This window comes from Triplophysa rosa, linkage group LG1 (assembly GCF_024868665.1).
Source record: "Triplophysa rosa linkage group LG1, Trosa_1v2, whole genome shotgun sequence".
Lineage (NCBI taxonomy): Eukaryota > Metazoa > Chordata > Actinopteri > Cypriniformes > Nemacheilidae > Triplophysa > Triplophysa rosa.
In genome coordinates, this window is record NC_079890.1 from 4901139 (window position 1) to 5044188 (window position 143050).

Below are 143050 nucleotides of genomic sequence, written 5' to 3' on the forward strand. Positions count from 1 at the left end.
CACAGTCACCAGATCTCAACCCGATAGAACATCTTTGGGATGTGGTGGAACGGGAGCTTCGTGCCCTGGATGTGCATCCCACAAATCTCCATCAACTGCAAGATGCTATCCTATCAATATGGGCCAACATTTCTAAAGAATGCTTTCAGCACCTTGTTGAATCAATGCCACGTAGAATTAAGGCAGTTCTGAAGGCGAAAGGGGGTCAAACACCGTATTAGTATGGTGTTCCTAATAATCCTTTAGGTGAGTATTCAACAAAGATTTTTTTCTTTTTTTTTCTTGGTGTTTTCTGTGTTGTATTTGCAAAGGTTTGTTTTCAATGAAAGCAGATGTTTTTTCTTAATATTTTGAGCAAAAGATCAAACAATAAAGACATTTTTCACAGCCTTCTTTGCTCATATTTACCAAGGGTGCCAATATTAGTGGAGGGCACTGTAGTGCCAATTGAAATGTATCTGAAATGTATAATGTATCTACATTATATTGAGATAATACTGAGCTAATGAAACGTTAAATTAATGAATAGTAAATGTAAAGCACACGCATGCACATTTTATCTTCTTCTCTTCAATTTTTCTTTGGAATTTATTGCTGAATTCTGACATCATCATAATGACAAAGTATAGACTATTGCATTTTTGCATGTTCAACTTCTGTTGAAAGAAGAGCAAATTAAATAACAGTTTTGTCACGCATGATAGCTTAATCATTTTTCCTGTTAATACCAGGACTCTAAAATTTTCATACCTACTTATTAGACTCTTTTGCATTGTTGCACCTCTAACTTCTCTAACCTTCTTCTGAAGAATGTCCCTGCAGCAATACGGAAGTAGTAAATCTGTAATGACTCACTGAAGTGCTTGGCCTAAATTTAAACCAAGTAAAAAGGAGGAAATGTCTTGCCATGTAATGACATTTACAGATAGAAAAATTGTAAGAAAAATATTTAATCTAACAAAACACTTGGCACTGTACAGCCAAAGGATTTTGATGGCGAAAACATAAAATCACTTTATATTATTTATATGATGTGCAGTAGGATGTGAAGGGTCTTGTGAAACTGTGGGCCGTGGGGGTACAATATGCGGGGTTCCCTGTACTTTATTAGGCAAGGTGTGTTCACTTGACACCTTCTGAAATGATGGTTACGCCCCTGAAACCGACCTGAAAGAAGCATTGTTAACTCTCTGGGACTCTCTTTTCGGACCGAAAAATGTTACATTTTGAAATGGTAAAAATCGTATAGCTTCATCGGAATGAGATGACACTTGGAGACTTTTGTCACATTAGCTATGTGAACAAAATATAAAAATTTGGACACGTGATTCATATGTTAAAGGGTCACAAAAAAATGTCACACTTGGCTCCTTCAAGGTAAACATGATAAAATATGAAAACTCAGAGAATCGTCTGGTTGTACAAACTACAAATCAGCAACTTTGCAGAAAAAAAGTGCACAGCAATCACAGGGTGACACTCTAAAATATCAAAATGTGCAAAATAGTCACCCACGCACACACACACACACACACACACACACACACACACACACACACACGTGTGCACACACACACGTGTGCACACACACTCAAAAAAATTAATTGGCAAGGCTGCAACAGAGCAAATTTTGAGAATATGTTAAATAAAATCAATAAATGAAATAAAAATACAAAAGAGGCTCTCTCTCTCTCTCTGACACACACACACATGCACGCGCCGCGCACATACACATACTCAGGAACCTAGAAGTTACACCATGCCATTACATGTTTTTACTTTTTTTACAACCAGATGGCACCAATCTGCTTTTCAAAGATTGGATTTTAACGGCCTGGTATCTGTTTTAACCTGAAATAATGCATTAATTGAAAATAATATTTAAAAAAATATCACAAAATTGTAAAAAAAAAATGTTAAAAATATATTGTTTTCAATGGGGAGAAAAATGGATAATAATTATGGCATTAATGTTAATTAGTACCATAAAAGTATCTCAAAATGCAAAATAATAAATATTTTGAACAAAAATGTATAAGATAAATTTTCCTGAAAAAAAGTTGCAGGAGTCAAGTGTGACCATGAAGGAGCCAAGTGTGACCCTTAAATGAAGAGGCCCAGAGGTGCATACAAATCCATACATACAAATCGTTTTTAATAAAACAGTTTTAAAAAAGTATAAGGTTGAAAACATATCTATCAGGAAATGGACTGCAGATTCATCTTTAGCTTTGCGAGGATGTTTTGATTGCACAAATTGGGAGGTTTTTGAAAACTAGTTATATAATTTTTTGTGAGGATATGTTGATCCCTCAAAAAATGGTACGAACATTTGTTAATACAAAGCCGTGGATATCTAAATCCATAAAGTCCCTTATGATTGAAAGAAATGAGGCATTTCATGCTGGTGATTTGGGAAGGAAGCATGACCTGCAAAAACAAATAAAGTGTGAAATTAGGATGGCCAAAAATAGGTACAAGGAAAAAGTAGAGGGGGACTTAGAAGAAATAGACTTGGCTCCGCCTGGAGAGTATGCATACTATAACAGGATCTAAGCTTACGTATTGTTTATAGCCAGAAATTCACGTATATTTCAATCTGCTTTCTTCTTATTATTATTATTATTATAAGTGATGTTTTTTTTCAACGAATCACACTCAATATATCAGTGTTACTGAGAAAGAGTTTCTACCATTGATGCTCTGACGGCAAAACTATGAACAGGTGTAAATTATTTATAACATTATTATAGGCCTAAGTGTACAATTAACACAATATCGATAATCATGTTTAGTTTATAAAAAAGTTTATTTATAGCGCATCTCATAATTTTGCATTGTTGCAAAGTAGCTCATTTAGTACAGTTAGTGGCAAAACTGAGCCTGTGAGTTACCTACATTGAACCCCGAGTGAAGCACACTTCAACTGTGTCAGTGTCTTGCTGTCAGTCATTCACATTGCTGTTGGATGACTTTGTCACTTCTGAGGTTTGAGATTAAAATTTAACAGACACTGGACTAGAATGGCCACATTATTTGGAATGGTCTCTTTATTTTTCTGCAACTGTATGTATAACATAACATATGTAAATGTTTCATAATGTAATTACCTTGATCCAAAATGAAACTTGGATCGTTTTCTTAGGTGTGGGAGCCACCAATTGGACATTTTATATACTGTACTGTTCTCTTTAGTAAATCAAAGCATCTCCATCCTTCCTTTGGTTATGCCACCATATGAACTTGGAGGTTTGCGCATCCACTTAAATAAAAAACACCTTAATAATTACGCATTATTGCAAAAATGCACGATTCTGAGAAAAGCTTCTGAACAATTTGCATAAATCCACACATAAATCCATAAAACCCCAGGACTGTGTGAAATTAAAAAAATTAACAATCCACATTAAAACAACCCTTTATTCTAAACATGCGGCAATACAGCCACTGGATCTGAAACTAGAACAGTTTTAAAATACATAAATTAAAGATATAAGTCCAAATAATAATTTAGATTTTTGTTTATTGCTTTTTAATTCACATTGACTATACTAAAATAAAAAATACATTTTACTAAATCAAGCTGAGCTAAAACAGCTCACTAACAAGCATTCATTTGTCAATTTATTAAAATACAGATTAACTGCTTGTACCATGTTTTAGGCACACAACAGTATATTTCGAAATCGTTTAATGAAACTAAAAACAAAATTATATTTTGCTACTTTTTTATTTGGGGTAACTATGGGATCTACGTACAATGATCATCATCGCATAACACATTTATGGCATATGACAATTACAAGTTCCACTCGGTTTTAGAATGGCATGACCATAATTTATAATACATTTTTAAAGGAGTCATTCGCCGGAAGTACGTGGCGAAGTACGTTTTCTTTGTCTTTTGTGTGTTATAAGTTGCCCATGCATGTATTAGACACGTGAAATTGCAAAAATTTCAGTGTCGGAACAAAAGATGCATTCTATCTAAAAGAGAATGCTCACCCAGACCTGCCTGAAACGCCTCGTGTAACCACACCCCCACAACTTGACGTCAGCTCGTGGAGTGATTTGACTAAAACCGCCCAAATCTACACTTAAGTAATGTGGGCGGTCTTGTAAATCTCATTGTACCTCCGCCGGAGCAGCCATGTCGTGGAGACGCTGTGTGTTCCATTGCCAAAAGAAAGCCTCTTTGTTTTCTCTGCGATGAGTCAACAAAAAACGAATGGTTACATTTTATTTCCAACACTGTTCCAGAGAAGTACAATGAAAAAGTGATAGTTTGTGCAGAGCATTTTAAGGACGATTGCTTCACTAATCTGGGAGCGATCTAGACCGGCCATGCACGGCATCTTCTGTTAAAAAGTGGGGCAATTCAATCGGTTAAAACTCCGCGAGGACAGTGGCGCTTCAGATTCACAGCCTGGTAAGAGGCGTTACATTTCCGTCGCACGATTGCAGTATTCCACCAATCACTACGCAGTAGTGAACTGGCCAATCATAGCACACCTCGCTTTTCAGAGCGATGAGCTTTGTAAAATATCCTCGCGTTTCAGAGAGGCGGGGCTAAGAGGAGATACAAACATGCACGGTATGTGGAAAATACAGCGTTTTTAACCTTAAATCATGTATACACATTGTAATACATCTAAAGCAAACAATAATATTCGTTTTAGCCGCGTAAAACGACCCCTTTAATACACCCCTTCAAGCTTCCATCATTAGGCACTAAATTTGTCTCATGTTATCATTACTGTCAGTGTTTACAGTTCTTCAAGCATTACCTTTAAACAGCTATAATTGACTAACAGAAACTGCCAAAGACACGGAGGTAGATAAGAGATTTACTGCTCAAATTGTCACAAATCACAGCAACTTCATTAGCTCATCGTGACAACCTTGGACAGTGCTTTCTCTTATGGGTCAGAGCATTACTTAATTGGCTAAAACCCTTTCCACACAAGGGGCAGTGGTACGGCTTCTCTCCAGTATGCATCCTCACGTGTTTTTTCAAGGAACATGAACGGGGAAAGCCCTTTCCACAATACAAACACTTAAAAGGTTTTTCTTCAGCATGACTATATTCATGCTCTTTCAACTGAATGGATCTTGCAAAGGCTTTGCCACATTTAAAGCACACATTTGGTCTCTCACCAGTATGTACTTTCTGATGCTCTTTTAAATTGTAGCGCAATAAAAAAGTCTTGTCACAAAAAGAGCACACAAACGGCTTCTCATTTGCATGGATTTTCAGGTGTTTTTTGAGCTGACTCTCCTCAATGAAACTCTTGTCACAATGAGAACAGCGATGCAATTTCTCACCCAAATGCATTTTCATATGACTTACTAGGTTGGGTTGATACTTGAAATCTTTACCGCACTGAGAGCACGTGAAAGGTCTCTCTCCAGAATGAATTCGTGTGTGAACGCTTAAGTTTCCTTTATGAATGAAACCCTTTCCGCACTGAAGACATTTAAAAGGTCTCTCTAGAGTGTGAGTTTTTACGTGATGTATAATGCTACTTTTATGCATGAAACATTTTTCACATTCAGGGCACTTGAAGGGCTTCTCTCCGGTGTGGGTTCTTAAATGGTCAGTAAGGCTATCTTTATGGATGTAACTCTTTCCACATTGGTGGCATACATATGGCCTCTCTCCAGAATGAACCCTCATGTGGTTTTTAAGGCTTGCATTATGAACGAAACTCTTTTCACATTTATCACACGCGAAAGACTTCTCTTCATCGTGAATTTTGAAGTGATCCAAAATGTGTTCTTTTTTTGTGAAACTCTTTTTACATTTAAGGCTTTTGTCAATCTCAGTCTCTGAGCAACTTAAAGAATCTTCTTCAGACTTCACAACTGTTTCTTCAGCTTTGAATTGATGAGGTTCCTGGAATAGATCTTTCGCCTCCACCTTCAGTTCATGACATTCCGCTTTTACTTCCACCAGATCTAAAATTAGTGTTAAGTAAATAATTAAAAAGTTGTTACAATTCTAGTCATAACATCTGACATGAATTCTAAGTAAAAATGATCGTTCTTCGTTTCATTATATTAATCACGTTTTCACTGGTCTTGTTTTCTAAACCGCAACGTTAGATGAATTACGTTTCTAGCGGTTATAAAAGTAAAACAAAGACATTTGTACCAACCTCTTTGTCCTTTGGTTTTCACTTCACACGTTCTTGGAGCATTCGTGTCTTCGCTCTCTTCTTTAACAAAATCCATCGTTTATATTATCCGCATTATAAACACGTGTTGTTGATATACAGCATCTGTCCTGGCTGCTGCGTTCTGCTGCCTGTGCACAAACAATCACGTACAAGAAACAAAAAGACACTTAAGAAAACCACTAACATAAACAATATCTGATCTATATTTAACACTTTCGTGTAACAGTGTGCTAGTCATAGTTCATAACTAATAAATTAACATTGAAGTTTAACCTTCTAAATAGCTGTTACATCTCTACGAATGGCGTCATGTTCGGCAATGCTCTTCTTTCGTTTTCCTATCGGTTGGCAATATATCCTGAAAAGTGCACTTTCGCCACCTACTGGACTGGACTTTGAAGCGCTGGTTGGCTGAATAAATAAATAAATCATAGCAAATCATAGCTATTCCTTTTACTTTCAAATATGGTAGTAGCCATGCGTATTATTATAGTATACGTGTTGGTTTGTTGGCAAATTAATAACCATTTGTGTTACCATTGTTTTACTACAAATATTAATTTGTTTAAATAATATTAAACTTGCTGTTGTAGTAAACCATATGGTTAATTTTCACAAGGGTTTCCTGGAAGTGCAAAAAATACACCTCATAGTATTTTAATGCATCAAAGTGACTTTTATATTTATGAAACATTGCTGCATTAGTCTACAACTGGTGAGAGTTACAATTAAAGACCTTTCGAAGGAATGATTTATTAAGTAAATATGTTTATTTACATTACTTATATGTATCTATGCAAGCAGTGAGCAGTGCTTTGTACCACATATTAACAGACATAAGCTCCATTACAGTGCATTTCATATTGTGACGTGCTCATTTGCAATACTGCTCGAGAAATGACAGGTCACATGTTACACAGACATTAAAAAGCGTCTTTAACATGCGTATGGTTTAAATATATGTAACGTTAAGTCTACTTCGAAGACGCGTGTGTGCGTGGAGCTCCCCTTTATGCTATACATATTAAAACACTGCATTTTCACAGCAAAATCAAAAATGTACTAAACTATGTAGCGGTGTAGCATCGTACAGGTTAACCTTACGCTACAGCACTTTAACAAATGCGACTGCAACGCCAAGAGAAGCGTTGTTGGCTAGTAATACTCACTTTTGAAAACACCTGCCTCGCAGTTCTCCTCCATGCTCCTGTTTGAACTTATCAATTCCCGTAGGCTCGTGGGATATAGTAGTATCCCAAGTATCTGTCGCTGGGTGCTTCAGAATGTGGGCGTAACCAGTAAGCCATCCGGGAATTTCTCACCTACTCTTTTATGAATACTGAGGTTTGGGACCAGTGTTGGGTGTAACTAGTTACTAAGTAATTAGTTACTGTAATTTAATTACTTTTCACTTGAAAACGTAAAGTAAGGGATTACTCTTATTTTTTCTGTAATTTAATTACAGTTACTTTTGATGTAATTAGACTAAATACTTTGTGTAATATATGTGTGTGCAATAGCGGAATTAACATCAAAATTCAAAGTCTAACTTTAAAATCTGTGCTTTAATGTATAATTCTCACATTTGTAATACTTTGGTCGGTACATAAGAGTACTTTATGTAGTTCATATTATTTATTTGAATGAATTAAAAGAGCCGTCCTTGAATCACTTAACTAATCAAAGTTGATGTATGATATAGAAAGTCATTAGTAATAAGTAACTAAATACTTTGTGGAGAGAGTAATTTGTACAGTAATCTAATTACACTATTGAATATGTAATTAGTAACTAGTAATTAATTACTTTTTCAGAGTAACTTACCCAACACTGTTTGGGACATATTATATTGTTTTCACATACTAGTAGGTAAGTAGGCAGTTTCGTACGCCACAGTAGTATACACACGTCCAAATCTCGCGAGAAATAGTGCACCAGGCGTAAATTTCTCGCCTACTGTTTTATGAATACTGAGGTTTGGCACATACTACTCTTTCGCCTACTGCTTTTTGCCTACTATTTAGTATGACAGTATGCGGTTTGGGACGCAGCAAGGGCTTCTGAGGAATACGCGAAAGGGGCGTATCCCATTTTAAAGTAATTATATCACAACAAATGTACATGCATGGGCAACTTATAACGCACCAAAGACACATAAAAACATGTGTTCGCGCCATATGACCACTTTAGGATTAAAAACAAGAGTCAAGAGCCCAACTAAAGCAAACGCTAATCACAATAAAGGTGGTTTGTTGAAACTTAAAAAAAATACAACAGGTGCATTGACCAGCTTTTTGATGTAGAAGTTTGATGTCAAATGGACGTTGTACGTTTTTGATGTCAGTCTGATTTGCACTTTTTACCTGCTTTTTGACGACAATTTAAAGTAAATTTGAAGTTTTGTTTGACGCCACTTTTACGTCTTTTCAACATCAACGTGCCCGCTGGGCATCACAGGGTCAAAGCAAAGCCCCACTGGGTCCCCATCATACAATGGGCGGAGTCGTTCCACTCACTTACACAGCCCGAGTCGTCAAAAGAAAAGAAAACGATGACTCGGTCGGGGGAGTCGTCCCATTGTATCTCTTGTGCAGCCAGAGGAATCGTTCGTCTGTGTCCCCAACACTTTGCCAGTGGTGTACTTCATCTGAATCCCTATCACACAGCAACTGGTCATTCAACGTTGACCCGTGATGTTGATTCAATTGTGAGTATACGTTGAAATGCCAGCTGGTATAATTCTAAGGTGCATTTTCAATCACAGAATTCCTACAAAGTATAGTCTAAAAATATATATTTTTTGTCACACCCATTTTCCCTTTTTAAAATAGAAAACTTGTGTATTGACTGATTGAACCCCTTTTGATAAAGTCAAAAAATCAGGAAAAGTTTGATGTTTTAATTATTGGTAATAAAAACATTCTATGAGTTTATATTCCAAGTTTTGACTGCAAATGTTACAACGATGGAATTGCCAAAATACAAAGAAAATGTAGAACGTGTATACTAACAAATTGCAGTGGTAAAGTATTGGAGTAAATGTACTTAGTTACTTTACTTAAGTATCTTTTTGGCTACTTTGTAGTTGTACTGAGTATTAAAGATATTAGCAACTTTTACTCTCTACTTAACTACATTTTTGAACAAGTATATGTACTCTTTACTCCACTACATTTGTAATGACTAATGCAATTACACATTACATTTTGCATGCCACCTATCTTATAATTAATATTGCCATTTACAGGGTAATGAAGGTACTACAATCTTGTGGATTTTGCCATAACTTACAAAAACTTGTCAACATGGCTTCTTTATATGAATATGAGTGCAGTATCAGGTAGATGTCAATCGCTGGCGGTTTATACATGGTTAGCCCTTACCCGCTATTTCTACAGTAATATATTGGCAACACTCTTGCCAGCTAGTTACTGTAGGTCACACATCTACAAAAGCTCTTGTTTTTAAAACTAACTCTTCCTAAATGTGCTCTAAACATGTTTGCTCAAAATTTGACCATATGGTGGGACTATTGCCATGAAGTGATGTAAACCAGTAAAAAGAATGTATAGTATTTCAATTTTCAAAAGTGCTCTCACACTATATAGACAAAATATTAACCTATAGAATGAGTCGGACACAGAGAAATGAACAATTCACATATGAATCTCAACAATGGTGACAATCAACTGAACAGCTTCATGCTGCAATGCATGCTGGGTACATAGTACAAAACTCATTCATGATTGTTTGTCACCATTGATGAGGTTTGTATGTCAAGTGTCTAACTGTGTCTCAATTGCAAAGAAAGATTTTCTGACAGAGATCTTTCCATTATAACATGTAATCACTTTACCAAACATATCTTAATAAATCTTAAATGCTATATTATTATTATTTAATGATTGAATTCTTTCAGATGTATCTTCAGTTACTAAGCAAACATAAAGTTGCGGTTCCTGTAAAGTCCCTTTCAGTGTTCTTGTATAAGTGTACATTTTAAAGCTACAAGAAAGTCAAAGAGTCCAACCAAAGCAAACACTGATCGCCATAATGGTGACTTAAAACATAGCTAATTGAACCACTATGAACTAGAGTTAAATCTCAATAAGATCTTACACAGATGACAGAAATAAAGTGAAAGTGGTGTCTGTAATATGTGAAGATGTTATTGATGTTTGTGTTTAATTATCCTCTGGTGAAATCTTGACAGATTTATTGTGTTCATCTGTTATTTACACTTGTTCATCTAAGACTGTGTGACTTAAGTGCGTTAATAGATTCTTTAATAATGTATCTTCAAACAGCCATTGCAGTAGTTTACTGTAAAACACCTACAGTAACTAGCTGGCAACAGTGTTGCCAATATATTACTGTAGAAATGGCAGGTAAGGGCTAACAGTGTATGTGAAATGAGGACATGACTGCAGCTGGCGATGAGGCCCAAACCAGCATGTCCAGTGCAAAAAGGCTTTGACTTTTTAATTCTACTTAACATTATTTTATTTATCTGTTATATTGAAGAGACCTTTTTGAAGGACTTTGGTTTACTTATGAGCACTTGAGCTTAAATGAGACTTAGGGTGTTTGTAATGACGTAGGTTATGGTGTCGACCATGATTTGTTGCAATTTTGAGGTGTTCAGTCTTATTATGATTTAAGAAAATAAATGCGATTGCTCACCTCACAAATCAACTGTTTCTAGTTTTTCACTGATGTGTCTCTTAAGCGTTGAGGACTAGTGCTGCTTTGAGCCTACATTCAGTATGAGTAAAATACTCAAGTACTGTTAAAATCAGATACTCAAAGACTTTTACTCAAGTCGTTTTGGAATTGGTGACTTGTAACTTGTAATGGAGTAATTTTCACTGCAAGGTATCTGTACTTTTACTTAGGTATGGTTTTCAGGTACTCTTTACACCTCTGACAAATTGAAGAACATTGAGAAACATATATGATCAAATCGGGAGATATTTCAGAAATAGGGAATAATCAATGAATATATGATTTTACATACATATCCCATTAGGTGGCGGTATGCACCTTTTACATTGCTCTGTAACGCGCCATTAGAAAGCGACGTCATCAAAGTCCGACAGCGTCTCATGACTTGCGGTTCTACATTGAAGTTGGCGAGGTCTGTGCATGGTTATTCGCCAGTTCTGAAAAATGTTGTAACGTTTATTTCTTGTTTATTTGTAGCGTTCTAAGATCGTTCTTGTATAATTAAATACGACGGGAAAGCTTTGATCTTAACCATTACATTAGACCCGTCGTTGCACATGTATCGGTGTGTAACGTTATCCATTTTCGTCTTGCGTTTTACCTGGCAATGGCAATATGTCCCCATGAAATGGAGAACATTTATTTTACATAAAGGTGTTACGACTTTCTCTGTGATTGTCTTTGTAAGGATGCATCACCTCATCTTTGATTAAGTTTTACGAATGGAAGAAGAAACGCTAACACAGGGGCAGCGTTGTTATGATGAAGGGCTGTCCCAAACAAACGAATCTGTGATCCCTGATTTATTTGACTTTCTGCGTATCGATGTGGAGCTCGAACCTGTTGGTAGCGACAGAGAGGAAAACGCGTGTTCTGTAAGATGACTTTGGTGCAGAGAAGCAGTCCTAACAGAGAGAACATGTTATTCCAGTCTCTTATTTAATTTTTTTATTTTTAGAAAAATGTCATGCGAAAGCAGCGTAATTGGGAGAGAAGAGTGGAGGTGAAGAAAAGCAAAAGAAAAGAGGAGAAGCAAAGAAAGAGGCTCAGTCGAAATAAAGGTGAAATTTAACTAGTATTTTGTGCACATAATTTACACAAAACACTTATAAACTGAATTTTGATTGTTTAAAGATACTTTTGGTATGTCCATCTCACTAGGTTCATGTTAGGCAAAGTGACATTGTAGCTCAAATATTTTTTACACATGGATCAACAGACAGACTGGCTTGTGTCTTGGCAATAAGTATTATTGTTTTTAGCAATAACAGTAGTTAAAAAAGTTTGCTTTGCAGATATTAACGGACCGCAGCTTAGCAAGCGTGTCATGAAAGCGATTACAAAAGAGAGACTGGAGGATGCCAGAGGTGCAGGACTGGTTCTGTGTGTGGACTTCAGCATGACCGATCACATGTCACATAAAGTAAGCTTTGCAAAACCGTAACACAAACACATTTTACACACAATGGACTACTTGCACTTCTTCCGCATTCTCCTCGATGCGGCTCAATCATTCCGGGTATCTGCATGCTGAGATCATAGTAAATTATTTCTATTTTTGGGACGGTCACTTAATTAAAAAGAATAAATCCTGTTAGTGACGTTAACATGCTTTAATGTGGGTTTTTATGACAGATCTTAAATTAGCAGAAGTTCACCTTCTAATATTTTTTGAATGATTACTCAACTCATGCATTACACTGGGTTCCAAATTATTATGCAAATGATATCTTTCTCTGGTTTTCCTAATTTGTCGATGCAAATGACAGTCAGTATAATTTTCAAGTAATCAACAGTTAGGGTACATTTGGAATTTTATTGAACAAACCTCCCACTGACAACAGTATTTATTTAAAAAATGAAAAACTCAAAATGCACTGTTCCAAATTATTATGCACAACAGAGTTTGAAAACATTTCATAGGTTGTAAAAAACTGAAAATGGTCATTTGTTGAATTTGCAGCATTAGGAGGTCATATTTACTGAAATCAAAAGCTATTTCAATCAAAAACATCCTAACAGGGCAAGTTACATGTTAACATAGGACCCCTTCTTTGATATCACCTTCACAATTCTTGCATCCATTGAACTTGTGAGTTTTTGGATAGTTTCTGATTGAATTTCTTTGCAGGATGTCAGAATAGCCTCCCAGAGCTGCTGTTTTGATGCTAACTGCCTCCCACCATCATAGATCTTTCGCTTGAGGATGCTCCAAAGGTTCTCAATAGGGTTGAGGTCAGGGGAGGATGGTGGCCAAACCATGAGTTTCTCTCCTTTTATGCCCATAGCAGCCAATGACACAGAGGTATTCTTTGCAGCATGAGATGGTGCATTGTCATGCATGAAGATGATTTTGCTACGGAAGGCATGGTTCTTCTTTTTGTACCATGGAAGAAAGTGCTCAGTCAGAAACTCTACATACCTTGCAGAGTTCATTTTCACACCTTCAGGGACCCTAAAGGGGCCCACCAGCTGTCTCCCCATGATTCCAGCCCAAAACATGACTCCGCCACCTCCTTGCTGACGTCGCAGCGTTGTTGGGACATGGTGGCCATCCACCAACCATCCACTACTCCATCCATCTGGACCATCCAGGGTTGCACGGCACTCATCAGTAAACAAGACTGTTTGAAAATTAGTCTTCATGTATGTGTGGGCCCACTGCAACCGTTTCTGCTTGTGAGCATTGGTTAGGGGTGGCCGAATTGTAGGTTTATGCACAACTGCAAGCATCTGGAGGATCCTACACCTTGAGGTTTTCGGGACTCCCGAGGCACCAGCAGCTTCAAATACCTGTTTGCTGCTTTGCAATGGCATTTTTGCAGCTGCTCTCTTAATCCGATGAATTTGTCTGGAAGAAACCTTCCTCATTCTGCCTTTATCTGCACGAACCCTTCTGTGCTCTGAATCAGCCACAAATCTCTTCACAGTACGATGATCTCGCTTAAGTTTTCGTGAAATATCTAATGTTTTCATACCTTGTCCAAGACATTGCACTATTTGACGCTTTTCGGCAGCAGACAGATCCTTTTTCTTTCCCATATTGCTTGAAACCTGTGGCCTGCTTAATAATGTGGAACGTCCTTCTTAAGTAGTTTTCCTTTAATTGGGCTCACCTGGCAAACTACTTATCACAGGTGTCTGAGATTGATTTCAGTGATCCAAAGAGCACTGAGACACAATACCATCCATAAGTTTAATTGAACAGTATAAAATTAAATGTTTACGACACTTAAATCCAATTTGCATAATAATTTGGAACGCAGTGTATAAAGCCATTGTATGCACCCTGCAGCAGTCCATCACTTTCCTAAACGGCGTTAGTCTCATTCGTATATTGTATTTCATACATTTTAACGACAATAAAATTACACCGTACAATGATTGCTAAATGTGATATGTGGATTTTAAATGAATTGGACGTTCATTCACATTGGAAAGCATTTAAAAATATGATTATTTTCAAATAATAATGTGCAGATAGAGCAGATTGAATGCCAAAGTAATACATTAACTGTGCAAAATTTTGTGCCATTTATTCTTAAAGGGGTCATATGGCACGAATACGCGTTTTTCTGTGTCTTTGGTGTGTTATAAGTTGCCCATGCATGTTTTAGACACGTAAAATTGCAAAAATTTAAGTGTCGGAACAAAAGATGCATTCTGTCTAAAAGCGAATGCTCACCCAGACCTGCCTAAAACGCCTCGTGTAACCACACCCCCACAAATCTACGTCAGTTCGTGGTATGATTTGACTAAGACCGCCCAAATGTATATCGTCGCTGTCGGTCGGAAACCTCCTATGTCCAAATTTGGTCAATTTCATATTTTTTCACAAATCGATGCTATTCGTCAGTCCCCATGTGGGTCTGTTATTTTTACAAATTATTAACCAATCTAAAGTGTTGAAAATAGCTTGAGAGCAAATCTCTTAACTCCATTGGACACTTCAACTGTCTGAGAAGTCTCGTAACTCCACCTCTTCTTCACTCCGCGGGAGCTTCTCGGCATTACATCTCCTGATTGAACGTTTTTTAGACAATAACGAGTGAAAATAGTTAGGTTAGATACATTTGAGTAGGTCTGTGTTGTTAAAAATCGATAGCTGTAATGCTTCGGTGCAGAAGGAAGCCTGTGAGCCACGAAGGTAAGTTTGCGAGCAGATTCGGCTAATTTCCGCTTATTAGACAGCCTAGTCAGCTCATCGTTTTTTGTATTACATCACTTATAGTTCTTAAACCTTTAAAATAGAGTTTAGGAAGATGTATGTAACCATAGTCGTTAGCTTTGGTTAACGATTGAAGCCTTTTCTCTTGTCAAGAGGCTCAACGCGACCGCCGACTTTATTTGCGTGCAGATTAATTTCCGCCTATATTAGACAGCCTGTTTAACGTTTTATTTTGGTATTGCATCACTCATAGCTCTAACGTTTAAAATAGAGTTTAGTAATATGTATGTAACCACAATCATTAGCTTTTAAAGCCTTGTATCTTGTCAACAGGCTCAACGCGACCGCAGACTTTATTTGCATGCAGATTAATTTCCGCCTATATTAGACAGCCTGTTTAACGTTTTATTTTGGTATTGCATCACTCATAGCTCTAACGTTTAAAATAGAGTTTAGGAAGATGTATGTAACCACAATCATTAGCTTTCATTAGCTTTTAAAGCCTCGTCTCTTGTCAAAAGGCTCAACGCGACCGCAGACTTTGATGAACACTGCTGGCAGCAGTGACGTCTGTGTCCGTACCATTCTTATCAATGACAGCGTAATCTCGTATCTCCCTGCTCCCAAATTATAAACCTCGTATCTCCGATTAAACATGGTTTTGGGGAAATGTTGTGTTAATGTTGGTACACAACAGTATATGATAGCAATATAAGGTATAATACCAACTTTAACGATACAATGTTTAATAACTCAAAAAATATGCAGTTTTTTAACTTCCTGAAAAATAATGGTTTTGGAGATACGAGGATTCCGCCCGACAGCGACGATATGCAAATAAAGTGGGCTTACCTGTCAGTACAATTGCTTTGGAACCTGATGTTCCAAATGTGGTAAGAGACGTTACATTTCCGTCACACGCTTGCAGTATTCGACCAACTGGTTAACTGGCCAATCATAGCATACCTCGCTTATCAGAGCGATGAGCTTTGTAAAAAATCTGTGTGTTTCAGAGAGGTGGGACAAAGTGGAGATACAAACATGCACGGTATGTTGTGTATACACATTGCATTACATCTAAAACAAACGATAATATTAGTTGGTTACACTTTATTTTACAGTGCCCGTGTTACAGTGCAATTATACATTTAAGTACTGAGTAATATAAATGAACTACATGTACTTACTATAGGGTTAGGATTAGGGTTTGGTTCAGGGTTAGTTACATGTAATTATGCATAAATTATAGTAAATACTATAGTAAACACATGTAACACGTGTAACAAGGGCACCGTAAAATAAAGTGTTACCTATTCGTTTTAGACGTGTCATATGACCCCTTTAAACGTTATAACTACACTTTTTACATAGGCCTATAGCTATTGACAAAAATTGCATTTACTTATGGATAGCATTTGTCAATAAAATACCGACACAACATAGTGATCCAAAGATGTAATGAAAACGTGTTGCGTGTTCGTCAGGTCTGTGCTCTCTTACGCATGAAATACTGTATTTTAAAGGGATAGTTCACCCAAAATGAAAATTCTGTCATCATTTACTCACCCCCATGTAATTTTATACCTGTATAAATTACTTAGTTCTGATGAACACAGAAAGATATTTGGAAGAATGTTAATAATTTTCAGTTCCGGGACATCATTGACTACCATAGTAGAAAAATAGGTGCCATAGAACGTGTTTGTTTTCCTAAATTCTTCAAAATATCTAATTTTCTGTTATTTAGAACAAACAAAACAATTCCTCATATGGTAGTGGATGATGTCCCAGAACTGAAAATTACTAACATTCTTCCAAATATCTTTCTCTGTGTTCATTGGAGAGACCTTGCGCTCCTCCACCTTCCGTTTGAGGATGCCCCACAGATGCTCAAGGTTTAGGTCTTCACCTTTACCCTCAGCTTCTTTAGCAAGGCAGTGGTTGTCTTGGAGGTGTGTTTTGGGTCGTTATCATGTTGGAATACTGCCCTGCGGCCCAGTCTCTGAAGGGAGGGGATCATGCTCTGCTTCAGTATGTCACAGTACATGTTGGCATTCATGGTTCCCTCAATGAACTGTAGTTCCCCAGTGCCGGCAGCACTCATGCAGCCCCAGACCATGACACTCCCACCACCATGCTTGACTTTAGGGAAGACACACTTGTCTTTGTACTCCTCACCTGGTTGCCGCTTGACACCATCTGAACCAAATAAGTTTATCTTGGCCTCATCAGACCACAGGACATGGTTCCAGTAATCCATGTCCTTAGTCTTTTTGTCTTCAGCAAACTGCTTGTGGGCTTTCTTGTGCATCATCTTTAGAAGAGGCTTTCTTCTGGGACGACAGCCATCCAGACCAATTTGATGCAGTGTGCGGCGTATGGTCTGAGCACTGACAGGCTGACCCCCCACCCCTTCAACCTCTGCAGCAACGCTGGCAGCACTCATATGTCTATTTCCCAAAGACAGCCTCTGGATATGACGCTGAGCACGTGCACTAAACTTCTTTGGTCGACCATGGCGAGGCCTGTTCTGAGTGGAACCTGTCCTGTTAAACCTCTGTATGGTCTTGGCCACTGTGCTGCAGCTCAGTTTCAGGGTCTTGGCAACCTTCTTAGAGCCTAGGCCAGGGATCGGCAACAGGCGGCCCGTGGGCCAAAACTGGCCCGCCAGCAATAATATCTGGCCTGCACCAGCAGCATTATTTTGATTATTTTGCCCGCAGCTGGTTCTGAAATAGATCTGTCACAATCACATCTTTAGTGAATTTGCCTTCAAAATAAAAGTACGAGAACGTTTTTGCAGCAATGTTTTATTTTGAAATGAATTGAGAGCTTTTAATTTGAAAAGTTCTGAAAGATATTCTAAGGAGTCTGTCGACCGCTAGACACACTTCTAAAACAGCCGTCATGAAATATGGGTATGAAAAAACAGTTAAGCATTGAAACGTTTGCTTATAACGCGGGGCCTCAGCACCAGAGCATGTGAGCGAAGCGGAGCGAGAGCGTTAATATTTCTCGCGGAGCGGAGAGCACCTTTCTGAAAATTCCGCTCCGCTCGCTCAATACGCTCAGTCGCTCGCTCAGCCCTTTTGGTGATTTACTTTTTTGCAGCTGGATTAATGTCCCATGTACACTGCATGAGCCTGAAGCCTGAATAATAGCACAACGGCAACAGCATGTGCGTCAACTACAAACGCCTCGTCCATTTGCGAAAGTGCGCGGGCGACAAGAGGTTTGATACAGGCTCATTTCAGTTAAAAAAAATTAACATTTATATTTATTTCTCTTAAGACATTGTGTCACTTACCCAATGTAGTGTTGTCACGGTACCAAAATTTCAGTAGTCGGTACCAATACCAGTAAAATTCCACGGTTCTCGGTACCAATTTCGGTACCAAAGCAAAACACCAGTACATGCTAATTGAAACACAATTTTATGAATAAAGCTCATTGTTAATATAAATGTATAAAAAGCAATGCCATTTTGTATACATGAAGTATACAAGTTAATTGTTGCTGAAACGGTTGTGTGCTCTTCTGGGGTCTTTGATGCTGATGAACATCCTCCTCAGTCTGCTGCTGTATAAGACAAATAGAATAAACTTCAGTAAGTCAACTGACTGAACAAACATGCATATGCAATATTAAAACAAACATCAGTTTTTATTCTGCATTTACACAAGATTACTTACATTAAGGTAACTGTATATTAAAACAATAAATGCAACAGATAGATTTTTATTTAGTTTAAATGTGGTTTTTTAAACCTAATAGAGTTATCTATCCAAGACATACACATTGCTAGTCATACAGTTAGTATGCTAGTTTTCTAGCACATAGATTTCAGATAGGCCTATATAAAATAGGTACTGTAAACCCCATCCTGTCCTCCCACTTATTTTACCCCATTACAGTTATAAAAACATTAAATGGTTAATAAGGACACTTGACTGGATTAGCATTGGCGCTAACAAATTAACACGCAAACAGGGACGTTTGTTTTAACGTAACCTTTAACTTAACATATGCTACAACATTCATAATGCATACGCGAACAGAATTTGAAACTTACCGCTTGAACTTGTTAACTTAAATCCGGATGCTTCCTCGTTTCACTACAAAACTCTGTTCGTTTTCTTCGTGATATGACTTTAATCTGAAGTATTTCTGTGCGCATCTCTTGTGGATCGGAGCCGCGCTTATCCGCTCATCACGTCTTATTGCGTCTATAAAAAGTTTCCGACTTACAACCTGTCAGACAGAGCATCAGTACCCGGTTGACCCGGTACGTCGGTGGTACCGGGTCTTATGAAAATTAGGTACCGACAACTTTTTTATTTTTAGGTACCGACTTGGACCCGAAGTACCGGTACTTTTGACAACACTAACCCAATGTAACTGTTGCTTTTCTGAAATAAAACCTGAATAAACCTCGATGTCATATGCGGCCGAGGCTGACAAATGTGATCTCCGGAGGACGCATGCAGCCTTCAAAGACGCAGCTACTTTGTCCAAGTTTCTAAAAGTACATTCTAAAATGCTGTTACGATTGAGGTTTGACGTGTTAAGACCGTATTTCCCCTTGTTTTGGTCTATTTTTCTTTAGAGCCTGTATCTTTTATCAACCCCAGTATTAATAAATGTGTTCGTAGTGCATTTCATCTTTTGTGCGTTTATTTCGTTAACCAATGTTGCACTATGGCAGCTATATGTTCACGGAAATAAAGTAACAAAAATCAAATTAAATCAAATTTACTTTATCAGTTATTATAGTTATTTTAGGCACTCTTTAAATAAAAAATGACAAAAAATATTGGCTGTAATGTCACAGAATGTCAGACTGAAACATAACTGCTCTTTTTCAGCCAACTACTTAAACTGAGACATTTATTCAAGAAGTTTATTATAACCTGAAAACAATTAGGCTTACTAGACACATAGAATTTAAAGTCAAAGCTCTTAAACAGACAATTAATCGTCATAATCGCAATGATTTATTAGACAATTAATCGTCAGCCAAATTTCATAATCGTGACAGCCCTAGTAGCAAAGTGTCATTTCTTCAGTGTTGTCACGTCAAAAGATATAATAAAATATTTACTAAAATGTGAGGGGTGTACTCACTTCTGTGAGATAGTGTATGTACCGAAAAAATCTTACTTTTAACAGTTTAGGTTTAATAGGAAGCAACGGACCATTGTAAATACATATAACCGGAACCTAGTGAGCCATACGATTTCGAGTCAGTAGTACATCACGAGGCTACGTGCAAGTAGTCCATTTCCCTGTGAGTTCTTGTAAGGCATGAGTGGTTCAACTTTCTACTTAAACTACTTAATAAAAATCACGTCAGATTAGTACATATAGTGGACTATTTCTTTTATTTTTACATTTTTTCTTTAGGAAATGAGCCATCTTGCAGGTCAGATTAGGCGCCTTTATGGATCGAATAAAAAAGCTTTGCGGCCATTCCACATTTTCCTGACAGAATTGAAAGAGGACAGTCTGCTGTATAAAGAATGTGTTAGGATGAATGACGGCTTCCTGAATTATTTGGTTGGTAAATACTCCTGCCATTTTTTCTGATTTTCTCAATATTTTGAATCAAATATTTTGAATCCAAGTGTAATCCTTGTTTTATGATGTTAAGAAATTCAATTCATCAATAGAAGAATTATAGTACAGTTTTGTTATGGAGGTGACTCATTACACTCTCTGTATTTGACAGATGGATGTGACAGATGAGAGCTGGTTTCATCTGTTCCCCACTGAGGATGTGATATATTTAACCCCAGACGCAAATGAAGGTTCATATCTTACATGCTATAATTTTCAATAAAGCGATGTTCTAGGTTTAACAATAGGTTTCACTTTTAACGTTAAGCTCTAACCTTAACCATACAAATTTTGAAACGTACTCAATCTTTGTTTTTTTTCTGCATATTCGAGTAATAGTAAACTCATCAAAACAATGGAATGACAATGGAATTGTAACTCAGAATTATATTGTAACTAAAGCTATGTTATATTCTAGTGTCTTTAAAGCAGCCACCATTTGCGTAAAATTAGCTAAATCCCGCTCTTGGCATTTTTTATAAGCCAGCTTTTGAAACAGTATTGAAAGAATTCACGCCTTTTTCTTCATGACCAATCCATGTTATTTTTTTATAATATGTATATTTTTAATAAAATGTAGCTATCTAATGACTGAAATTATTAAAGCAATAAGCCACAGAAGAGGTAGGTTACAGTGCATTTTGTAACAGCTAAGGGGCGGTATAGGCAAAACTTGGAAGTTTACAAAAGTAATTTCACACATTTAAAAAGATTTCTAAGATTATGGTAAACATTTCAGTCAAGTGTTTTAAAACTTTTGAATGGTAGTGTAATTGCACAGAAAATATACAGAAAAAGACAGCAAGGATTTTCCAATGAAAACAAACACAGCAATGCAATTACTGTTAAAATGCACACTGTTTTTAATGATAAAGAGAAAGTCTAAACATGTAATAGAACTACTTAAACATTTTTTACTGTATATCTAATGTTACATGACCATGTAAAGCTAGTCAACCTGGTAACCTGCATGTTATATCTTGTCGGAAATGCAGTGTTTTAGTGACGTTTGTAGAAGTTCATATATGGCTAGAACAGTAGTCTAAACTGCATGTTTCTATTTTGCTTCAGGTGCATTGTTTCTTTTCATTGAATTGTAAATAATTTTATTGAATTGCAATAATGTAAATGTATTGCATACAGCTTAATGTAATGAACTCCTAATGAAGTGAAAAGATAAAACTGTGTATATAATTTTGATTTCTAAAATTATTTTTTCTTAGCTTTAGAACGTGTGGATGAAGATAAAGTGTATATTCTTGGTGGTTTAGTGGATGAAAGCATACAAAAGGTGGTCATATTATAATTTATTAAAAATGATTGATAGATGCTCTTCCAAACTATAGTGTAGCGAGGAGTAAATGTCTAAAGCTAAGCCATTGACATAGACTTGATATGTTGTCTTTGACAGAAAATAAGTTACAAAAGAGCGAAAGAGCTTGGAGTCCACACAGTGAGACTGCCTATTGATGAATACATGGTGAAGAAGTCCAACCCCAAAAACTTCCACTCCAAAATTTTGGCAATCAACCAAGGTAAGCACTTTTGCATACTTAAGTCATAATCATTTTAATCCTTTACAATTGACCATGCTTTTGCATTTCAGTGTTTGAGGTCTTGCTGGCTTTTTGTGAGACCAAAGATTGGACTACAGCTCTTGCTTCTGGTATCCCACCTGGAAAGGGTTACGTGGTGACTTCACTGATGTCCTCAGAGGTTGGACAATGATTGGCCCTCCAGAGCAGCAGGAAATCAGTGACATTCTTTGGTCACCCAGAGTTTGAGGCCATGACCAATGCAAAGTGACCATGTTTGCACAGTATATTTATTACATAGTCACCGTAACTGTATTACAGTATGCCTGCCGTGTTTGTCAGGGTGGAGGTGTTACTTGAATTGCTAATATTTAAAATATTTTGCTGTATCTTTTGTTTACCATTTTTACTTGATTCTCAGGAATAGTTTACATACAAAATGTCTATTAACTCAACATTTGTTGAGCGTTAAATAAAGCTATTGAATCATAACACTGATGTTCTAATGTCTTGGCTTTTACTGTGTTGTTCGTATTTTGACACAAAAAATCTCATTCATTGAGGGAATATTGTCTTTGATTTTAGCAACCCGATATTTAAATGAAACACCACTTTTGTAAAATGAATGATCTTTTTGTCTATGCATAGTGTTCATTCAAATTTTGCCTTGTTGCAGAGCAGTGTTACAAAAATGAATTACAGAGAGAGAGTTACAGTAAAGACAGTAGTCTATAATACAAATGATAGAAATAAGGGGAAAAAAAATTGGAGAACAAGAAAAAATATTAAGTATGAAGGATTTGCAATATTCTACACTACCAAATATTCTTTATAATATATGCATCATTGATATTATTTGTATAAAATAATTTTCAGTAGGATTGTAATAGGACCATTACATTGATTACATTGACTATTCAGCACGTCTCATTTTATAATGACAATAAGAAGCAGGCAAGTAATTGCTGGTATTATTTTTTGGAGAGGAGAAAATTACTGTGGTTACTCCGTGTGATACAATTAAGACATCCACAGGGAGAAATGAATTCGCACAAAACCTTTAACAAGCTGAAGTTTTTAATTTGATTAAATTAATAAATGAAAACAATCAGTCCTTGTTTTTAATGAGTAGGCACATTTTAATTGACTTTCTATTTGGTTTTGGAGAATGCATTGGTGGTTTCGATATTATTAAAACTTTTAATAAGAAGAACATATTATTCTGAAACAAGCATTTTATTTAGATGTCTATTTCGTATTAATTTTATTTTTTATAATTCGACATCATAATAAAAAAATGTATTACATGGTCATATTAATAACTTTATAAAGAAAGGAACATTAAAAAATTAACATCAGCTTTTAAAGGACTGCATGTTATCATCACTTGTTTTTACTTTTTGTGCTTATACACAATTAAAAGTATTTGACAAAATTGTGTTTAATTTTTTCCTTCCGTTACCAATAAAATGTTTAGTTTAAATCTAAACATGCTTATGCACTGGTGTTTGAAATGTGTAACTAACATTTTGGAACGAAAGTTCAGGGTCGTGTTGCACGGTGGGACTTATTTAATTGAAGCACCAATACGTTACTGAATATGCGTAAGGTTTATGATCTTTGTTTATAGATTTTATCACATCTTTTAACGGCATTGCACGTTGAATAGACTTAGTTTTCAAACGGAATTGACAGATGCTTGCTGAATTACTATATCCCTCTCAAAACGGCGGAGTTTGACACGATGTGTAAAAGTCGCAAATGTGTGTTACCGTCATCGAGCTTCGTGGTCTCTCTGACTGCATATCCAGTAGGCGCATCTAACTAGAAGATTCTAGGGCAAGCAGTAACTCCACCTAATCTTGATATTTTTAGTAAACCAGAGTATCAGGAGGAAACCAACGCGTATACCTACCATGTACAATTCTGTACAGAAAGACCTCTTGGCTGAAGGCGGCTAAGAGCAAATTTGATTTTTTTAATAACCTCACTTCTCCAGTAGATGGAGTCAATAGGGTGTGTCAGGTTGCCATTGATTGTAAATGCATTTATTCATAAACATTATGTTGCTGAAACTCTAAGTAGACTGGAATAGTATCGCGCTACACACGTTGTTAAAAGAGAAGTTACCGCGTGCAGATACGGGAATTAACATTTAAGAAATAATAAATTAATGATGTTTTTTATAATTATATAACACTAACAGTGTTATTTTATAGGATGTATTCAACTATTTCTTCTAATTAAGTAAATTAATATAATTTTAACTTTTGTTGCCAATAACCACTCTGATCATGCGTTTCTCTTCTCCAGACCAAAATCAGCCTGGGGAACGTTCTTCAATAATAGTAAAATGTGAAATACATCACTATTTACTACTTGTTTCGCGCTCAGAGAAACACATCGATGCTCTTCATCGTGGTTAGGGAGACATAACTTTGTCGAAACACACTTCCTAGTTAATCACTATAGAAATGATCCCTGAAAGTATAGTCTTAACGTAATTTAGCGCTCACTAAACACCCCTTCAGAGAGACGATCAAGCTCAATGACGGTAACCTGTAGTTGCGCCCTTTTGATAAGTAACACGCGCCAAACGAAGCGGATTTAAAGGGTTTCAACCATTAAAGTCAGCAGAAACTTACTCAATTGATCATGAAATACAATTAATAAAAGAATGTCTATCAATAACCACACGTTATTTATATTAATAACTAGTTAACTAAAACGTTAAAGGAGGCTTACGCTTGACTTTTTGAATTAGCCTAGTTCATGTAACATTTTAGTTATTTACATTCAGTAACAGTAACATTAACAATTTTTGTTCGCAATTAAAATATCAAACAAAGGGAAATATTTTCAGATTCATATGAATATCATGTGAATTAAATCACATACTCAAAACTACTTTTGTTAAGTTTTAATAAAAGTACTTTAAGTTCAATAAAATAATTGTACATATAAATAGTATTAAAAAGAACACATTTAAACTCATATAAGACACATGTCTATGCATATTATGAGTAGCGTAACGTATTTGTGCTTCAACTAAATAAGCCCCATCGTGCAACACCACCCATTTAGCATCGTTCCATGGTAGAAATTAATGTTGAGCCACAGTCAAAACTTTTGTCTCGACGGATAATATTCGATTTCAACGTGGAGAAAATATATAAAAATATTACATTAAAAAAATTATATTAAAACATGAAATAAGCTTTTAAGCAGTCGCTAAAAAAAATCACGACTTTAATTAAAATACGTTTTTAATGTTTAAACCTAAATAGAACCACATTTTATTAGATCAATGACGTACACCACATGTTTGCGTATCTCTCTCTCTCTCTCTCTCTCTCTCTCTCTCTCTCTCTCTCTCTCTCTCTCTCTCTCTCTCTTTCTCTCTGTCTCTCTGTCTCACTGTCCCTAGCACGCAAACTTTACTAGCGCCCATTATCGGCCCCGACGACGCTCTTTCGTAGTCTGGAGAAATACTCAAGACCGCATACCTTATTTCAAAGGCAAAAGAAACTATTCTATAAAACGCCAAATGGAGCGACCAAACTATGACAAAATTCCGTGGACTCCAACAGCACAGAAGATAAAAAATATTGCCGTATTTTAATGGTGAAACAGCATGGACTGTACCGTGGACAATGCAACGAGAAAATGCTTGGAATTCGTTGCGTGGTGTGCTCTGATTTTCTAATAACGACGGAAGAATTCGTCATTGGAACTATGAAGTTTAAATGATGTTTAATTCTTGCTCGGGTGGAAGACATTTTCAGTCATTTTCTAAGAACCTGGAGGATTTTGATTCTATACGGAGTGTACTTCTTTACAGGTTAGTATATATAGCCTATATTTTGTGCAGCAAAATGTGTATGGTTAGTGTATTGTTTTTTTTTCAGCCACATAGTTGCATTTAACTTTTGCAACGCGGGATTTTGGACCGCTTGTGCATTGCTATAACGACTATTAGTAACCGGCAAAATCTATGTTTTAGAGAAGTAGGCTACAATAGTTTCTTCTCAATATTCATAAGTAAGACTTACCGTTTTATTTATAAATTTACTGGTAGAAGCTAAATGATTGTGTGGTGGCGCAGATGAGTCGTTTCAGTCCTTCCATGCGGTGAGCGAAAGCTTCAGAGTTGTTATAGCAACGGTTCCATTGTACCAATCACTCTTTGAGAAACTCGTCACGTGACCTACAGAAAAGCCCCGTATGCAGACAAGACGGCAAAATGTCTCTCTGCTCAAAAGGAGAAATTTACAGTTAAAATCCGCTTCAGATGGGTAGAATGACAGCTAAGTGAGACAATATGCGTTAATGGCTTCTAGACATTTTACAGAAGACGTCGGGACGCACGACTCACGTGAAATTAAAGAAGAGAAAGGAGGAAACGACGGCAGCGACGATGACTCTACTGCATCAAGTTACAGTTACACAGGCTCAGGTTTCTCAGAGTAAGAAACGTCGACAAATAACGATTTTGTTAACTAGAATGTTTATTTGATTCTTTGCCGTGAACTTTTATTACTTGACATTTTAGTTATACTGTCAGATTTGCTGCATGTAAGTTAGTAAAGTGGACTATGTTGATCCCGAGTTTGAAAGATAGGTTTCTAAAGTTATCGTCTGTTGCCCTCTCTCATTCTTAGTGGAATTTCTGTTTCCAATTCAAAAAGTCAGCCATCAGAAATAATTATATGCTACTCACCATCTTTAGTGAAGTTATGGACGTGGTTGCCAAGAGCTAACCACCAAGGCCATGTGACTTAATTTAGAAAGGGGATAAACGTCCGTCTGGCTCCATTGGCATTTAATTCAGTTTCATTTTTTTATTTTTGAATGATGGAGGCTGTTCTGTAGGGTCTGTGGCTTTCTCCTGCTGCAGCGTAGTGTTTGGCTTGGATACTTTTAAAATCTTTTTTATCTATTGGAAATCAAAATATAGACACTCATTACATCACATAACATAACATGAAAGTTCAATAATAGAGACCAGCATGCTTGTCTTTTTTTATAAACGTGTAAATGAAACACCTACTTAACTTAACCTAACAAACCCAACCTACTGTGGTGATAGAGAACTGTGTCGTCCATGGTGACCAGCACAATTGTTAAAAGTGTATTTGATCCTAGCAGAACTTGAATGTGCTGTGATATCCCGTGCTTTCTTTACAGCTGTTTGTTTTTGATTTTAAGCAAGAAAAGTCTTCATAAGTCAATCTTCAAAAATAAATTCCTGTTAGGGAAACTTTCCCCTTAACTTACACTTTCTCTATTTTTTAGGATAATATAAATATTTTAAATACTACCAGTAATATGAAACCATATTGTTTGTACTAATAAATCATTTTTACTCTATAATATTTAATAATAATTTGGTGGCCCTAAAATAGTTTGACAACTAAGCATCACAGCCACAAGATATCACAAGCACCTATTTACAATGTTTTTCAAGCTTAAAAATTTTACTAAAAAAAACGTATATAGGTGAAGCAAAGAAATAATTTCCTAAATAAAAACAAAGTTTTGATACTTTTTTCGGTTGTCAAAAAGTGGAACATTTCCATATGAATGCGGAAAAGTACACCTTTACAAAAATCACTTTAACACTATTTGCTTGCAGAAATAGCTCAAAGTGATAGGCTCATAATTTGTTTGCAGATGCTTGTTTTAACATATTGTTATAGACTGCGATGACAAAGAGATACTCTTGGGTGTGATTTAAATGTGTAAATACTCAAATTGTGGGAAATTGTGTTAGTGGACGTTTAAATTACTTTTCTAAACCTCCCTGTTTTGTGGCTCAGTGACCTAGAGCCAGAATGGCTAGATGATGTCCAGAAGAATGGTGAACTCTTTTATCTTGAGCTGAGTGAAGGAGAGGAAGAAGCTCTATTGGCCCAGGTGACCGCCAGTCAGTCCGCTGCCACTAACCACGTACGTTTCAGTGAAAAGGAGGTGGAGATTATCACAGACAGTGGTAAAAAGGAAGCGGATTCCAGCAATAAATCCGAAGCAAAGTTCAAGAAGTTTGCCAAGATTCTGAGACGAAGGCAATCATCTCAAAGAAAAGCAGTAAATGGAAAAGAGGGAGGAGCTCCCCAACGCCCCACATCCATCCTTAAAAATCAAGCGGGCCAGCGGCCTGGGGTGGTGGTACATCAGCAGCGTCTGAAGGACGTGTATGTGTATCTGAACCCTAAACGACTCTGCAGCTCTTCGCCCCCATATCCAGAGAAAGGGGGTCTGTTAGAGGCCTTGCTGGGTGTGGTGCACCGGCCAGGTGGAAATGCAGGGAAGAGGGGAGAAAAACTCACAATAAATGCATTGGTCCCTCACAGTCCCGCCAGCAAGTGTGCTGACATTCTAATCGGTAAGCATGACAGACAAGGATGTTGATTGTTTTTTATGTAGAGATGCTTTGAACATCCCCATTTTGGCTATAGACATCAATGACCTTTAAGAGGAGTTTTGAAGAAAAGTGTGTTAGGCTAGACAATTGTTGCTCAACCCACTATAAAAAAACGAATAGACCACCTTGCAACTTCATCATAGCACCACTTACAGTACATTCTCTTCTGGAATGTAAATATCTACTTATGGCGCTTTTCCACTGCACGGTACCGTCAGGTTTAGTACGACTCGGCTCGGTACAGCTCATTTCCCTTCGGCTCAGTTTGCTTATCCACAGCAGTTCAGTTTAGTTTACTGCCGTAGCATCATTGTGAATGCGACAAACACACGCACAACACAGGAGTAATGGAGCATGTCGATGGCGGATGGCAGCAAAACAAAATACTTTTGAGAGTTTGAGAAATCATAATACAGCAAAAAATTATTTGGTTTGCTCGACGGCGCACCAGGGTAAATGATGTAGCATTTAGCATTGCGTTAAGGGTCTCAATCTCTATTTTACTGTCACGAAGCATTTAACGAAATGCCAATATTACGTATTAAAATGCATATTCATGTGTTGCAAATCCAGTGACGCTGGTAATGATTCTCTCTGCCCAATCAGTGATCTGTGTGTAAACACGTCACATTTGACGTTTGTAGAAGTTCATATATGGCTAGAACAGTAGTCTAAACTGCATGTTTCTATTTTGCTTCAGGTGCATTGTTTCTTTTCATTGAATTGTAAATAATTTTATTGAATTGCAATAATGTAAATGTATTGCATACAGCTTAATGTAATGAACTCCTAATGAAGTGAAAAGATAAAACTGTGTATATAATTTTGATTTCTAAAATTATTTTTTCTTAGCTTTAGAACGTGTGGATGAAGATAAAGTGTATATTCTTGGTGGTTTAGTGGATGAAAGCATACAAAAGGTGGTCATATTATAATTTATTAAAAATGATTGATAGATGCTCTTCCAAACTATAGTGTAGCGAGGAGTAAATGTCTAAAGCTAAGCCATTGACATAGACTTGATATGTTGTCTTTGACAGAAAATAAGTTACAAAAGAGCGAAAGAGCTTGGAGTCCACACAGTGAGACTGCCTATTGATGAATACATGGTGAAGAAGTCCAACCCCAAAAACTTCCACTCCAAAATTTTGGCAATCAACCAAGGTAAGCACTTTTGCATACTTAAGTCATAATCATTTTAATCCTTTACAATTGACCATGCTTTTGCATTTCAGTGTTTGAGGTCTTGCTGGCTTTTTGTGAGACCAAAGATTGGACTACAGCTCTTGCTTCTGGTATCCCACCTGGAAAGGGTTACGTGGTGACTTCACTGATGTCCTCAGAGGTTGGACAATGATTGGCCCTCCAGAGCAGCAGGAAATCAGTGACATTCTTTGGTCACCCAGAGTTTGAGGCCATGACCAATGCAAAGTGACCATGTTTGCACAGTATATTTATTACATAGTCACCGTAACTGTATTACAGTATGCCTGCCGTGTTTGTCAGGGTGGAGGTGTTACTTGAATTGCTAATATTTAAAATATTTTGCTGTATCTTTTGTTTACCATTTTTACTTGATTCTCAGGAATAGTTTACATACAAAATGTCTATTAACTCAACATTTGTTGAGCGTTAAATAAAGCTATTGAATCATAACACTGATGTTCTAATGTCTTGGCTTTTACTGTGTTGTTCGTATTTTGACACAAAAAATCTCATTCATTGAGGGAATATTGTCTTTGATTTTAGCAACCCGATATTTAAATGAAACACCACTTTTGTAAAATGAATGATCTTTTTGTCTATGCATAGTGTTCATTCAAATTTTGCCTTGTTGCAGAGCAGTGTTACAAAAATGAATTACAGAGAGAGAGTTACAGTAAAGACAGTAGTCTATAATACAAATGATAGAAATAAGGGGAAAAAAAATTGGAGAACAAGAAAAAATATTAAGTATGAAGGATTTGCAATATTCTACACTACCAAATATTCTTTATAATATATGCATCATTGATATTATTTGTATAAAATAATTTTCAGTAGGATTGTAATAGGACCATTACATTGATTACATTGACTATTCAGCACGTCTCATTTTATAATGACAATAAGAAGCAGGCAAGTAATTGCTGGTATTATTTTTTGGAGAGGAGAAAATTACTGTGGTTACTCCGTGTGATACAATTAAGACATCCACAGGGAGAAATGAATTCGCACAAAACCTTTAACAAGCTGAAGTTTTTAATTTGATTAAATTAATAAATGAAAACAATCAGTCCTTGTTTTTAATGAGTAGGCACATTTTAATTGACTTTCTATTTGGTTTTGGAGAATGCATTGGTGGTTTCGATATTATTAAAACTTTTAATAAGAAGAACATATTATTCTGAAACAAGCATTTTATTTAGATGTCTATTTCGTATTAATTTTATTTTTTATAATTCGACATCATAATAAAAAAATGTATTACATGGTCATATTAATAACTTTATAAAGAAAGGAACATTAAAAAATTAACATCAGCTTTTAAAGGACTGCATGTTATCATCACTTGTTTTTACTTTTTGTGCTTATACACAATTAAAAGTATTTGACAAAATTGTGTTTAATTTTTTCCTTCCGTTACCAATAAAATGTTTAGTTTAAATCTAAACATGCTTATGCACTGGTGTTTGAAATGTGTAACTAACATTTTGGAACGAAAGTTCAGGGTCGTGTTGCACGGTGGGACTTATTTAATTGAAGCACCAATACGTTACTGAATATGCGTAAGGTTTATGATCTTTGTTTATAGATTTTATCACATCTTTTAACGGCATTGCACGTTGAATAGACTTAGTTTTCAAACGGAATTGACAGATGCTTGCTGAATTACTATATCCCTCTCAAAACGGCGGAGTTTGACACGATGTGTAAAAGTCGCAAATGTGTGTTACCGTCATCGAGCTTCGTGGTCTCTCTGACTGCATATCCAGTAGGCGCATCTAACTAGAAGATTCTAGGGCAAGCAGTAACTCCACCTAATCTTGATATTTTTAGTAAACCAGAGTATCAGGAGGAAACCAACGCGTATACCTACCATGTACAATTCTGTACAGAAAGACCTCTTGGCTGAAGGCGGCTAAGAGCAAATTTGATTTTTTTAATAACCTCACTTCTCCAGTAGATGGAGTCAATAGGGTGTGTCAGGTTGCCATTGATTGTAAATGCATTTATTCATAAACATTATGTTGCTGAAACTCTAAGTAGACTGGAATAGTATCGCGCTACACACGTTGTTAAAAGAGAAGTTACCGCGTGCAGATACGGGAATTAACATTTAAGAAATAATAAATTAATGATGTTTTTTATAATTATATAACACTAACAGTGTTATTTTATAGGATGTATTCAACTATTTCTTCTAATTAAGTAAATTAATATAATTTTAACTTTTGTTGCCAATAACCACTCTGATCATGCGTTTCTCTTCTCCAGACCAAAATCAGCCTGGGGAACGTTCTTCAATAATAGTAAAATGTGAAATACATCACTATTTACTACTTGTTTCGCGCTCAGAGAAACACATCGATGCTCTTCATCGTGGTTAGGGAGACATAACTTTGTCGAAACACACTTCCTAGTTAATCACTATAGAAATGATCCCTGAAAGTATAGTCTTAACGTAATTTAGCGCTCACTAAACACCCCTTCAGAGAGACGATCAAGCTCAATGACGGTAACCTGTAGTTGCGCCCTTTTGATAAGTAACACGCGCCAAACGAAGCGGATTTAAAGGGTTTCAACCATTAAAGTCAGCAGAAACTTACTCAATTGATCATGAAATACAATTAATAAAAGAATGTCTATCAATAACCACACGTTATTTATATTAATAACTAGTTAACTAAAACGTTAAAGGAGGCTTACGCTTGACTTTTTGAATTAGCCTAGTTCATGTAACATTTTAGTTATTTACATTCAGTAACAGTAACATTAACAATTTTTGTTCGCAATTAAAATATCAAACAAAGGGAAATATTTTCAGATTCATATGAATATCATGTGAATTAAATCACATACTCAAAACTACTTTTGTTAAGTTTTAATAAAAGTACTTTAAGTTCAATAAAATAATTGTACATATAAATAGTATTAAAAAGAACACATTTAAACTCATATAAGACACATGTCTATGCATATTATGAGTAGCGTAACGTATTTGTGCTTCAACTAAATAAGCCCCATCGTGCAACACCACCCATTTAGCATCGTTCCATGGTAGAAATTAATGTTGAGCCACAGTCAAAACTTTTGTCTCGACGGATAATATTCGATTTCAACGTGGAGAAAATATATAAAAATATTACATTAAAAAAATTATATTAAAACATGAAATAAGCTTTTAAGCAGTCGCTAAAAAAAATCACGACTTTAATTAAAATACGTTTTTAATGTTTAAACCTAAATAGAACCACATTTTATTAGATCAATGACGTACACCACATGTTTGCGTATCTCTCTCTCTCTCTCTCTCTCTCTCTCTCTCTCTCTCTCTCTCTCTCTCTCTNTCTCTCTCTCTCTCTCTCTCTCTCTCTCTCTCTCTCTCTCTCTCTCTCTCTCTCTCTCTCTCTCTCTCTCTCTCTCTCTCTCTCTCTGTGTCCCTAGCACGCAAACTTCACTAGCGCCCATTATCGGCCCCGACGACGCTCTTTCGTAGTCTGGAGAAATACTCAAGACCGCATACCTTATTTCAAAGGCAAAAGAAACTATTCTATAAAACGCCAAATGGAGCGACCAAACTATGACAAAATTCCGTGGACTCCAACAGCACAGAAGATAAAAAATATTGCCGTATTTTAATGGTGAAACAGCATGGACTGTACCGTGGACAATGCAACGAGAAAATGCTTGGAATTCGTTGCGTGGTGTGCTCTGATTTTCTAATAACGACGGAAGAATTCGTCATTGGAACTATGAAGTTTAAATGATGTTTAATTCTTGCTCGGGTGGAAGACATTTTCAGTCATTTTCTAAGAACCTGGAGGATTTTGATTCTATACGGAGTGTACTTCTTTACAGGTTAGTATATATAGCCTATATTTTGTGCAGCAAAATGTGTATGGTTAGTGTATTGTTTTTTTTTCAGCCACATAGTTGCATTTAACTTTTGCAACGCGGGATTTTGGACCGCTTGTGCATTGCTATAACGACTATTAGTAACCGGCAAAATCTATGTTTTAGAGAAGTAGGCTACAATAGTTTCTTCTCAATATTCATAAGTAAGACTTACCGTTTTATTTATAAATTTACTGGTAGAAGCTAAATGATTGTGTGGTGGCGCAGATGAGTCGTTTCAGTCCTTCCATGCGGTGAGCGAAAGCTTCAGAGTTGTTATAGCAACGGTTCCATTGTACCAATCACTCTTTGAGAAACTCGTCACGTGACCTACAGAAAAGCCCCGTATGCAGACAAGACGGCAAAATGTCTCTCTGCTCAAAAGGAGAAATTTACAGTTAAAATCCGCTTCAGATGGGTAGAATGACAGCTAAGTGAGACAATATGCGTTAATGGCTTCTAGACATTTTACAGAAGACGTCGGGACGCACGACTCACGTGAAATTAAAGAAGAGAAAGGAGGAAACGACGGCAGCGACGATGACTCTACTGCATCAAGTTACAGTTACACAGGCTCAGGTTTCTCAGAGTAAGAAACGTCGACAAATAACGATTTTGTTAACTAGAATGTTTATTTGATTCTTTGCCGTGAACTTTTATTACTTGACATTTTAGTTATAAAACTCTGTTCGTTTTCTTCGTGATATGACTTTAATCTGAAGTATTTCTGTGCGCATCTCTTGTGGATCGGAGCCGCGCTTATCCGCTCATCACGTCTTATTGCGTCTATAAAAAGTTTCCGACTGACAACCTGTCAGACAGAGCATCAGTACCCGGTTGACCCGGTACGTCGGTGGTACCGGGTCTTATGAAAATTAGGTACCGACAACTTTTTTATTTTTAGGTACCGACTTGGACCCGAAGTACCGGTACTTTTGACAACACTAACCCAATGTAACTGTTGCTTTTCTGAAATAAAACCTGAATAAACCTCGATGTCATATGCGGCCGAGGCTGACAAATGTGATCTCCGGAGGACGCATGCAGCCTTCAAAGACGCAGCTACTTTGTCCAAGTTTCTAAAAGTACATTCTAAAATGCTGTTACGATTGAGGTTTGACGTGTTAAGACCGTATTTCCCCTTGTTTTGGTCTATTTTTCTTTAGAGCCTGTATCTTTTATCAACCCCAGTATTAATAAATGTGTTCGTAGTGCATTTCATCTTTTGTGCGTTTATTTCGTTAACCAATGTTGCACTATGGCAGCTATATGTTCACGGAAATAAAGTAACAAAAATCAAATTAAATCAAATTTACTTTATCAGTTATTATAGTTATTTTAGGCACTCTTTAAATAAAAAATGACAAAAAATATTGGCTGTAATGTCACAGAATGTCAGACTGAAACATAACTGCTCTTTTTCAGCCAACTACTTAAACTGAGACATTTATTCAAGAAGTTTATTATAACCTGAAAACAATTAGGCTTACTAGACACATAGAATTTAAAGTCAAAGCTCTTAAACAGACAATTAATCGTCATAATCGCAATGATTTATTAGACAATTAATCGTCAGCCAAATTTCATAATCGTGACAGCCCTAGTAGCAAAGTGTCATTTCTTCAGTGTTGTCACGTCAAAAGATATAATAAAATATTTACTAAAATGTGAGGGGTGTACTCACTTCTGTGAGATAGTGTATGTACCGAAAAAATCTTACTTTTAACAGTTTAGGTTTAATAGGAAGCAACGGACCATTGTAAATACATATAACCGGAACCTAGTGAGCCATACGATTTCGAGTCAGTAGTACATCACGAGGCTACGTGCAAGTAGTCCATTTCCCTGTGAGTTCTTGTAAGGCATGAGTGGTTCAACTTTCTACTTAAACTACTTAATAAAAATCACGTCAGATTAGTACATATAGTGGACTATTTCTTTTATTTTTACATTTTTTCTTTAGGAAATGAGCCATCTTGCAGGTCAGATTAGGCGCCTTTATGGATCGAATAAAAAAGCTTTGCGGCCATTCCACATTTTCCTGACAGAATTGAAAGAGGACAGTCTGCTGTATAAAGAATGTGTTAGGATGAATGACGGCTTCCTGAATTATTTGGTTGGTAAATACTCCTGCCATTTTTTCTGATTTTCTCAATATTTTGAATCAAATATTTTGAATCCAAGTGTAATCCTTGTTTTATGATGTTAAGAAATTCAATTCATCAATAGAAGAATTATAGTACAGTTTTGTTATGGAGGTGACTCATTACACTCTCTGTATTTGACAGATGGATGTGACAGATGAGAGCTGGTTTCATCTGTTCCCCACTGAGGATGTGATATATTTAACCCCAGACGCAAATGAAGGTTCATATCTTACATGCTATAATTTTCAATAAAGCGATGTTCTAGGTTTAACAATAGGTTTCACTTTTAACGTTAAGCTCTAACCTTAACCATACAAATTTTGAAACGTACTCAATCTTTGTTTTTTTTCTGCATATTCGAGTAATAGTAAACTCATCAAAACAATGGAATGACAATGGAATTGTAACTCAGAATTATATTGTAACTAAAGCTATGTTATATTCTAGTGTCTTTAAAGCAGCCACCATTTGCGTAAAATTAGCTAAATCCCGCTCTTGGCATTTTTTATAAGCCAGCTTTTGAAACAGTATTGAAAGAATTCACGCCTTTTTCTTCATGACCAATCCATGTTATTTTTTTATAATATGTATATTTTTAATAAAATGTAGCTATCTAATGACTGAAATTATTAAAGCAATAAGCCACAGAAGAGGTAGGTTACAGTGCATTTTGTAACAGCTAAGGGGCGGTATAGGCAAAACTTGGAAGTTTACAAAAGTAATTTCACACATTTAAAAAGATTTCTAAGATTATGGTAAACATTTCAGTCAAGTGTTTTAAAACTTTTGAATGGTAGTGTAATTGCACAGAAAATATACAGAAAAAGACAGCAAGGATTTTCCAATGAAAACAAACACAGCAATGCAATTACTGTTAAAATGCACACTGTTTTTAATGATAAAGAGAAAGTCTAAACATGTAATAGAACTACTTAAACATTTTTTACTGTATATCTAATGTTACATGACCATGTAAAGCTAGTCAACCTGGTAACCTGCATGTTATATCTTGTCGGAAATGCAGTGTTTTAGTGACGTTTGTAGAAGTTCATATATGGCTAGAACAGTAGTCTAAACTGCATGTTTCTATTTTGCTTCAGGTGCATTGTTTCTTTTCATTGAATTGTAAATAATTTTATTGAATTGCAATAATGTAAATGTATTGCATACAGCTTAATGTAATGAACTCCTAATGAAGTGAAAAGATAAAACTGTGTATATAATTTTGATTTCTAAAATTATTTTTTCTTAGCTTTAGAACGTGTGGATGAAGATAAAGTGTATATTCTTGGTGGTTTAGTGGATGAAAGCATACAAAAGGTGGTCATATTATAATTTATTAAAAATGATTGATAGATGCTCTTCCAAACTATAGTGTAGCGAGGAGTAAATGTCTAAAGCTAAGCCATTGACATAGACTTGATATGTTGTCTTTGACAGAAAATAAGTTACAAAAGAGCGAAAGAGCTTGGAGTCCACACAGTGAGACTGCCTATTGATGAATACATGGTGAAGAAGTCCAACCCCAAAAACTTCCACTCCAAAATTTTGGCAATCAACCAAGGTAAGCACTTTTGCATACTTAAGTCATAATCATTTTAATCCTTTACAATTGACCATGCTTTTGCATTTCAGTGTTTGAGGTCTTGCTGGCTTTTTGTGAGACCAAAGATTGGACTACAGCTCTTGCTTCTGGTATCCCACCTGGAAAGGGTTACGTGGTGACTTCACTGATGTCCTCAGAGGTTGGACAATGATTGGCCCTCCAGAGCAGCAGGAAATCAGTGACATTCTTTGGTCACCCAGAGTTTGAGGCCATGACCAATGCAAAGTGACCATGTTTGCACAGTATATTTATTACATAGTCACCGTAACTGTATTACAGTATGCCTGCCGTGTTTGTCAGGGTGGAGGTGTTACTTGAATTGCTAATATTTAAAATATTTTGCTGTATCTTTTGTTTACCATTTTTACTTGATTCTCAGGAATAGTTTACATACAAAATGTCTATTAACTCAACATTTGTTGAGCGTTAAATAAAGCTATTGAATCATAACACTGATGTTCTAATGTCTTGGCTTTTACTGTGTTGTTCGTATTTTGACACAAAAAATCTCATTCATTGAGGGAATATTGTCTTTGATTTTAGCAACCCGATATTTAAATGAAACACCACTTTTGTAAAATGAATGATCTTTTTGTCTATGCATAGTGTTCATTCAAATTTTGCCTTGTTGCAGAGCAGTGTTACAAAAATGAATTACAGAGAGAGAGTTACAGTAAAGACAGTAGTCTATAATACAAATGATAGAAATAAGGGGAAAAAAAATTGGAGAACAAGAAAAAATATTAAGTATGAAGGATTTGCAATATTCTACACTACCAAATATTCTTTATAATATATGCATCATTGATATTATTTGTATAAAATAATTTTCAGTAGGATTGTAATAGGACCATTACATTGATTACATTGACTATTCAGCACGTCTCATTTTATAATGACAATAAGAAGCAGGCAAGTAATTGCTGGTATTATTTTTTGGAGAGGAGAAAATTACTGTGGTTACTCCGTGTGATACAATTAAGACATCCACAGGGAGAAATGAATTCGCACAAAACCTTTAACAAGCTGAAGTTTTTAATTTGATTAAATTAATAAATGAAAACAATCAGTCCTTGTTTTTAATGAGTAGGCACATTTTAATTGACTTTCTATTTGGTTTTGGAGAATGCATTGGTGGTTTCGATATTATTAAAACTTTTAATAAGAAGAACATATTATTCTGAAACAAGCATTTTATTTAGATGTCTATTTCGTATTAATTTTATTTTTTATAATTCGACATCATAATAAAAAAATGTATTACATGGTCATATTAATAACTTTATAAAGAAAGGAACATTAAAAAATTAACATCAGCTTTTAAAGGACTGCATGTTATCATCACTTGTTTTTACTTTTTGTGCTTATACACAATTAAAAGTATTTGACAAAATTGTGTTTAATTTTTTCCTTCCGTTACCAATAAAATGTTTAGTTTAAATCTAAACATGCTTATGCACTGGTGTTTGAAATGTGTAACTAACATTTTGGAACGAAAGTTCAGGGTCGTGTTGCACGGTGGGACTTATTTAATTGAAGCACCAATACGTTACTGAATATGCGTAAGGTTTATGATCTTTGTTTATAGATTTTATCACATCTTTTAACGGCATTGCACGTTGAATAGACTTAGTTTTCAAACGGAATTGACAGATGCTTGCTGAATTACTATATCCCTCTCAAAACGGCGGAGTTTGACACGATGTGTAAAAGTCGCAAATGTGTGTTACCGTCATCGAGCTTCGTGGTCTCTCTGACTGCATATCCAGTAGGCGCATCTAACTAGAAGATTCTAGGGCAAGCAGTAACTCCACCTAATCTTGATATTTTTAGTAAACCAGAGTATCAGGAGGAAACCAACGCGTATACCTACCATGTACAATTCTGTACAGAAAGACCTCTTGGCTGAAGGCGGCTAAGAGCAAATTTGATTTTTTTAATAACCTCACTTCTCCAGTAGATGGAGTCAATAGGGTGTGTCAGGTTGCCATTGATTGTAAATGCATTTATTCATAAACATTATGTTGCTGAAACTCTAAGTAGACTGGAATAGTATCGCGCTACACACGTTGTTAAAAGAGAAGTTACCGCGTGCAGATACGGGAATTAACATTTAAGAAATAATAAATTAATGATGTTTTTTATAATTATATAACACTAACAGTGTTATTTTATAGGATGTATTCAACTATTTCTTCTAATTAAGTAAATTAATATAATTTTAACTTTTGTTGCCAATAACCACTCTGATCATGCGTTTCTCTTCTCCAGACCAAAATCAGCCTGGGGAACGTTCTTCAATAATAGTAAAATGTGAAATACATCACTATTTACTACTTGTTTCGCGCTCAGAGAAACACATCGATGCTCTTCATCGTGGTTAGGGAGACATAACTTTGTCGAAACACACTTCCTAGTTAATCACTATAGAAATGATCCCTGAAAGTATAGTCTTAACGTAATTTAGCGCTCACTAAACACCCCTTCAGAGAGACGATCAAGCTCAATGACGGTAACCTGTAGTTGCGCCCTTTTGATAAGTAACACGCGCCAAACGAAGCGGATTTAAAGGGTTTCAACCATTAAAGTCAGCAGAAACTTACTCAATTGATCATGAAATACAATTAATAAAAGAATGTCTATCAATAACCACACGTTATTTATATTAATAACTAGTTAACTAAAACGTTAAAGGAGGCTTACGCTTGACTTTTTGAATTAGCCTAGTTCATGTAACATTTTAGTTATTTACATTCAGTAACAGTAACATTAACAATTTTTGTTCGCAATTAAAATATCAAACAAAGGGAAATATTTTCAGATTCATATGAATATCATGTGAATTAAATCACATACTCAAAACTACTTTTGTTAAGTTTTAATAAAAGTACTTTAAGTTCAATAAAATAATTGTACATATAAATAGTATTAAAAAGAACACATTTAAACTCATATAAGACACATGTCTATGCATATTATGAGTAGCGTAACGTATTTGTGCTTCAACTAAATAAGCCCCATCGTGCAACACCACCCATTTAGCATCGTTCCATGGTAGAAATTAATGTTGAGCCACAGTCAAAACTTTTGTCTCGACGGATAATATTCGATTTCAACGTGGAGAAAATATATAAAAATATTACATTAAAAAAATTATATTAAAACATGAAATAAGCTTTTAAGCAGTCGCTAAAAAAAATCACGACTTTAATTAAAATACGTTTTTAATGTTTAAACCTAAATAGAACCACATCTTATTAGATCTATCTCTTACACCACATGTCTGCGTCTCTCTCTCTCTCTCTCTCTCTCTCTCTCTCTCTCTCTCTCTCTCTCTCTCTCTCTCTCTCTCTCTCTCTCTCTCTCTCTCTCTCTGTGTCCCTAGCACGCAAACTTCACTAGCGCCCATTATCGGCCCCGACGACGCTCTTTCGTAGTCTGGAGAAATACTCAAGACCGCATACCTTATTTCAAAGGCAAAAGAAACTATTCTATAAAACGCCAAATGGAGCGACCAAACTATGACAAAATTCCGTGGACTCCAACAGCACAGAAGATAAAAAATATTGCCGTATTTTAATGGTGAAACAGCATGGACTGTACCGTGGACAATGCAACGAGAAAATGCTTGGAATTCGTTGCGTGGTGTGCTCTGATTTTCTAATAACGACGGAAGAATTCGTCATTGGAACTATGAAGTTTAAATGATGTTTAATTCTTGCTCGGGTGGAAGACATTTTCAGTCATTTTCTAAGAACCTGGAGGATTTTGATTCTATACGGAGTGTACTTCTTTACAGGTTAGTATATATAGCCTATATTTTGTGCAGCAAAATGTGTATGGTTAGTGTATTGTTTTTTTTTCAGCCACATAGTTGCATTTAACTTTTGCAACGCGGGATTTTGGACCGCTTGTGCATTGCTATAACGACTATTAGTAACCGGCAAAATCTATGTTTTAGAGAAGTAGGCTACAATAGTTTCTTCTCAATATTCATAAGTAAGACTTACCGTTTTATTTATAAATTTACTGGTAGAAGCTAAATGATTGTGTGGTGGCGCAGATGAGTCGTTTCAGTCCTTCCATGCGGTGAGCGAAAGCTTCAGAGTTGTTATAGCAACGGTTCCATTGTACCAATCACTCTTTGAGAAACTCGTCACGTGACCTACAGAAAAGCCCCGTATGCAGACAAGACGGCAAAATGTCTCTCTGCTCAAAAGGAGAAATTTACAGTTAAAATCCGCTTCAGATGGGTAGAATGACAGCTAAGTGAGACAATATGCGTTAATGGCTTCTAGACATTTTACAGAAGACGTCGGGACGCACGACTCACGTGAAATTAAAGAAGAGAAAGGAGGAAACGACGGCAGCGACGATGACTCTACTGCATCAAGTTACAGTTACACAGGCTCAGGTTTCTCAGAGTAAGAAACGTCGACAAATAACGATTTTGTTAACTAGAATGTTTATTTGATTCTTTGCCGTGAACTTTTATTACTTGACATTTTAGTTATACTGTCAGATTTGCTGCATGTAAGTTAGTAAAGTGGACTATGTTGATCCCGAGTTTGAAAGATAGGTTTCTAAAGTTATCGTCTGTTGCCCTCTCTCATTCTTAGTGGAATTTCTGTTTCCAATTCAAAAAGTCAGCCATCAGAAATAATTATATGCTACTCACCATCTTTAGTGAAGTTATGGACGTGGTTGCCAAGAGCTAACCACCAAGGCCATGTGACTTAATTTAGAAAGGGGATAAACGTCCGTCTGGCTCCATTGGCATTTAATTCAGTTTCATTTTTTTATTTTTGAATGATGGAGGCTGTTCTGTAGGGTCTGTGGCTTTCTCCTGCTGCAGCGTAGTGTTTGGCTTGGATACTTTTAAAATCTTTTTTATCTATTGGAAATCAAAATATAGACACTCATTACATCACATAACATAACATGAAAGTTCAATAATAGAGACCAGCATGCTTGTCTTTTTTTATAAACGTGTAAATGAAACACCTACTTAACTTAACCTAACAAACCCAACCTACTGTGGTGATAGAGAACTGTGTCGTCCATGGTGACCAGCACAATTGTTAAAAGTGTATTTGATCCTAGCAGAACTTGAATGTGCTGTGATATCCCGTGCTTTCTTTACAGCTGTTTGTTTTTGATTTTAAGCAAGAAAAGTCTTCATAAGTCAATCTTCAAAAATAAATTCCTGTTAGGGAAACTTTCCCCTTAACTTACACTTTCTCTATTTTTTAGGATAATATAAATATTTTAAATACTACCAGTAATATGAAACCATATTGTTTGTACTAATAAATCATTTTTACTCTATAATATTTAATAATAATTTGGTGGCCCTAAAATAGTTTGACAACTAAGCATCACAGCCACAAGATATCACAAGCACCTATTTACAATGTTTTTCAAGCTTAAAAATTTTACTAAAAAAAACGTATATAGGTGAAGCAAAGAAATAATTTCCTAAATAAAAACAAAGTTTTGATACTTTTTTCGGTTGTCAAAAAGTGGAACATTTCCATATGAATGCGGAAAAGTACACCTTTACAAAAATCACTTTAACACTATTTGCTTGCAGAAATAGCTCAAAGTGATAGGCTCATAATTTGTTTGCAGATGCTTGTTTTAACATATTGTTATAGACTGCGATGACAAAGAGATACTCTTGGGTGTGATTTAAATGTGTAAATACTCAAATTGTGGGAAATTGTGTTAGTGGACGTTTAAATTACTTTTCTAAACCTCCCTGTTTTGTGGCTCAGTGACCTAGAGCCAGAATGGCTAGATGATGTCCAGAAGAATGGTGAACTCTTTTATCTTGAGCTGAGTGAAGGAGAGGAAGAAGCTCTATTGGCCCAGGTGACCGCCAGTCAGTCCGCTGCCACTAACCACGTACGTTTCAGTGAAAAGGAGGTGGAGATTATCACAGACAGTGGTAAAAAGGAAGCGGATTCCAGCAATAAATCCGAAGCAAAGTTCAAGAAGTTTGCCAAGATTCTGAGACGAAGGCAATCATCTCAAAGAAAAGCAGTAAATGGAAAAGAGGGAGGAGCTCCCCAACGCCCCACATCCATCCTTAAAAATCAAGCGGGCCAGCGGCCTGGGGTGGTGGTACATCAGCAGCGTCTGAAGGACGTGTATGTGTATCTGAACCCTAAACGACTCTGCAGCTCTTCGCCCCCATATCCAGAGAAAGGGGGTCTGTTAGAGGCCTTGCTGGGTGTGGTGCACCGGCCAGGTGGAAATGCAGGGAAGAGGGGAGAAAAACTCACAATAAATGCATTGGTCCCTCACAGTCCCGCCAGCAAGTGTGCTGACATTCTAATCGGTAAGCATGACAGACAAGGATGTTGATTGTTTTTTATGTAGAGATGCTTTGAACATCCCCATTTTGGCTATAGACATCAATGACCTTTAAGAGGAGTTTTGAAGAAAAGTGTGTTAGGCTAGACAATTGTTGCTCAACCCACTATAAAAAAACGAATAGACCACCTTGCAACTTCATCATAGCACCACTTACAGTACATTCTCTTCTGGAATGTAAATATCTACTTATGGCGCTTTTCCACTGCACGGTACCGTCAGGTTTAGTACGACTCGGCTCGGTACAGCTCATTTCCCTTCGGCTCAGTTTGCTTATCCACAGCAGTTCAGTTTAGTTTACTGCCGTAGCATCATTGTGAATGCGACAAACACACGCACAACACAGGAGTAATGGAGCATGTCGATGGCGGATGGCAGCAAAACAAAATACTTTTGAGAGTTTGAGAAATCATAATACAGCAAAAAATTATTTGGTTTGCTCGACGGCGCACCAGGGTAAATGATGTAGCATTTAGCATTGCGTTAAGGGTCTCAATCTCTATTTTACTGTCACGAAGCATTTAACGAAATGCCAATATTACGTATTAAAATGCATATTCATGTGTTGCAAATCCAGTGACGCTGGTAATGATTCTCTCTGCCCAATCAGTGATCTGTGTGTAAACACGTCACATTTTGGTATCGGTACAGCACGCTTGGAACCTCCTCAACTGAGGTGGTACTTAAAAAGTATCAGGTACTAGGTACTGTACCCAGTGGAAAACCCCCCAAAAGTGAGCTATTCCGCGCCGTACCGTTCAGTACTATGCAGTGGAAAAGCGTCATTACTGTAACTATTAAAGTTGAGGGTTGGTGCCGTGCCTGTCCTAAATGTTCCCTTGTACAACTGGCTGTTAAACAAAGCCAGTTTTATAGCACTTTTGCAAATAAAATCTTGATGGGAAATAACAAAACAGCTGCTTTCCTGGTTTTACTGTATTAGCAGTCAAGTGGTTTTTTGTTCATGTACTAAAATGAAATTCAAGGGAAACCCACAGTTGCTTTCTTCCACCAGAAAGACCACATTCCAAAAGAATTACACTGTGAAAATCTTTGGCCACCAGCTTTTACGACTGTTTCCCAAACCTCATCCATACTAAAGCAATTAGAATGCTTAAAAAACTTGCAGCATGCAAAGATAAGACCGTGCAGATCTACCAAAGGAAGGTGGAGGGTGGATGGCTTTGACAGGGAGCGTTTATTCTTTTTGTAGAAATATAATTTACCCAAGCGATTTGCTCAGCTCATGCACTGAAGAATCCTATACTCCTCTTTGTAAGATACTAACATGTTCATGATCTTTGAGGATAATTATTGTCTTTTTTTGTAGGTGATGTCCTGGTTGCTGTAGACGATGTGGATGTTACCTCAGAAAACATTGAGAGAGTTCTGTCTTGTATACCTGGCCCCACACAGGTAGGTGTATCTTTGTATTTGTATAGCCATGAACCACACTATATGTAATAGACAATAAGCATACAATGCTTGAGGCAGTAAAACAAAAATTGAATTATGTATAAATGTATTGCTTTCTCACATACACCCACTGTTTACCATCAAAACACATTTATTTGGTTGTTTGGGTTACTTTTATCATGTACAGTATGTGCTTTTTGAGACCCAAAACACTATCACTTTGAAGTCATAGTCCCAAAATGTTGAAAGTCACCCAATGGCCAAGGCTTGAAATCAAATCCTCAACTATTTTTTATCTCATCCCAGAATCAGTTAAAATGTAAATTACAGAAATCTTAAATTATTCATAGCTGTTTTGGACATAAATGGAATTGTGTCAGTTAAAGTGATTGTTGCCCCCCCCAAAAAAAATTGTCATCATTTATTCACCCTCATGTCATTTAAATATTTGTATGACTCTTTCTTAAAGAACATAAAGAGGATATTTAGAGAAATGTCTTGAGTCCATACATTGGAAGTCAATAGGGGTCAGTGTTATTTAGTTATCTACATTTTTATAAATGATAGTCAGACGCAAACTACTAAACTGAGTTCTCTTTCACGTCTTCTTACTCTGAAACGGACAAATAAACACAGATATATGTCAAAATTCCCATATTAGCAAGGGTCCAAGTAAATGTAGTCCGTTTTATGATGTTAACAACTGGGAAACAAAACAGATGCGTCACAGTATATTAGACCCGTATATCTGTATAGAGTGCTCTTAAAGGGGCAGCAGCATAATAAAGATCTCTGTTTATAATGTTCATCATACAACAAAGGACGGGCCCAAAACACTCACTCATATTAAGGTAATTGTGTTCTCCTTATATGAATTGTTAAGATAAAGAAAAAAGTAGCATGCAATAATTTAGTTGTTTAAATATGTGCTTTAAATACACTTTAATTACAGTACACTTTAAACTTTGTGTTGAAAGAGAGTATATGTAGAAGCAATAAAATCAATAATCATTATAACTTGTTTTCTATATCAAACTAGACAGAACGTTAATGCCCTGGCAGTGGCAAATAGCTTTGGTTTTATATTTAATTTGATCACATTAACGTTTAAGTTGAGATTTACAGGAAATATTTTAAGTTGTTAATTCTACTATGTAAAGGAAATACTGTTGTGCACTTTAAAGACAAACGTGTCTCCTTGGCTTGGCATTCGTCTCTGTGCAGTGTGAGGTGCGCAGTTTAAAGTCAAACGTCTCTCTCGGTGCATGCGTCTCTCCCTGCGGCACAAGTTGCGCAGTTTTTAAGTCAGATGTGTTTTGCATGCATCTCTTCAAGCCGCTCAGTTTTAAAGTTTAAAGGGGAGAGGTGTTTTAAATGACAATATTAAAGATTATATTAGTAAAACCCAATTTGTGGCGTTTGCGCTGCAAAGTACATAATAGGCTAAATACCCTCATTTCGGGGTTTATTTAGTTCAGAGGTGGGAAGTAATGAAGTACATTTACTTGAGTACTGTACTTAAGTACACTTTTTGAGTATCTGTACTATACATATGTATTCTTTTTTTCTGGATACTTTTTACTGTACTTCACTACATTTGAATGACAAATAGCTCACTTTTCATGCCACAATTTTTTTTTTCTTTAGCCAACCGCCCCCTCCTTCCCTCGTTTGGGAGAGACTATTGCCTGCTCCTTCGAATATGATGCACCTGAATCAACTTGGTGTGTTAATTAGGGAGACATCCACAACATTTTGGGAGAAGGCATTGAGTTCAGTTGTGTATACTTTTCTGATTTAGTTATTATAAGCAAAAGATCCAACTAAACTTTTTTGGGGCGGTTTCCCTGACAGGGTTTAAGCCTAGACCCAGACTAATTCAAATGTTAGTGCCGTCTTGGTCGAAAACAACTCGCACTTGCATATCTTAAAGCATATCAGTGCGATTGCTTTGTCTCAAGATGCACACAGTAATGTTTGTTTGTAAAATATGTTTTTAAAAACGCCTTAAATATCCTAATTAAGATAAAGCCTAGTCCTGGTTTTGGCTAATCCCTGTCCGGGAAACCGCCCCTTAATCCGATTAATCAAATAAAATAATCTTCCAACTAATCGATTATCAAAATAATCGTTAGTTGCAGCCCTAAACACAACAGTTAAATTTAAAGAGTACATTCCTCAATATTTTTAAGGGCTTATTTTGGTTTATGGAGTGTCCGACAACAAGTTTATGTACATACATGATGTAAAAATACTATTATTTCGTAATAATAAGCAGTTTTTATTTCCTTACTTCTTGACTGACTCTCAAATGATTCGTTCCGCGATTCATCTGTGTAATCTCCGCCTTTCCGCCAGCGTAGTCTGATCTGATTGGTCAGATAGTGTAGTTTGCTGTGATTGGTCAGATGGTCTAGTCTGCTGTGATTGGTCAAATGGTCTAGTCTGCTGTGATTGGTCAAACGCGTTCAGCATGTGTCGCAAATGGACCTCCTATCATTACTGCTGTATTACGGTTTGTAGGTGGTTGGATATTAACAGTGTTTAGAGAGAGATGGCGTCGATTTTACCTTACCAGTTCGAGCCCGAGTCTGACGAATCATTCTTTAATCCTTATACAGATGCCAGTAAGAAAAAGGACTGTTTTAGACACTTCTCTTGTAACAGTTAGTTATCACGGCATACAGTGTACGGTGTTCGTATCTTCAGATGTTATTATAACTATAGTACACCACGCAGTTCTTGAAATAAAGACTTTGCGAGTTAATATGGTTGAACACTTACATTAGCGCAACGAGTTTATAGCTAACGTTAGGTAAACAAACAGTAACAACCCCAAAAATAACGGTAACGTTAGCTAAACACAGACATGAGATAACGTCACACAAATTTAATTTTAAGTAAAGACAAAAATAAAGAGTCACACTTACAGGTTGTGATTCGGTGGAGCTTACAGGTCCAAATAAAGTTGGTATTGCAACATCTTTTAAGGAAAGACGTTTAATGTATCCTGCAGTAAAGGCGCCAAGATTGATGAAGCAATCTTCGGTAAAATGACGCGCGCAAAGTAAAACGTTCGGTTTATACTCCTTTGGTGTCGTTTGAAAAATAAATAGTAACCATTTTTTCCTCAGAAGTTCTTCCTTTGGTAGTGAAAATAAGACTGACTTAGTTTCACTACATAGAACACAGCTTCTCTTAGACATGATGCACACGTCACGAACGAGCTAGTACAGTGTTTGGGGAGGAGAGAGTTAAGTTTTCGCAGTCAGTAGGCGGGGATTTTTCTAGTGACGTAGGTACATTGTGGTTAAAGATTCGGACAGGTCATGGCTTGTTCGCGTGATTCAGAGTCGATTACCTTTTTTATAAGCTAATAACTTTGTTATTCGTTCACCTTCGGATTTACAACTTGGCAGATTGCTTACATTCAAACACGGCAAAATTAAACACTTCATGAAATGTATTTTTTATGATCTCGAGGAATGTACTCTTTAAAATGTCGACCAATTTGGCGCACATCAGATGAAATTTTCTCATATGGTCGACCTAAAAAAATTTATGTCGACGAGATGGCAGGTTTGAGTGGAAAAAGATAGTCTCTGCGAAATGTCTCCCTGTGGTCAACAACTAGACACATTAGGCTACTCAATATTGGTCTAAACCAATCGAGATATTAAGACCCGCTCTGATTGGCGGCAGAATCCTTACATGATAGGGCTGCAACTAACGATTATTTTGATAATCGATTAGTTGTGATTTTTTTTCGATTAATCGATTAATCGTAAATGTAATTACATTTTGCTTATAATAAGTAAATCAGAATGGGAAAATATACACAACTGAACTATTATGCCTTCTCCCAAAATTTACACCTGGTGAGTTGATTCAGTGTGTCATATTAGAAGCAACTGACAATAGTCTCTCCCAAACGTGGGAGCGAGGGGAGGGTCGGCCAAGAAATCATTTTTTGTGCCATGAAAAGTGAGATATTTGTCATTCAAATGTAGTGAAGTACAGTAAAAAGTAAACAGAAAAAGTAATACTTAAGTACAAATACTCAAAAAGTGTACTTAAGTACAGTACTCAAGTAAATGTACTTCGTTACCCACCTCTGAACTAAATAAACCACCAAATCAGGGTATTTAGCCTATTATGTACTTTGCAAAGTGCAAACGCCACAAATTGGGTTTTACTAATATAATCTTTAATTTTGTCATTTAAAACACCTCTCTCCTTTAAACTTTAAAAATGCGCAGCTTGAAGAGATGCATGCAGAACACGTCAGACTTTAAAACTGCGCACCTCGCGCTGCACGGAGAGACGCACGCACCGAGAGACACGTCTGACTTTAAAACTGCGTACCTCGTGCTGCACGGAGAGACACGTGTGACTTTCAAACTGCGCACCTCGCGCTGCACGGAGAGACGCATGCACCGAGAGACACGTCTGACTTTAAAACTGCGCAACATGTGCCGCACGGAGAGACGCATCCACGGAGAGACACGTCTGACTTTAAAACTGCGTACCTCGCGCTGCACGGAGAGACACGTCTGACTTTCAAACTGCGCACCTCGTGCAGCACGGAGAGACAAGTGTGACTTTAAAACTGCACATCTCGCGCTGCACGAAGAGACGCATCCACGGAGAACCACGTCTGCATTTAAAACTGCGCAGCTCATGCTGCACAGAGAGACACATCTAAAATGGTCATTTTAAAAGGGAAGAAGACGCGCTTGATTTATAACTGCGCAGCTGGCAAGTGACGTCATAGACCAACTAATCGATAATGAAATTCGTTGACAACGAATTTCATTATCGATTATTATCGATTTTATCGAGTAGTTGTTGCAGCCCTAGTGGAATGCACTTGAACACCGCCTCCAAAGAAGAATATCAACAACTACTTCTCTAGCCCCGCCCACTGGTTCGCGCTTGACAGTACTGAAGTAACACAAGTTGCGTGGAACCAGATAGAGCGAGCAAGCAATAAACATGCCGTTAAAGATCGTGCCTGGTTGTGGAAGAACACAGTCGCTGCAAAACCTTCCTTCGGATTCCGACATTAGTAATGTGTGGTTGAAGTTTATTTTTAAAGACATTCCAGTGCACGTGGGTAAAACATTACCGCGGATGCCTTTGTGAACAAGGCACAGGTCGACACTGGATTTGCGGAGAGACTAAAATTAAAAAGCAGTGCTGTGCCGTCAATATTGGATCTGATAGAAATGGCGCAGCAATCTTATGTGATTACAACATTTTTGTACTATGCGTCACTATATGATGTTTAATTAACAAAGTTCGGGAGGAGCCGGAGCATATAATCAGCACGGCCGGTCTACTATCAGCAATCACCGCATCTAGACAATCAGCCCTATTGAGCTCGCTTATAAATAGGGAAACCATCTTACCTGCTCTATCTCTTAAGATTAAGCAGCGACATTAGTTCGTAGCTATGTCCGAGACCCCCGCCAACAAAGATTTGTCTGCAAACCGCATCTCTTCAGCACCGCCTAGCGTTTCCCACCATTCCAGCTCGGGTTCGGTTTCAGGAAGCGATTCCCTGGCTTCATCGCGTGGCCGCCTGCTCCGCACCTCGCAAAGCAAAAGCCAGAGTTTGCACACCATCACCAGGCCCAGGAAGATGTCCAACCCCTTCTCCGGCTTCTTCTTACACCTCAACACACAACACGATCCCCGCTTTCCAGAAATGGACCGTCCAGAGCCTACGACTGGCTCTATCCAACGCGGACATCCATTTTCACAGGCGGATGACCAAGGCGGAGCTTTACGGCCTCTACGCCTCCTCCCAGACGGATGCCACCTTTCCGAAGTCCGTTTCCCAAAAAACCACCGACAAGCCGGGCACGGTTCGTGGTTCTCCCTATTCCCGGCCCGGGCAATCCACCTCCGCAGCTCGTCGCGGCCGCCCGTCGGCAAGTCGGAACAGCAGGCCATCCGCAAGCTCGGGTAACGCCACGGATTTCCCGGACGCTGGGGACCCCCCAGCCGAGAGTTTGCAGCAACTCGTCCCTCTAGCAGTAGGCCAGCTCAGTGATCTAGCCAACACTCCAGTCGTCAAGGCTAGCCGCCCTGGCGACTTAAGCTCACTAGCACCCGGAGCTCCGGTGCGTTATCACCCATTCCCCACCCCAGGCTCTTGGCCCGCAGCGCCTCTGTCGACAACCAGCGTGAGGCTGCCTCCGCTGGCGATGCAGGCGCCGGATCTCGGCCATCACACAGACACTTTAGCAGCCGCCGCTAGCGCGAGCATGCCTCCGCTAGCTGCTCAAGCGGCCGCCATCCCCTCCCTTCTCTCTCTTCCACAGTCCAGATCGCACTTCTCATTGGCCACGGCGACAGCGATGCCCGTGCCAATAAACGCACCGGCTTTGGAACCACCTCCAGTATCGGGAACATCAGAGCTCAGATTTTGACAGGTGTGGATACAGACCTTTATTTACTTCTCTCACCTTTATCACCCCCGTCAACCGAGCGGCAGATCACTTACGGCGATCTATCTCTCACCTTTAAAAATCAGTCACCCAACCACACCCGCACTCTGTCATTCCCTGAATTCACCGTCGCCTTTTCCCGCTTCACTGATGTAATCTGCACTGTGTTCCCTCATAGGAGACGCGAGCTGATCGATTACCTCGCCATCGTGGCAGAGCTCGCTCTTTCCTATGGGGGTACACACTTTTATACGTATCACAAACTTTTCTCAGCCAAATGCGCCATTCGCGTAGCTCAGTGGAACCAGTGCCCCTACTGGGGAGCACTGGACACTGAGCTACATAACAGAGTGTTCCTGGGCGTCCGCAATATTTCTTGCGCGGTATGCCGCTCAGTAGCGCATACCACAATCGAATGCCCCCTAGTCACTCCCTCTCTTCCCCCACGCTCAGCCTCAGCCTCACCTCCCAAATCCACTTCCTCTGTACCGCGCCTGCCAAATCGCCCAGCAAACCAAACCTCTGGGCAACCCAGCAATTTCGAGGTTTGTAGGAACTTTAACATAGGCAGATGCTCTAGACAGAGATGTCGCTTCCTGCATGTGTGCACTTCCTGCAGCGGCGCACACGCTCGAATTGTTTGCCCAGTGTCACAAGCTCCAAATAAAAAACATAAAAATTACCCCTAGACTCCTGTGAATGTTTCTCGTTTGTCTTTTGAGTTATCTTCGCACCCCGACACCCAGTTCACTGGTTATCTCCTGAACGGTCTCGCGAAGGGCTTCGACCCCGGCGTCATCAGTCTTCCATCACACAGCTTAATATGCCCCAACCTCCAGTCTGCGCTCACCGAACCTGAGTCAGTCGATCTCCTCTTAAAAAAGGAGATAGATGCTAAATTCATTATTGGCCCCTTCGACGCTCCCCCCTTTACTGCGTTTCGCATCAGCCCCATTGGCGTAGCGACACGTAAATTTTCGGGCAAAAAGCGCCTCATTTTCGATCTCTCGTCACCGCACGGCTCTGCCTTTCCAAGCATCAACAGCCTCATTCCGATCGAGGAATTTTCTCTGCACTATCATAACATCGATCAAGCCATCACTTTAATTAAACACGCCGGTCGCGGCGCTTGGCTAGCCAAAGTCGACATCACTTCCGCATTTAAAGTCATGCCCATCCACCCAGACTTCTGGCACCTTTTCGGCATCCGATGGCGCAATAAATTTTACTTTTCTGTCCGTCTCACTTTCGGCTAAAAATTTTTTGACATGTTGTCAGAGGCAATTTGCTGGATTCTCTCAATTATGCACAATTATGCAATTATGCAATTCCCTACCTCATCCACCTACTAGACGATTTTTTAATCATCTCATCTCCCGATTTGTTTCCGGCGGCGCATCTAGCAAAAGTCCAGCAGGTTTTCGAAAATCTCGGCGTTCCCCTCGCCCCAGACAAAACTTCAGGACCGAGCATGTCCATCGAATTTCTCGGAATTAAATTAGACTCGCTTAAATTCCAGGCTTCTCTGCCAAAAGAGAAAATCGACAGAACGATCGTGATCGCTTCCGCCCTATTAGCTAATCCCCGCTGCTCCAAACGTGAGCTCCTGTCTGTTCTCGGCCATCTGAATTTCGCGATGAGAATAATTCCGCAAGGCTGCCCGTTCGTTTCACACCTCCTTTTTCTCTCGTCCTCCACACACGCTCTAGAGGACACGTTATCCATATCCAGCCCCTGCCTTGACGAACTGAGCTTATGGATAAAATTCCTCAGACAATGGAACGGCTTGTCTTTTTTCTACAGTGACATGGCCTCCTCCCCCGCCGATATTCACCTGTTCACAGACGCTGCCCCTTCCACCGGTTTCGGAGGCTTTTACCAATGCCGTTGGTTTGCATCCACTTGGCCCCCCCAGCTTTTAGAGATTCCGCAGGCTTTAGCATCTTCAGCACTTTTCGAGCTGTATCCACTGGTCGTCGCAGCATCCCTATGGGGGAAAGAGTGGTCGGCTTCTAGTATAATCGTACATTGTGATAACGAGGCAACTGTTCATTGTATTAACAAAGGCCGCTCCCACTCCCCCACTTTAATGCCGTTCCTCAGACGCCTCATCTGGATCTCAGCCTGTGACCAGTTCATTCTAACTGCCAAACACATTCCTGGTTCAAAAAATCAGATTGCTGATGCCCTTTCTCGTTTTGCCTTCCAGAAGTTCAGGCTGCTGGCGCCCGAAGCAGATCCCTTGCCAACACCGGTACCTCCCTATTCGGAGCTGATATTCCGGTAAACCACCCCCTAAAAACCCTCCTCGATGCCTCTCTAAACTCCATCACCCAAGCCGTTTCCTTTAGGACCCTCCAATCTTATCTCACTGCATGGAAAAGCTTCAAGTCTTTTCACCAGGCGTTCAACATTCCTTTTCCCGATTTTTCCGTCCTCACCATCACCTCCTTCATCTCCTTCCTAAACTCTTCAAAGAACCTCCAAGCCAGCTCAATTAAAGGTTACATGAGTGGAGTCCAGTTCTTCCACAAGCTCATATTCAACTCTCCATCTGCAGCCATAGCCAGCTCCCAAACTTCTATGCTCATCAAGGGCATTCAAAGAACCAAGCCCGCTCGCCCAGACGCCAGGCAACCTATAACCCTGGATATACTGACCAGATGCATTTCTACCCTCCGTAAAGGATATCACTGCAAGCACGTCGATCGCACACTCGACACCATGTTTATCCTAGCATTCTTCGGCTTTCTAAGATGTTCGGAAATGGCTACCACATCCATCTTTAACCCGCTAATCCATCCAACGGTTTCGGACCTGTCAGTACTCGATTCAGAGACGATGTCATTCTCAATTAAACAAAGCAAGACGGACCAAACCAGGAGAGGACATTTCATCTACATATTCAACCTCCATTCACCTATTCAACCTTATCAGACCCTCCTAGCCTACCTTCACTTCAGGAAATCCCAAACCAAAACTACATTGGATCCTCTCTTCGTTGACGAATCCAACCGCCCAGCTACACGCTTCTGGTTCCAAAAGCACCTCAAAGCCGTCCTGCTCCTGTCCGGCATCCCCGCAGACCACTTTTCCGGCTACTCTTTCTGCATAGGCGCAGCAACCACAGCCGCCCAAAAAGGCCTCTCGCAGTCTCAAATTCAAGCACTAGGGCGCTGGACATCGGAAGCTTTCAAGAGCTACATCAGGTCAGATCGTTCTATCATCAGGGAAGCCCATCGAACCCTCATTTCCCGAATCATCTAAAGAATCCATCCTTCACCTGCACGGGCGCGAACCTCCACCACTTCGGCCTTCATCTCCCTAGCGGGATACCTCATTACCACAGCAACCACCTCAGCAATCACCAGGGATTTCATTCAACATCCGTTGCTTCAGACCGTGCCCGCAGGGGCTAGCGCCCACGTCTCGGGCTCTGCCGCAGCAGACTCTACAGCAGAAGCCAACAGCGCAGCAGCGACTACCTTGGCAGAGGCCAGCGCTTCCATCGCATCAATAGCAATCAGCATCTTCAAAACCACAGCAGCAGAGGCCAGCACTTCTTCTCAAGGGAGAAACCAGCATAGCCGCAGCGACCGTCTCAGCAGAGGTCAGCACTTCCATCTCAAGCGTGGAAGCTAGCATAGCCGCAGCGACCGCCACAGCAGAGGTCATCACTTCCATTTCAAGCGTGGAAAGCCAGCATCACCGCAGCGATCGCCTCAGCAGAGGCCAGCATTTTCATCTCAAGCATTAGACACCAGCATCACGGCAAGCAACTGTCTCAGCAGAGGCCAGCACTTCCATCTCAAGTGGTGAAGCTAGCATATTCGCAGCGACCGCCACAGCAGAGGTCAGCACTTCCATCCCAAGTGTGGAAGCCAGCATCGTCGCAGCGACTACCTGGGTAGAGACCAGCACTTCCACTTCACGCATAGAAGCCAACATTGCCTCAGCCGAGGCCAGCTTTTTCATTTCAAGCATGGAAGCAAGCGCCGTGACAAAGCATCCAAGAAGCCCGAGCTTCCATCTAAGCACAGAAGCCAGCGTCGCCGCAGCGATCGCCTCCACAGAGGCCTGTGCTTCCATCGAAAGTGCAGAAGCCAGCATCACCATAGTGACCGCCTCCGCAGAGGCCAGTGCTTCCATCACAAGCGCAGAAGCCAGCGTCGCCGCAGCGATCGCCTCCGCAGAGGCCAGTGCTTCCATCTAAGGCGTCGAGGCCAGCGTCGCAGCAGCGATCGCCTCCGCAGAGGCCAGTGCTTCCATCTAAGGCATCGAAGCCAGCATCGCAGCAGCGATCGCCTCCGCAAAGGCCAGTGCTTCCGTCTCGCTTTCTGCCGCCTACAACTTCAACAGAAGCAAGCATCACAGCAGCGTTCACCCCAGCAGGAGCCTCCACTATTACAGCTGGCTCCCTTCTTCAGTCGCCTCCTTCCAGTATCAGGCTTAACCCCAGGGACACCTACGAAGCCATGTTCATTTATGGTTCGGAAATCCCCATATTTACAGCCTCTACGTGCACTACTCCCAGCAGCTCTCGGATTCTAACTTCTCATCACTCCAGCAGGCACCCTCACGTCATATCAGCCTCAACAATCCTCCGAGGAACCCCTACCAATTCTTGTCTCATCACAACCTCGTCTCCCAAGGAGCCGTCATCCTCTCGTCTTACCCGAACGCAGTCCACGCCTCCGCAGCGTTTTGCATCGCGTTTGGGGGGTATGCGTACTCCGGCGGCTGTCCCAATCTCGCTTTATGGGGGTGTGCTCTGGGCTCAAACCGGTTCCGAGCTCGGCGCACTCACCCCGACCAAGGTGTAGAGTGTTTCGGGCTCGGATAGATCTGGCGAGCTCGGAGCCCGCTTCCTGGACAGCACGCCAAATACGCATAACCTTATAACCACGCTCTTTCATTATTTCCCTATCAACATCACTATTATCTGCGCAGGTAAACTCGTGAATGCTTTGTTAGAGATCGCTTGATATGCCCTGATAGCCCTATTCGCATGGGATTAGTATGACCTGGGGACCTAGTCATTTGTAATAATTGCAGAGGTTGTCTGCGATCTTAATCCCGTGCGAATCGGTCATGTCTGTAATATGTAAAGTAAAAATTCCCCCACAAATTACCTATCATATTTTGATGAACACCGAGGTCCTGTGATAATATTAGTCCCGTGCGAATCGGCATCTCTGTGATTTGGCGGGCTCATATATCATTTTTCAAGGTTTTATCCACCGTTTGCAAATAATGGAGGCGGTTTTGAAGTGTTTTGGTATTGTTTCGGGTGCTGGGTCATATCCATAAGTTACCAGGAGTCTCCCATTTGTTTATTTATCATGGAAACGCTCGTTACATTTGAGACCTGCGATCGCGGTGATCTTCTGTCCGGTTTGCGATCACGGGTCTCAAATGCTGACAGGTACAGCTATCATTAAACACCATACAACTATAGGCTATACAAACTATACGCAAAGCCTTGCCATCACATCCGGGAAATAAAATTTGAGTAAAATCACAGGCTTCATTTATCCCGTGCGAATGCGCCACATGAAATACAGATGTGGGGAGGTCATTTATAAATTACACGAGGTCCCCAGATAATACTAATCCCGTGTGAATAGGGCAAATGTGTAACCTAACGTTACGTCTCTAACCAAATTCACAGAAGGCTCCAACTACTGTAAGTTATCCAATCATAGCAGTGCGCGTTTATTGCCAAGTCTTCAATGCGGCACGCCCATTAAAACCGAGCGTTTGTCGAGCCGGCCTCAAAACCCGGGTAGAAAATAGCCTATTACTTATTGATTTTGATGTTTTTGAATGTAAAAACCACACGAACGTCATAAGTAGACCTCATACAAAAGTATTAAACAATAAACAAGCCCAGTTCATGACACCTTTAAAACCGAGACGCGCAAGCGCTTTGCTTCGGATGGACACGCATCCTTTGTATTAGGAAAGACTTAGGAAGGTGCACCTCTCAGAAAGCATAGACAAATAAAGATAATTTTTGATGTTTAATTACGACTTGGAGCATTGGGATCGCGAGACAAGGCAATGTATTTATTTTTTATGAAAATCTCAAATTCAACCAAAATCCATATTTTTCACTTTTTCGTGTAGCTCAAAATTATTGTCATGTGATTAGCTGCGGCTCCTTAGGTGTCATTGGGTGCACTTGAAAAACTTGTGCAGGCAAAAAGACTGAAGAAAATTACTATTCCCCATAAGCCCCCCCCGTCAATATGGCTGTCACCCTTTTCACCTCTTCCGAGTTTGCAGGTCTGTTATATTTACCTAAGGCTTTATTGTTGAATGTTCAAAGCATTTTGAGACTTATAGGAAGGTTATAAGTAGTACTTGGCTTGCTGGGGCTATTGCTTAGGGCTAGGTATTTGTTTCCTAGCCCAAAGTATTCAACTTTAAGTATTTATCTATCCTTGTAGTGGTATGGGACCTCAAAACATGTGGTTTGTTGATGAAAAGATGTTGTTTTTCTAGGCAATCTGGTCAGCAAAGCCATAGCATCAAATCTTTTCACAGACAAGCATCACACAAACGCTCCTGAGAAAGCACTACATTTTTAGATTCTGAATTTATACTAAATTTTAATGTCCTTACCATTTTGTTATTTATTTGTTTATTTTGGTACCTAAGCACTGCTTATTTCTGAGTATGCCTTTCGTTTGATCGCTTTTTGGTTGCCTGGAATGTTGGAATTATAGAGTTCTTTCGTCCCAGCCTTCATGGTGGTTATGGCAAAGCTTGTTTTTGGAGACCACAGGAAAAGTGCTATTACTCTGTGGAGAAGAGAAAGGGAGAAAATGATTAAAGGACGAGAACCGATAGCAAATTATACCATATAAAACGGGACAGGCAAGTGCTATTATGATATTAGGGTAGAGAAACTCTACCCTACGTGCTCTAGGGAGGTTTAGTCAAGCTTGCCAAGACTTTAAAATGAGCTTTGCATTGACCACAGACAGTTTTATAAAATTATAAGGTAAGTGTTGCCTGACTGTTGACTTTCAATGAGTCAGCCGTTTGAGCTCATTCACCACAGGAACAGAACCATCATGTCCACTGGCAGCATGTTTTCTCAGAGACATTACCGATAACACTCAAGAAATTAAAGGAACACAGAATTTTAGCCACTGTCTAAAACACGAAGAGTGAAACTCATAGACCATGGGGCACTGCGGCATATAACGTGTGTGTGTGATTCTGAGGTCAGTTTGGAAGCTTAAATTCCGACACATCCTTTAATAACAGACCTCCATTCTTTTCCCGTTTGCTTGTTACCTCGCATACGCCTTACGCCAGCTCACTTCTGCAGCCCAGCTGCTTTCGGTCTGAATAACATACGGGCTTGTGCTCCGTTCTGCATGTTAAACAGGCAAGTGGGAGTGGATACACTGCTTTCTGTGTTTCTGTTAATGCACAAATTTGTGCTTTTGCTCTTAAACAGAAGGGTCTTGGAGTGTCCTTCATCTGATTTGTACTGTATAGGAAAGATTTTTTTTTAGTAGTGGTTCTAGGCGTAATTTGCAGCTACATGTTGTGGTAACTGTTGTAAGAATAAATACTTGTAATCCTATATTTGTGTCTTTTGAGAGATTGGGATATATACTCAGTTATTCACATATTTAAATATGTTGACCAGTATTTGTATGCCATCATTAAAGGTTTCTAGTTCTGTTGGAAATCCAGTTGCTTTCTTGTGTCTTCACGCTAAATGCATTCAACCAGCTATAATCTTATGGGTAAAGTAGAGAGTATTTTAGATTTAAAGATTGAAAGAATACTGTCATCATTTACTTACCCTCAGGTTGTTTCAAACCTGTATAAATTTCTTTGTTCCTATGACCACAGAGAAAGATATTTGGAAAAGTGTCAGTAATTTTCATTTCTGGAACATCATCCACTACCATAGTGTAAGGCATTTACTCCACACGAGATGATGAAAATAATAAACTTTTATTAAATCCAAAAACCAGGGAGAACAAGAGGAAACACACAAACATCGAGGAGCAAGACAAACACCAGTTACATTTTAGACTATACAAAGTACACTTGAACAGGCAGAGTATAAATAATGTCCGGGTAATGAGTCTGATGAAGGGTAGGTGCAGGGAAAATGACGAGTGACAGGTGAGGGAGTGTGTCGAAATTACATCCTTGGGGCAAAAAATTGGGAAACCAAACTAGGGACCGGCGGAGTGTTACAGTACTCCCCCCTCGCGGAAGGCGCGTCCTCGCGCCGATGAACAACCGGGGGGGGCTCCTCGTGACGGACATCGGGGACAAGACAGGGAGCCTCCAGGACGGCGCTACCGACACCGGGAATCCACGATGGTGCCGGTAACTCAGACGGCCACGGAGGCCTAGCCAGGTCCGGAGGCCATGGTAATGTGTCCCGGAAAGCCGTGGCCATACTGGAGGATGAGGCTGAGGAACTAGGAACGGCTGCCGTGGGACAAGGAGACGAGGACCTTGGCACGGCCGCCGTGGCCTTGACTTGGGAGCAAGGAGACGAGGAGCTTGGCATGGCCGCTGTGGTCGCGGTGAGGAGACCGGAGAGATATTTGGGGCGAGTCCAGGGGCTCTGGGCAGTCCTCGGGACGTGGCTCTGGGCAGGCTTTGGGATGGAGCTCTGGGCAGGCTTCGGGATGGAACTCTGGCCAAACTTCGGGACTGGGCACTGGGAAGGCTTCGGGACTGAGCACTGGGAAGGCTTCTGGACTGCGCACTGGGAAGGCTTCGGGACTGAGCACTGGGAAAGCTTCGGGACTGAGCACTGGGGAAACTTCGGGACTGAGCACTGGGGAAACTTCGGGATTGGTCCGTACCGTCCAGATGTAAGCCAAAGCCATGGCGATGATGGCCACAGCAGCAACCTCGGGGGACTCTGGTAGGCCGGATGTGACCGGCTCGAAGACTTCTGGAAGGCCGGACGGGACCGGATCGAAGAACACTGGAAGGCCGGACTTGACCGGCTCGAAAACCTCTGGAAGGCCGGACGGGACCGACTCGAAGAACACTGAAAGGCCAGGGGGGACCGGCTCGAGGAATAGCTGGGCAGCGGGCTCTGGCGGATGGGCAGCGGGCTCTGGCCGCTAGGCAGCGGGCTTGGCGAACCCTGGATTACTGGGGGCTTCAGATCTGGTGGAGGACTTCAGAGTGATGGTGAGGTGAGCTGGGTCGCTCAACGTGTGTTTGGACGGGACCGGATGATGATCGATCTTATCCGGGATGTTTTCATTCACACCAAAGCGAGAGCCAATTATCCACCGGATAAGATCGATAAACTCAACCATTTGTCTGTCCCTGAACTCGGGTGCCAGATTCCAATGGGAGTCATCATCCAATCCCATCAAGAAACACGCTTTTAACGAACGATTGTCCCAACTCACCTGATGGCTCAGTACAATAAAGTCCTCCACGTATCTCTCCAGAGGACTGCCGTCTTGGCTTAGATGGTACCGGAGATTGTCTTTTGGAGAGATGTTGAGCCGCATGTAATCCATATTTAGGTCTAGTCTTCTGTAAGGGATTTACTCCACACGAGATGATGAAAACTATAAACTTTTAATAAATCCAAAAACCAGGGAGAACAAGAGGAAACACACCAACATCGAGGAGCAAAACAAACACCAGTTACATTTTAGACTAGACAAGGAACACATGAACAAGCAGAGTGTAAAAAATCTCCGGTTAATGAGTCTGATGAAGGGCAGGTGCAGGCAAAATGACGAGGGACAGGTGAGGGAGTGTGTCGAAATTACATCATTGGGGCAAAAACGTGGAAAACCAAACTAGGGACCGACGGAGTGTTACACATAGTAGGAAAAAATATCGTTTTTTGTTTTGTTTTGTTGAACCATAATGAGGTTTTTTGAAGAATTTAGGAAAACAAACGGTTCTGGAGCACCTTTGATTACCATTTAGTTTTTCCTACTATGGTAGTCAATGATGTTCTGGAACTGAAAATTACAAACATTCTTCCAAATATCTTTCTCTGTGTTTATCAGAGCAAAGTAATTTATACACATGAAATTACACAAGGGTGAGAAAATGATGACAGAATTTTCATTTTTAGGTGAACTATCCCTTTAATAGATTGCAAGTGGGTGGATGTTCAAAGGGTGCTGTGTGTAATTTTCTCACGACATCTAGTGGTGAGGTTGCAAATTGCTACCAACTGGTGACTCCACCCCTCCACGGAGGCCGAGAGAGGATGTCGTGACGCTTTTGCTTCTTTCCCAAATAAGATAACGTATTTACGAAAGGCGCTCTGTAGAGCAGTTTGTCTGTTTAGGCCTACTGTAGAAACAACATGGCGACATGTCAACAACATTCCATGCAAGGGGACCGGCGTTGTATATAGATAGAAACAGCTCATTCTAAAGTAAGAAAAATATAACGCTTCATTATGTAAGGCCGTTATAGACCTCTGAAGACATAGTTATGTACATGTTGCCTTTCTGTCAATAGATCCTTCAAAAAACTACACACTGTTCCTTTAAGGGTCATGTTTGTAAAACATCTTTGTCATGAAAACTGTTCACTTTGCATAGCCATACATTTTCAGCATCCATCTACACAGTTTTATTCATAATATAATAAGATTAAAAATCTTATTAGTTCATTCGGATCTTTACAGCTTCGTCCACATCAAAACAATCACTGACAACCTCTCATATTTTGTTCTGTACATAAGATATATTGTTGTGATAAATTCACAAGCAATAAAGCGGTAGGGACAGTTCATGTGTTTACATATAGAACAAAATTCTAATATTAAAATTAAATGAGCAAATTTATGACATTTAAGCATCAAAGTGGAAAGATCCAGATCTTTACTGAGCTCTCATTTTTAGTTTCAAGTTGTCAACATCTTGTGGTGTTTGTTTTATGAGAAATAAAATAATGTCTGTTTCTTCCTGATATTAATTTTAGATTCGTTCTTTCTCAGGTGAGATTAACTTTGGAGACAGTGGGACCTGTCGAACGGTGTGTGGACTCTAGACTTAAACCATCTCCTCCGGTCAGCCAGCTGGTCAGACTGCTGTGGGGGGAAGACACAGTAGAGCTCCAGATGTCTATAGCACATATACCTCACGTAGTGATGTACCTGTCACTCAAACTGGACTCCGAGTCACCACAGGAAGAGGTCAGTCGGTGTGTGACACTGCCGTTTGTCTTATTTACTTATCAAAGCTGCAGTGTCTGACTTCCTCCATAGAGCCTTAACATACAACACACTGTGTAGACTTTAAACGGGTCAGATACGCTTAGTTTTCTCCGCAAATTGGCGCATATGATCCGCTTTTTGCTGTCGTTGCGTGCAACTGGTCGCGTGGCACTAACGTGAAATTAGACTTCATTGTCAACAATGGACAACATGTTTACACTGTCCGGATCATCCTATCTCCTATCTAGTGCACTATGCGACATTCACCATGTAGGACATAATAAATGTGCGAACAAGTGGCTGATATGTGACGCCACTTCAGCGGCTTTCTTATTAAAAGGGGCGGGACTCTTCTAAATCTAAAGCGTATTTGATTGGACAGCAACTTTAACAAGAGGCTGAAGTGTACCATGATGTCATGGAATTTCTAGATTTTTTTTGAGCGCACGTGCGAGACTGTCAGTTTTGAACGCTCATCTTCTAAATGCGAATTTTGTCGGCTCTTATGAGCATATCAGTTTATTGATGTCCTTATTGCATATTTTTAATAAAAGGAAAATAACTTTTATTTTGATTTTAGTGGGTTTTTAATGATTTGATTATATTCTTTACAAAAATAATCACAGTTTGCTTTGAAATTTTTAGGTATAGTCGCTCAGTAGATTACCATTCAAATTAAATTACTGTATACATGTTTTTGTTTGTTTTTCAGAAAGTTATGTTTGAGAAAAGATATTTTACAGCTTACTTCAGGACATCAACAGGTATAAATAATAAGGAAAACACCCAACAAGAGCTGAAAATAGATGGAAACTCTTTCAATACTGATTTAAAAAGCACCAGGGTAATACAATAAAGATGCTGGTTGGTAAAATGCCAAGAGTACATATCTATAAGTTTTAGGCAAAGAGTGACTTCTTAATATGCTAAACTATAATATTTATATAATATATACATAGTTATATTATACATACATACACACACGCACGCACACATGCACACACGCAGACACACACGCACGCACTCACACACACACATACACATATATATCGTCATTATAATAATTGCATTTGTTGTGGTTTGAATGGGAAAATGTGAAAATACTGTATAATAAAAATGATTAAGTGAGTAAGTGACCCTAAACGTACAAACCTTTATTAGCTGGGAAATTTAAGTTGCCAATTGAAGTTTTTTTTTTTAAAGTTAAAGCGGCCCTAACACACGCGGTTTCTGAGTACCTATAGAGTAGTATTGCATACTTCGTATCTTCGAAGAGTATTTAGTTTGATCACATTTATAAAAGATAGATACAGCTGTACGATTTTTTCCGAAAGCATACGGCGCGTGCGGGGGGGGAGGGGTAGGCTGAACTAAAGCACGTGTGCACCCATTGCCAACAAAACACAGACATCAGTTTCACTCACCGCATGCGGTTCATGTCCGGCATCTTTTAACGCTGGGACGGCTCCATATATCAGTTTCAAACGATCTCCAAATCCAGCGTTATATCCACCGTTTATATAACATTCATCACCTAAATGCTGTGAACAAACAAACACCTGAACTTCGCGAACGTATGCTCTCTCTCTCTCCTGCACACAAGTGAAAGTGACGTCTGCGCATGCTCTCCTTGCTGCCGCGTGCTTTTCCCGGGAGAATTGTCCAATAAGGGACTAAGAAAAATTGTTACGAAACAGTTTTATATGTTCGAAAAAAACTTTCAGAAACCTGTACGATCGCTGGGGGAGTGTATCGAGCACAGAAATACTACGTAATACGCCCAACTCGTTTTTTGACAAGTTAACCATGTTAAGCATGAGGACAGCACGTTTAACATTGTAAAGAAGTCAGAATGCATGACACACCGTTGCAGCACCCCTTTAATTCAACTGTTCATTTTGTGTATATGTTGTGAATTCCCAGTTTGTTTTAAACAAAATGGGGGTTTATTCCCTTTTTTAACTACAGTGCTTTTCTATTTTCTTATAGCAGGAGATCTTGTACCAGTATCCGGTGTCAGAGGCATCGGCCCAGCTGAAAGCAGTGAGAGGGATTTTTCTGACACTCTGTGACATGCTGGAAAATGTCACAGGTGGACAAATAGTCAGGTGAACAAAGACCAAATCTACCCCTAAAAGAAATATTCTGCAACAAAGTGAATTCTGAGTTATCTCCTCTCTTCTCCTCCCTACAGTTCCTCACTGTTGCTTCGGAAACAGTTGGTTCACGTGGGTTACTGGAAGGAAGGATCCAATCTACTGGTTTTAGGTGCGCCAGCCAGCAGGTAAAACTGATATTGGTAATGAAACAGGTTAAACTGGGCCAGAAAATCTGGTTGAAACAGAAAGTTGGTCCAATTGGTTTGATCCAGTCTCTTTATGAATTATTCTCGCTTTGAACCTTGTTTTTCCCATAACAGTCTTATTCAGTAAACAAACAAAATCACTTCTTATTTCTGGCATTGGACATTCAATTAGAAAATGTTTCTTGCTTTGTATCAGCATGCAGACATATTTTATTTCAGGGTAATTTTAGCTTTTGTTTTTGTTTACAATTACAGCAGCTCTATAAGTGATTTCTGTCTGTTCTGCAGGGTTCCTCTGCTGTATCTGCAGACTGTGATCGAGGGAGTTGTCCGAACACTCAAGGTCATGTATGGTTCCCTTGACAGGTGGGTCGTAGAGCATTTATTCAATGTGCCACAATAATATGCATTGAGATTAGTTTTATCAAAATTCCTCCCCCCTAATAATTCATTATCAATATGAATAATCATCTTTACTGTTATGCCCAAAATTGTAAATACAATGACTGTGATGTATTATTTTAATTGTAAAGTCTTTCACCGTGTCTACACCGGACGCATCGCACCGTGCAGCATCAAGTGTGGACAAAATGTAAAATTATAATGGGTTCTTATGCGTTCCATTGTCTTTTTTTTGCGTCTGATGTAGACACAGTGTTAATGGCAAAAAAAATTAAATATTATATTTTGGGGTTAAAAATTACATGTATTTTTCTTCGTAAGATTCTAATTCTCTCACTCACTCTCTGTACTCAGTGCCTTTTGTGAGATGGAAAACGGATCTCGTCTGGATCACTTCTTCTGCCTGTTTTTTCAGCAGCTTATCCAGCCATCCCATTTGATTGACAGCTCTAGACCCCCCACCCCTGACATCTCAGGGACGCTCTTCTTAGACAGCTTACCAGCTGTTCGCTGGCTCACCTTACCAGCAGACATAAAGGTGTGATTACCAGATAGAGTAATTGAGCTTTAAATTTCCGTGACAAAAATGAAAACAAATTTTCTGTTCTGTTTGACCTTATTTAGGTTGAGGTGGACACTGTCCTCTCCGATTTTGAGTCCTCAGATTTTGGTGACATGGTAAATCCATTTAAAATGTTTCGATTCTGAAATGTAAAAGCGCAACTTAGATCTTAATTGAATTGTAAAGGACTAAAAATGTGGCCTGTTGAACCATTAAAATCAGTTCACTGATCTGTCTCTCTCTTTCGTTGCCCAGTCTGAAGACTTCTATGGGATGAGGCGTCTATACGTTATTTTGGGCTCTTGTCTGTTCTACAAGGTAAGTCTCAAACGTAAGCGTGCTTTTTTGATACCAAATCACCCATATTACTGTGATAGTGATAGTTTACCCCAAAATGAAAATACAGTCATCATTTATTCACCCACAAACGAAGATATTTGAAAGAAAGTTGGTAACCGAACAGCGCCAACCCCCATTCACTTCTATTTTATGGACACAAAACCAGTGCAAATGGGTGACGGTTACCAACATTCTTTCAAATATCATCTTTTGTGTTCTGCAGAAGAAAGAAAGACATACATATTTTAAACGACAAGAGGGTTAGTAAATAATATAATACATTTCATTTTTAGGTGAACTATCAATTTAACATGATTTAAAAAAACACAATTAATGGTACATAAATTTCAAAAAATATAATCCTGCCTCATTCAAGGAATTTAGTATTTCTAAATAAATGTGTTTATTAAAAAATGTAATGTATAAATTGCTATGAATGTAAGTAATAGCCAAATTAAGTAATAATGCTTACGCAGGTGTTTTTAAAATTGACTTCGGAAAAAAGGGGAAATGCAGCTGATGAGCACAAAAACCGAGTTTGACTTTCTCTAGACATCGTCTGTCGGTTGATCGTCTATGTGATGTCACACAGGGATATCTCATAGCAAATCACCTACCAAAGGAAGACCTGCTGGATGTGTGTCTTTACTGTCAGCATTACTGTCTCCTGCCGCTGGCATCAGAGGAGCGCGTGGGGCAGCTGGTGGTGTGGAGGGAGGTGTTTCCTCAACGGAGAGCGCAGCCAAGTCCCGCCTCTCATCCCGGCCACTGCGAACCACATGGACGCTACTTCCTGCTCATAGTGGGCCTGGTGAGACATTGTTTAGCATTATGACACATCTGACTCGTCATTTATAGCAGATGTAACATTTCAACATTTATTGTGAAAAGTATGAAAGCTGTCTATCAAGCCCAGAACTTGGTAGATTCAGGAAGAAATTCTTTAATTTGTTGACACATACTTCACATCCATTGTAATGAATCTAAATTTGTCTCCAGCGACACTTTATGCAGTGTGTATTGCTGGAGAGCGGAGGCTGTGCCTCGCCTGCTCTTGGATCTCCTGGTCCTGACTGCGTGTATGTGGACCAAGTCAAAGCCACACTCCTTCAGCTAGAGAGTCTCGACGCAGGTATTGAAGAGCGTCTCTGTGCTCCACCCACACCCTGCTTGTCATGCGCCGATTGGTTCCTTCCTGCGGGTGGACGGGATCGACAAGATGCGGTTGGAAGCTCACCGATCCTTAACCGTTTGACAGCAGCCATCAAACCCCCATCTCCAGGGTCAATTGGTCGAAGTCTGTTTGGGGAGATGGGGTCGGGTTCGTCAGGTTTAAGAGGACGAAGACCAAGTCCACAAAGGAGTCTGTCCGATAGCGGGAGTGAAGGTCACGTGGAAGGGCCGGGCCCCTTTACTTCAGGTTTGAGTCCTTTTGCCACACCGGACACGGTGCGGAGGACTCCCGCTAGTGGCACGCGAAGAGACTCCCTTGGGTCGGGCGGGTCTGACGGCAGTGGAGGAAATGCTGGATTTTTCAAGGTGTTTGTCTTAGTGAATTATTATTTATTATATTATATGATTTATTATATTATATGATATTATATATTATACACTCACCTAAAGGATTATTAGGAACACCATACTAATACGGTGTTTGACCCCCTTTCGCCTTCAGAACTGCCTTAATTCTACGTGGCATTGATTCAACAAGGTGCTGAAAGCATTCTTTAGAAATGTTGGCCCATATTGATAGGATAGCATCTTGCAGTTGATGGAGATTTGTGGGATGCACATCCAGGGCACGAAGCTCCCGTTCCACCACATCCCAAAGATGTTCTATCGGGTTGAGATCTGGTGACTGTGGGGGCCATTCTAGTACAGTGAACTCATTGTCATGTTCAAGAAACCAATTTGAAATGATTCGAGCTTTGTGACATGGTGCATTATCCTGCTGGAAGTAGCCATTAGAGGATGGGTACATGGTGGTCATAAAGGGATGGACATGGTCAGAAACAATGCTCAGGTAGGCCGTGGCATTTAAACGATGCCCAATTGGCACTAAGGGGCCTAAAGTGTGCCAAGAAAACATCCCCCACACCATTACACCACCACCACCAGCCTGCACAGTGGTAACAAGGCATGATGGATCCATGTTCTCATTCTGTTTACGCCAAATTCTGACTCTACCATTTGAATGTCTCAACAGAAATCGAGACTCATCAGACCAGGCAACATTTTTCCAGTCTTCAACTGTCCAATTTTGGTGAGCTCGTGCAAATTGTAGCCTCTTTTTCCTATTTGTAGTGGAGATGAGTGGTACCCGGTGGGGTCTTCTGCTGTTGTAGCCCATCTGCCTCAAGGTTGTGCGTGTTGTGGCTTCACAAATGCTTTGCTGCATACCTCGGTTGTAACGAGTGGTTATTTCAGTCAAAGTTGCTCTTCTATCAGCTTGAATCAGTCGGCCCATTCTCCTCTGACCTCTAGCATCAACAAGGCATTTTCGCCCACAGGACTGCCGCATACTGGATGTTTTTCCCTTTTCACACCATTCTTTGTAAACCCTAGAAATGGTTGTGCGTGAAAATCCCAGTAACTGAGCAGATTGTGAAATACTCAGACCGGCCCGTCTGGCACCAACAACCATGCCACGCTCAAAATTGCTTAAATCACCTTTCTTTCCCATTCTGACATTCAGTTTGGAGTTCAGGAGATTGTCTTGACCAGGACCACACCCCTAAATGCATTGAAGCAACTGCCATGTGATTGGTTGATTAGATAATTGCATTAATGAGAAATTGAACAGGTGTTCCTAATAATCCTTTAGGTGAGTGTATATGTGATTTATGTCATATTTATTGCTATTTTAATAGTATTAACAGAAAACAAAGACTTCAAAGTTTTTCATTTTGGAGGCATTTTTGAACATGGGGGGGGGCACAACCTCTAAATTTCAGGCCACGTCTTTATTTTGTATATAGGCGAATCTCACAGAATACACCTGGGTGAGACATTAGATTATATTTAGCAAAAAAAATAAAACCTATTTTTAGGACCATTTTTTGTTTGCACCCGATGTGTATTGTGAACTTATTTTTATGGAAAAAAGTACACCCTGTCAATCTTCTTCATCGTAAGAGGTAATAAAATTGATATTTTATGTAAATAATAATACAAACATTTAAATATTAAGTATAAATACATTAAATAGAAAGTATTTATTAATCGCAGCTGTATTTGTTGTACTGAAAAAAGTCTGAATTAAATCTACTTACAGTAAAAAAGTAACATCTAGACAAAATTATTTAGCGTGAGAATTCTGTGGCTTAAGAAGATTTAGTGTAAAATATAACTTTGTATTTTATGAGATTTACCCATATTATATTAACATAAAACATTGTTGTCTAGATTCTGTTGTCACATCTCACAAACATTTCAGAGTTTAAATTTTGTCTACCAAAGTCAGTATGTATATCACCACTACAGTATTTGCTACATATGAATTATGCCATGTATTATTGAGTATGTGCTCTGAGTGCTTTCCAAAACCACATCTTGTATAGCAGTATCAGACTCTAGAACTGTAAATCAAAACCAAACATCACTCATCTGGGTTAAACTGGCTGAACGTGTCCGACAGAATGGACATCCTGGACCAGCATATCTGGCTCATAAATTCTGATAGAGAGAGACAGCCTTAATCAAATGCATGGAAACTTGCTTTCATCACATTTATTGAGTTAGTCGACTTAGATTCATGGTCGAAGCAGGAGACAGTAGCTGCCTTTTAAGATTAAGTCCACGTGAAAATCCTTTTACAAAACCAAGTCGGACAAAGTTCAACCCAAGATGTATTATTGGAAAAACAAACCAAAGCTACCTCTTATATTCAGAAATGTTTTTTTGTAGCTTTGGTATTTTGTTTGAGACTGAGGTGGTGTTTTGTCACACATTACTTTATCATTTTTGACTGCAAAGAGCTACCAGTGCAGTGGACTGACTTGCTTTAAACTTCAATACAACTTTTATACAGGTTATACTATACTTTAAATATTTCACTAAGAATGATTCATTTCAGTTTATCCTAAAACTATCGTATTCTTACTTAAACCTTTTCTTTTGGTGTGCAGATTCCGCGTTTAAAGCATCCTAACCCCTTCTACCTGGGCTCCTTGAAGAAAAGTCTGACAGACAGGGAAACAGAGGAGATGCACAATGTTCTCAAGTGAGTTGCAGATATTCACTAGTGGTGGGTGAAATAACCGTTTAAATAGTGAACCGGTAGCAATAATAGAGTGGTAATTGTAGTTCTGTTTAAAAATGATTTTATGTTTAGCTTCGTTCTGCATTAGTTAAGCAGCTAATTGTTATTGTCAAAATCGCTGCTGTCCTTCTAAAACCTCGTATCTTCATATTTCGTCATTTTTATTTTTTTTGGCATAAGTCATTATTATTAGTCAATCTTTATGTTTGTCACTGGGTTTTGTTAATATCTAACCAATATAAAGTATTGAAAAGTGCTTGTTAACTTTGACTAAACAATATTTAATCATTTAAAAAGTACTGTGTTTTTTCCCATTTCCCGATTTGGAGGTTTTGGAAGGACAGCAACGATATAATAGTTTACATAATAACATACAAATACAGAAATTAAGCTTAGTACATGTTAAGGAACTGATTCCTTGTTTTCTTGTGTGTCTGTTGACAGACTAACAGCAGGTGCCGAAAACACACTGTTCCACTATGTCTTGATGGAGACGATGCAGGGCATCTTTATCGCACCGACACATAAGGAAGTACATCAGCTCAGCGGATCCATCCACCCTCAACTCATCCAGAACTTCTATCGCTGCTGTCTGTCTATACGGCACGTCTTCCAGCAGAGCCTCCCGACACGGGTAACAACAGCTCTGCTGATGGAGCTTTCACTAATTTAATAGGATAGATTTAAATGACACAGATTTTATTTTGAAATATAATGAACTTATTGTTTATTTTACATTTTAGGGCTGTCAGCTTATGTATAATGAGCCAAATGTATTTATCAACATAATAGCGTTTCATTCATTGGTGATGTTTCATGTCTTTAGTATTAATAATTAAATTCCACAATAAAATGACTACAAATTTAGAAAAGAAGAAAAACTTTGCTTGAAGCATACCAAATAGAAGTAAAGGAGATCATGTTTGCAGTCTAAATTATTATTGATAGGTTTTTGTTAAATAAATAGCTACTACTGCAGATGATCTTTGTATTCACAGACATGTGTCAATGTGTGTGTTGCAGGATCGAAGAGGGTCAGAGCGGCCGCAGAGCACTCGAGGTTTGGGTCCAGTCAAAGAACACGGTGTTCTGTTTCAATGCAAACCTGAAAACTGGACGGATCAGAAGAAACCAGCGCCCATGATGACATACTGGGTTATAGGGTACGTAATAAATAACTTTCATAAAGAATGACTTCTAACCATCTTGTGCACAGTTCCTGAAATTGTTTTTTAAAACATTCAACTAAAGAACGACTTGACTTCATATTGGAGACCTATTTACAGTACATTTTTTGTAAATGCATTGTTTTAGAATTTAATAAAACAAAACGGCATTTATCATTAATTGACACAACACCATATTAAAAATAAACTGTTTACATTGTTTGTCATGTCTCTGAAATCATGAATGCAACAAATAGCTGCTTTTTGTAGTTATGCTTTATCGGAAATCAAGCATGCATTCATTTCATCATTTATCAGCCGGTTTGCATTTTATGCACCAATATGCTGTTCCAGACACTTAGAAGTGAAATACTTTCCCATAGTTCTCCTGTCCATACAAACCAAAGCATAACAATAAACAAATACTGTTAGAAATATTTTCAACACAAGAATTGTGACCTTATTTGCTGTTTGTGTTCCAGACGGATGCTTCTAGAACCAGTGCCTCAGGAGTTCTATGTGTGCTTCCATGATTCTGTCGCAGAGGTTCCGGTGGAGATGGCATTTAGACTGTCTTTCGGCTTGGCTGTGTGATGTTCCAGAATGCTAAATGTCATCTGTAACAATAGCATGCTCTGGTCTGGTACAGGAAGGAGGTGGTTGTAAGCTTTAAGGGAGATATTACAAGAAATTACTTTACATGTGGAAAATGGGAATTGTTTCTGTTTGAGGCAAAAGGTGGCTGATTATTCAGCCGTCACAAAATCTGAGCACAGTCAAATGTGATCTATGCACGGCCGTAGTTATATAGCTACTACTGGTTGTCCTGAGTTCATATTTAGAGCCAATAAATGCACCTGCAACGGTTAAAGAAAACTCAACTTTAATACATCAAACCATGCTGGACTTCTTAAATGTTCACAAGAAGCAACGATGCTTATGAAACCTCAACAGCCTTTGGATTTCCACTCAAGATCTTTTTGCTTGTCATATAAACTTTCCTTGCTGGATCAAGCGGGACGACGTTTTATTGGCAACAGCTATGCAGAATTTATGACCACATCCTTGTGAAGCGAACGCGATAACTTTTTTTCAAAATGTTATTTAATGTGTGAAACTGTGATTCCAGTTTTATTTTTTGTTATACATTATTCAAAAGGTGCATATCACTTATTATCAAACAAATGCCAAAAGATTGACTTCAGTGTTCTTTATTTCAGTCTTGTTACAAAAATAAAGCTGTTCTTATACCTTCAGCTCACACACAATACAATGTAGCGACGTTTTATTATCCAAATTATTGTTCATAAATTGTTTTTGAAATGGCAATGATTTTTGTTTTGTGTTTATGAATAAAATCCACTGTGGCTTACCATTTACAAAATAAATTAAACTTCACCATGATTTCACACTGACTCCTTGTATTAAACATAATTGTATGAACCAGACATGTGACACCTGCATGATTTAAACAGACCAAACATTATAAACAAAACAAAACGAACGCACAAAGCTGCAGCTAACAAGTTTTAAGCAACGCCCTCCACCAATGTCAGGTTCTTCTTGTAACACTCCAGACTGCACAGTGGAGTCCCAGTCTTGGAGCAGGAGTATTTCTTTAGATTGGAGCATCCAGACACTCCACAGTTCACCGGCGTGGGAGGAGGAGCTTGGGGTGATGCAGGGGTTGGGTGAGGTATCCCAACAGGGTAGGATACAGATGCACCCTGTGCAGAACTGCTGTAGCGGACCATGGGGAGCTGGGCCTGTTTTGACTTGCGCTCCCTCATACTCTTGATCTTGGCTTTGCTGGTCTTGGTGAGCCTCTCGATGGTCTGATTCTTGCTCTCCTCTGCTTTCTTGGCGGCCTGAAGACGACGTTTGCGGGCACGCTCTTCACGCTTCTGCATCATCTCCGCCGTGAGCTCCTTCTCCTTGTATCCCATGGGGAGCTCTAGTAAGGGCTGGCTTTGATGTTTATGTAGAAGCGCTTTCTGTTCAGATAAAGAAAACACTTGATTGAATTCCGAAGCTGGGTGCATAACTAATCCTCTCCTGTGTTTGTATTATATTGTGATCAATTTTAGCTTTTTTAGTTTTTTCAACCTACTTGTCTAGCTGTAAGCAAAGACTCGTCGATCTCTTTCTTCAGCTCTCCATTATCATCCAGCTCTCCCTTTTCCAGAGCATCTAGCCACCTCTCCTCCTCATCCATAGGGACTTCCAGAAGTGAATATGTGCCCATGTCTGGCAGTGGAGATGGGTCAAGGTTGCTGTCTTCATCTGTGTATAACAAACAACAAAAAATATATACATGTTCATGGCACAAAATGATTTGGGTCAGATGGATTGGTCCGGAACGACAGAGCTCTGATGTCAAAATTAGAGTCGGTCCGGGATTAACGTTTAAAATGAATACTCGACTAAATCTGTGCGTAGATATGTTACAGACTAATCAGATTGTTTTTCATTACGTACTTGAACCAGTATTTAAAAAATGTAAACAAAGAGATGCTGGTTTTGCCTGTTGTTGATATATATCAGTTGTAAAGAATCGCAGTGCGCTTATAGCAGGACGTTAAGTTATCAGTGTCCCAATGTGAAGTGAGCTAGGGTCCTTACCAGTGCCCAAACCCGTGTACCTGCTTTATTTCATTTTTATTGCTCGGTATGTATGACATTATGCCTACATGACAGTAGTTCACTCACGTCGGTCATCTCAAGGCAACATTTTCACCCCAATCGCCCAGTCACTCACCCAGCCAGGCTCTGTACTGCTCAATAGGGACTCCCTCTGAAGGCACATCATCATCAGAGTCTTCATCCTCATCATCATCATCACTGTCTACATTCAGCGGTGACACCACACGCAGAGAGTCCGGGATCACTGTAAACGTGGGCACACTTAAAAAAGGAAAGAAGTCACCTCTCGTTCATCTGATCGCTTTGATAAGGTTGGGTGCTATTTCACTTTAATTATAACGTTTTTTAAGATGTATTTTTTAGGGCCTGGGCAGAAAAATGTCACGAAGCTCAGAAAAGCACGACACGGTTTTTATTCACATCTATTCACGAGAAAACAATGTGAAATAGCATTCAGTCCTCTGAATCTATGAACTGTCTGTGACGTCAAACTATAAACTTTATTAACTTAAACTCGTATTGATATTATAATGAGTAAAATGCAAAAGCTTGTAGTTTAACCAGCAGATTACTAAACTACTACATACCAGAAACTGAAAGTCTCATATGTGTCAAAGAAATATGACTAACAATGCACTGCTATCAAGCAAAACACAAAAGATTTCAAAAGCACAGACCTTTTGGTGCCTAATGTTTGTCCTCCTAGTTTGATCTTGAGTTTGAGTTGAGGGGGTTTGAGTACCATGCCGGAGTCCGACTCCAGAGCCTCAGAGGAGAAACTGTGTCCATCATCCCGATGATGCTTCTTCTTGTGTTTCTTGTGCTTTTTGTGTTTCTTCTTGTTGATATAATCGTCCCCATTTCCTTAAGAACACATGGTATCTTTTAGCTGATCAGGGACCAGTCAGAATAATAAACAGACACTCCAGCTGGCCAGTATGAAGCACGTACCCTTTCCCTTGTTAATATCTGACATTTTGAAAATCCACAAAGACAAAAACATAATTTCGAATGTCAATGATCTTAAAAAAGAATTAAACATGATCCTCCCTGTTAGTAAGGGTTATAGCCTCATTTACACTAATATGAAATAGTAAACACTATGACTTTCCTTTAACTTACATACATTATATCTGACTATTAGGCCCGCATACTCATACATTGCAACACTTTAAAAACACTTACCGGCTAGAAACCTGGGATGTATCATGTCTTTCCTTTTCCCCATGGACACACAAATTTGCCTGGCCTTAATGAATAACCATAACAGTAATCTTAATACACATATATCACTTTATATATTTAGCTACATGACGTACCTAAACCTAACGCTAGCTAAAAGCAAACGTGCGAGATCTACTTGAAATTATGCGCCAGATGCAGGAAATGAATGCTGTGCTCTTATTATAGTAAACTGCGTTAATGAATAAAACACAGCATGACGCAGATATCAGTTATGAGACGATACAGAACAATACGCATATTTTTGTGAATAATAGTTGTAGCCTAGCATTTTAGCGGTGTTTACTGAGCAGCGCTAGAGTGCCAAAGGATTGTGGGAAATGTTGTTTAACCTTGAAAGGGGCGGGGCTTGTTTGACGTGTATAAACAATTTTCTTTTTTTTTTTGCTTTTCAGCGTTTATTTAGATGCTTTAATTTATCGGTGCATTCAAGAGAGCGAATTATTTGTTTTATTTTATTTTTTTAAGAGAAAGCCATGATGTGAGATTACGTATGCAGTGAAGAGACGCACTGACGCCCTCTCCTGGTACTGTAACTAAACGTACAGGGCAACGCTTTTGACAGAAAAATGGAAATTACCACCGTCGTTCCACACATGTAACGAAACGAGCGTATATATTTAACTATATATTAAAATTACTGTATTTTATGGAAGTCTTTTCCAAAGCATTGTGCTAGCAGCATTGTGCTTTTCCAATCCATTGGACCAGCGGATGTCGGCAAGCAGTGTTGCAAACGCTTGAAAACAGTGAACCATTTTGGTTCGGTGTCGATAAACATCGTTTCTCTCATCCCTATATCGGGCATGTTTGAGAAACGATGTGCAGAGTGACTCAAGGGGCGATGTGATTTGGGGAACTGGTTCAACCGGTTCACAGAGAAGCACCGGTGCTACTCGCAAGGAACTATTCGTTTACTAAGCCGATAGCGTTTGTCTAAGAAACTAGAAACTACACAGTCCATAAGGCTTTGCAGGGGGCGCTCTGAGTCCTAAAGGTCAGTAAACATCCCCGAGATATTAGGCATTATTTGCTGTAAATGTGCTTTGGTTATAAATGTTTGAACCACTCTCGATGATTTACAAATTTAGCTTGTGCTTTAATATTTGTAATAATACCTGGTTGTTACACTCATGTTGTGCTTTATTTATTTGGTTGGTTTAGCTTAGCCTCAATTTCACTTACAGAATGTACAGCTTTCACACGTTTTCTAGGACAATCTAAATACTTTATCTCTTCTATTTTTAAGGGTTACCCTAGGTGTGATTATAAAATGAATGCTTTTGTGCTTGTTACACAATTCGCCTTTTAATTTGCTTTGTATTCTTATATTTTACGTTTACCCATTGGATTTTATTCAGATCAAAAAAATCAATTAACTTTACTTTTGTGGCAAGATTTCAGTGACACTGTTGCACAAATCACTATATTATATTTTAATGTATGTATGTGTTTATTTATTTATTTTAAAGACAGTACATTAAAATTCATTTTCTCCACTTTTCTCCATTTAGAAACATGAACTATGCTAGATTTTTGACGGCTGTAAGCGCAGCACGGAAACCTTCACCTATTCGCCTGTTGAGTGAGTCTGATATTCTCTATGTGTTGAGTAACATGTATTTATGTTTTTCTCATTGACATAAATAAACTGTCTGACCGAAATGTGACCTAATAAATGACACAACACTATTTCTTTCTATAAACCAGCTGAGCTTCAGCAAAGATCTCCTCCATCTCTGATCTCCCTGGCTGGAGGTGCCCCAAACCCCAACACCTTCCCTTTCCAGTCTGCCACGATTAAAGTGAAGGGTGGAGATGATGTGGTGTTTGATGAGACTGTGATGAAGAGAGCGCTTCAATACTCTGGCTCATATGGGTATAAAATCCAGAAACTGTCTGTAATCTAATATTTTGAGTGTGAGCCAGTTATAAATTGTTTCTGGGATTTTAGTAGGTACACATAATACCTGAAGATACAATGTGATTTTGTACCTTAATAAGGAAGACTGCTTATGTAAACCTAAACATTCTCTTGTCTTTGTGTATTTATAGTATTCCAGAGCTGGTGTCATGGATGAAGAACCTCCAGGAGAGTCTCCACAACCCTCCTACTGCCAGCTACAGCCCAGAGAAAGGACAAATGGAATTGTGTGTCACTACAGGCAGCCAGGAGGGCCTCTGCAAAGTACACCTAGTTTTACATCATTAAAGGAGTAGTTCTCTTTCAAAATAAATTTTCATGATAATTTACTCACCCCCAAAATGTTTATGTATTTGTTTCTTTAGTCGAAAAGAAATTAAGGTTTTTGATGAAAACATTCCAGGATTTGTCTCCATATGTGACCCTGGATCACAAAACCAGTCTTAAGTAGCACGGGAACATTTTTAGTAAAAGACAAAAATACATTGTTTGGGTCAAGATTATCGATTTTTCTTTTATGTCAAAAATCATTAGGATATTAAGTAAAGATCATGTTCCATGAAGATATTTTGTAAATTTCCTACCTTAAATATATAAAAACTTTATTTTTGTGAGTGGATGGTCTGCCACAGTGCCCCTGATTAACAACTTCAAAGGCCATTTTCTCAATATTTTGATTTTTTTGCACTCTCAGATTCCAGAGTTTTAAACGGTTGCATCTCAGCCAGATATTGTCCTATTCTAACAACTCATACATCAATAGAAAGCTTATTTATTCAGAGTTTTTTGACCCATAAGACTGGTTTTGTTGTCCAGAGTCACATATAGTGGACTTCAATGGACTCCAAACGGTTGGAGGTCAAAATGACAGTTTCAGTGCAGCTGATTAGTGCAACGTAATTACGTTGAAAAGGTCACGCTTGACGTAGGCGGAAGTACCGAGTCAGTGTTTACAAGTTGAACGTGCAAGTTTTCAACGTAATTACGTATTCCGTGAGGTCATGAACGCGCATCGCAGAGCAGAGCAAGGCGAGCATTTGTGTTTATAAAGCATATACATTTATTTTTTTTATAGAAAATGACCGATCGTTTCTCTAGATAAGACCCTTATTCATCGTCTGGTATCGTTTAAAGCCCTTTGAAGCTGCACTGAAACTGTAATTTTGACCTTCAACCGTTTGGAGTCCATTGAAGTCCACTACAGTATATGGTGAAAAATCCTGGAATGTTTTCATCAAAAACCTTCATTTCTTTTCGACTAAAGAAACAAATACATAAACATCTAGGATGACATGGGGGTGAGTAAATTATCATGAAAATTTATTTTGAAAGTGAACTACTCCTTTAACGTCATGCACGCACTGTGTATTTACTAGCAATGTTTCAATATCGTAGCTAAAGAATTTTCTTTTTTTTGGGTGAACTATCCCTTTACCCAAAAACGTTTTTCCATTGATTACATTTTTTTCTCAGCAACTTTGTTATGTGTCTTTCAGTCTGTACAATATGCTGAATTTACAGTATTTCTGTCAACAGTCGAATTTCTTCAATACTTGTTTGTGTAAACTGTTAATTTTAAGATTTGAGATTTAGCTCACATTTTGTATTTCAGATATTTGAGATGCTTGTCAATCGTGGTGACAATGTCCTCCTTGATGCACCTACATACTCAGGAACTTTGGCAGCGGTAAGAACACGGATGCATTGGTGCAAGGAGGCCTTTAATATTAGCATTTCATGTTATATTTGTGTCTTTAAATGCTCACTGTAATAATTGGTTCAACAGCTTCAGCCGCTGGGCTGCAACATCATTAATGTGCCGAGTGATCAGTATGGAATAATCCCGAAAAGCTTAAAGGGCGTTCTGGCACAGTGGGATCCAGCAGATGTGCAAAACACGGGTAGTACTGTACCAAGACTTCTGTACACCATCCCCAATGGAGGAAATCCAACTGGAGCATCAATGACTTTGGAGAGGAAACAGGAAGTCTACGAAGTAAGAGCTGTTTTAATGTCCTATCCTTGGCTGATTTCCTAAGTTTGCTATTTGACGTGGGCAGTACTATATGATCTGGGGTTGCTGCAGTTGGTCAGGTCTAGGTTCAGCAACATTATGTGCCCAAAAAAATAAGGGCAGCTGACTACCTGAATATACTGAATGACCAGGTTATTCCATCAATGGATTTTTTCTTCCCTGATGGCACGGGCATATTCCAAGATGACAATGCCAGGATTCATCCTGCTCAAATAGTGAAAGAGTGGTTCAGGGTGCATGAGACATCATTGCATGGATTGGCCACCCCAGAGTCCAGACCTTAACCCCGTTGAGAATGTGCTGGAGAAGACTTTGTGCAGCGGTCCGACTCTCCCATCATCAATACAAGATCTTGGCGAAAAATGAATGCAACTCTGGACGGGAATAAATGTTGTGACATTGCAGAAGCTTATCGAAAGGATGCCACGGCGAATGCGTGCTGTAATCAAAGCTAAAGGCGGTCCAACGGAATATTAAGAGTGTGTGACTTTATTTTCGGACGGGCAGTGTAGATTTTGTTGCCAGACAGCTTGGTGACCAGAACATGTGTGGGCAAAACAAGGTCAAAAGTAGTACATCCAAACGCATTCTTTTGGATCACATTTTCGCTATTATTTTCTCTTTCAGCTTGCAAGGAAATATGACTTGCTTATCATTGAGGATGACCCATATTATTTCCTTCAGTTCCAAAAAGTAAGCACGGCTTATTTATTGCTCTCTTTAAATAAACTGTTTGTATTTGAGTGATTTATTATCAGGTAATAGTTCTTATCCAGCCGACTTTTCTGATAACCTCTGTGTTTATGTTCTTGTAAAGTAAACAGTTGGTTATAATTCATGCAAAGTCAACACGCTTATAAATTCTGGCGTTTCTTTTGTACTTCAGCCTTGGGCACCGACGTTTCTTTCCATGGATGTTGATGGACGAGTCCTTCGAACGGACTCTTTCTCTAAAATTCTGTCATCAGGGTGGGTGCTGTTAAAAGCACGTTTGTGCTTGAAATGTCGATGAGTACATTTAAACAGCTGTGCTTTTTTATTAGACACAGTTATCAGGGTTGTACATGGAAATCCTCATGGAAGCATTTTTCCCTAAGGGTGTTTCTGTGAAGAGTGAGGGTGTGAAAAACTAGTGTACTTATCCTGGGTCTCCTGTAGCTCATAAACATTCTCGCATACATAAAAGGGTTCTTCTGAAAAACATATCATCAGGAGGCTGAAAAATATTTCGATATGATTATTATAGCTATATTGCTCAGTCCTATTCTGTATGTCCCATCATCATCTGATGTACCTTTGGGGTAGTTGATCCTTACGTATTGTACAACATGATGTAACATATTTGTTAATAATAATAATGTTATGTGTGTATGATTTATGTTTTCTCTGTTGGTAGGTTAAGGGTTGGATTTATCACAGGGCCGAAACCATTAGTGGACAGAGTGGTACTGCATATACAGGCCTCTACGATGCACACCAGCACCTTCACACAGGTCAGTCACACTTCACACAAATACACACACACACACACACACACACACACACACACACAGAAAAGTTTGTACGAAGAATTGTAAGCATCCATTTTGTGGTAAGAAGGAAGGATGCTGGTTGGCTTGATGATGTGTGCTTATAATGTATGAGCTCCCAGGGGTACGCAGCTCTGTTCTTGTGAATTTAAACTGTAATTAATCACACAGTGTGAATCTCAGGAGAAGAGATGTGCTGAGAAAAACAAGCGTAAGCATATACTGGTACCGTCAGTGTCAGGTCTGTTGCATGTGCCATGATTATAAAGATCATTGTCACTATGATCACTTATAAGTTATATCTAGCAACAGGCTCCAGCACTCCCAGCGACTCCCAGCAACAAGCATGAAGAGAATGGACAGTACCAAAGAAGAAAGACAAAATTGTGTCCACCCACAAGTTGTTTTCATTCAGGCGGTCGGATAGGGACTTGGGATTTTGCAAGCTCTTGCTAATTATGTGTGTCTATGGGCTGAGATATTATTAACATGGTTTTAATTATAAAATAATGTGAAGTCAGTGTAATGTAGCGAATGAAAATGTTATCTATCTTCTCTTTGTGTCTTCAGCTGATGATTTCTCAGCTGTTGCATAGTTGGGGTCAAGATGGCTTTCTTAAGCACATTGATGGGTTAGTAAGAAAATTATGATCAGTTTGACTGTAAGTAAGTAAGGGTTTAATTGTGAACGTTGTAAACTGTATTCTTTGGGCTGTTAGTGTTTAAAATGAACAGATGGTAAACATTTTTTTTTCTAATCTGCAGGGTCATTGAGTTTTACAGATGTCAGAGGAATGCCATGCTCTCCTCAGCAGACAAATGGCTTAAAGGTAGATAATGAGTTTGTCATTATAATCAAAAGCAGCGATGTCTACATTGCACAAAACTGATTTCAGAGCTGTATGCGTACTACGATTGTTGTTTTATTATTAAATGAATTTATTGTTAATTGTAATAGCCCAATATGACATGCGGATACCTAATCCAGTAGTTCTCAAACTGGGGGACCCCGAGATGGATCCAGGGGGCCACAGATTTTGTGGCATTTTATGAAATATAGAAATTGATCATATATTTTATGCAATCAAACATCAGAAAAATAAGACCACCAGACAAAATAATTGATGTTTCAGCATTGTATAACCGAATATGTTTTTGTTTAAATAAAAAAGATTATAAATCTTTATTTGGGGGGCCGCAAAGCGATGCACTCTACACAAAGGGGGCCTTACAACGAAAAAGTTTGAGAACCACTAATCAAATGAATTGCAGTAATCCCAGATTTAAAAAATGTATACCAAAAGACTGTAGCACTGTGGTAGCTAGTTTTGTTTTTCTTTAAAAAAAAAATCAAGTCGGGTTGAAGTTATGTTAATTTTTGTCTGTCGTGTCATTTGCATTTGTTTTATAGATGTTGCTGAGTGGCATCCTCCCATGGCTGGCATGTTCCTGTGGATTAAACTCAAGGACATTAAAGACACACAACAGCTTATAATGGAAAGAGCTTTAGAGAAAGAGGTCGGAATGCTTTAATGTACAAATACACACTCATTATTTTTCTTACAATTAGAAAATATCGTGTACAGCTGGCCAAGTTTGAAAATCGCTTTACCTCTAAAAAGGTAAAATGGGTTTTATTGCTTTAACATATCCGACGCCTTAATTAATTCCTTCTGGTAATCAGAATAACTTGTATGACTATTAAACGGCCGTGAAGTATTATATAGATAGGATATTTTTTGTTAAGGTAACCAACAGGAGTAATAATTTTTTTCATACTTAGTATTTGTCTGTAGGTTCTTCTGGTGCCTGGAGGAGCATTTAACATCAACAGCTCAGACCCATCTCCATATGTTAGAGCCGCCTTTTCTCTCTCCACACCTCAACAGATCGATGAGGTACTTAAGACAAGATCAGACTAGTGAGCTGCCTATCTAGATGCCATGTTAAGGCATTCCCGATGTTGAAAGTCCGACTTTGATCTGACCACGGATACGCATTAATGCAGCCTATATTTTCTACTTACACAATATCTACTTTCACACACTGTTGTAATAATCAGATTTGCCTTTTTATTTTATCCACAGGCTTTTAGGAGACTCGCTGATCTTATTAAGGATGCCATGTGCTTGACTGATTCCCAGAAAGGACGAGTTAAGGGTCTGATACATACAGTCTAAATCACAAATAAAATCCTGCGGTCACATGCCACAACTGAAAATCTGAAATTCTATAAACCTCAGTAACGTCATCATTACAGTAATCCTTTATTCCCCTTTTAAACCAAATTTTCACACTCCAGTCAATATCAGATAACAACACTTTAATTAAAATATCACTATGATAATGAATATCATTTGAGTATTAAGTGTGGATTACAACACATCACGATAAAACTTCTTTTTATAAGGAGATTCATTTGATTTCAAAACTTTAATGTAGTTTAAAGAGTAACGTTTGACAGTGATATGGATGTATTTACTTGTTTTAAACCATGCAAGTAAGTACTTAACCTCAACGCAAGTTCACCAGCTTAATGAGTGTGTGTCTTGTTTCTTTCACACAACAGAGCTTTGTATACAGTACTCAGGGAAAGGGCTTCTTAAGAACTTGGACGCTCTTTTTTGCATGAACTTGGGAGTGTGTGTATTTTGCTTAGATGGCTTATTCACCAGTTTCTTTTAAGTTTTATCAGTTACGCAAACCGGTAATAAAGATACTTCTCATCAAAAGTGGTCAAAGTGCTGCAAAAGTGAATTGACATTGACCAACAAGAGCGGTTTTCTTGAATCAAATGCGCAAGCGAGTAGACAGTTTACTGAATGCATTACCAGACAATTTTGGTCTCAGACAATTCAAACAGGATTTATGCAAGTTGCCATGTATACAAAATAGAACTGGGACTACCATGACGTTGATGTTAAATGGTAAAATCATGGTACTTTGATTGATGTAATGGTGCTAAATGTATAATATATTCATATATAGGCTACCATCTGATACCATCTGACGCTGCTTGATACCACCATGGCATTACCACTGTACATGTATGCAAAACTGTGATATTTACCTGTGATTTTAAGTTTAGATTCAAAAATAAAAAAGCAAATATGTTTGCCGTTATGTGTGTCAACAGGGTGAGCTTTTCAGGGTTATGCCACTTTATTTATATAAAACTAGATCACCATAATGTTTTGGACATGGCACCAGGGCAATGTAATTTTAGTGCTACTATAGTATTCTTTCACATTTACATTGTCATTTAGCAGACGCTTTTATCCAAAGCGACTTACAAATGAGGTAAACAATAGAAGCAATTGCATAAGGACAACAAAAAGCACAAGTGCAGTAAAACTGGTCTCATATAGCCTACCACAGTATACAAAGCAAAGTAGAAAGAGTAGAGAAGAAATATACGTCAGAACTGGTCGGTCAGGTGCTGACGGAAGAAATGTGTTTTCAGCCGATTCTTAAAGATGGCTACAGAATCTGCTGATCTTGTGGCAGCGGGCAGATCATTCACAAATGTGGAACAGATCCAGAGAAGGTACGTGAGAGTGATTTTTTTCCCTTTTTGGGATGGCACAAGACGTCGTTGGTTTGCAGAGCGTAGGGATCTGGCTGGTACATAAGTCTGCGAGTGAAGATAAGGGGGTGCCGAACCAGTGGTGGTCTTGTAGGCCAAGAGCAGAGCTTTGAATTTGATGTGAGCGACTGTAGGGAGCCAATGTAACCTAATGAAGAGAGGAGTGACGTGTGCTCTCTTCGGTTCATTGAAGACCACTCTTGCAGGTGCATTCTGGATCATCTGTAGCGGTTTGGTTGTGCAAGCTGGGAGTCCAGCCAGTAGTGCATTAGAACAGTACAGTCTCGACTAGGACTTGCGTAGCGTGCTCGGACAGGAAAGGTCTAATTTTCCTAATGTTGTAAGGATGAAACTACAGGACCTGGTGGTGCTGGCAACATGATCCGTGAAGTTTAGCTGATCATTGATTACCCCTCCCAGGTTTCTGGCCGTTCTAGAGCATACTAAAGTATGAGCATACTACAAAAGTATAGCATACTTAAATTCCTTTATACAGTATGAACTTATGTAACGATACAGTACTAAAATAAGCCTTCTTGCTTTTGTAAGTTAACTAAAATAGGTTATTCAAACAGGGTGTGAAAGTGAGCTTATTTCATATCACCACCCGGCAGGAAAAACTGGGTCAGTTAGTAAAAAAGCGGAAGGGGAGGGTGGAATTGGTAGACTGTATGTGAACAATATAGGAGGAGTTAAAGGCCAAAAATAACACCTCACTTTGCTCTGCGTTCTCCGTCAGAAACGTTCACCGGTTATCTAATAGTGAATGAGGTGTCGAGTACATTTTTCGAGATCCTGTTGGGTCGAGACGCAATCATTCGCTATAGAACGGAAACCCTTTAACGTTAAACAGAAGCTTTAACACTTGCCATGCCAGGACAAGAAACGAGGGTTAACATTAACTGCGGAGAGCACCATGACGTAAGTTTACGCTATTTAACGTTTAAATACATCATTTTAAAGCAGTCTGTTGATATAACAAAAGGAAGCGCGGCTGTTTTGAGCTAACGTTATTCGGCTAGCAGCGTGTCCAGCGACTATTCACACGATCCTTTACAGGGTGATTGTATTAATGTAATGTTATGTGCAAACTTAACATATGAATGTATCTGTCCTAGTGTTAAACTGTGGATTTTAATATGGTATAATGCGCTTTGTCTGTTCCTGAGCGGATATTGTCTCGTCATATGACGTTAACGTTAGTTAGCCGCAGGTAGCTCGAGCTGTTTTGACAGATTTAAGTTAACGTTAAACGTTTCAGCAGAACATTTAAGATATTACAGCGGTGTAAATATCACTAAACACAAACGTTATATCTTATTTCAGTTGGTTATTTATTGTAGTAAGTTAGGTATTAACGTTAACGTTACATATGTGGATATGTTTGCACACATAAGCTAATAGACATGATCTAATACATACATGTTACCATTAGACTTATCTTTAGTCGTGTAACCTTCATAATCATTGGTCCATTTTGACTTAAATGTAAGTTTATTGCTCTTTATATACGCCAGTAACTGTTAGTTTAGTAATACTCTGTATTTGCGGTTGTAAATTGGATGAATGTCCTTACCTATGTTAAATGCCAAGTGACGACATATATTGCACGTTATAATTGATTTTAAGTTATTTTAATTACTGTAAATATATTTGGAGTGCTCTTTTTTAAAGCATATTGTAGTGTTTTTGGCCTTATACAAGTCACTTTGTATGCTTACAAGTCTTGTTATTCTTGTTTGGTAAGATCACACGAGGGGGAGGAGTCCAAGCTTTAGCTAAACTTGAGTTACAAGGCCTTATCTTGGTAAAACATGTCTGTTTTGATTAAATGTTTTTCCTCTTTTCCTTCATGTTTTCAGTGATGCGTCTGCAGAAAGGATCTTTCACATCAGTGGCTCGTCATCCTCTTGCTGGGAGGCTTGCAGATAACCGGTTAATGTAACATGAGGACCAGTGAGAAATTAGATCTCATCTAGGTTGATACAGAATGGCAGAGAAAATGAACCGAGTCAACAGATACTTCATCATTTATTTAGTGTCCGCGATCAGTTTCTATTGCACGGAGACTTTAAATGTCTCGGCAGTGGATGAAGACGGCGCCAAGAACTCGACCATGTCAGATAGTGGCACAGTTCCTATGGTTCTTACCAAAATGAGCCAGATCATAGCCCGGGAGGGGAGCTGTGCTTTAATTGAATGCAATATTACTGGTGACCCTTTTCCAAATGTCCATTGGTTCAACTCGCATGGGCATCTGCTTGACACAACGAACAGTGGTAAGTTGACAGTACTAACACCTGTATTTGTTTTGAAAACATTATCTAAATGAATTACACGAACCAGCATTTAATAAAACAGTCGCCCCAGAATAGAAATTAAGGACACGTTTAAAAAATGTGGTTACGTGGTATGGTATGTGAAAGGCGGGCGCTGCATAGATCAGTAAATAGACAACTACAACAATGTAGTTAGGTGTAAACATACTCACTAAAACAGTTGGGTTAAAATTGACCCAACAAATAACCCAGTGCTGGGTTACTATAGCACTGACCCATTGTTGGTTATTTTAACCCAATAAATTGGGTTACAACTTTAACCCAAAGTTAAAGGTTATTTTTGCCAACGTGTTATTTATTATTTTATTTTTATTGTTATATTTGTTGTTTATTATTTTTGGCTATCCTATTTATTATTATTTTATTGCCGTGTAAACAATTAATGCACAACATAGAAATACCTTTATAATTCTTTGCAACCAAAACTTATTGTATATTTGGAAATAGTTGTTTTATTAATGTACTTCCTTTATCATAAAGTTACTAGCAATTAAGTATCATTTTACAAGTATCAAATAAATAAATAAACAGAACAGAGGCTAGTCTAGCTTATACAATTATAAACTACCTAAGCAAAAGCTTCCAAACAGCAGCACCACCAGGCTTGGCATACTCCAAAATGTAAATAAACAACGCGTATCAACTGCTTGTTAAAGACGGTCTTCCTCCAGCATCATGCTTCCCACAATAACTAATACTTAAGAGGAACCGGTTTTATCCCCAAGATGCAGAACATGAAGGTCTTCCATTGCTCCTCCTGATACTGAATGATGTTTGTTCCAACCTATAAACGGATATTCTCTTTTGTAAATATGCACACATACACGGTATTATTAATATTATTACAATAATTATTTATAATTAAAGCTGTATTGTCAAAAATGATGTACAGTCATCGTTCAATATGATGAAGAATTAAGAGGTCTTTACATCTTAAGGCCCGGGCATACTTGACTTTCCGTGTCCGTCTCGTGCAGAAACGCGACCGTACAGCTTCCTGCGCATACTCATCACGGATTAAGCGCAGAAGTCAGAGTTCAACACATGCGCAATACAAATGAGTATGTGTGCTCTACCAGACCGTCAGAGGGGCAGCGCTGAGTCGCGTCATTCACAGACCCACTGCAAATTAATGATTGAGGAAGTGTTTTCGCCATTGCAAACAATCCGAGCACACAGCAAGACAACAAGAACAACAACCATACAGTATGGAGAAGGGTATGCTTCTTAGCTTGCTGTTCTAGGTTTCAGCGTGTTGGTTTTGTATTACTCTTCTTCGACAATGGCACACTGCACACTTTCTGTGTGTGTATTGACTAGGGGTGGGCCGATCCCCATACTCTGGATCGGTATCGCGTCGATACGGACAATTTTTGCTGGATCGGGTATCGGAAGTGGCGGGACGATCCAAAATCCGATCCTGTGCTGAATAATATTATCAAGCTTTAAGAAGGATGAGCTATTAGGAAACCGCTGTAAGAGTTTTCTTGCGCTTAATTTGAACATTTTCTTATGTCATGCGATAGCTTTATGTGAGGAGAAAACAAAAGATCATTAAGTTCATGAAAACTCCGCTACTGCTGTCATCTGTCACTCTACATTCAGCATAGCCTAACGTTACTCTAGTGTTCGGTGACAGTCAGGATGCTACTCTTTCCTAGACGTTCCAATGTTTGAATTATTTCTGCATAATCACTAGATAATAGTCTTTGGTTTTGTCTAAAAGGATTGTATTTTGCTGGAGTTGGTAATCACTGATGGGTGTCTTGGATTAAAGAATTGGAAGTGGTCAGAGTAAAACGCGTCACTCACACACTTTAACCTCAAACTGTTGGAAGGATGCAATGCACTTTGTGTAAAACATATAACATATCTCTTACCTTTGTGTTGTGACTGTTATGAAATTCAGAAGAAGGTGCGTTAAGCTCATCAAGGTGGATGTATTAAGCGCATCATTTCTGCGCCCGAGACGTGCACAATACCTGTAAATAAGAGAATGAATGAAGCGCATCATCCAGCTTCCAGAATGCACAATACGTGTAGAGAAGCGGATCCATTAAGCGCATCATTCTGCACCCAGAATGGGCATGGGCCCTTTTGTGCCACTTTACATTAGAGCAGAGATGTACAGTAGTGAAGTATTTTCACTTTTACTCGTGTACATTTTTCAAGTATCTGTACTTTATGAGAGTTTTTTTTACACAAAATGATTGCACTACATTATAAAGCATATATCATTATGTTCAGTCAACTCTCATAAACACGTTATAGTTTTGTTCAATATAATAAAATACATGCAATTCTACACTGATCAGAAAAAAGCAGTACTAGTATCGGATCGGGATCTGTATTGGCCGATACTTACAATTCAGGTATTGGAATCGGACCCTTCTGATGACGAAATTTGTGTCATGAGGACGGCGCGGGAACGCCTGTAGGGGTCACACTTTTCCTATTGAATTTAATTGTGAAAACTAGTGCACAATGTTAATTTCATGTGTCATATGATAGATTATATAAATGTATTATTATGTACACGTTTCATTACATATTTGTTTAAATGTCAAAAATGAAACAATTTAGGTTCTTTTTCACATGACTGTACTAACAGGAAGTTTTCAGACATTAGTCTCTTACCTGCAAATTTGTCAGTTAAGGCTTCAGGCTCCCACTTCTTAAGTTTTCCTTTGCATATAATCTCTCTAAAAGATAGACAAAATATATTGAAAGCTTGTCAATGAAGGTCATTGCTGCAATTCTGTTATACCAGAAAATGAAACTGAGTATGAGGCAAGCCTCCTCGTGTTTTGTGGTCAATGAACGGCCAAAAAAAAAATGTATTGGCTGCTATTTCCTTAAAAAATATGATGAAAGTAATAAATGTAACGAAATAAACTTAACACACTCGTCATTTGAATTCCGGTGCTTTTGACTGAGTGGCGCTGCAGCGGTTGGAAGCCCTGACACTTCCGCTGGGTCCTAAATCCAGAAATCTCTGCCAAATATCTAAAATAAAATATGATTTACACAAAAGTTTATTACTTACCTAAAAGTTTCGGACAAAGAAAAGCAAAGCGAGAGGGGTTCCCAAACAATTATTTTTATCTTAGTTTAAAATAGGTTGGTTATAAACAGTGTTGGGGAAAGTTACTTTTAAAAGTAACTAGTTACAATATTGAGTTACTCTATAAAAAGTAACTAAATACAGTACTTGGGTACTTTTTGTGGAAAGTAACTGAAAGTACTTTTGCGTAACTTTTGCGTTACTTTTTCCTCACCTAACTGATGCTCATGCTTTTCCAGACTTTGCTGTTCTTTAGTGTTTAACACTGTAATGCATTTAACAATCCTATATAGCCTATAACACACCTTTATTTTCTTTAAAAAACACATTTCAAATATTTCCTGACCAGTAGTCCTCCACCTCATCAGAGCTCTGCTTACTGTTGACACTGGTAACTTCGGTGTCACTCTCCATATTTACTGTGTTTTGACAGCGTGGCTAGTTGCACAAGATGGCGCCAGTGAGCTTTTGGGACGGCAGAGTCGTTTCCAGTTGTATAACACTGTGTGGGAAAAAGGAGGAATTTTGGCCGGCAAATATTGGTGTTTTTTTTTTTTAGGTTTAAGAAAGTAATATACAAGGGATATGACAGATCCTCTTTGCATTGCTGAGCACTTCGTTGAGCCAAAACAACTCGATAGTGTTATACGAAATTATGATTAATCTAATATATCATATATTACTAATATTATATAATATTATTTTGAGGGGAAAATTACATTTAACATATTATGTTGTATATATGCTGGTATTTGGTGAGGAGACTAACAGATGACAGTTGTTTCCTCTCTTTCTCCCATGCTCCGCCCACTCCCCAACCCTTCTTCTAACAGTGACCATGCCCATTTAAATCTGCAGATCTGTCTGTGCGTGCTGCGCCACAAACAGCCGAACACAGCTTATGTTTACATTCACGAGGCATGAGACCATTGATTGCTGTTGCGTGTCATGACTTGCGCTAATTTCGCGATCTGAAAGTTATCTTCCAAACATGATCGGCATTTGCAAGACAATTGATTGCTGTTGCGACTCGTGAATCACGCTAATTTCACGATCTGAAAGTTATCTATTGAGCATGACCGGCATTTGCAGGCATTTTGTCCATGGTGGCAAGTGCGGCCACACTATAGCTCCACATCTGAGCTCTGGCCTCCCATCGCTGTGTCAAGGGTTGCCAGATTTGCGTAACAAAACACTGCAGCACTGCAGACATGGCAACACTGCTTATGTCTGACTAGCGACTGTTTCTGCGCAAGCATGAGCGATCATGTCAACAATTTTAATTCAGAATTTCACTTCTGCAGTTTAAAAAATGTTCATATAAATCAATGATTAGACTGAAAAGTAACTCGAGTTACTTGAAAAACAAAGTAACTTGAGTATCAATATGTAAATTTATAAAGTAACTGCGTTACATTACTCGTTACTTTTACAAGTAATCTGATTACGTAACACACGTTACTTGTAACACGTTACCCCCAACACTGGTTATAAAAAGCAAGTGTTGGTGTTGACAGTAGGGTGACCACACGTCCCGCTTTGTGTTGTACCACACAGCATTTTAACCCCTTGCACGTCGCATATTGAGAAAATGTCCCGCATTTTCATCAGTCTGTTGGTTTTTAGTTGTCACTTTTTGTCACAGGTTGTGGTTAGTGTATTAAAATACAAATTATTTCCAAATAATGAAATGCATTATTTAACAATAATATATTTTAAAAGAGAAACTCTTTTTCATTATTTGTTTGTTTTCTCTTTTTGAGAAGATCTTCAGTCTACAACATGATAACTCCGCGTCTGATCTGTGCTCAGAATTTAAAGAGACAGTTAACTTAACCTTAAATTGAAATCACCATTAAAATGGTTTTATGTTATATAACATTTTATCTAATTATGTTGTAGTTGGAATGGACCAAATAGCAAATACTTTTTACGAGCTAAAAGGTAGAAAAAAAATATAAAAATGTTTAATTCTGTAATTATATCCCAGTTTTACGCTACCTTTCAGTGGTGTTCCACATTTAGTTTGTTGGGTGGTGGTCACCCTAGTTGACAGTCGACAGAGATGTACGTTTGTGTCTATGAAAAAACACTGCATACAAACATGTATACAGTATATACAGGTGCTGGTCATATAATTAGAATATCATCAAAAAGTTGATTTATTTCACTAATTCCATTCAAAAAGTGAAACTTGTATATTATATTCATTCATTACACACAGACTGATATATTTCAAATGTTTATTTCTTTTAATTTGATGATTATAACTGACAACTAATGAAAATCCCAAATTCAGTATCTCAGAAAATTAGAATATTACTTAAGACCAATACAAAGAAAGGATTTTTAGAAATCTTGGCCAACTGAAAAGTATGAACATGAAAAGTATGAGCATGTACAGCACTCAATACTTAGTTGGGGCTCCTTTTGCCTGAATTACTGCAGCAATGCGGCGTGGCATGGAGTCGATCAGTCTGTGGCACTGCTCAGGTGTTATGAGAGGCCAGGTTGCTCTGATAGTGGCCTTCAGCTCTTCTGCATTGTTGGGTCTGGCATATCGCATCTTCCTCTTCACAATACTCCATAGATTTTCTATGAGGTTAAGGTCAGGCGAGTTTGCTGGCCAATTAAGAACAGGGATACCATGGTCCTTAAACCAGGTACTGGTAGCTTTGGCACTGTGTGCAGGTGCCAAGTCCTGTTGGAAAATGAAATCTGTATCTCAATAAAGTTGGTCCATATTCTCCATATTCTAATTATATGACCAGCACCTGTAAACATACGCACATTTAATAAGTATTATTAATATTAACTTACCTCTCGAATGTCTGCAGTGGTGCCGGTCAACCGTTGAAATTTAAAATAACCGCTCACGCAGCTCAATTTTAACCCAACTGGATGGGTTGTTACAGAAATGACCCAATAAACGTCAGAAATAACCCAACAAAATGACCCAATTTCTCTATCCCAACTATTGGGTTACAAAAATAACGCAATGTTTTTTTGAGATATCGAAAGATACCGTGTATTTAGTTTTTCGTTTGAACATGTATAGAATATATGAGGTTTGTGTGAATATATGTGTGAAAATATTTACAACACAAAAGAGTAATTATTGGGGAGTAGGGCTGACACAAAATCAGATTTTCACTTCTCGGTTACTGTGGTCAAAAGAATTAATGGTAATATTAATAAATGTTTTTTAAATGAACAAATAATGCTGAATAAATACATTTTTTATTTATTCTGTGTGTTCTTTTGCCAATAAATAACACATAAAATAGAGAGAGTTTGTAACCATTGTCGTTCTTAGGGCAAAACTTTGCTTTGTGCACCCGTTTAGTGCGTAAAATCTAAATAATTAGCCACTATGGGCCTCATTCATGAAACATTCGTAAATACATGTGAATTCCGAGTCATTTGCGCGTAAAACAGACCTTCCCGAAAACTCTCCTCCGGATTCACAAATACTTCGTAAAGGTCAGATTTGATAGTAAAATGTGTGTTAATGAATTCCAATGACTCGTAAACAGGGCGCGCATGCACGCTCATTCACAATTAGCATAATCCCCGCCTATGAATTACAGCTACGCAAATTACGTATCTAGGAATACTGGAATCCTCTAGACTTCATTCTCTGGTTTGGCTACATTATATTGCATAAATGCATGAGACTAATAGGTTATATGCTTACCAATAAATTCATCAATTAAACTGTCCACCAAAGCGTTTTTAGCAAGCTAAAATAATAATACCTGGCGCTTTTCTGAAAACGACCAGCTGGTGGTGCCTGAGAACGCTTTGGAGGCACTGCGCGTTGTTCCGGAGATGCGTTGGTTGGTGTGATTTAGAAAATCCGCAACAGTTAGCCTACTTACTAGTATCTTATTTTAAAGAATATTACGTAATATGAAAATGCAGTAACCATTAATATTAACTTGTCCACAATTGTTGTGTTTGATGGTTGGTCAATGTAGTGTTTGTCCTGCCTCTTCTCCACTGTGATTGGACGGCTGTGTGAAAAAGGACAGTGACGAGCTCTGCGTTTTAGCCGAAGTAAAAAAGTAAAAAATTCTAAAAGAACTCATGAAATATCATTATGATACATAGTGCATCAAAATACAGTGTCATCATTTTGTCTAAAAGAATACAGAACGTCATGTGCGGTTTTACGCACTATTTACACTTGGTATGGAGCTGGTGTACATTTATTTCGTACCAACTAACATTTTGAAAATACGACTTTACGAACGATTTACACAAAAAATCGTTCTGCTCGTGTTTCATGAATGAGGCCCAATAAGTGCATTTACAGTGTTTCAAAGCATCCAATAATTGATCAGGAATTACAAAATTGCTACAACAATACTAGATTACTTTTATCACCAATTCTGATTACTTTTTATTGATCTGAATAACTGCTACCTGTTAGCTTTCCAATGGGCAAAGATCAAATATGTTTTGCTTTACATGCATAATGCATAGCTGTGGTTTTGTGGTGCCAAAATGGAGAGTGTTATTGATTCACAGCCTTGCTGTAAACTCTCATAAGCACTTACTACACAGATTGATTGTACTTTATGTACGTTATTGTCCTTTGACCCCGGTGCAATGCACTTGAGGATCAGGGATCAGTTTACATTGGTTGGGGTGAAAATTGACCCTGGATTAGTGCTGTTAAAATAATGAAAGTCTGTGGGTTGTTTTACATACAGTAAAATATACAATATTATACACTAGCAACTTCAAATCAGTTTTGTCATTGATAAAATCACAAGATTAGCATGTGATAAGCTTGTCAATACCTTAATGTTTGATTATCAAATTAACAATGTTCTATTTTTTTCTGTAGATGGTAAATGGTGGATTCTGGACAATGGCATGCTGAACATCACCGGCATCACTTTTGCAGACCGAGGTAAATACACTTGTATGGCGTCCAATGAGTATGGCACAGCTAACTGCACAGTGACACTTCGCGTTGTCTTCACCAAAGGCGATATGGGTGTCTACTATATGGTGGTGTGTCTGGTGACGTTTACAATCATAATGATATTAAACATTACTCGACTTTGCATGATGAGCAGCCATCTTAAGAAAACAGAGAAGGCCATCAATGAGTTTTTCCGTACGGAAGGTGCGGAAAAGCTTCAGAAGGCTTTTGAGATCGCAAAGCGTATTCCCATTATAACCTCGGCAAAAACACTGGAACTGGCCAAGGTCACACAATTCAAGACCATGGAGTTTGCACGTTATATTGAGGAACTGGCCCGTAGCATTCCGCTTCCACCGCTAATCATGAACTGTCGCACATTTATGGAGGAGATTCTTGAGGTTGTTGGGGTTGAGGAAATGAGACACACCTTCGTTCGACAGGCACCTGAGATTCATGAAGGTGATGGTGTCAGCGGGGTGCCAGCTGGAACCTCAGATGACGTTTTCACCATCTTGCAAGAGCGAGAGCGAGCTAGAGAGAGGGAAAGGAGCGAGTCACCTACTGTGGATTCGGATGACGCATCGCTTCATGAGCAGCCTCAACACATAGCCATACAGGTGTCAGTTCATCCACCATTAACTGCAGCAGGATGCTGCAATGAGGAAGCTCCGCCTCTTTCTGAAATGGCCACTTCTCCCTTGTTGGCTCCACTGTCTTTGGGGGTGGAGTCTGATGAGACGGAAAAGGTAGAGTCGGAACAAGGCGGTGGTGCTACACCCAAAACCCAAGTCATCTATGAAAGCCATGTGTAATAATCTAAAAATGAGATAATGACCTCGCTATGCATTTTTTGGGCGGAAATAAAAGGTCAAGGTTTTTTTTGTTCTACAATGGACATTTTTTTCTTTTGTTAGAAAAAGAAAAGAATAACTTCTAAGATAAGAAACATCTATTATGCTTTAAGTTCTGTTTCAATGACAAGGGATGGGTGAATCTCATGTAGAAATGTCCTTCATATTTGACCCCATATTTCATGATTTTTAGAGAACTCTAAAATAAATCAGCTTTGGTACAACAAATACTATCATTATGTGTATATTTAAATGTACCTCGTAAATGTTACTGTATGGAGAGTAATTTTTGTGCACATTTAAAATGGGGATTTAAATGTATAAATGGGGAATTAAGTGTGCTTAATTGTTATTAAAATGTCCAATGCAAATAATCTTTGTTTAAGCTTTGAATTGTTTATGCAATTTTTTTTTCTCTTGGGGGGATATGACCTAGACATTTCTGTAATTTTTTTAATCGATTGTATACAAATATTCACGCTGAATGTATTTTGGGGCGAAATGCTGTATTTATTTAGAAAATGTTTCCCAGAATTTATTTGGCATAGTAAGTGAATGAAAACTATGGCTGTAATGGTATACAAAACGCATTGTCTTAATATGACAAAAGAATTAGTTCTGATGGATCTAGGTCCACATTACTGTATTTATTTCATAATCGAGATGAAATGACTGATTCTATACCGGCTGAAAATCTTTTGTTATACAGTTAGTTGAGTTTATCATTCAATACAGGTCAAACTTTTTATATCTCAGATGGGAGGTGCAGTTCGAACTTAAGAATTTTTTAAAGATGTTCCTTCTAAAATGCATGAAAAATGCTTGTTGACTGGTTTTCATGCTGGATTTGGAGAGTTTTGGAGAAATTTGTCCTGTAGCTCAGTGGTTAGAGTATGGCGCTAGCAACGCCAAGGTCATGGGTTCGAACCCAGGGATTGCACATACTATACATTGCATTATACTATACATGTTTGCAATGTCTGCCAAATGCATAAATGTAAATGGATTTGGAGAGGCAAAAAAAACATGTGAGATCCCGATTCTGTTGTTGGCTGTCACAATGGCCAGGTAAATAACGCATTAACACTTTATATTGTGGTTTCAGTATTCTTTAACATTTTTCAGTTTGAGATTTTGAGTGTTTATTTAGTTAAGATTTTATTTCCTTATATTGTTAGTAATTAAATAATAGTATTATTATTTTAACTAGGAATGTAGTATTTCTTTAAAATAAATTTGCATATGGTTTCATCGTTTTCCTTTATCTCTGTTTTTTATGAATAAACTGTTGCAAGTATGTGTTTTTAAAATTGAGTTCTCAGATTTTACTGACGAGAAGCCAATATTAAATTCAGTTCACTGATTTTAAACAAGGCACACCTATTAGTTCTAAGATATAGATAACAAGATAACCATGAAAGTTTCTGAATGATCTATTTTTTAAATCCAGAGCACCACTTTACTGGTAATGCTAGCTATACAGGTTAAGAGCTAATTTCCTGGTCAGCGTTGTGAGGAGTGAAGGCCAGTGTGCTTTTTCAGAATGATGTTGTTCTTTAGTATAATAAAAAAAGCTTGTACCCATGGCTTCTTGTGTCTTTGTCTTTATTTGTTAAATGAAAGGAAGATGGATGTTTTTGTTTCAAGTCTGTCTCAAACTCTGCCCTTGAAGAGTGTTCGTCTACACATTACACGCTCAATCTACTTTTTTGAGTCACTGAAGTGGACTTCATATTTAACAGTGATTGTTGCTTTTTTCCTTTGTAGATCGTTTTGTGTGGTGTAAAGGCTTTTCACAGACTCTCACAAGACAAAAATCTAAATGTAGATTTTGTTTTTATGTCTCGTATTTAATATTACCATACAATGTACAATGTAAAAAATTAAACACTGTAAAAAAAACCTTAAAACTGTAGTTTCAAAAGTTGGCTTAATTACTTAAATTGAATCGAATAGCTTTACAGGTCATTTGAACTTTAAAAAATCTAAAACTTTATTGGTACAAAGTCATTTGTACTTAAAATTAATTTGTATTTCTATTTATTTCATTCAGCTTGAAACTTTAAAGCAGCTTTTGAACTACAAGTTTATGTTGAAATGGGTGACATGTTTATAGTTGTGTGCTGTGTCCTATGCATTAAAGGGGTCATATGGCGCGAATACGTGTTTTTCTGTGTCTTTGGTGTGTTATAAGTTGCCCATGCATGTATTAGACACGTAAAATTGCAAAAATGAAAGTGTCGGAACAAAAGATGCATTCTATCTAAAAGCGAATGCTCACCCAGACCTGCCTGAAACGCCTCGTGTAACCACACCCCCACAAATCTACGTCAGTTCATGGTATGAGTTGACTAAGACCGGGCGTACCTGGGCGTACCTGTCAGTACAATTGCTTTGGAACCTGATGTTCCAAATATGGTAAGAGGCGTTACATTTCCGTCACACGCTTGCAGTATTTGACCAATCACTACGCACTGGTTAACTGGCCAATCATAGCACACTGTGCTTTTCAGAGCCATGAGCTTTGTAAAAAATCTGCACCTTTCAGAGAGGCGGGGCAAAGAGGAGATACAAACATGCACGGTATGTGGAAAATACAGCGTTTTTTAACCTTAAATCGTGTAAAAACATTGCATTACATCTAAAACAAACGATAATATTCGTTTTAGCCGTGTCATATGACCCCTTTAATATATACATTAATAAAAGACTGAAATGCTTTGAGGTCAGACATATATAACTACATGTGTCTGGAACAGAGCACGAAAAGCACCACTCAATAACAATAACTTTGCCAACATGGCATAACCATCATAAAACAAAAAGCAGACACATACACCTTTATGTCCGCAGTGATGTCATCAAGACGTCATGGCCACTCTTTTCAAAAGAAAAAGAGAAAAATGCAGAGTAAACAATAACTAATACATCTGGGTCCTTTTCAACAAAAGCGCTCCAGTTTTTTTAATTTATTTATTGCGTCTAGAAAGTAAGAAGCATCCAGCTCTGTTTACGGTTCAAGAAGCCAATTAAATACATTTATATTATATTATTTATGTAATAAATGTATTCAAGAAAAGCAATTGGGTGACATGATAGCAAATGCGTGCGGACTCGCTGACATCTGAAATATTATGTCTGTCTTACACTAGACTCAATTTTTAACTTCGTTTCTGTTTACCTCCATATAAACGCAGGTCATGTCACTTATTGTTGTCCAGTTTCTGCTCAGGCACATTTAGGTAAGACTGCCATCTAGTGTCACATCTAACAAACAGCATTCATTTTTAAAATGTGATTTCAATGACATCAAAAGGATTTGAACGAGGCAGGCTCACACGAATCAGAATAACTTGCGAGTAGTTAACGAAAAAACATGCATTCCTTTGAATAAACATTCTAGTAAACGTTTAGCTTCTCCACAAATATGTTAATGAATGTTCCATTGTCACCATAGCGATTCCTTTCAAAGCAAAGAGGGAAATTCAATATCAAATACATCCAGCTCATTTTCGGAAGGACAGACGTTCTCTTGATTATTTATTTACTTATTGCATCTTGAATAGAGGCATCTAGCGATGCATAAATCCCTTTTGATTTCTGGAGAGTTTAAGACTTTTTGCCCAGATTTTCAGTCTGGAGTTGTTGCAGAAAGTCTGATTTTATCATGTATTGTTTTCTATGTAAACGTTCAAAAAGTCTTCAAGTGTATGATGTCTAGTTTTTTTAAAATCCGTTCCCTTTCTTTTAAAGTCTTGTAGTGTATTCCAGCCTTTAGTTGCTTGAACTTTAAATCCAGGATATCCTTCAAGCAATTATATAATGGCAACAGAAATCTGCTGTTACGGGATTTTAAACATGCACCTGTTAGTCATAATGTCCAAGTGGTCACTCTCTGGAGACATTTGCCTCTGTGCCACTGATACGCAGATTGGAGGAGATTCTGTTTCAATAAGCAGACTCTTTAGGAGTCCTACTCAGCCTTCTCGCAAGGGTCATCATCAGAAACCATTCCATATTTATTTGAAATAAGTGAAAATACAAAAAGGTCTGCACTCTAAAAACATGTCTTAAAGTTTTAAGTATAGGGGATAAAAGTGCACATGTTTTAAAATTTACTTTAGCAAAATATGTAACAGTTATCCGTTTCTGAGTAGTTAAATTGTAAGATCAAGATTTTATGTTTTGTGAAAGTTATTACATTATGAACATCTCATTACATTACAATAATTATTAATGTAATCAAATCATTAATAATGTAATACTGATAATGTGCAGCATCTGTATAAAAGCGTCTGCCAAATACATAAATGTAAATGTTCATTACGGCATTTATGCAACATTTATGTTAAATGCTCTCTCATTTGTAAGTCTTTTTTTGTTGTTTATTGAAGTTCAAAACATTTGTACAACCATATAGTATTGTTTTGTAAGATTTGACAGAATAGAAGACTTTTTTCTACAATTGCGCAACACTTACAACAATGACAAGTTTGTGACCCAGTCACAACCATCAAATTTTGACTTATTAAAGACATCAAAGTAATATTTTCACAGAATGTACTTTACATCACGTAGAATGATTTGAAAACAGTAAATCACAAAATAATACTTTAGCTGGATTTTCACAGGCAAGGTGAAGGAAACGTTACGTTACGTTGTTACAGTTTTAACATGGCTGTTTTATGATATGTTCGTTTAAAGGCAGTAGAAACATTTTTTTGCTTATTGTCATCATAAGGTAAACATCATTTCTTAAGTAACTGTAACCAATACAGCAGTATAGTAAATGTTAAAATTGTTAAAAATAAAATTGTTTCCGTTGCAGTAGCTATATACCTGTTTGGTCAGATTAGACATTTTTTTTTACTTGTTGCCTATTTTTAAGAGACATTGTTCTTTGTTCGCCATTAGCATTATGGATTATATATAGACTGCTTATTTAACTGGTCTATTCTAGTTATGTCCATTTTTCAAAGGTTTCCAATTGCATCAAGTAGCTTTTCTCTGATGGAGTTGAGCTCCACTAAGGCTTCGTGCAGATACTTGGCCAAGGTTCTAACTTCAGCGGTCACCTCCTTTTTACATCCTTTCTTCACGTCTTTTGAGTCTTTTGTAAAGTACCTGTCCATTCCTTTATGAAGGCTGTTCAACCTGGCCAGTGTATGGTTCATTATTTCTTCAGCTCGCTCTACTGGGCCAGTTACAAAGGTAATAGTTTGCAGAGCTCGACGTACTTCCCACTCACCGAGATAGTAGTTGTTTCGTCGTAGTAACGGATGGCTATGTAGGCGTCTTAGACCTTCAGTTATAAATTGCAAACAGTGTTGCATTTCAATCAACTGGGTCTCGTAGTCCTGAACGATTATTTCAATATTCTTACGGTCCTGCGTGAAGATGTGGTAAAACAAAATGATGATTGTAATATAAACAGTTATTATTCAAAACATTTTAAAGTCACCATAAAACATCTCAAATATTTCTGATTAAAAAACTGCATACGTGCATGTTGTTGAAATTATCCGAAATAGTCGCTGAAGCCGCTGTGATGCCACCTGCTGTTGCCACACCTAGTCCAATGGCCGAGATTAAGAGTGAAGCACCAAAAGTGACTGGTGCTAAAGCCAGGCCAGTGATAGCAGCGGCCCCTCCCACAGCTGAGGCGGTTCCTCCAGTGATGTTTACTATTTTTGCCCGATGATGGAAGTTACTGAGGTCATCAGCAATGGCATATAAAATCAGCACATGCTGGTAGAGAAGTTCAGCTCGCTCCATGAAGAGTTTTAAGTACACGCGGAGGCCACGATGAACCTTATCTGCAATCACTTTAAATGATCTTACAGAAGAAAAGAAAAGAAAAAAAAACGTTATTAACATTTTTCTGTAAATTCTTAGGAAAAGAAATGAAGTCAAAACCAGACCCTCCGAGACCAAGACCAACACCAGACCACCTAAGACCTGTTGTGTGTGACATGCTGTGCATGATAATTCCTATGTCTTGCACTACAGTGTAACTGCTTTTAAATTTGTGTCCCTTTTATATTTGATTCTAGTGTACACTGAGAAGTGTTGATTTAACGTGCTGATGTTGATTTGGCGTGTAGGTCTCAAAGCCACAAAATCAAGACCGCTTAGCAGGATAACTTTTAATGTAAGAACAGCTGGAAATAATTCTCACATGTTCTCATCCTCTTTGAGGCTGATTTTCTCATCAGGCGGCAATTCATCCCAAACTGAAAAGTGTGAATAGATGTTAGAATATAATATGAAATAAGAAATGAAATATGTGAATCATCCGATATCAACATACACTCCACTGTATTCCACCACTCCGTGAGGCTGTCAGTGTCCTGTCAATAAAACATTCATTACACACATTAACAATAGCTGGCTGCAGATGGATTTGATCAATTCAACAAGTCTTGAATCTTACAAGAGCAAATGTGACCCTGCATGTGAAAACAGTCATTTTGGTGACATAAAATCATTCTACATAATGTAAAGAACATTTTGTCAAATATAATCTTGATATCTTAAAAAAAGGCTGAGTAGGGCAATATCAAAGATTGAAATCATAGTGAAATTAAGGTGATTTTCCCTGTATGTCATAATTAGATTTTGAGACTTTAGCCTGAATTTCATAGGCAGGGTCACAAATTCCTAATAAACGGAATACTTGCCGCTGAAAAAATAAGCAGGTATAGCAACATTAGCTGTACTGACCTCATCTTCTTCCACTTTTTCAAGGCTCTCCTTTGCCTCCTGACCTCTTGCTCTTCTTATGTCCATCTGAGAAGACATCCATTCAGCCTTTCCACGGGAGATAAAAAAGGGTAAAAGAAGAAAAAGGGGTGAAAGAGATTAAGATTAAAATGAGTGGTTCGATCTGCTTTACCATCATGAATTGAGAAGACATGACTGTCAGAAAAAATGGTCAAAATATATACCTTTTTGTCAGGGGCAGTACCCTTTCAAAAAGGTCCTAATATGTACCATTAGGTACAGATATGTACACATTTAGAACCAATGTGTTCCTTTGTAATACTCATATGTACCTTTTGGGTACTAATATGCACTTTTTAGGTGCAAATTAGTACTTTTTTGAAAGGGTACTGCCCCAGTGACAAAAGGGTACATATTTTGACTGCATTTCTGGTGTTTGTTAAAGGGGTCCTATTATGCTAACTAACAGAACGTTACTGAATGACTGAGTTGAGTGGTGCTGTAATAATGTTAAATATGTTGGAAAATATTTTTATTTTTTTATATAATTAAGCATGAACAATTATTTTAGTACAGCCCAAAAACAAAACCAAGACTTCCTACGAGTGCATAATAGGACCCTTTCAAAAGTATATGTTGTTTCAGCCTTTTGCAGTTTAATGATCGCACAAGGCTTTAGTGAATTTTGATCATGTCAAGCCTTGCAGTACTGGAAATATTTATTATACCTTAGCAGCATCAGATGGAAAATAGTCTTCAGATGTGACACATGGAAGGTCAAGGTCTTCAGGAAAGTCCTTGGTTTCTTTATTCTGAGAAGAGCAGGTACAAAACTTTTCACTTGAAGTCATAAAGGATTAAGCTATTTTAGAGAATGAACTGGTATGAATACACAATTACCTTGGACTTTTTGAGATGCTTGCCCATTTGCTTGGATTTCTTTGGTTTATTGTCCTGGGGAAAATCATCAACAGCTTGTATAAAGTATGTAGGCCTACTTGGTTCAATACAAATTACGCTCAATCATGAAAATGTTTAGAAACTAGTTACATTAATAACTCAATTCAAAAATACAAATAGTAAACACATATTGACACATAACATTTTACAACATAACAGTGCTTAATCCATGTTTTGGTTTAACTGTTCAGCCACCTACTACTGACATTTCAAAATCAAAGTAATGATTCTACAAAACACCTGCATTCTCCCTTTTGTAATGTCTAAGGGATATGTTCACACAGTCAGTGTTTAGGATTGCCAGCCAGTGGACAAACCCACTTATAACCGATATTTCAGCCCATGTGGTCACCACGTAAATCCCACATAAACCTTAAAGCTTAGACTGAAAGGGTTATTGCTCATGTTACTCAGTTGGGTCAACTAGCACCATGTCCAATACTGCATGAAATCCATGAGGCCTTTTTTGAACCCGTCATTCCCATGCAGGACCCATTTTTCAGCCTAAGGCTAGGTATAAAAAAAACATGTTTCAGTAATCCAACACTCAACCTAAAAATGATGAGATATTTTGCTACCCAAACACTGGGTTAAGCTTTTGGGGTCAAGGGCACAAGGCTCTATTGAATTTAGAAAATTGTCAAACTGACATACCTTAGCAGCATCAGATGGAAAATAGTCTTCAGAGGTGGTACATGGAAGGTCAAGGTCTTCAGGAAAGTCTTTGGTTTCTTTATTCTAAGAAGAGCAGGTACAAAACGTTTGACTTGAAGTCATAAAGGATTAAGCTATTTTAGAGAATGAACTGGTTCGAATACACAATTACCTTGGACCATTTGAGATGCTTGCCCATTTGCTTGGATTTCTTTGGTTTAATGTCCTGGGGAAAATCATCAATAGCTTTTCTGAAGTGTGTACTTGGTTCAATACAAATTACGCTCAATCAACGGCTTTTGGGGCAGTATGAAAATGTTTAGATACTAGTTACATTAATAACTCAATTAAAAAATACAAATAGTAAACACATATTGACACATAACATCTCCCAACATAACAGTGCTTAATCCATGTTTTGGTTTAACTGTTTAGCCCCCCACTACTGACATTTCAAAGTCAAAGTAAGGATTCTACAAAACACCTGCATTCTCCCTTTTGTAGTGTCTAAGGTATATGTTCACACATTCAGTGTTTAGGATTGCCAGCTCATGGACAAATCCACTTATAACCGATATTTCAGCCCATGTAGTCACCACGTAAATCCCACATAAACGATAAAGCTGGGACTGAAAGTGTTATTTCTCATGTTACACAGTTAGGTCAACTATAGCAGTGGTTCCCAAATCCAGTCCTCAGGACCCCCCTCCCAGAATGTTTTAGATCTATCCTTCAATAAAACACCAGACTCAATTTATCAGCCTTCTACCAGAATGCTGAAGATGTATCTCTAATTAACACACCAACCAGCTGATGAGTTGAATCAGGTGTTATGTAAAATGAGAAATCTAAAACATTATGGGACAGGGGTCCAGATGACTGGATTTGGGAACCACTGAATTATAGCACCATGTCCAATACTGCATGAAATCCATGAGGCCTTTTTTGAACCCGTCATTCCCATGCAGGACCCATTTTTTAGCCTAAGGCTAGGTATAAAAAAACTTAATCCAACACTCAACCTAAAAATGTTGAGTTACTTGGCTACCCAAACACTGGGTTAAGCTTTTGGGGTCAAGGGCACAAGGCTCTACTGAATTTTGATAATTGTCAAACTGTCAAATTGTCATACCTTAGCAGCATCAGACAGAAAATAGTCTTCAGAGGTGGTACGTGGAAGGTCAAGGTCTTCAGGAAAGTCCTTGGTTTCTTTATTCTAAGAAGAGCAGGTACACAAATTTTTACTTTGGGTCATAAGCAAATAAGCTATTTTTGAGTATAAACTGGTATGAATACACATTTACCTTGGACCCTTTGAGATGCTTTCCCATTTGCTTGGATTTCTGTGGTTTATTTTCCTGGGGCAAATCATCAACAGCTTGTATAATTTATGTACTTGATTCAATAAAAGTTAAATTCAATCAACAGCACTTGAGGCATTACCACAAAAAGAAATGTTAATCTCCTCTTGAATGTAGCCCACCAGCTACTTCGGGAAGGGACACACCAAATCGACACCAAAGAACTAGCGCTGAAGAAAGCTAACTGTGGTGCTGCCTCGCATCACCTCACATTGCTTGCGTCGGTTGAAAAATGTTGCATCTGGACTGACTACAACCGACGCCAGACTAGCGTGTAAACTCTGCATTTGCGTGACAGAATGTAACTTTCACATACCAACAGGTGGCAGTAGTCTGTATTTGGGATTAAAACAGGGAAGCCAGAAGAATTGACAGCGTCTGACTAGAGCCAAAGGTGCAGAACACTTGTGCAAAACCTAAGCCAACCAATGCTCAAAGACCACTCGACATTGCCCGATGGCCGTCCATCAGCATGGTGTGTCCCGGGTTTTAAAAACAGAAGCTCACTGTTATGGTAAGGGGCGAGACATTTACGAAACACATTGTACATGGGTGACCAATCAAGTGGGTGACATTTTGGATAGAGGAGCTTCATAGAGTCTATAACTAACAGAAAATTACTGACAGACTGGAAAAAGTACTTGTTTTTTTATAACATAAACAACTAATACACCCCACCAACAAAATCAACAATTTATACATGGGATGATAGGGCCCCTTTAAAAGCTTGATATTAACAAATATTTTAGTTGTATACATACACTTTTTGGTACAATAAGTACACACAATTTACATGTGTATTTAGAAATATTTATACCTTAGCAGTGTCAGACAGAAAATAGTCTTTAGAGGTGGGAAGGTCAAGGTCTTCAGGAAGGTCCTTGATTTCTTTATTCTATAAGAACAGGTATACAAATGTTTACTTTAAGTCATAAGCAATTAAGCTTTTTAGAGTATCAACTGGTGCGAATACATAATTACCGTGGACCTCTTGAGATGCTTCCCCATTTGCTTAAATTTCTGTGGTTTATTTTCCTGGGGGAAATCGACAAACACTTGTATAAATTACGTACTTGGTTTAATACAAGTTAAAGGGATAGTTTACCCAAAAATGAAAATTCTGTCATTATTTACTCACCCTCTTGTTTTACAAACCTGCATACATTTTTTTGTTCTTCTCAACACAAAATAAAATAATTTGAAGAATGCACTGACTACCTTTTCAGAACTGTTTGTTTACAAACATTCTTCATCTCTTTGAGCTCAATCAATAGCATTTGTCGAACAATGAAATTCAAACAGATTTGGAAAAACTTGAGTCAATGATGACATTATTTTCATTTTGGGGGAACTATCCCTTTAAGCTTAACCAACCTGAAAGGGATAGTTCACCCAAAAATGAAAACTCTGTCATCATTTACTCACCCTCCGACTGACTCCCATAGTATTTATTTTCCCTACTATGGTAGTAAATGGGGGATGAGATCTGTTTGGTTACTGACATTCTTCCAAATATCTTTCTCTGTGTTCAGCAGAACAAAGATATTTCTACAGGTTTGGAACAACATGAGGGCGAGTAAATGATGACAGAATTTCAATTTAGGTGAACTATCCCTTTAACGTAACAGTCTACCAATACTTGAATGAGAGTTATTTGACATGTTGTTGTCAGTTATTGAGCTTGTTGACATTTACACTATATGTGAGTGGCTTCTATGCTAAAATCTTATTACAATGACAAAATTCCCACAGCTAGCCTACTGCTAAATTACAATCTCCTGAATTAAACAGATCCCTCAAGGAACGCTTTGTCATCCTGTGTGCTCCACATATTCCAGACATGAACAAAAATGTTTGATAAGAAATGACTGCCAACATTTAGATAATATGGTACACAAGCAAATAAAATACCTTCGAATTTTTCAGGGTCAGTTCTGGCACTATAGGAATCGGTGTCTTCTTTATCTACAAAAGGCACGTGTAGAAATACAAGTAAAAATCAGACAATATTTTAAAATACAGGAAAAATGTAGGTGATTTGTTTACCTTTGAAGCATCACTGTTTGGTTGCAGCTTGAGCTCTGCATCTTCAGTTCTCTACAAAAGAAAAGTACCAGTGAGGTCTGCAAATGCTGTGTTTGATTTTTCAATATTCAATAATATGTGAATCATTTAATATTTAATATAGGTCAGATTTTAGTTTGAAGCGTTACCTTGGATTGACTTTGCGAACGGAGAACTTTAAATTTCGTTGATTTCTTCTGTACAAAGGAAATATAAAGCCCAAATCATTGTTTTAGAGATAATATTGGGCCAGGATAATTGTTTAGTCACTCCAGCTATATAAAGAACCAGATCATTGTTGAAAAAAATAAAACTTAATCACTCCTGCGACTTTAGACAATTCCAACAGGTGTTTATATACATCGGAAAGAAACTTGTGATCTGCTTAAAATTAGTTCACTCAAATATAAGTTACACACCAAAGAACACATTCTGAGTTTCATGTGGCAGTGCATCATTCTTTGTTAACATGTTTGCACCCTAAATAGTGCACTTACTACCTTCTACTATTTGCATAGTTTCTGACGGTATACCAAGGTGTTTTTAAGAAATATAATATATATTTATCTTTTTTCACCTAGCAACATCCTAGCGAATTGTTCCTGAAAATACGCATATTTTGCACCATATTAATAAACATTCATGGGTTAGTCAGGGAATTCAAAACATACAGATGAAAACAATACATGCACTGAGACCAGATTTTAAAACAGCACTTACTGGTCGACAGTCTTGCATCTCTTGGTGCTTTTCATTGGAATCTATGGAAGTGAAGGGATCTGCTCCTTTATGAAATTCTTTCTCCTCACTGGCTGCCTGTTAGAAACAAATAAGAACACACACACGAGAAAACAAATCAACAGACTACACTGAGGCTCTCAACTGGTGCCATGCAGGTATAGTATCTGGTCCCTTTATTTTTTAAGGCAAGAGATTTTATCTCAAACCTCAACCGTGAGTTTCAAAGCAATAAGGAATAAATATATGGCTGCCATCCACAGCGTACGATCACATATTTTACTGATAACAAGTGGTGATGTCTTCTGCTGCTGAAAGAAAGACACACTGGACAACCAGCTTTTTAAAACACATCATGCATTTAAGTATGCCAGACACGCAAATAATCGCATAAGAACTACATTAAAGTTTTTGGCACTAGCAGGAACAAATAACTTAATCACTATTGATCACAGGCTATGCTCTCATCTGTCATGTCGGCAGCAGTGACAACAGTCGTTTTCATTCTTTTATGGATGTTATATAAACGGTGGATATAACGCTGGATTTTGAGATCGTTCGAAATTGATAGATGGTGCGGTCTTAGCGCTAAAAGATGCCGGACATGATCTGCACGTGGTAAGTCAAACTGAGTCATATGTCTGTGTTTTGTTGGCAATCAGCGCGTACGTGCATAATGTATATAACACGAAGGGATTAATGTGATGATGTATTGTGTGCTCGTGCTGTAGTTCCGTCCCCCCTGCCGGCCTCCAGCAGCTCGTCTTTTTCCGGAAATAATCGTACAGCTGTATCTCTCTTTTATAAATTTGATCAAACAAAATACTCTTCGTAGATACAACGTATGCAATACTATTGTATAGATACTCAAGATTAATATGAAATTGGCAGAAACCGCATGTGTTACCCGATTTTTAAAACGTGTAACAAAGATGAGCAATTCATAATTGTAAAATTCGAACAAACCTTCATAAAGTCTGAATGAACTGTATACCCACAAGCTCCCTTTAGTTCAGCATTGTTATTCTCCTGTAAAACAGAGTTGACATATGACACAGCAGTCTAAATTTACAGTCACTGTCATATTATGCTGTATGTTATATTATGAAACATTGCTTAACACTAGCCATCTATCCAGCGTGTACCCTGACTGTGGGGTCCAGCCCCCCCCCCCACAACCATGCAGGTTCAGGGTTAAAAAAAGACTCAGCATTGGGTCAAAAAGGGCAGGGTTATATATTAATCTATGCTGGGTTGTTTCAACCCATTGTTGAGTCAAATATAAACATTTTATGGGTTATTTTATGTCAACGGTTGGATTCATCACTGTTTGACCCAATGCTGCATTGAAGACATCACAGCATATTGTTTTTGATTGAATGGATTATCTTCGGTTTACTATAGATGGTTTCATACATGTCCAATTATTGAAAGAACAATAGCCGCTTTTATTTCAGCAGAATGAACACATACTGTATATCATGAATTTTAATTTGCTGTACAAGCCCCAAAGAAGCTTTACTTTGAAATTTTACTTTTTAAAATAATTGTTATTTTCTGTTCTCTTTCTGAAGTTTATTTCTATTTTTAATCATCTTTGTAACATCTTTGTGTACTTTGTGCAGAAAATGTTAATAATTACAATTTTTAGCTTATATATTTTAAAGTACATTTGTATATTGTTAGCTTTTTGTAAGCCTGTCATTTCTTCTCAATTACACAAAACACATGATAAATAGAAATGGCATGACTGCATTCAAGAAAATAAAGATAACAATTTACATTATCATCTGAGTGGTCATTAAAGCAACTTTCAGTGTTCTGTGTATGGCAAACACATATGTATAAACTTGCTAAGTCATTTATAACATATAAAACACAATTACCAAAACTTCATTTAAATAAAACTAATTAGTATAAATGCCTACCTTTTCAAAACCAATTACAAATCCTTTTTTTGGAACAAATTTGACTTTGACTTTCTTTTTTTGTTTCTATTAAAAGAAGAAATTAGATGATAAGGAATAAGCAATAACAAGACAAGACAAGACAAAAACAGGCAACATTTGATTTCTACCTTTGTATCAGCCGTTCCATCAATTCCATTGATTTCAGGAACCTAAAACATAGGAAATTTGTGTTATCTGCTATATGTTTTTATTATTATTTATGTCAATTAGGTTTATAATGATATATTGGTACTTATATTTGGCCAGAGGAGTATTAAGTAGTGTTTGGAAACACTGGTCACATATTAAACCCACATTTAAAGTTTGATTTTAAGGTCATTTTTATTTGAACTTTACAGCACACATTGACAGACAGATATTGGTACAACACTATAATATATAGTAGATCACTGACTCACCCGTATTGAATCTCTTCTAAGCTTTAACTTGCCAGTCTGATAACAAAGCAACATTAAATAAATCACTGAAATGCCAGTCTGTGTACTGTTTTGTTGTACTTCGTTCCACTTCACTTACTGGTTTCCGTTCAGAGAAACGTTCTGGACTGTCCTCCGGCCAGTCTTCTACGCAATATTCCTAAAATCATGTGATTTAGTGTGCAATGTCTCTCCTACAATAATATGTCTGAATTTAAAATCACCTAAGATGCTCACCTGACCAGTGAGAAGAATGTCCTCATAAACTGGGAGATTAAGCTCTGCTGTTGATGTCATGTTCTGTTAAATCATAACAATAGATAACAGTTGACAGTTGACTGATACCGCAAAGCATATACATTTCAGCACAATCATGTGTCAGTCTTTTTCAGTGGCTTGGATATTATGTGTAATTATCACAAAAAAACTGAATGAGATGTTTCATACCGATTTAGATTAAACAACTACGTTCAGAAATGATTGTTACATTTTATCAGGATGAACCAGTGACATGGTAACATTATAGTCACTATTGTACCGAAAAACAGCCCTTAATTGTGTGGATCAATGTGACATAACATGACAAATGTATATTAATGGTGTTTGTCCTCATCTCTTAACCATCAATTGAGTCTATTTTTTTGTCTTGTCCTGCAAACTGCACTATTAATATTCTATCCTTTAAAAAAAACACATTCTCACTCCCAATTCGTCACATATTGATGTTCGGGCAGCGCCAGAGCTGGTTGCTTCGTTCATTTCAAAGGAGAAAATTAGTGGGCGTGGCTTGCGTTTTTCACTGCGAATTGATTGGATGTGTAAAAACAGCTGTTGCATTGATTTTGAAATGAAACTGGCAGCACACTGACAGTTGAAGAGGAGGAGTTAATGGATGATTTGGCCAAGCCGTCTAATTTACATCATTTGAGATGGAAAGTCGTTCAGGGCGGAAGTGCATTTTCAGATTTTAACTGAAGATTATGAGTGTATACGAATTTTAAAAAGAAAATGACCCACATTGATAAGCTATTTATTATAAACGCTGCAATATTTCATGAAAAAATAAGAATTGTCATTTTTCATTTCACCGGCACTTTAAAGTTAGACTTTGAATTTTGATGGCAGTTCCACTATTGCACACACATTTATTAAACAAAGTATTTAGTGTAATTACATCAGAAGTAACTAATTAAATTACAGAAAAAATAGAGTAATCCCTTACTTTACTTTTCCAAGGGAAAAGTAATTAAATTACAGTAACTAATTACTTAGTAACTAGTTACACCCAACACTGCGTACGTTCAGCTGTATTTTGTTCACTGCATTTTGGTGATGAATGTTATATAAACGGTAGTTAATGACGCTGGATTTGAAGATCGTTTGAAACTTATAGATGGAGCGGTCTCAGCGCAAAAAGATGCTGGTCATGAACCGCACACGGTGAAGTCATATGTCAGTGTTTTGTTGGCAATTGGCACATATGTGCATTATGTAAACAACACAAACTTATAGTGAATCAACAGATGTACTGTATAAGACTGACCTGGACGCTAGCTGTACCACGAGAGATAAGTGTGGGAGGTGATGGTGTCTGAAAATTATAAGTAGAAATATTTACTCCATAAATAAACAAAATGCTAAACAAGGATAAATAAGTAAAATATGGAAGAACACACGTCACCACAAAAGTAGAGAGTACCTGCAGCAAGGATGTGATATCGTTACTGAAAGCATTCTTAGGGGCTTTACTGCGAGGTGAAGGTACAGGAGGACGTCTTCTGTAGTTCTATAAGAATAAAATATTTTTCTGTGGGACAAGATAAGAACCCGGTATATTAATGACAGAAGTTTTCAAAAATAAAACTTACCAGGTTCCCAATGGGCGAGGAGCTGGCGGAAGGTGCCGCAACAGGAAATATGTCCCGGATTCCATTTTGTGCACCCATTTGAGAAATGTCATGCATTGTACCACCTGGGCTGGTGTGTGGCATGTCATAGCTACTCCTCTGGTGTTTAAACTTTACATCATTCTGAGTACTGGCTGGTCCATCAGATAGATAATTAAACCCGTTAATATTGGACTGCATTAAAGGTGGAACTAATGGTGTAGATGACGAGGTCTCTTTTTCAGTGATGGAAGGGAATGTGTTAAAAAGATCATTATTTGTTTCCTTGGTTTTGGAAACGTGAGGTGAGGTGGTAGGTAATGAATGAAATAAGTTATCTGTTGTTGAAGTCTCAAAGAATCTGGCCGTGTTCATGTTTTTTTGAAAAACTTTTGTTGAATTGTATTGTAGTGTTGGAAAGGTTCTGGCTTCGGCCTGCCTGGAGAAAATAAAGTCCGTAAGATTATCGCTCTGATTGGATAATGATGGAGATTCTGATTCTGTGTTCTGATTGGCCGGGGTGCTATGCAAATCAGTGCCCACATTTTCATTCAAAAGTTGACAAATGGCTGCTTCTTTATCCCAAATTTCAAATGGTTGTGGGGTTTGACGAACATTTAGCGTGTGGTTGTTAAATGTTTGTGAATCGGTGTCCTGACAAAAATCAGGTGGGGGAGGCACAACCCAGTCCGGGGCTGGAAAGAGAGTATTGTCCAAGTTTAAATCGAAATATGGTGGTGACTCTGTTTTTGTCTGATTAAAGGAGTCGCTCTGTCCTATGTTTAAATTCTTCATATTTTGTAAGAATTTACTTTGAATTATGTTGTTCTCCTCATCAACCATTTTCACGCCGTAGTCCTGCAGAACAAATAAAATGAACAAAACATGAAATAAAATATTTTGTTATATTTATAGAATATAGTGAGCATTACCATAATGATTCATTTTAAACATTAATATTAGACACGCTCATTTTATTTAAGCTGGGTGCACACTGTAAGATTTTATCCACAATCTCACAACATTTTTGGAATCGTAGATCATTTTCAAATGTCCTAGGCTGAAATCTGTAGTCTTTATGCCTTGCAACAGATGATTAATGCCTATTGTAATATTTTTTTCTCAAGCTCCAATTGTTCTGCCTTTTTGCCTGTGTCTATTTTAATGCAGAGTCTTGACTGTCATACGATCTGACATTAATGACGACTGATGTCCCGCAATGTGACATGACCTATAGGTTGAATGATCCATACAGTGTGACATAAAAATGATACAGTTTGCACCCGGTGTAACAAAACCTTTATTCATCATAAATAAACATAGAGGGTTGTCACTGATACCTGTGGGGTTGAATAGAAAGGATTCCATTGGCTGATGGTAGGCCCATTCTAATGAAGAGAAATGAAAAATAAGGCATTTAAGAGAGTGGATGAAAACTAGGTTTGCAATGATTGTCATTCAATTACCCCACAAGTGGTGATGTACATGACTTGCAGATTTGCACTTTTTGTGCTGCTGTGAAGTGTGACAGAATGAATTCTCGTCACGGTGTGAATAGTGACAAAAAGTCCTGCAGCGTGACTAATATGGGAAACAGTTAAAACTAAAGTTAAACAAAGACTGAATCTGTGTTCACACTGCAGGAACTGTTGGCAACAGGATGTGGGCGTGTCCAGTGACTTGACTAAGTTAAGAAAAAATTCACGCAATGCACATACAAATTGACTTTCAGGAGCCAGCAGTTTGCTATGTATATGCCTGTAAATAGCACACGCAGATAATCGTTAATATTTAACTCTTTATTGGGCAAAAAAACACATTTAGTAACTTAATCAACCAATCACAATGGCGATTCCATGCCTCTCCTTGAGCTCGTGGTAAGCACATGGATTTCTCCCAGCCAATCAACGGATATCAGTCTATGTCACAAATAGTGACACCATTGCATCTGATCAGTCAGGAGTTTCCGGGGGCATTTCAAACTTCCAGAATTTGTGAAACACGGACCTGCGCTCTTACTCCCACAAATATGTAAATAGCATAGAAACGAACAATGATAAATGAATGAAACTCACACGTCATATGGTTGAATAGTTATGTTTAATGTTAAGATATATGTTGTTTGCGTAAGATTTCTAGAAATGAGTGAACATTGTTGCATGAAAAATGGTGTGATCATATTTCATCATACGCCCTGTTCAGGTAAGTGACATTAGACATACACCCGATGCATCTAGTAAGCCATACTTAGGGTATTTTTTTACTAATAATGCATTATAACATAGGACAATAGTATTTAGTTGTGCATTGAATGTTGCCACAGGTTTTTATAACATTATACAGTGATCCAGTGGGAAACTTACACTTACAACAGTTTTTAGTATACTTAAATTGCATATATTTGTGTTTATTTTTACTGTGAGCCTTATTACTGCTAAAATAAGTGTGCACCACCAGTACTTGTTTTTACTTCTTATTATATATTTACAATTTATATGTCAATATTCTTTGTTTTTCTGCACTTCACTGTTACTGTTTTGAGTGCGTGTTTGTGTTCCTAAATGTTCCTAAATAAAAGAAAAAATGTTCCTAAATAAATATTCTATGAAGTTTATATATGTTTTATGCATTTATTTAAATGTTATATATCTGTCTTATGTTTTAAATATATATACTTTTTGGGAAAAATGACCATAGACCGGCGAGGAACCATATATGGTAACTTCATTGACCTTGATTAGCAAAAAAATGAGTTTTTTTCTTTAAGTCACAAAAGTTCAGAAGTCTTTTTGAATTTCCAAGTATTTAAATGAGTGCCCTATAAAGGGTTAATAATAACTAATTCTGCACTAGTGTAGTTTATATATAGGAATTTAGGATATATAAAACGGATTCAATGTCAATATGAAAAATCATCTGGTAGCAAAGTTTATAACTGTAACACAGCAAGTTGGTGGCGCTATAAACGTACTGTTATGCTTTACTGTTTGGCTTGAATGACGTGATAGCACTCCTTAAATTGGAAAGAGATGTTTTTCTGCCTGTTTTTTTAAGTTAACAGACTATACCAAAGGCTAATAATTTTTCTGTGCACCTTTTCAAAAGTAAAATTCATAATTAAATAAAACGTGGTTGGATTGTATGGACATCGGGTCAGAATAGATTAGCTGCCCTAAAGCTCCCTAGAGCTCAGTTCGACGATAGGAGTTTTAAGTAGTCCCAACTGGCCCTGTAGAAGGATGACAGTTCAAGTGGCTAGAGTTATCCACCTGCTAGCTCCCCTCGGATTTAGAGTCCTCAGGGTCTAATAGCATCCTCACCACATAGGTATCACCCATTGGTGATGGGCTGGCTAGGTAAATTTCTTGCTTTAGGCCAAGTCCTAGGCAGTGTCTGGCTTTTGAGACTGATGCAGCCGGCCTTTGACACGAAGGGTCCTGTGGTGCGAGCTAGGAGGAACTAGATCTATGTCAATGATCTATGTCAACTAATAAGACAGAAAGTGTCCTATTTAAGTTGCCTTTTTAAGCTTCTCATCAGCTGCTCAATCATGCTGCGTTTAAAACCCACCTCCGTCCCCAACTTCTCCACATCTGACAGTACCTTAAAGGGACAGTTCACCCAAAAATGAAAATTCTGTCCTCATTTACTCACCCTCAGGTTGTTTCAAATCTGTATACATTTATTTGTTCTGTTGAACACAAAGAAAGATATTTGGAAGAATGTTAGCAATTTTATGTTCTGTGACATCATCCACTACCATAGTAGAAAAAAATACATTATATATATTTTGTTCTGTTAAGCACATATTGAGATATTTTGAAGAATTTAGGAAAACAAACAGTTTTGGGGAACCTTTGACTCCCATTTAATTTTTCCTACTATGGTAGTCAATGATGATCCAGAACTGAAAATTGCTAACATTCTTCGAAATATCTTTTTCTGTGTTCATCAGAACAAAGTAATTTATACAGGTATGAAATAACATGAGGGTGAGTAAATGATGAATTTCATTTTTGGAAGAACTATCCTTTCACTGTAAACCCGGACAAGTTGAGGTAACCGATTACATCAATATTTTTAAGTAAAGAAATGTTTTAATTTTAAGTTAGTTGAACTCAATAATATTAGCAAGTGATCAAACTACCATTATGGTGATGAGTGTTTGCTTTAGTTGGGCTCTTGACTCTTGGCTTCATTTAAGTTAACTTCTCTGTCAGTGCTTGTGTGTGTTTCAGAAATAACACTTGTGCATTGACTAAAAAGAAATCTTTGAAAGGTCAGTTTGGAGTAGATTTCATAATAGATGTCAATTATTAATAAAGTACAAAAGCTGTTGTAAATAAGAACGAGTTTGATCCTTTTCTTACTGATGAAAATGTTTCGGTTCATAAATGCACAAAGATTGTGTCAAAATAAAGCTGACAAAAGACAAAACTGACACACTTAGACAAATTCAACACTCATCATACAAACCTCAAAGATGGTGACAATCATCAAACTAATTCAGATAAACAGATCAACTGCAAAGCATGCTGGGAATCATGAATGAGTTTTGTACTATGATGTTACCCAGCATGCATTGCAGCATGAAGTTTTATTTTGTTGATTGTCACCATTGTTGAGATTCTTAGTTACACTGATTATTCATGTCTAATTTATTTATTAGTTAAACGTTTTTAATGGAAATGAGGATATGAGAGTCATAATACTAATCTGTAATTATAAATCAGTTTACAAAGTAATAACACAACACACTCTTTACCAGTGACTCATAATGAGCACCAATTGAAACAGCTACCGGATTTCTTTGCTTTTCATCACAAACAGACAGGTTTCAACTCACTGTTTCAGCAGTTAAAGAGAACTTAAGCAAATGTTCTAGTAGTGAAATACAAGAGTCAAGAGCCCAACTAAAGCAAACACTGATCACAATAATGGTAGTTTAATCACTTGCTAATATTATTGAGTTCAACTAACTTAAAATGAAAACACTTCTTTACTTAAACATTTTGAGGTAACCGATTACATCAATATTTTTAAGTACACTCAACTTGTCCGGGTTTACAGTGTTTAAGTTCAACGCGTTATGCATCCTGAATCGTATTTATTTTCCCTTTTTGACAGGTATTGATCCACTTATACTTGAAGTATACATATAAATGTTGTCTGTCACAAATCAGCACAAATAAATATATACATATATGACAGCATAAGAATATTCTTGTTATATGAAAATTATAATTCTAAAAAAGTGTTCTGGTTCCCCAGGTGGGGGATATGTATTGCTGCACTCCTGCTATAAACAGGCGTAGAGTTTCATTCCTTCAATATTATACTGTATATTGCTGTTGTTTAAATATATGACAATAGTGGGTCAGACAGAAGGGATAATGTACAGGCAGCCGATTGTTATCGCAGAAATAAGCCCCGACAGTGCGATCAGTGTATCAATCACACTGAAGGGGCTTATTTCGCGATAACTGTAATGGTCCTGTCTGCCCCCTTGTGTTCCCCTGCCAGCTTTCCCAGTGTTTTCACTCCATGGACTCTTATTCACCGCACCTTAACAGTCACGGACTACACTCCCCATAATCCTTTGCACCAGTTCGTAACCATCTTTGATTACACCCACACCTGAGACTCATGATTGCACCCGTACCTGATCTGCATTCCCTGGACCCTTTATATTCCTTGTGTTTTGGTCTGTTCATGGTCAGGTCTAGATGTAAAATAGATGTATTGTGGTTTGTGCTAGCGCCGGCCCTCTATTAAGTTACCCGTGGATGACCCGTTGTTTGTGGATTCATGTACCCGTGGATGTTACCCGTTGTTTTGGATTTGTTTACCTGTCTTCTGTTCACCTGTTCCTCCCTGCAATAAACTCTCACCAGTCTCCTTCAGTTCCCAGTGTGGCATCGTCCTTCCGTCAGCTCGTGGAGCCTTACAGTAGACCTAATCCTAACTACGATGTTCACTCGAACATCTTCTCTCCGGAGACTCAACTCTTGCAAGTCCGCCAGGATGGGAGGTCTCTGGAGACATATGTGGAGGACTTTTTGGAGGCGTGCAGACTGGTGAGTTGGAGCGACCCCGAGTTTAACCATTTGTTCTGGGCTGGATGATGAGCTGCTCGCTCTCATCATGCTCCCAGATGCAGATGCATACCCCCTGGAGGATTTTCTCAACCTAATCCTCCAGGCTATGGGGTGTGAACTCTGCATCGGGGAGAGTGATGAGAGCGGGCATAGTATTTATCCAGTCCCAGTCGCAAATGGGGGGTCTGTTCCAGCTCACATGGGGTGCACTCCTCAGTCCTCCACTGCCCAGCACTCCTCCACAAAGCCTCACCGCCGTGGGATATGGCGTGGACGCCGTAGCACGTCCTCACAGAGCCTCGATCCGGTCCCGTCTGGCCTTTCAGAGGTCCTCGAGCTGGTTCCGTCCAGCCTTCCAGAGGTCTTCGAGCCGGTCCCGTCCGATCTTCCAGACGTCTTCAAGCCGGTCCCGTCCAGCCTTCCAGCCGGTCCCATGCGGCCTTCCAGAGGTCCTCAAGCCGGTCCTATGTGGCCTTCCAGAGGTCTCCGAGCCGGTCCTGTCTGGCCTTCCAGAGCTTCCAGAGCCCTCGCCTGTGTGCTTCCCAGAGCCCTCGCCAGAGGCACCCCCTGAACCCTCCTCAGGACCCTCCAGCTCAGTCCCGGCTGATTTGCCCGAGGTCACCGCTGTGGCCACCTAGGCAGTGTCGTGCGTCTGGGCGGTACTGACCCAGTCAACACGATGATGTCACAGTGATCTCACGATGATGTCACCATGAGCTTTCAGAATACTCACGATGTGGTCAAAATGTAACCTCACAGCAAACTCACTGTGTGCTCAAACTGTGATCTAACTCTTGTACTGTGAGCTTAGAGGTTTAGATGTGACTGTGATCTCACTATTGTACTGTGAGCTTAGAGGTTTAGATGTGACTGTGATCTCACTATTGTACTGTGAGCTTAGAGGTTTAGATGTGACTGTGATCTCACTATTGTACTGTGAGCTTAGAGGTTTAGTTGTGACTGTGATCTCACTATTGTACTGTGAGTTTAGAGGTTTAGATGTGACTGTGATCTCACTATTGTACTGTGAGCTTAGAGGTTTAGTTGTGACTGTGATCTTACTATTGTACTGTGAGCTTAGAGGTTTAGATGTGACTATGATCTCACTATTGTACTGTGAGCTTAGAGGTTTAGATGTGACTGTGATCTCACTATTGTACTGTGAGCCGAGAGGTTTAGATGTGGCTGGTTTGTCATTTGAAGTCACCATTATGTTGATGAGTGTTTGCTTTAGTTGAGCTCTTGACTCCTTCCTCTGCCTGCTGGAACTGTGTGTTTATTGTATAGAGCATATCCGTTATATTGAGGAATACCAAAGAGTCTTTGATGATAGTATGATCATGGGTAAATGTTGAGGAGAGCAGTGTTGTGCTGCCAAATGTGTGATAGTAGAGAGTGAGATTCAGCTCTTTTGAGAACAAATATTATAAAGGTCTTCAAAATGAATTACACACATAAACATTGCAACAATTTATAATTAAGACACAAATACATCAAGACTCAGTGTATGAACCTCAACAATGGTAAGAATAAACTGAGAAGCTTCATGCGCAGTGCATGCTGGGAGTCATGAATGAGTTTTAAACGGTGATGTTACCCAGCATGCATTGCACCGTGAAGTTTTCATTCTGCTGATTGTCACCATTGTTGAGTTTAATATGCTGATTCTTGATGTATTTGTGTGTAAACCATTTGTTCCAATGAATATGTGCATAATGCATTTGAAAGACCTTTGAATTATCTGATTATCTCAAACCAGCAGAATCTCACTCTCTACTATCACACTAACTGACAGTTTTCTGCTCAACATTTACCCATGATCATACTATCATCAAAGACTCTTTGGCATTACTCAGTATAACGGATGTGCCCTATACAGCAAACACACAGTTACAGCAGCCAGAGGAAGAGAAGTTAAACACTGTAGAGTCAAGAGCTCAACTAAAGCAAACACTCTTCATAGAGAGGTTGTTATCTGGGAATAACGAACCTACAAATGCAGCACTAACCTACAAATGCGACTGGCCAATCAAAATCAAGCATTCCAACGAGCCATGTAAATAATTGATAATATGATTAATTAAGTGATGATAGAGCATTAGGGATGAACACCTGATGATAATGAGCAGGATCACTGAAGGAAAGAGTAACACAAGAACTACAACTGACTTCAGCCACAGCCTTAGATGAAATCAACTGAAGATAATAAAAGCACATTAAATATATCTAGATCTCAGCAGTAGAGGAATAAACAACTCCACAAACAGCATTACCAGCTTCACTTATTATTAACCAGATTTACTTTATTTCTGTCAGACCTCTACAGAAGCTCTCATTGAGAATTAACAAAGGTTTAGATGTTGATGTTTTATAAAAAATGTTTGGTCACCATTTTGGTGATCTGTGTTTCCTTTACATGGGCAGTTTGACTTTTTTTTTGACAATTTTATATGAGTTTACATTCTTTGTAACAGTGGTTACCGGAACATGTAATTTGTTGCAAAGAAAGCGAGAAACAAAGAAAAAAACCTCATTTATATGTCATGTACATTCCCATGCTAAACTCTCCGAGAGTTGTCGTGACAGAACTGTAATTCACTATATGGTGAAATTAAATAAAGTTTTGACTAAATTACAGAGCATTCTTCCGAACCGGTCCCAAACTTTGGAATTATCTCACTCCTCTGGTTAGATCGGCAAAGTTCTTGCCTATGTTTAAGGCGCTGCTAAGAGGCCACTTATTAAACTTATCCTGGGGGTCTGTATGATGGAGGTGGATCAGTTGTCAGTTGTTGGATAGCTTTTATGATGTCTTGTTTATTTTTACAGTTTATGTTTTGTATGTGATTGTTTGTTCTGTATTATTATTGTAAAGCACATTGGGAAACAACTGTTGTATTATGTGTGCTATATAAATAAATAAAAAAGAAAGAAAGTTTTACCTGTGCTGTTGGTAAAAATGGGTTGGCTGAACTTTGATGACCACTCTGTTTAGAAAAAGAAATCATTAAAGGTTTTAATGTTTGCATTGTTATTATTCATATGCTGCTGATCAAAATCTTACCTCCACTGGTAGACCGACTGAAACATCAGCACCCGAGAGGTCAAAAAATGAATCACTATCCTGTGTGAGACACAACATAGAAAAATATTTATTTTTATATTATTTAGAGCTGTCAACGTACACGCGTTAACGCATGCATTTTATCAAAACAATTTAACGCGTTAATATGCGCGGATGGTTATCTATCATTGTGTGATATGGTTAACGTTACAGCGAACGCTGCTACGTTGTTTAATATGATGGCAGATGACACGACGCCTGGTCTGCTGAATGGCAAGTTTCGTTATAAAAAGCTTCCAGATGGAAGTTTGGATAAAACAAAAGTTGTGTGCACTTATTGTAATGATGAACTACACCGAAGCACAACAAGTTTGAAGTACCATCTTCGGGTCAAACATATTCTTGCAGATGTTAGCAAAGATGCTAGTGCTGAGACAGTGTCAACAAGCCGTGCTCGTCAAAGGACACTGGAAGAATGCAGCCGAGGCAAGCCTGTCAACAAAACAACAACAGCAAAGCTAACTAATTCCATCACTAAATGGATCGCCACAGACTGCAGACCCATCAGCATAGTTCAAGACAGTGGGCTTCAAGACATCATTCAGATTGCCGCAGGCGACCCATCATACCAGTTACCTTCGAGGGGAACTATTGTTACGAGAATACATGAACTGTATGACATTGAAAAAGCTAAAAAAGTGAGTCAGTTGGTATAACGGACAAAGTCACAACTATAGGAACGGACAGTGCTCCCAATATGATTGCTGCTGCAAGTTTACAATTCGAGCATATTTCTTGTGTGGCGCACGTTATACAAAGACGCCATGGCTTTTCGGGACAGTGTTTTAGCCAAGTGCCGTAAAATAGTCGGACACTTTAAGCACAGTCCCACTAACACTGCAGAGCTGAAGGTCTCTCGTGGACTAACAGAGAAGTCTCTCATGCAGGATGTACCGACGAGCTGGAATTCGACTCTTGAAATTATAAGGCGGCTTCAATACAATGAAGATCAACTGAACGCAGCGCTGGCACAACAGAAGCATAAATTAGCCATGCTAACCTCAGCTGATTGTGACAGACTGGCAAAGCTGGAAACAGTGCTGGAACCCTGCAGATTATGCAATTTTTTTTCCTCTTCAATTTTACTAATAGAAGCAAGTAATTTATCTAGTCATCTAGACATAATTTAAGGCCTATACACTGAATAGGTGCCATTTGAATATAAACTGTAGTGATTTAGTCAATTGTGTGTTTGTACTGTAGGAACATCACTGAGCTCCTAGGTGGTAAAAGGTATGTATCCCGCTCCGTGGTGCTACCTGTGCTGCGCCCAGGGGTGGGCATTTATTTTCAAATACAAAATACTTAACCCTTAACATGCACAGGGCCCGTGGGCAGGTTAACACTTAATATTTGTTGAAACTCCCCATCATGGTGATCAGTGTTTCCTTGAGTTGTGCTGTCAACTCTAGACGTTTCAAAGTTAGATTTATTTTGGCATTCTGTAACTGTGTGCTTTTAAACTACATTTGTTTTGCCAATGAAAATAAGAATCCAGTCAAATGGCGCTGGTTGTTGACATAGCCATCATCTCATAGCTTGATTCACATATCTCATCTGGATTGTGTGGTTATCTTGAAAGAACAGTGTAGCGTGGTATAATTTTGATGTGGAGAAACACATGTGATAACAGGATGCAAATAAAAACTGAAACTACAGGAGAGTTTAGAATCACACAGACATGAAGAATCAGTGTATGAATCTCAACAATGGTGACAAACAACAAAAGAAAACCTCATGCATGCTGGGTAACATCATAGTACAAAACTCATTTATGCTCCCAGCATGCATTGCAGCATGACGTTTTCTTTTGTTGTTTGTCACCTTTGTGATAAGAGAAGAGGTCAGCTCTGTCATCTGAAAATGTTAATAAGCTAGTCTGTCTGAGCAAATGGCTGAAAGAAGAGTAGATGGTATGATTGGTTGGCAGGAGGAATGTTGCACAGTTTTGCACACTTTAGAGACAGTTAATGTTGTCTCTTTACAGACATTTCATTTCTAAAATAGGCCTATAATATAAATGTTAGTTGTTGGATATTAAAACTGGAGGATCTGTTTCCTTAAACTAGTTTGTTATGCATTTCTTTATCAAGACATTTACAGGTTGTAACGAGCGAGACACTGCAGAAAGTAGAGATTCCAAGTGAAGGTTGTTTATTAAAAGTCAATCCAAAGACAGCAGGCAAATCGTAGTCAAGGGCAGGCAGGTAAATCCAAAAACCATGAGACAGTCCAACCAAATGACAAAACAAGAAGGTAATCCAAAAGCAGTAATCCAAAAGACAGGCACAATGGTCATAACAAGAAACACAGACATGAACATAAACTATGGCAAGAAACAATGAAACGCTCGGTATGCAGTAAAACTGACAATACTTCGCAAAGTATACATGTTACAGGCATGGCTTAAATACGGCTCAAACAGGAAGTGTGCGAATAGTGAGAGAGTCCATAGTACATAAGGGGAGAGGGGGCCCCCTAGCGGAAGGAACTTATTTCATTTGAGTCCACTAGAGTGTTTCTTAATATTAAAATAAAATATGCACTTTGTAAAAATAAAACAATAAAATCTGAAAAAATGTACTTCCGCCCTCTATTGGTTATATACAATGCAAAACAGAATATTAACTCATCCTCTCCATCTATCAGTCTGCTGTCAGTTTTATTTCAAAATGAAACACGTGTTTTTATGCATTCAGTCAATTTCCAGTGAATTTCCACTGTTTTTCTCATTTCATTATTCATTCATTTTACTCGGAAATACATCAGAAAACTGAAGACGATCGCCATTTCCGGTTCACGGGACTTTGAAATGAAATTAAATAAACTGTATTGTTCCCAATGGATAAGTTTGGTTTGGACTCAAGGTGCAAGTGCAAAAATACATCAAAAACTCTAAAAACACACTTATAAAAATAATAAAAACACACTTATATAAACACAAAATCACAACTCAACATCAAACATAAAAAACCCTATACAAATAATAAAAAGCACTATACCCAGTCCTTAAAAGCACTCATTCATTATTTAACATTTGACTGAAATGGGTGTTTGTTTAAAGCATGCTTGTCACAGCAGTGAAAGCCTATAAATGTGATCTGCTGATTCTCTCTGATTGTGTGTTGAAGTGGCATACAAACACCATCAACATCTAAACCTGCATGTGTTCATTGTCAAGCAGAACTTTTGTAGATGTCTGACAGAAATGAAGTGAAAGTAGTTTGTAATAAGCAGAGATGGTAATGCTGTTTGTGGAGTTGTTTAATGGTGAGATCTTGACAGATGTAGATGTTGTGTTTTTGTTGCTCTTCTCTTTTTGGACTGTTGTTCTCCAGTAAAAATGCTATTAATTGTTAAATAAATAATTAATTGATCATTGGTTAACTGTGAAAAATACTGCACAAATACAGTGAATAAATATCAAAAACAATTTAACAAGAAATTACACTTAATTTTACAGTAAAATAATATAAACTGTGTAAAATAATAAAACTTATTTTTTTTAAAGTAAAGAGTATATCATCTATACATCTTAATATAATTTTATATTAAGAAATACTTTTTAGTGGACTCAATGAAATAAGTTCACACAACTAAGAGTTGTAGAAAACACAAGACTTTACTGTCAAACATACAGTTAAGGATTGTAAAACAAATATTTTAATAATACAAATATTTTCTGTAATTTTCAGTTTTAAACTGTAACTGTAAACTGTTTACATGTTTTTTTACGTATTTTTATGGAAATTTTCAGGTAACCACACCTGCCAGTTGTTGTCCCCCCCAAACGCAAGAATTTCACTGTAATTTTACGGATATTTTGGACAGTGTGATGGCAGGTGGCATGACCGGGAATTGATCGCAGGTAAAATGCCAAGAGGGATTGTGGGAAATTTAGTGCGCTGCCGCTTGTGACAGATGCTGGTGAGGTGACTGGAGATTGTGACAGTATTCAGCAGTAGTGAACCGTGACGTTTGAGCCTTGGTCCTCTGCGCACACGCAACATCCCCTCCCCCCAACACACACACTTACCACAGTGCATTAAGGTATTTTACCTTACTGTGCTTTCCTATAGAAGTGAGAATACATCATTATACCATCACACTTACCACATGATACATTTACAATGCTACTCCAGACTTGAAACGAAACAAGCCGAACACAGCACCACTCAACACAAATACAAATCATTATTACACATATGCATTATGATCGACGTGTCGTGTGTATGTGCTCTTCAGTGGAATAATGGACCACATGACAGACACTGCCTCCCAGTCTGAAAATAAAACCAACACAGACTAACGTACACAATGCCAGTTTAAAAAGCGACACCTCATGAGAGCGCTCTCAGCAAAGAAAACCGGTGCTACACTAGCAGACAGTAAACAAAGATTCACCAGCAAATAAACTGTGATTAAATCTTAATATTAAACTGGTAACGTTACAGTGAACTAAATGTATGGAACTGACCATAGTAAATTTACCATTTATCTGATAAAATGTCACTGTTATGCAGAATAACCGCAAATATGCATGCAGCCACAGTCAAAATCACTCGTCTCAAATAAAGCTAACGTCAAGCAACATAAACAAATGTGCACATCAGCAACCAGAATGAATTGAGGCACAGCGGCCTTATAAATCATAAATAACTTGATAGCAAAGTCTTCCTCCTGTTGTTTTGAACAACGTTTATCAGACTTGAAAACAAAGTTCATCCACATGCCGTTTGAATGACATTTCTTCTTGTTTTGCAGTTTTTTGGCGGTTGGCAAACCAACTTCATGTGCTTTTTCTGCTTTACGAGACTGTTGGTGAACAACCCCCCAGACGGCGGAAATTTAGCAATTGCACGCACATTTAGAAAAATTATATGATTGGTCAGTTTTACTGTCAATCAAAATTAATCTCTCCCATTAATTTACTGTACTGTCAGCCAGCGGTATGCTACTAGAAGGCGCCCCGACCCTGTGTAAGCTTCTTGCAGCATGCGCAGGCTTCGCAGACAGCGTATGACATCACAGAACTGTGACTGATCTTGAATTACTCTTGTGAGACTTGGAAATCTCACGTGGATAGAGTCCGCTTCGATCGATGAAGTCAAATATACATATCTAATAGGGAAAACCGAACATAGTATTATAAAGTTTTTAAATATATTTTTTACGATAGTTTAGGTCATCAAAGAGGGCCTTGAGGGCCCTGAGGGTTCGCTACTGGGTATTTGTTACCAGGACTAGACATTAACATAGCCAGGTTTATGTTTTTTCCTTAGTTCTGTTGAGTATACAGGGAGGAGTGAGCAATTTCTGAGAAATGTTGTTAAAAATTCAAATCAGCACCCACGGAAACAAACAAATTTAGTTTTTCTTAATAACATTGACAAATACTAAAGTATTTGTATTTGTGAGTATTTTAGTTTATCTCCAGCATTTATGTTGTGGATATACACCAAAATATTACAACTGCTTTGATGTCTTTTCATTATATTTTCTTACTTTTTCACCAAATAGCAGCGATGGCATTTTTTATGCTCTTCATTGACCGCAATAAACATTGTATAAACTATATTTTGAATTAGCATGAGATGCATTCATGGATTCAGGTGGAACATTAAAACCCCAGCTGACAATTTTTCAGTTAAGATAAACAGGTTGAAAAAAGCCACATAGAAGAATTATGTGGAAAATAAAATACACCCAAACTGTTGGCTTTTTGACATTTCATCAAGCAAACATTTGAACAGGACATAACAAATTGATGCACTCCATTAAAAGATAAAATTGGCAATGTGCACTAATTTTCACGTATAAAATAAACAGATTATTCACATGGAAAAGTAAAAAAATTACAATGATTAAACATTTAGAAATGAAATCAGAATCAGGTCTTATTTAAACTCATACAGTATGTAGTGTTTGCTGTTCCTCTTAACACTGAGGTGTCATCATGCCAAGATCTAAATATCTATTATTAATTCTGCATCATATCAAAGTGCTTAGTTTCCAGAACTATAATCCTTGGCATGTGTGCATATTTAAATTTTGTTTAAAGGTCAGAACAAATATCACAAGGTATTATGTGATTTAAATATTAAAATTAGACCAACAAGAATGTCACCATTACATACAGTAAGCCACAGGAGAATGAGTATGGGTAACCATGTCTTGGCAGATAAGTCACTTTTGTTTAGCCATAATGTACCACATGTAGCACAGCCTGCCTTACACTGAATTATCGTCTGCCCCTCTAAACTATATTAACAATGAACATTAAAAAACATTTAAAAATGTAATAATAATATAAAAACTTACCATTAAGCCTAGTAGGGCTGTTAGAAGAGGGTTTCAGGAAATATAGAGACGAACTGAATCACTCACCAAACGTGTTTAAAAACATGCTTACTCTCCCAGAAGGTGATGCTTATCATGCCAGTGCTTCTCTTAACACTCCTCACCTAGACAGAAATATGCAGTCTGGCCTGTTCCACTTTAGGTCATACATCGACAACTGATAAATGAAACTGAACCTGGGATGGGTTTCCCAAACATTTTGCCAGTTTCATCGTTACACAGCATAGTTCTATGATTCAAAGTGTCCGAAAACCATAGGTAGCCTACAGCATGCAAACTGCATTGCAAACTTATGTAGTTGTGTTGGTCATCTGTGGTTAGATGCATTCAGAGCCATTGAGACAGAGAGAGAGAGTTGCGTCACCTTGTTTTTACCATTTGTATCACTTCACCGTTACGCAATGACGCTGTACGGGGGATGGGGCATGGCCAGAAATGCAAGTCCACATTGAATTTTGCAACACTCAATGTGCTGTATGTAAATGAAAATGCAATCCCAAATGTTCAACGTGTTAGTATTAATGCATTTAGGAAAAATAACATTTGAATGGTCTTTTTGCCGCCGTTTTGCTTGACTATCTTAAGCTATATATAATCACTTTGCGGAATGCATTTTCATTTTAATTTTGCAACTTAAAAAGCGTTAAAATACACTTTTAAATTACATATTGCAACTAGGAACTGACAAATGTATATTATTTTATTGAATGATCATTTTTATTTTGTACCTCATGTTGCACATATGTTATTTAAAATGTATATGTAAATTCATAAATGCATTGTCATTTTACATATTGCATTGCCATATTGCATATTGCGTTCTAAATTGAATATTGCTACAAATATGCCTTCATAGTTAGCCAGCAGGGAGTGAAAAAAGTTTTATAGCAGAAATGGTAAGTACAAGACACCACCCCACAGTCTGTGGAGAATCAACAACTGGCTGACGATCTGGATGTGTTTTACTGCCTCGAAAAGACCAGACTCACACCCCACACCCGCTCTGATCTGCACTTCATACATTCACCCACCCCCCGTGCAACCCCCCCTCCTGCCTCCCCCACCTTTCTACCTGCACTTAAGGTATGTGTAGAGGATGTGAACCGGGTCTTCAAGAAGCAGAAGACCCAGATGGTGTTTTACCTGCCTGTTTAAAAGTCTGCGCTGACCAACTGGCCCCCATCTACACACAGATCTTCAACAGATCTCTGGAGCTTTGTGACGTTCCCCACTGCTTCAAACGCTCCACTATCATTCCGGTCCCCAAAAAATCTAAAAATAAGAGGGACTTAACGACTACAGACTTGTCGCACTCACGTAGGTCCTGGCCTACCTGAAGGACATCACTGGACCCTTGCTGGATCCTCTTCAGTTTGCCTACAGAGCAAACAGGTCTGTTGATGATGCAGTCAACATGGGGCTGCATTATGTTCTTCAACACCTTGATAGACCTGGGAATTACGCAAGGATCTTATTTGTGGACTTCAGTTCGGCCTTTAATACCATCATGCCTGACCTTCTCTCAGACAAACTGACCCAGCTCTCCGTGCCCACCCCAATCTGTCAATGGATCACTAACTTAGTAACAGACAGGCAGCAACTAGTGAAGTTGGGTAAACTCACCTCCAGTACTCTCACAATCAGCACTGGTGCCCCTCAGGGATGCGTGGTCTCCCCACTGCTCTTCTCCCTGTATACAAACGATTGCACTGCAAAAGACTCCTCTGTCAAGCTCCTGAAATTTGCAGATGACACTACCATCATCGGCCTCATCCACAATCGAGACGAGTCTGCTTACAGACAGGAGGTTGCAGAGCTGGCTGTCAGGTGCAATCACAACAACCTGGAGCTCACACTCTCAAAACAGTGGAGATGATCGTGGACTTCAGGAGAACCCCCCCCCCCTGCACTCCCCCCTCTCACCATCATGAACAACACTGTGGCTGCAGTAGAGTCATTCAGGTTCCTGGGCACTACCATCTCTCAGGACCTGAAGTGGGACACTCACATAGACTCCATCGTTAAAAAAGCCCAGCAGAAGTTGTACTTCCTTCGCCAGCAGAGGAAATTCAACATGCCACAGGAGCTGCTCACACAGTTCTACTCTCACTGTAAAAAATAAACATCTGGAAACTGGACATTGTGAGAAACAATACGATAAACTTGTAAATAGCACATCTGCACATTCATTTAAACAATTATATGTTGTTTTTTGTCTATATTTTTTCACTTTTTGTATAAAGTGCATTATTATTATTATATATATTATCTTAATGTATATTTTATCTCTTTCATCTATGTTTGCACTATGTTTGCACCATGTGCACACTTTCTTCTGCAATAAGCTCCTGTCGCCAAGTCAAATTCCTTGTGTGTGTGTAAACATACTTGGTAATAAAGCTCCTTCTGATTCTGATGCTCCCTTCAAAATCGATCAGATGAAGGTATCTCAGGAGACAGGGAGTAAAGCAAACATTGTGTTCAGACATGCCTTGATGCCTCTCTGCCTTTGAATGCTCCGAAGGCAGCACTTTATAGCTGTAGGACATAGCCTATGTGTGACTGTCAGGACATGCCTCGTTGTGTTGTGATACGTCATATATTCACGTAGCAGCAGTGAAATAGTTAGAGAAACAGTTTAGAGAAATCAACCTACATATAAAACAATAAATGTATAGTGCATCTACTATTAATTGGCCAGGGTAGGAGCCAGACATTGTAGAGATTGGGGGCTTAGCCCAAATCTGGAGGTTCTGGGGCATGGTCACCAAAGAGATTTTTTCTCATTTATGGCAGTCACAGTATATTACTATTTTTTATGTTCTTTGTATTATCACCGTGAAACCGTAACAACAAATGTTATAATACTGTTTCACACTTACAGTAGGTAGATATGCATAACAAATAGTTAGTGCTTCAGTAACACTGTAGTCATTACTGATAACTAATAAGGAAGAAAGATTAACTAATCATTAGGTAACAGCATCCAGATGTTTAAGGTAAATAACAATTAGTATTTAAAACAATGTATTACGTATTTAATAGTCATTCTGAATGCTGTATGTCTCCTGCAGAATTATACAATAACTAACACTCATTTAAAATAATTAACTATTAACTACTCATTAACAGCTGCTAAAAATAATTATGTCAATAAACTGGTTATATTTGATCTTTACCATTAAAAATACAATTTTAACTTTTTTTCCTTTTAGTAAACTGAATTATGTTATATCACCAAACTGGTCCTCATCCAGATTTTATTTTTCATATCATTCACATCAATGAAATAAATCGAATGAATATTTTTACTATTTTCTATTTTATTTATTTAAAAGGAAAGAAACTTAAGAATTACACCTCCTAATCACTGCATCACTAGCCAGCTTACCTCACAAACATATCTGACATATTTCTCCTTGTTGCTTATTATGAGTCTGGTGGACAATAGCTGAAGAGTTGTGTTATCATTATTAACTATTAAGAAATTCTTGGTAACCTGTTAGCAATTATTAAAAATAGTATTACTCTGCTCTTTATGAATTATTCTGTGAAAATCATAGTAATTTTTTAGTAATTACTCAGGTCTTACCACATCAGTATTAAGTAATTACTTATGATCCGGAACAGTATTATAAAGTGAAAACCATGGTAACTTAATGCTTACTCGGGTCTTACATTGCTTGTATTAACTAATTTACAATCCACACCCCCCCCCCACACCCCACACACACACACAGGCGTAATGAGTTGTATACTGTACAAACTGTATATTTTATCCCCTAACCCAACCCCTAAACCTAAAGATCGTAGAAAACTTTTTGCATTTTTAGATTTTCAAAAATTATCGTTCTGTACAATTTATAAGCTTTTGTGCCTGTGGGGACCTCTGTGTTTGGAATTCTGTGTTTGGTCCCCACAGTGACACGGGTCCTCATGAGTTGGTGTGCATTCAGGTTTAGGTCCCCACTAACATATAAAAACCAAGTCCGCACACACACACACACACGCACGCACGCACGCACGCACGCACGCACGCACACACACACACACGCGCACGCACGCACGCACGCACGCACGCACACACACACACAGAGCTAAACAGAGCTGACGTTTTATGGACACAATTGATACATTTTGATACCTACTAACAAAAACTTTACAGTTTCACAATACTGTAGTCACAGTAGTCAATGCAATATATGAAATTGGGTATGGTTTTATTGCAATATATATCGTAACATATCTGACACAAAATGTTAACTGTAAATCGAAACGCAGCATTCAATCTGAACACGCTGCTGCTGTGACTTCCACATACGGTGAAGTAATGTTCATGTCCCTCCCCCCTTAAAGTAATTTAAAGCATTATTTGTGTCTGCATCTACTCGTGGTTAAATCAATGAAGTGCACGGTACGATTTCGTTTTGACATCCCGCTTTGACAAGAGCCGCTGCAGTAAAGTGTCAGTAAAGTCTCTGTTTGTTATATACAGTGGTTCTCTTGATGTTTAAGCACACACTGTAAAACTTTTCAGAGCTAATTTACAGTAATTTACAGGCAGCAGCTTCACCTGCAAAGTACTGTTTTTTATACAGTAGTTGTGCTGTGTATTGACTTACAGGTCCTTTCTGCAAATGATTGTACATGATTATACTGTAATACTGTAAAATTACAATACAACACTGGACATATGTTTGATAGTAGATTACTGTACTCTTACAACATGTGTGCTGTATATCAATTCCCAGGATTTTAACCTTGTTCTTGTAAATGATCAGTAGTTAACTGGTAGCAGCTTCACCTACAAAGTACTGTTCTTTCACAGAGTTTTACAATAATTGCACTTACAGTGAGGCCCTGCAGATGTGCAGTTCTTAATGTATTTATAGCTAAATTGTTTTTGAACATGTTAATGTGTTCTTGTACTACTACTGCAACTACTACTAATAATAACAACATCAACAAAAAACAATGCCAAAGAAAACCTATTCATTGTTCAGTGTATTTCCACAAATTAATTTAAAGTATAACATTCGTAGAGCGGGTGCTTAGCGAGGCAGCAGGACTAATGTCAGCCCCTCCAATGGAGCATTCCTTGGCAGCATACCTAGCGCCCTCCAGAAAGATGGGTATAACAAGCACTCCCACTCTTCCGACAGGCCCTTGCCGCTTCTCTTTTAAGCAACTGGGCAAGGTTTACGGCGAGCAAGCACGTACGGCAGGAGCTCTGAGCACTATGTCCTTGCTACAGACATATCAAGCCATCTGCGTTGGAGAGCTGAGCGAGGCCATGTCGGCAGGAATGCCATGTGATACGCTCATGGGGGAAGTACGTTCCACAGCGGATTATATCCTTTGTGCGACCCGTGGGGTTCTGGGGTCATTGGGCCATGCTATGGCCAGTACGGTGGAGGAGCAACGTCATCTCTGGCTGACTCTGGCTACCCTGCCCGAGCGGGATCGGAGTGCGTTCCCCAGCGCACCGATCTCCCCATCTGGGCTCTTCGGAGAAGGTCTAGGCGCGTTCCAAGCGTGGTTTGAGGATTCCAAAAAGCAGGCCTCAGGTCATTCTACCGGCCGCCGACGGCCAAAAGACCGGCTCCAGCGGCAGCACCGACACCTGATGCTTGGGGAACGCAGAGAATGCGTGCACAGCCCAGACAGCAGGCCAGTCCTGGAAGACGAGGCCCGCCCCCAGCGAACAGCGGAATCCTCGCTACAGCAAGGAAGGGAAAGTCGTATCCCTGACCAGCAGCTGAGAAAGGAATATCGGTCTCGAGGCAGCTGTGTTCCTCTCTTGGCGCAGACAAGACCCTACAAAATGAAGGGTTCAGTTTTAAGTTTATTTGTCAAAGACAAGAAAATAAAGTTTTGTGTTCAGCATACAATGCCTCATGTCTTGCTTTGTCAGCAGAATCTGAATATTTCAGAAATACTAACCTCGCAGTCGGGCCACGTGCCGATGGAGGTAAAAGGTGCATCGATGTCTCATACACAGCATCATGGGCAAGTGGATGCGGAGATTCCCCGAGTAATGACGGGGATCCTCGCTGTCTGCCTAGAACGATGGCGCGCATGCGCCCCAGCACCATGGGTGCTTCGCTCGATCCAGTGGTGTTATCGACTACAGTTTCTTTCGCGCCCCCCCCTGCCCCCCCTGGGTAATCACAACATTAGTCCCAGAAAGACATTCACCTGTGCTGAGAGGGGAAATCCGTGCTCTCCTCCAGAAGGGAGCAATTCAAGTGGTTCCGCGGGGGAACATGGAAGACGGGTTTTACAGCCGTTACTTCCTCCTTCCGAAAAAGAGCGGGGGTTTACTGCCTATCCTAGACCTGAGACGAATGAACAAATATCTCAGACAAATCAAATTCAAGATGCTCACAGCATCTTCTGTGTTCCTTGCATCCCCGAGATTGGTTAAGATCAGTGGATCTAACCGATGCATACTTACACATCTCAATTTACCCGGGGCACAGGAAGTTTCTGAGGTTCTCCTTCGAGGAGGCCACTTACGAATTTCAGGTCCTACCGTTCGGGCTGTCCCTAGCACCACACATTTTTACGAAATGCATGGAGGCAGCACTGGCACCGTTGCGACGTCAGGGTATGAGAGTGTTCGCCTATTTGGGCAACCTGCTCCTGGCCTCAGACAACAGAGAGCAAGCAGTGTTACAGACACAAGCACTTGTTTCCCATTTGCGGGCTCTGGGGTTTCTAATAAATCTCGAAAAAGCTCCCTGGTCCCAAAGCAGCAGATAATATATCTCGGTTTGGAGATAGATTCCTTACAGAACACAGCTATGCTGTCAGTACGAAGGGTCGAGGTTTTTCACAGCTGCCTGGCTCAGTTTCAGCTGGGCAAACGGGTCCGTTTTCATTTAATATTGAGACTGCTGGAGCTCAACGGTGCTACCCCGAGTGCACACCCACTCGCTGTTCGGTTCCTGAAGGGGGCACGGCATCTGAGGCCCGTTGTAAAATCAATGGTGCCGTCATGGGACCTGGTCTCAGTTCTGGAGGCTATGTGTGGACCCCCTTTTGAACCCTTGGATTCTTTAGATCTAAGAATGCTGTCATATAAAACGGCACTGCTGCTGGCATCGACGAAGCGCGTGGGCGATCGGCACGCACTGTCAGTGCATCCCTCATGTATGCAGTTTGCTCTGGATGGGTCGAAGGTGGCGCTGTGCCCAAACGCAGCGTATACACCTAAAGTCTTGTCGGGGACATATAACACACTCCCCATTGAGCTGCCCGCCCTGTCAACCATTTCTGTGGACTCCGGGGAGGACTAGAAACTACGTGCTTTGTGTCCGGTTTGGGCTCTGCGTAGGTATGTGGAGCAGACGCAAGCCACGTGTTCCTTAGATCAGCTGTTTGTATGTTTTGCCAATCCAGTTCGGGGGAAGCCGCTGTCCAAACAGCGCCTTTCACAATGGATCGTGGAGGTGATATCTCTTGCATACTATAGCAGGTGTTTGGACCTGCCTATGGGGGTGCGTGCGCACTCAACAAGGGGCATGGCAACATCATGGGCACTGTTTAGAGGAGTCCCTGTAGAGGACATTTGCGCGGCAGCTAGTTGGCGTCACTGCACACGTTTGTTCGGTTTTACCGACTAGATGTCACGGCGACGACAGTGGCTCGGTCCGTGCTCACCGCAGGATTTTCAGGCCAGGGCTTCCGTGAGATGCATGGGTTAAGTGACGGTGCTGGTACCTTACGTTTAGTTCAGCGACTTGGCAGGGCGTGAATACAAGTCCCATAGTCATGTGTTGTATCGAGTGGACCGACTGAATGGGAACGTTTAGTTATGCATATAACTACTGTTCCCAGAAGGAGTACAACACATCTTGGCCCCGCACAGTCGTAAGCTCGGCGAAGAGCTGGACTGAACAAAGGGAATGACACATTCGACTGTATTTATATGCTGTGGGCAGGCAATCCCACCCACGTCTTCATGTGTCATTTGCCTTTTAAGGCGTGTATATAGGTGTCTTCAGTAGATGGCGCAAGAGCGCGATATCCCATAGTCATGTGTTGTACCTCGTTTCCCTCCTTCAGGGAACAGTAGTTATATGCATAACTCAACGTTTTGACTTACATGGCCACTAAGTTACAACTTATGCACTACTAAATATTTTTGAGTTGCACCATTCAACTTAGTTGAAGCGTAACATTACATATAAAATAAATATTAACGGAAGCCTCCCGTCAGGAGTAACTGTTGGAATAAAATAGCAGACTCACTGAACTAACTGAATTAAGCTCTTGTTTCACTCGACATTATTCAATATTTCACACATCATTTAAATTTACAGTCACTTACCTTTTAAAATGGAGAACATTATGTGATGACATTACTTTATTAGTGGCTCTAACAAGAGCCCGTCCTAGCGCGCCTCCGTGTGTATTTTTGCATGTGTTGTGCATGTCAAAATAAAATCATCATCTTTGGTGGTTGGCAGTAAAATGAAATCACCTGTATTACATGTAATTTCTTATGGTTTTGTTATGTTGTGTTCTTTTTAATCAGCATTTGTTTATTATTCTTGTTTAGTTTGAAATATTTATGAAATACCCATTACGTTATTCATGATTAGGTATTATATTTAGGCTAATAAAAACGTTTTTTTACTGTTATTATATGAGGTAAAATAGGGTAAAATGAAAAACGTTTTGAAATTCACAACATTTCAACACAACGTTTTGTTCACGAATTTAAAGGCTGCTATTGGACTATTGAAGGTAAACGTCATATTATGCGACTATGCAATACTTTAAGGAGAGCTTACGAACAAGCTACGTTCTCGTTTAAGAAGGAACTTACGGACGGCTGGTGCAACTACCCCGGTGTATATTTTTTGGCCAATGTGGAACGCATGGACGCACTCTCACTATACTCAGTATACTGTAGTTAAATGATCTTCAATGTGGCTGTAATGCTAATCTAGGCTTAACGGGATAAATGCTGACATGTGCTAATTTAAGATAGCCTACAACATTGCAAATATAAATCTTTTATGACTCCTTTGCCAGTGTGAACAATACAAAAGACAAAGTTAAACTTACCTTACATTAGTCACTACAGTTAAATTATTTTACAGCAAGAGCAAGAATGTTGAACCTCCACCTCCGTTAAAAATGACAATTGTAACCGACTGCTCATGGGTTTCAGTCTTGCACCTGAATACAACCATAATATCACATGGATCACAATGCATCCTAATGTGTGGTTCAGTTTCTTTGTTTTTACATTCTGACTTTAACTATTTGCAATGTTTCTAAATGACTTACTGTAAGTGACATTTGTGCAAAAAAATAATTACAGATTATGATGACCGATAGACGTATGAATTTTGCTGTTGTCTATCTGCAATTGATATTACAAAATAGTGATTTAACATACACAGTTCATAAAAGCTTTTTCTATTCTGAACATCCTGTCCAAGAAGTGATTTATTTTACATTTTCAGGTACAGCAGTTACTAAGTCTCACATTATTTAAATTTTATTCAAACACAAAACGTAAGTGGTGAACAATTTTTTATTTGAATGATGCTTGGTGATCGGCCCCTATTAGACAATAAAGTAAGACATCTTTTTTTACACACCGTTTAGTAGCCTACTATTATTTTTGGGCAGAATTTTCATTATAAATAACTTGATTATTTAATGGATTTTGTATAACCAGAGTGCCTAAACGTATGTAAATGCAGGAAACTTGATTCAAATCAAAAACATTTTCTCCCATTTTGGGTCCCCCCATTACTCAAAACAAAGTTACACCCTTACAGTAACAGGCCTTGCAAAGCCCGCTTGGAGCAGGCTTCGAATCCTGAACCGACGGTCAATCCATCTTGGATATCGAGATCCGCAGCTCTAGCGTCTCGCTGCCGCAGATGTCACACTACTTACTGCCTCCGTTACACTAACAATGCAAGCATTTCATGGCAAGAAATGTCACAATTGGTTTTATGTTCTCTTTATATATAAAATATTTTGACTTAAAATAAAAATGGTGACTTACCTTATCCGATACTTTAATCAGTGCTGGATCTCGCAAAAGGCTGAGAAGTTGTCTTTTTGCCATAATATAGAATGGCTGTCAGTTGACATCGTAAAAAAAGCAAGCCGTGAAAACAAACTTTTGCATATGTCTTAAAAAGGAGTAGCTTTTCTTTTTAAATTAAGCTGCTTGTTTATTTCAACTTCCCAAGATGTTCTGTGAAGTTTACAGTGACATCCTGTAAATCATGGCATTCTCTTAAAGTGCCTTCTAACTGTTTTTTTAATCACCCATAATGCATTGCACTTTACAGTTTGACACTGTACAACAGAAATACAGAACAGTACTGTTGAAATTCGCTGTAAATTTACATCAAAGTTTTACAGTGTACGTATATTTATTTTTATCTTCTGTTAAATATTCAATCTCACATAGTTTGTCGTTATTATAGCTTTGTAGTCTTTCTGCAAGTCCCCACAAAGCTAATAAATCCCGATACGCATGAGCACCGTGTCCTCTGCTTGGGCCTTGCTCATGCAGAGTCAGCAATCGCCGGGTCAGGGTGCCCGCACTGTGAAGATCTTCCAGTGCGGGTGCTCAGATCCAGGCGCAACGTCGCAGTTGGCGGGTTCGCTAAGCAGCGCCCCACTGCCACCAACGAGCCGCTGGTGGGTGTGCAACCGGAAAGAGAGAGAGGGCGCGAGCCGGAAGCACCTCCTACATTTCCTTCTCCATGCTCGCCAGTGCAGTTTGCTGCGGAGACTCTGCGTCCTGCACCAGGGGCTTCTGAATCGATCTTCTTCGGGGGATCGGCAGATGAGGATGACACCATATCCCTGGCTGCCTCCGAGAAGGACTGGGCGCAGTCTGCTGAGGACAGCTCTGAGGTCGAGGGTCCCATGCCCTTTTATGATGAGCTCAACCGGATTTTGACCAAGGCTGCGCAGGACCTGGGGTTAGAGTGGAGTGCCCCGATGGAGCTCCACAGGAGCAAACTCAACACTTGGTTCCTTAACTTGGGCCACCGTGCTGCCGCGCCGAGAAAGAGAGCCCCTTGCAATGGCTTCAGTTTTTTTAAACAATTAACTACAAAACCCGATTCCAAAAAAGTTGGGACACTGTACAAATTGTGAATAAAAACAGAATGCAATGATGTGGAAGTTTCAAATTTCAATATTTTATTCAGAATACAACATAGATGACATATCAAATGTTTAAACTGAGAGAATGTATCATTTTAAGGGAAAAATAAGTTGATTTTAAATTTCATGGCATCAACACATCTCAAAAAAGTTGGGACAAGGCCATGTTTACCACTGTGTGGCATCCCCTCTTCTTTTTATAACAGTCTGCAAACGTCTGGGGACTGAGGAGACAAGTTGCTCAAGTTTAGGAATAGGAATGTTGTCCCATTCTTGCCTAATACAGGCTTCTAGTTGCTCGACTGTCTTAGGTCTTCTTTGTCGCATCTTCCTCTTTATGATGCGCCAAATGTTTTCTATGGGTTTTCCATTTCAGTACCCGGATCCTTCTTCTACGCAACCATGATGTTGTAATTGATGCAGTATGTGGTCTGGCATTGTCATGTTGGAAAATGCAAGGTCTTCCCTGAAAGAGACGACGTCTGGATGGAAGCATATGTTGTTCTAGAACTTGGATATACCTTTCAGCATTGATGGTGCCTTTCCAGATGTGTAAGCTGCCCATGCCACACGCACTCATGCAACCCCATACCATCAGAGATGCAGGCTTCTGAACTGAGCGCTGATAACAACTTGGGTTGTCCTTGTCCTCTTTAGTCCGGCTGACATGGCGTCCCAGTTTTCCAAAAAGAACTTCAAATTTTGATTCGTCTGACCACAGAACAGTTTTCCACTTTGCCACAGTCCATTTTAAATGAGCCTTGGCCCAGAGAAAACGCCTGCGCTTCTGGATCATGTTTAGATATGGCTTCTTTTTTGACCTATAGAGTTTTAGCCGGCAACGGCGAATGGCACGGTGGATTGTGTTCACCGACAATGTTTTCTGGAAGTATTCCTGAGCCCATGTTGTGATTTCCATTACAGTAGCATTCCTGTATGTGATGCAGTGCCGTCTAAGGGCCCGAAGATCACGGGCATCCAGTATGGTTTTCCGGCCTTGACCCTTACGCACAGAGATTGTTCCAGATTCTCTGAATCTTTGGATGATATTATGCACTGTAGATGATGATAACTTCAAACTCTTTGCAATTTTTCTCTGAGAAACTCCTTTCTGATATTGCTCCACTATTTTTCGCCGCAGCATTGGGGGAATTGGTGATCCTCTGCCCATCTTGACTTCTGAGAGACACTGCCACTCTGAGAGGCTCTTTTTATACCCAATCATGTTGCCAATTGACCTAATAAGTTGCAAATTTGTCCTCCAGCTGTTCCTTATATGTACATTTAACTTTTCCGGCCTCTTATTGCTACCTGTCCCAACTTTTTTGGAATGTGTAGCTCTCATGAAATCCAAAATGAGCCAATATTTGGCATGACATTTCAAAATGTCTCACTTTCAACATTTGATATGTTATCTATATTCTATTGTGAATAAAATATAAGTTTATGAGATTCGTAAATTATTGCATTCCTTTTTTATTCACAATTTGCACAGTGTCCCAACTTTTTTGGAATCGGGTTTGTACATGGATTACATATGTCACTGCTTTCAACCACAAACAGGCTCTGTAAAGTTTTGGTCATTCACGATTTACTTTGTTATGGACACTGTAAACTTGACTGTTCCTTGTTTTACCTCTTTTTTCTCCGACATCTAGATGTCTCTTCGACAAAGAGGAAGGTGGCAGATGATAAAAGACTAAGGGCCAGTTTTTCTAAACAGGGAAAAATAGCGCGACTAAGCAATTTCAAAAAAGCGCTGATGGGAGTGGAATTTTCTGCGGGTGATTTACTAACAAGACGCACATTAAAAAACACAGGCGCAATATCTCATTCCTATAATGACCAACGTAATCTAGCAAGTGCAGCGAAATTAGTGCAGCATTGAAAATACGCAGAGCCAATGGCCATCAGGTGCGAGTGATCTACTTACGACACAGGCGCATCTTGTTAAACGTAATCTGACAAACACGTATATATTGGCCTATACATTTTACGGATGTTCTTTTCTCAGGAAACAGCATGGAGACACAGGCAACACGAACCAATGAGAGGCAGCAGAAAGAGAAGTTTTCTGCTCAAGAACTGGATGTGTTAGTAGGGGAGTGTAATAAATATAGTAATGTCCAACCTGCTCGCAAAAGGAACATCTGGAACTCTATTAGGGGCAAGGTAAATGCAATAGGGGGAAAGGCGCATCCGCTGATGAAATAAAAAAAAGATGGCTATACCTAAGGAGACGTACAAAGGAGATGGTTGCTTTTAATAAAGCATTGGCGAAGCAGACAGGTGGTGGTCCTGTTGAGGAAATGCCCTTGACACCATTAGAGGAACTTGTCCATCAGTCGCTCAATGGAGAGCAGTAACCAGGGTCGGTGGATTTGTTTCGCTGGAACATATTCAGGAGAGTTCTTCTCAAGGTACAGAACTGGGCTATATGCGTAGCCTAAATGTAAATATCTTAAAATCTCTGCATAACCATAATCCAGTTTGTATTCTAATTTTATATTATGTAATCTTAATTTTTAAAATAGGAAACGCGTCCTTAGCTGTCCACAGTTTGGATCCAGACATAATGCTGAGTGCAGAGCCAGCGGAGACTTCAACTGTCCCAGTATCTGGTTCTACATCTGATCAATCATCAACTTCGCAACTTCCGCTCGCTGACATTGACTTGAAGTTACTACAGGAACAATATATGCAAACCACTGCTTTAAAAGAGACATTTCCAAGCTTGGTGAATGGGCTTGAGGAAGAATCTGGATCTATGCAAAAAATTTGCGGACACACAGAAGTGATAGTGATAAATATTATGTCCTTGGGTAGTCTAGTCAGGGCCACACAGGCTACAAATGAATCCCTATTGCGTATTCTAGATCGTTTGAGCCATGATTACAGAAACCCCACAAGCTCCACAATGCAAATACGCCCTGGCCGACCGGGATTGCGGTGTCACAAAAGTAAACCCATGGAAGGTGACGATAAGAGCAAACGCAACAAATAGGCAATTATCATGCTTTGACGTTACAAATGCTGCCACACAATGGCAGTTTATTTAAGTGTTTTATGTTGGGTTATTAAGTATTTGTTGATTACTTCATTTGAATAAAGCAACTTGTCAATCTACTCTATGCAAGTGTATTTTTCTTAAGGTTCTGCTCAACACATTCCATATTGTGTGTCAAGGTAACTATCGCTTCATTGTTGCAACTATCACATATAAAAAGACTGTGCCGGCTTTAAATGTCTCAGAAATGTTCTGGCCATTTCAAAAGCTTCCAAACTTGCCCAGTACTCTGAAGTCCTAATTTTTTTTATTAACTTTTTATTGTATTATTGTATTTTATTGCGGATATTAAGTCATTGATACAAAGGATGGGCCATTATTTTAAATAGGAATTTCTCT

The 143050-nt window shown here is 38.6% G+C and overlaps 9 protein-coding genes, 1 long non-coding RNA gene and 3 other non-coding genes across 23 annotated transcripts; 7 read left to right on the forward strand and 6 right to left on the reverse strand.

The window, feature by feature from the left end:
* Positions 1 to 2835: 2835 nt before the first annotated feature.
* Positions 2836 to 7455, reverse strand: LOC130559977 (gastrula zinc finger protein XlCGF8.2DB-like). 2 transcript variants are annotated; one of them, XM_057343398.1, is made up of 3 exons: positions 7349 to 7455; positions 6159 to 6307; positions 2836 to 5958 (listed from the first exon to the last, which is right to left on the reverse strand). In XM_057343398.1, exons 2-3 carry the CDS (start codon positions 6232 to 6234, stop codon positions 4889 to 4891), a joined length of 1146 nt encoding a protein of 381 aa, XP_057199381.1. In that variant the 5' UTR covers positions 6235 to 6307; positions 7349 to 7455; the 3' UTR covers positions 2836 to 4888. The 2 variants fall into 2 exon arrangements, with proteins under 2 accessions (XP_057199381.1, XP_057199373.1); XM_057343390.1 differs by lacking the exon at positions 7349 to 7455 and adding an exon at positions 6453 to 6548.
* A 3763-nt stretch (positions 7456 to 11218) lies between these two features.
* Positions 11219 to 22735, forward strand: trmt10b (tRNA methyltransferase 10B). 3 transcript variants are annotated; one of them, XM_057343503.1, is made up of 9 exons: positions 11286 to 11316; positions 11593 to 11779; positions 11863 to 11965; positions 12200 to 12327; positions 20476 to 20628; positions 20801 to 20879; positions 21912 to 21979; positions 22100 to 22223; positions 22295 to 22734. In XM_057343503.1, the coding sequence occupies exons 2-9, from the start codon at positions 11627 to 11629 to the stop codon at positions 22414 to 22416; spliced, it is 930 nt and encodes a 309-aa protein (XP_057199486.1). In that variant the 5' UTR covers positions 11286 to 11316; positions 11593 to 11626; the 3' UTR covers positions 22417 to 22734. The 3 variants fall into 3 exon arrangements, with proteins under 3 accessions (XP_057199504.1, XP_057199496.1, XP_057199486.1); XM_057343521.1 differs by lacking the exon at positions 11593 to 11779 and having other exon boundaries at positions 11219 to 11316; positions 22295 to 22732; XM_057343513.1 differs by lacking the exon at positions 20476 to 20628 and having other exon boundaries at positions 11271 to 11779; positions 22295 to 22735.
* Positions 22736 to 24505: 1770 nt separating this feature from the next.
* On the reverse strand, positions 24506 to 24720 carry LOC130563110 (small nucleolar RNA U3). The gene has a single exon (XR_008964046.1). It is a non-coding gene; the product is annotated as a small nucleolar RNA U3 (small nucleolar RNA).
* A 1631-nt stretch (positions 24721 to 26351) lies between these two features.
* Positions 26352 to 28634, forward strand: LOC130562984 (protein inturned-like). The gene is made up of 2 exons (XM_057348359.1): positions 26352 to 26689; positions 28043 to 28634. The coding sequence occupies exons 1-2, from the start codon at positions 26553 to 26555 to the stop codon at positions 28632 to 28634; spliced, it is 729 nt and encodes a 242-aa protein (XP_057204342.1). The 5' UTR covers positions 26352 to 26552.
* Positions 28635 to 29317: 683 nt separating this feature from the next.
* On the forward strand, positions 29318 to 30324 carry LOC130560110 (uncharacterized). Its single transcript, XR_008963657.1, has 3 exons — positions 29318 to 29567; positions 29688 to 29811; positions 29883 to 30324. It is a non-coding gene; the product is annotated as an uncharacterized LOC130560110 (long non-coding RNA).
* Positions 30325 to 32093: 1769 nt separating this feature from the next.
* LOC130563117 (small nucleolar RNA U3) lies at positions 32094 to 32308 on the reverse strand. Its single transcript, XR_008964047.1, has one exon. It is a non-coding gene; the product is annotated as a small nucleolar RNA U3 (small nucleolar RNA).
* A 2133-nt stretch (positions 32309 to 34441) lies between these two features.
* Positions 34442 to 37968, forward strand: LOC130560067 (tRNA methyltransferase 10 homolog B-like). Of its 2 annotated transcripts, none has more exons than XM_057343548.1 (5): positions 34442 to 35860; positions 36033 to 36111; positions 37144 to 37211; positions 37332 to 37455; positions 37527 to 37968. In XM_057343548.1, the coding sequence occupies exons 1-5, from the start codon at positions 35711 to 35713 to the stop codon at positions 37646 to 37648; spliced, it is 543 nt and encodes a 180-aa protein (XP_057199531.1). In that variant the 5' UTR covers positions 34442 to 35710; the 3' UTR covers positions 37649 to 37968. The 2 variants fall into 2 exon arrangements, with proteins under 2 accessions (XP_057199531.1, XP_057199539.1); XM_057343556.1 differs by having other exon boundaries at positions 35751 to 35864.
* Positions 37969 to 39737: 1769 nt separating this feature from the next.
* LOC130563121 (small nucleolar RNA U3) lies at positions 39738 to 39952 on the reverse strand. The gene has a single exon (XR_008964048.1). It is a non-coding gene; the product is annotated as a small nucleolar RNA U3 (small nucleolar RNA).
* A 949-nt stretch (positions 39953 to 40901) lies between these two features.
* LOC130559892 (protein inturned-like) lies at positions 40902 to 73339 on the forward strand. 3 transcript variants are annotated; one of them, XM_057343239.1, is made up of 16 exons: positions 40902 to 41296; positions 43275 to 43840; positions 45206 to 45291; positions 62728 to 62925; positions 64936 to 65054; positions 65141 to 65230; positions 65540 to 65617; positions 66008 to 66191; positions 66278 to 66331; positions 66471 to 66533; positions 67147 to 67365; positions 67554 to 68093; positions 70682 to 70776; positions 71260 to 71449; positions 71839 to 71978; positions 72464 to 73339. In XM_057343239.1, the coding sequence occupies exons 1-16, from the start codon at positions 41202 to 41204 to the stop codon at positions 72573 to 72575; spliced, it is 2829 nt and encodes a 942-aa protein (XP_057199222.1). In that variant the 5' UTR covers positions 40902 to 41201; the 3' UTR covers positions 72576 to 73339. The 3 variants fall into 3 exon arrangements, with proteins under 3 accessions (XP_057199222.1, XP_057199205.1, XP_057199214.1); XM_057343222.1 differs by lacking the exon at positions 40902 to 41296 and adding an exon at positions 41587 to 41921; XM_057343231.1 differs by lacking the exon at positions 40902 to 41296 and adding an exon at positions 41587 to 41921 and having other exon boundaries at positions 64939 to 65054.
* Positions 73177 to 76158, reverse strand: ino80b (INO80 complex subunit B). Its single transcript, XM_057343468.1, has 5 exons — positions 75810 to 76158; positions 75302 to 75488; positions 74740 to 74885; positions 74092 to 74264; positions 73177 to 73975 (listed from the first exon to the last, which is right to left on the reverse strand). The coding sequence occupies exons 1-5, from the start codon at positions 75850 to 75852 to the stop codon at positions 73511 to 73513; spliced, it is 1014 nt and encodes a 337-aa protein (XP_057199451.1). The 5' UTR covers positions 75853 to 76158; the 3' UTR covers positions 73177 to 73510.
* A 264-nt stretch (positions 76159 to 76422) lies between these two features.
* Positions 76423 to 85290, forward strand: aadat (aminoadipate aminotransferase). The gene is made up of 14 exons (XM_057343305.1): positions 76423 to 76863; positions 77381 to 77451; positions 77577 to 77745; positions 77922 to 78054; positions 79403 to 79477; positions 79577 to 79786; positions 80453 to 80518; positions 80712 to 80794; positions 81222 to 81318; positions 81925 to 81986; positions 82120 to 82184; positions 82766 to 82872; positions 83151 to 83252; positions 83442 to 85290. The coding sequence occupies exons 2-14, from the start codon at positions 77385 to 77387 to the stop codon at positions 83532 to 83534; spliced, it is 1329 nt and encodes a 442-aa protein (XP_057199288.1). The 5' UTR covers positions 76423 to 76863; positions 77381 to 77384; the 3' UTR covers positions 83535 to 85290.
* Positions 85291 to 85599: 309 nt separating this feature from the next.
* mfap3l (microfibril associated protein 3 like) lies at positions 85600 to 97719 on the forward strand. Its single transcript, XM_057343356.1, has 3 exons — positions 85600 to 85861; positions 86803 to 87219; positions 95199 to 97719. The coding sequence occupies exons 2-3, from the start codon at positions 86931 to 86933 to the stop codon at positions 96092 to 96094; spliced, it is 1185 nt and encodes a 394-aa protein (XP_057199339.1). The 5' UTR covers positions 85600 to 85861; positions 86803 to 86930; the 3' UTR covers positions 96095 to 97719.
* A 2554-nt stretch (positions 97720 to 100273) lies between these two features.
* On the reverse strand, positions 100274 to 128766 carry si:cabz01007807.1 (uncharacterized). Of its 5 annotated transcripts, XM_057343191.1 has the most exons (31): positions 128449 to 128765; positions 122068 to 122127; positions 121946 to 121990; positions 114246 to 114293; positions 113718 to 113763; positions 112888 to 113600; positions 112719 to 112805; positions 112563 to 112610; positions 111257 to 111319; positions 111120 to 111179; positions 111002 to 111037; positions 110711 to 110752; positions 110562 to 110627; positions 109600 to 109662; positions 108616 to 108711; positions 108045 to 108092; positions 107878 to 107928; positions 107743 to 107796; positions 106813 to 106866; positions 106649 to 106726; positions 105775 to 105828; positions 105603 to 105686; positions 104643 to 104696; positions 104471 to 104554; positions 103757 to 103810; positions 103585 to 103668; positions 102857 to 102943; positions 102444 to 102483; positions 102312 to 102366; positions 101636 to 101969; positions 100274 to 101520 (listed from the first exon to the last, which is right to left on the reverse strand). In XM_057343191.1, exons 1-31 carry the CDS (start codon positions 128449 to 128451, stop codon positions 101107 to 101109), a joined length of 3105 nt encoding a protein of 1034 aa, XP_057199174.1. In that variant the 5' UTR covers positions 128452 to 128765; the 3' UTR covers positions 100274 to 101106. The 5 variants fall into 5 exon arrangements, with proteins under 5 accessions (XP_057199174.1, XP_057199158.1, XP_057199165.1 ...); XM_057343175.1 differs by having other exon boundaries at positions 112888 to 113763; positions 128449 to 128766; XM_057343208.1 differs by lacking the exons at positions 122068 to 122127; positions 128449 to 128765 and adding an exon at positions 116560 to 116596 and having other exon boundaries at positions 100277 to 101520; positions 112888 to 113344.
* Between the last annotated feature and the right edge of the window lie 14284 nt (positions 128767 to 143050).

Coding starts and splice junctions, on each gene's coding strand:
- aadat (XM_057343305.1), top strand. CDS start 77,385: ATGAACTATGCTAGATTTTTGACGGCTGTAAGCGCAGCACGGAAACCT. Junction 80,795..81,221: donor TCTAAAATTCTGTCATCAGG/GTGGGTGCTGTT, acceptor CTCTGTTGGTAG/GTTAAGGGTTGGATTTATCA. Junction 82,873..83,150: donor AAAGAGCTTTAGAGAAAGAG/GTCGGAATGCTT, acceptor ATTTGTCTGTAG/GTTCTTCTGGTGCCTGGAGG.
- trmt10b (XM_057343503.1), top strand. CDS start 11,627: ATGGAAGAAGAAACGCTAACACAGGGGCAGCGTTGTTATGATGAAGGG. Junction 12,328..20,475: donor CCGATCACATGTCACATAAA/GTAAGCTTTGCA, acceptor TTTTTTCTTTAG/GAAATGAGCCATCTTGCAGG. Junction 20,629..20,800: donor ACGGCTTCCTGAATTATTTG/GTTGGTAAATAC, acceptor TGTATTTGACAG/ATGGATGTGACAGATGAGAG.
- LOC130560067 (XM_057343548.1), top strand. CDS start 35,711: ATGAGCCATCTTGCAGGTCAGATTAGGCGCCTTTATGGATCGAATAAA. Junction 35,861..36,032: donor ACGGCTTCCTGAATTATTTG/GTTGGTAAATAC, acceptor TGTATTTGACAG/ATGGATGTGACAGATGAGAG. Junction 37,212..37,331: donor TGGATGAAAGCATACAAAAG/GTGGTCATATTA, acceptor TGTCTTTGACAG/AAAATAAGTTACAAAAGAGC.
- ino80b (XM_057343468.1), bottom strand. CDS start 75,852: ATGGGGAAAAGGAAAGACATGATACATCCCAGGTTTCTAGCCG. Junction 74,886..75,301: donor CAAACATTAGGCACCAAAAG/GTCTGTGCTTTT, acceptor TCCTTTTTTAAG/TGTGCCCACGTTTACAGTGA. Junction 74,265..74,739: donor GCAGTACAGAGCCTGGCTGG/GTGAGTGACTGG, acceptor TGTTATACACAG/ATGAAGACAGCAACCTTGAC.
- si:cabz01007807.1 (XM_057343175.1), bottom strand. Junction 113,764..114,245: donor CTTTCTATTCAACCCCACAG/GTATCAGTGACA, acceptor TTTGTTCTGCAG/GACTACGGCGTGAAAATGGT. Junction 102,484..102,856: donor AAAAAGTGGAAGAAGATGAG/GTCAGTACAGCT, acceptor TTTTATTGACAG/GACACTGACAGCCTCACGGA.
- LOC130562984 (XM_057348359.1), top strand. CDS start 26,553: ATGGCTTCTAGACATTTTACAGAAGACGTCGGGACGCACGACTCACGT. Junction 26,690..28,042: donor ACAGGCTCAGGTTTCTCAGA/GTAAGAAACGTC, acceptor TTTGTGGCTCAG/TGACCTAGAGCCAGAATGGC.
- mfap3l (XM_057343356.1), top strand. CDS start 86,931: ATGGCAGAGAAAATGAACCGAGTCAACAGATACTTCATCATTTATTTA. Junction 87,220..95,198: donor GCTTGACACAACGAACAGTG/GTAAGTTGACAG, acceptor TTTTTTCTGTAG/ATGGTAAATGGTGGATTCTG.
- LOC130559977 (XM_057343398.1), bottom strand. CDS start 6,234: ATGGATTTTGTTAAAGAAGAGAGCGAAGACACGAATGCTCCAAGAACG. Junction 5,959..6,158: donor GAAAACCAAAGGACAAAGAG/GTTGGTACAAAT, acceptor CACTAATTTTAG/ATCTGGTGGAAGTAAAAGCG.
- LOC130559892 (XM_057343222.1), top strand. CDS start 41,785: ATGGCTTCTAGACATTTTACAGAAGACGTCGGGACGCACGACTCACGT. Junction 66,332..66,470: donor CCTCAGATTTTGGTGACATG/GTAAATCCATTT, acceptor TTCGTTGCCCAG/TCTGAAGACTTCTATGGGAT. Junction 67,366..67,553: donor TCCTGCTCATAGTGGGCCTG/GTGAGACATTGT, acceptor ATTTGTCTCCAG/CGACACTTTATGCAGTGTGT.